This window comes from Molothrus aeneus, chromosome 3 (genome assembly GCF_037042795.1).
Source record: "Molothrus aeneus isolate 106 chromosome 3, BPBGC_Maene_1.0, whole genome shotgun sequence".
NCBI classification, from domain to species: domain Eukaryota; kingdom Metazoa; phylum Chordata; class Aves; order Passeriformes; family Icteridae; genus Molothrus; species Molothrus aeneus.
The window spans coordinates 12946791-13089741 of NC_089648.1; the positions used below are offsets into that span (position 1 = coordinate 12946791).

A 142951-nucleotide genomic window follows, 5' to 3' on the forward strand; every position below is an offset into this window, starting at 1 on the left:
ATAACCTGTTGAAAAGTATTCCTGTTTATTTTGTTTCTGTTTGAAAGGGCACAGCTTGGTAGATATCTTTAGCTGAATTGGCTTTGCTATCTCCTACTACAAACCTCAAAATTTTACTTCTGGAGCTGATTCCCCTGGCTTTGGTATTTGCTCATTTCTGCATTGAATTCTAGAAGGATGACCAGTTCTGTGCTGTTTTCTGTTTGGTATGATTTTCCTTTTTGCATTGATTGCAAATAGCTGAAATATGAACACCAGCAAATATTCCCAGACCCACCAAAATTAGTCACTTTTCTGAGTGTTTTTCTTTTTTAAATTGTTTTGTAAAATCTAGAATCTGATTGTAAATTACGTCATGGCTGGAATTAGCAAGCTGAATATTTTTTCTACCAACAGAATTGCTTGACATGAATTCTGTGAAGGATGCCAATGATTCAGTTTCATGTAAGAGGACTTGCCTATTTCATTTGCTCGTTCTATCTAATTTGTTTCAAATTCTTAAAGTCAGAAGTATGTAAGTCCCATTTGGAAAAAGCCCTATGCTGAACATTTGCTCCTGTGAATAGAGCTTTTAGAGGGATTGAAATGGAACCTGCCTGATTGCTGCAAAGAGAATTGCATGTCTAAACCTTCAAAACCTGAATATTTGTACCTATTTGGCCATTGCAAACCAAGGGCATGCTAATGTAATTCCAATTCAAGCAAAGAAACATAAATCACAGGGCTCGACTGGCTGCTAACCACTTTTATCAAAAAGGCCACACAGCTACAGGGCCAAGGGTGATGGATGGGCTCTTGACACACAACAATGTTATTTTGGAGGTTGGTTTGGTGGCTGGGAGGTGGCGCTGGGGTGGTTAAAGCAGTTTGGCTGGGTGGATGCAGGCAGTTCCCTTTGCTGAGCTGCAGGAGATGTTTGCCAGTACTAAAAAAGTAAAGAAGATAATGGATGTGGCATTGAGCCTCTCTTGAGAAGCACAGCAAAGTGCTGTAGCCTGTGCTAGGCTGTTCCTGGTTCTGGCCACCTTGGAACCCTTGGTTGTTCCTGAAACTGGAATGTTTGGGACACTCCAGCTTGCTCTTTTCAGTGCCTCTGCACTGGCAAAGCAGCAATCCTACTGTGATGCTTCTCTCCTCATAAAACAGATAGAGAGATTTGTTCAGACATTCCATATGATGACTGCATATATAAATATTAAAAGATGAATCAATTACCAAGTCTGGCTATATTTGCTAAGAGATCTTTATCAGTGAAAACAAGAAAAATTGTCTTACCAGTACAGTGAATCAACAAAAGTAAGTGGTGTTCTGAACAGAAAGTAAGGTGCTAAAATATGCAATTGGACCCCAAAGCTCAGGCATGTGTCACAAAATTATCATTCTTTTCCAATGCTCAATGCACCTGTGTCTTCTGGGGAAAAGCCTTGGTTTCTGCCTGCTCCAGGGCTTGCAAGGCTTATCTTTTCTTTATCTGTAAGAAAGAAAAATGTATCTGAGGACATGCCTTGGTCTGCACAGCACTCAGGGGTGGGCTTGCCTCCATCCCCAAATTTAAGCCTGCCCATGGACCTTGAATACTGGTCCAGCCCCCAGCAGAAAATGCACAAAATGTCCCTGCTTTGGGGTGTCTGTTGTTTTTGGAGAGCAGCTGAAGGTCATGGCAAAGCACAGCTGCCTCTTCCAGCCAAGCCCCTGCCAGGGTGGGATCCATCCCACTGCCAGCCCCTGGTCTGCAGCCAGGGATTGTACTGCCAGGAGAGTGGTGCAAATCATCAGCAATGTGCTCTTATCCCTGCCTTCTTAATGGGCTAAAAACAGTGGAAAACAGAGAGATCATTTTCTGTTTTAATGATCAAAAAGGGTGTTACCCATTATTCATAGCCTACACACAAGATGTTATGATTTTCAATTTTCCTGCACTGATCGTTCAGTCCATTTGGCAGCTGACCTTCAAGTGGTCATGGTTTTTCAAAAAAAGGAGGAAAAAACCCCAAACAGAAAACCCAAACACCCATTATCAGCATTTCAGACAAGCAAAATAATCGTGAATGTGGTGGTAAGGATCTCACACGCAAAAGCTGTGAGCAGAGCTGCCTCTGTTTGCAGCAGCTCAATGTTTGCATGGCAGTGGGAGAAGTTTGGGTTCAGGAGAGAACCAGATGGTTGGTTGGGGTGCTGGACATTGCCCTACAGGCAGCTTCAGCACCAAAATAGCACTTTTGGAACAAATTTCTGCATCTGTTTCTACACTGTTAGGGGCATTTCACATCCCTGCTACTGAAATCAGAGGATGGCAGCAAATGTTACACAAGCAATTTACTGTCACATACTGTGTATATGGGTATTAGCCAGGGACATTTTCAACAACCAAGAGACATTTCAGCTGAGTGTTGGTCAGAAAAAAGGACATTTTGCCACCCAGAAAGAGCTGCAGCAGGTCCCAGTGCCTGACACCATCCAACATACTCCCAAAGAGCCAACCACACAAAGATTACCTAAATAAACCAAAAGAGATGGGAGGGTCCAAGAAGCAAGTGTTCCTGTGGCTTGAATCTGGAGTAACTTGGTTGAATTGCAGGTAGTAAGTAGCCTAATTAAATAGATGTAATGACTTAAATGCCTGCTAGAAGTAAAAAGGAGATGCATGTATTTTTCCATCACAATTTTGATTGTGTTTACCAAGAGGTGAAATGAAGAAACGTAAGTTCCTGTAAATTGTTGATTGGAAAACATAGATTTTTGCTCTCTTTCAGATAATACTTCCTTGCAAAACATTAAAGTGGAATAAATTTCAAGATTGAAATCTATTTAAACAAGTGTCAGTATTAAAAATGCTTTAATCCTGGGCTGACAGGAACTTAGTCTCCAACTTATACCATAATTATGAGTGCTCTTAATGATTCAGTCCCACTTTTGATGTCAGCTCAGGATTTTTCCACTGTAAGATCTTTGAATGAAGAGGACTAAAAGCCATAAACAAGCCAATCAAAGGCGGATCACGTTTCTGCTGGTTCATTATGTACAGTTTGCAAACAAAAATGGGTATTTTGGGCTTGCACCCCTTCATTCACAGAAACATGGTTATGGATCCAGGAGGCAGAGACAGCTGAGGTGCAGCTGCTTTGCAGAGCGGTGCAGAGGAATTGGCAGAGGATGTGTAGAGCTGGTGGTTAAGGAGACAATGGAAGAACCCACTGGTCGTGTCCAGGGAACATTCCTGTGTGTTTTTAATGCCATGAAACATGATGGAGTACAAATTCTCTACATCTGGGAGGATGTCAAATTCCAGGTGACGTTTGGAATGTTGCAGTTAAGCTCCTGCAAAGACTTTTGAAATAAACAGGAGAAAAAAATGTTGCCTGAGATGTGCATGTGAGTGCTCTTGTGTTTTCTTCTGAGCATGGAGGGTGGGAGGCGAGGCAGAAGCACCTCCTGGATGAGAGATCCCCTTGGAAATGGAAACCTCAGAGTCATATGTGGAGACCCCACAAGTCCCCAGATGTTGGGTAAACTGTATGGTGGAGCAAAGGCAGGTGGGATAACAACTGGTGGGATGTGCTTCTGATGTACCCCATGGTCATCTGTTCAATTCTGCAGCTGAGTGATCCTTTGCTTTGCAATAAAATAGAGAGCAGATGGAAACTGTTTGCTCTGTAAACAGTTACAAGGAACTCTCAATACATCCCTTCTCCACAACTTCCATTCTAATCAATAGAAGCCATCTGTCCAAGGTATTAAGATAAATCTTGGGAATTTTGATATTGACTAGAAAGGCACTTAAAAGATCAGTCACACTGTGAGCAGAGAAATGTCACTGCCCCAAACGTGGAGGCTTGTTAATCTTGCCAGGTAACATGGACACAGAGGGCAAACCTTCCTGGTTTATAAACCCAGGCAAAGCCCCATTGCTCTCCCCATTTCCTCAGCTAAATCAAACAGGCCCCAGTAAGAGCTGGTGCTGGGCACAGGCTGTGGATGGCACCTGCTGCTGCAGTGGCCAGCCAGACACAAAACCTGCCAGGGCTGGTGTGGCAGCCCCTGCCCACCAAAGCACACACAATTTACCAGCAGAAAGGATAAGGGGGTGGAAGAGTTGTGGCCACCAAAAGTTATGCTGGGCCCAGCAGTGAAGGGGAGAGGGAATTTTTTGGCTGTTTAGCACTCATTTCATTCATAGTGGGTGTCCCCAAAATTGCTATGCTGGGAGTCTAATTCCCCTGGGATTTATTCAGGGTCTCCCATGCTTCAAAGTTAAGATTTTCAGACTGTTTCAAATTCTTCACAGTTCCAGCCATAAAGATTGTGGTGGGAAAATCCTACTTATCTGGTAGATATTCATAATTACAGAAAATCAGAAATCTTTTGTTTTAATAATTACCCTTTTACACCACTATATTTTGATGTTACTGTTCAAGTGCCTTCCTGATTCGCAAATATATCCCTGAGCAGTCACCAGCTACTTCAGCTCATTTCCTTGTGGGAAAAAAAATCCACTGAGCTCTGCTCTCCAAGAAGGCAACAAAGCAAATGAGTGGAAGGGAAAACCCACCAGGATGAGCAGCACCAGCAGCTCCCACAGCTGCTCCTGAGGTCTCTCGAGTGGCTTGTCCTGGTTAGGGCAGAAGGCCTCTGTGAAAGCATCCAGTCTCAGTGCATGTCAGGAGCTGGAAGAAGACAGCAAGTTCAGTGAGACGATTTCAGGGGAGATGATTGCTCTTGTTTCTGCTGCTGGTGTGAAGCTCATCCGTGCTGCCCTCAGGTAAGCCTGGGCTGGCTTGCTCAGACACTTGGTGACCCCTCTAGGGGTGGACGCAGGGCTGCCAGTACCCAGCCATGACATGCATCTGTCTCCAGGCCCCCAAAACCCTCTCCAGAGGCAGGAATGTAAAAATAGCCCTTAATCCAATATATTACAGCAGGACCCAGCCCTCACATAAGGGCTGCATTTATATTTACAGTACCAGGATGATGGGGCTGCCTCCAGTTCCCAAAGGTGTCGCTGGGATTTTGTCCCATGCTCATTCCAGCTCCCAGCTCGGTGTCCAGGCTGCTTGCTGGCATGTCACTGCTGTGCCACACTGGGACAGAGCCTTTCAGGACCCAGGACATTCCTCTGGCTGCCCTGGGTGATTTGAGACCCTGGCAAGGGGCTCAGAGACCTTGACACGGAGTCAAAAACACCTGTGCCTTCAATTTTAGCCCTTGGAAACAATTACCAACTTTGTGTGAAGATTTACAAGCCACAAAAGTTTGAGTAGAATGATAGTTAATTTGTCACAGGGTGAAAAAGTAGAATTTTGGGGTTTTAGAATGGGGGTTCAAGAGGCAAGATGGAGGAATCTGGGTGTGTCCTGTCCTTCTTCTCCTTCTTCTTGTCCTCCATCTTCTGCTCTGATGGTGACACTTTTAGACTGGTTTAGAGTAAATACAGACAGTCTAACAGAGGTGATAGGTATTGGAAAATTATTGTAAATAAAGTACATGTAGTTCATAGTATAAAAACTTAACACCACCCCAAGGGCAGTGACTGTGCCACAACCCAACCTGCTGGACAGATCTCACCAGGTCAGAGAAAGAATGTTATAGATAAGAGAAAATAAAACAACCTTGAAAAGCAGAACTCAGCTTCTTCAGTCACGGGGCTGGGAAAAAAGATTTTCTAATACCTCAGGAGCCATCTCAATCACAGAAACCTGAGAAGAGCCCTGCACAGGGCTGGTGTTTAGGGGATGAGGCAATTACAGGTGGGTCATTAGACACTGTGCACTGAGATTTGGGGGTTTATCGTCTATCGGGGTTTTCACTGGTTCCAGACACCAAGCTGGAATCGTCATCGGGCTGAGATGAATGTTTGCTGCTGGTTTTTCCTGGGACTGGGTTTCATTGTCCTTCCATCTCCAGTGGGCACCTGGTCACACACACCCAGAAACACATTGACACCTTCAAAATGCTGGAGTGAATCCAGAGGATGAAGCTGGTGAAGAGTCTAGAGGATAAATCCCTAGACTTATGAGGAGTGACTGAGGGAGCTGAGGGTGTTTGTCCTGGAGAAGAGGAAGCTCAGGGGTGATCCTATCACTCTCTATACTCCCTGAAAGGAGGTTGTGGCCATGTGTGGGTTGGGCTCTTCTCCCAGGCAACCAGCAAGAGGAGTGGAGGACACAGCCTCAAGTTGTGCTGGGGGAGGTTCATGCTGGACATCGGGAAGAATTTCTTCGTGGAAGGGGCTGTCAGGCATTGGAATGGGCTGCCCAGGGAGGTGGTGGAGTCACCATCCCTGGAGGTGTTCAAGAAACAGCTGGACATGGCACTCAGTGCCATGGCCAAGTTGACATGGTGGTGTTCAGTCAAAAGTTGGGCTGGATGATCTCAGAGGTCTTCATCAACCTGACTGATTCTGCAATTCTTCCTACACCGTATCCAAAAAGTACATTTTGTGCAACTGTTGCATTTATACAGGAAGATTATATAAAGGTTAAAATCCACCTCACCCTAGTCATGTAACCAGTTATTTTGGTGGAAATGACGCTATTTGAATGAGTGTTCCAAAAAAGATTTCACCTGAAATACCCTTGGAGTGTGCTGTACAAGTCATTAAAGCCCTCACCATGCCCACCCTTTTTCTCTTTGCTGTTATCCAGTTTAATTGGAATCTTACCCCATTTATTCCTCTGCCTGCTTCCAAGTGCTCTGTTTCCTTCCCACTGCTTTATTCTCCCAAGCTAATCCAAGAGCTGTGTGTGACCCTGTGACCTGCTGAAATCAGTGCCAAAACCCCCATGGCTGAGCTGATCACCACACCAGCCCTAAAAATGAATCTCACCCTCGCATCTGCACTAAATGTCCTTGTTCCCCTTCCCTCCTTCATGCCTTGCCCCAAGTGATTCCTTCAAAGGACAAAATTCTGTCACTGAGGGTAATTAAAAACAGTTCATATCCTGCTAGGATTACAGGTTTAAAAATCTGAGTGCCAGGGAATCAAGGCGTTTGCTGTTTTTGGAGGAAACGAAACTCCCACAAGAAACATATAACTTAATTTTGCTGTCAGATGTTCCCACAGACTCCTCTTGAAAGTCAACCAAAGCTGTATATATGTGCCTGAAGTCAGTTTTAAAAAAGAAATTACATTTATATTTAGATTGTCACCCTCCAGTCATTCAAAATGGTTCATGTGGGAAGTTTATAATGCTATGATCAAACCCTTCATTTTGGAATTTATTGATGTTTGAGTGTCTCGGGTCTTCTGCATGAAAACTTCTGATTGCCTTTCACACACACATTGTGTTGACACCAAGAGAGATGGTCCTGAGTGACCCAGCCCTGGAGCAGTGCCAAATAACTGGGGGCACTTTCCCTTTGGGACTATTGGCAGAATGAGAAGAAGGAGCCCCTTCCCTCACCCCAACAGCTGCAGGTTGGGCAAAGTTTTATGTCCATATGTCCATCACCACCTAAATGTCAATCAGTTGGCAAAATCCTGCATGTATGGCTCCTTGGCCAAGGAAACCCTTCTGACCTTCTCATGCTCCTGGTGAACCAGAGGAAGGAAAACAAAATGCTTGGTGGGGAGGATCCAGTGCAGCCATAACTGATGTGCCAGGGTTTGCTGTGCTAAGAGAGGCCATCTCATGGCTCCTCTCTGCTTTCAGAACTGTTTTGTGCCCTGCCACACATTACACCAAGGGCAGGCCTTGCACGTGGATACTGGCAGATGAGTTCTGTGCTGTTCCTCTGTCTCCCAAAAGAGATAAATCCTCCATCCTCGCTGAGCTGTGTTCCTGTGGCCATCCCTACCCCTTCCTGGGGAAATTATATGGGACAAGTGACTCCAAGCCTCAGGTCTTTTAGTAGGAAATGTGGGAATTTGAGAGTGTCTTTCAAATAAAGGATTTCTGCTAACCTGTGATGTCCAGGAAAGAAAAGCTATTCAGCCTGACACATTACTGCAGCTTAAGGATATGGACAGATAAGTGATGAAATCAATGGAGGGACCAACCCAGAAGGACTCCTCTGGTGTAAGATAGGGGTACCTTTGCTTCAGGCTCTCCCCAGCTGACTCCTGCCTGGTCAGACAGGGTCAGAATTCTTCTCCTGCACTCCTGGCCAGAGCCCTGTGCATGCCAGGGGCTGCAGCAGCCCATGTCTCATTACATCAACTGCATTTGCAATGCAAAATCAAAACAGTTCGTCTGAATTGTGCAGGGAGAGAAACACTCATCCCTGAAATCTCTGCAAATCAGGTAAAAAACCATCAGCAATGGGAAAGGAAAAAGCCAATATGGACAAGATTATTCTTACCCATATAATCATGTTGACTTGTACCAATATTTATTTTTATTGCTCATCTTTGAACATGTAGGTATAATTAAGCAACCTCTCATGAGCATCATCTCTGCTAGTACTGAAGAAGTGAAATATTCCTAGGTAGATCTAATAGCTGATGGTAAATGTTAGCATATCCTTGAGATTTGCAAGATCATTAAAGCAGAAATTATCTCATATTAAAAATGGTTATAGGCAGTTACAGGCTGTATCCACAGCCCTTTAGAGAAAAAAAATGAACCATCAAGGATAATTTTTTAGTCATTGTTTCCATCTGAAGTGCATTACATTTTTTCTAGCCCCTCAGAGCACTGTCAATAATGAGAAGCCTGTGGATGAATCAGACACTCCATCTTGGCTCCCTTCTGTTGCTGGTGATTTCCAAGCATCTCGTGACCAGCTGTAGGCTCCTCCACAAGCCTCTGAATGAGACATTTTTGGCACCCTCATTTCATATACATTATTTGATGGTCTTGTGAGTCTTTTCCAACCTGAATGATTCTGTGAGTCTATATACAGAAAAACACCGGAGAGTCAAGGACTTGTCCACCATAACATGGGAGACCTGTGCAGGAATTAACAGCAAATCCTTGAGCCCCAGACCAATGTTGTAGGCAGCAACTTATCTCCTGAAGATGGTCAGAGTCCTGACCCTACAAATCTTGAGCACCTTGGCTCCAACAGAAACACAGAGTATTCAGCAGTATCTGAATTTTTCACCAGACCAAATCCCTTGTGCATACCAAGTTGGTGAAAGTGGACACCAGGCCACTGAGAGTATTATTATTATTATTATTATTATTATTATTATTATTATTATTATTATTATTATTATTATTATTATTAATAATAATAATAATAATAATAATAATAATAATAATAATAGTAATAATAGTAATAATAGTAATAGTAATAATAAAGGTAATTGAAAGAGCTGAAAGCAGATGTTGCCACATAAAAAGCTGATGGGGACAATTCCTCCCATTGTGCAGGTATCAGAATTAGGAAGCAGGAATTGGAAAGCAGCTCAGCTCACTGGGATTGTAACAAAACAACCATTTATCAAAGCAGTGTAAAAAAAGCATAGTCTAGGTTTTGAAACTGCTAGTGAAAAGACAGCTGCATCTCTCAGCAATTTCTAAAGCTATCTGAAAAATTACTTCATTTTTGCTTTGTACCTAGGCACTGAAAAGCCAAAGAGCTTTTTTATGGTATCACATCCCAGCCTAAGTGCATTTTGATCTACACTGCAATGCTGTAAAAAAATTACATCAAAAGTGCAAGTGAAAACAATCATGAGGGATTGTTCACTCTTTTTGACTGGTTTCACCTACAAAGAGCAGAGACTACAGAGAGACCTGGAGCCACAGACAGGCTCTGCTGGAAAGTCCCCAGAAATATCACAGCCCTTTCTTGCCAGAGTATGTCATTTTATTTTCCAGAGCAGATGGATACAACCAGTGCAAAATCCTGCCTCATGCCACAGGTGCTCTTGCTTGCCTTGCCACAGAGGTGGTGAAGATGGGCACAGCCAGCAATACCATCAGAGAGGGCTCATGCACCCTCTGAGCACCTCCCCAGCAGAAAATACAACTTAACCCAGGCAGAGGCGGCAGGCAATGCAGGTGGGGATAACTCCCTGTGCACTGCCATGAGCAGGGGCAGGTCCCCAAAGCCCTGGAGCCAAATGTGGGGAGATCTGGGTGGCTCTGGGGGAATTTGGGCTGCATTTGGGGGCTGTCCAGCATCCATCTCAGCAGACCCTTCTCCCAGGGCCATTCCTGCACAACTGAGAGGGATGGGGATGCCATGGGGGTCTCAGCACGTCAGCTGGGGTGTTTTAGCCATTTCTCACCTTCCTGCCTCTCACTTTGGTCAGGCCTGCAGGACACCTCAGGATCCAAGCTCTGAGCAGGGGAATGGGTGCCACCACAGTGCCCAGGTGTCCCTGGCAGGCGGCTCTTGGGCACCTGCATCAGCTGCAGTGCCACAGAGCACAGCCAGCATCCATCCCATCTGCAAGCAGATGGTTTGGCACTGGTGCCCAAAGAAATGCTCCTGGATGCCCTTCAAACAAATAAATATGTAACTCCAGCAGAGGAGATTCAAAAACCATTTTTTAAAATTAAGAATATAAATTTATTAAAGGGTTTTAAAGACATTGTCTTTGCCCAACAGAAGGGGAGGAGGGCTGGTGGGTTGGCAGGAGTCTGGTGTTCAGGGTGACACTGCTGCTCACAGGGAGTCTTTCAGAGAATCAGAGATTTCCAGAGTCATTAAGGTTGGGAAAGACCTGTAAGATCACTGAATCCAACCATTAACCCAGCACTGCCAAGGCCACCACTAAACCATGGCCCTGAGTGCCACATCTACATCACTTTTAAATACCTCCAGGGATGGGGATTCCATCACTTCCCTGGGCAGACTGTTCCAATAGCTGACAACATTTTCCACGAAAAATCTTTTCCTAATATCCCATCTAACCATTTCCTCTCATTCTGTTTACCTGGCACATTTCCTCTCTGCTCATCAGCCCTTTGGCTCAGCAGTGGCACCAATCCCCCATTTCTGATGAAAATGATGTGGGATTTCTGATGATTTCATTCCCACATCCCCCACTTCTGATGAAAATGTGGTGCTGACATGGAGGCTCTGCACAACCTGCCAGAAGAGAAACAACCCCCATAAAGAAAATCATTCCAAGACACTGCTGGTACCCACAGATGCCCAAGGCTGAGGGGAAGGTTTCTCAGGGCAAGAGATGATTTTGATATGCTCAAGTCAACACCAGTAGCACCCCATATAATCAGGAGAGGATGCATTCACTGCATAATTCAGCACTGTCAGTCACCTTTTAAAATCTTTCAAAGATTTTAAAAGTCATCTAAAATCTTTTAAAACTCCAGAAACTGCAGCTGGGTGTTATTAGCATCAGTCCTATACCCTCCAGTATTTCTCTAGTACCCTACAAGGGTTTAATATGCCATGCTGGCAGCTCTGGGAGCACCATCCTGCAGAGAGCTTGCTCTTTGCTTCAGTGCTTTCTTGTGCAGGCAGGAAACTTGTTGTGGGCAGTATTAAAGCATCTGCAAGGCAGATGTTGAGACCATGAGGAGAGCTCAGAGTAGGCAATATTTGCCTTGGGAGTGGTGTGGTGCTCAGTTCAAACTGCAAAGGTTTCTCTGCTCTGATTAAATGACACAGGCTGTGGAGACACCCCAGGGAGAGAGAAGTGGCAGGTCCCCACATGGATTTTCTTGCCCTGCTGCTGAACAAATTCAGTCATTCAAATCCCAATATATTATCAATAGACAGGCTCATATTTCCACCTGGACAGGCAACAGAGCTGCAAGCCACTAAAAATAAGGGTTAGAATAAATGCTGCTCTCCCCAGAGAGGGGCTGAGTGGGGAGGGGAGGGTGACACAAAAGTGGTGCTTTATTTAGGGTCCAGCTGCAGGGGGGAAGCAAAGAGTTTGTCTCCTTTCAGGACATCCATGAGGATGCCTGTCCATGTGCTTCTCCACTCTGAACTGGGTAAAGACCAACATCTTTCTATACAGTTTTTCCAGCAACCATTTTTGGCCACTCAGTCCATTTTAAGGCAGAATCTGCTGACTTTCAGGGTACATTGAAGCTGAGAACTTATTTCTGTTATGCTGGTTTCTAGCTGGTCTCTGAAACTGCTACAAGCAGAGCCCAGCCAGGGCTTTTCCACAGCTCACACTCTGACATAGAGAGTCACATCCTACTCACCACAGCTCTCATGGGTGTTCTTTACATGGCCTGACAGGGGGTGCAGATCAGTGGGAAGAAAGCATTTCTAGAAAGGTGAATTTTCAGCAGGCACAAGACAACCTGATGGCATCAAGCTTTCTGCCTTCCAGTTCTTGGAGCTGTTCTTCCTGTACACATTCAGGAGCATCAATCTCAGCAGCCACTTTCCTCCTCAGCTGGAATTTAAAGACTTTGCTAGTGTATACATTTTTTTAAAAAAGAACTAGGACTACTTTCGGTGTGCAAACAGCTTTTGTTAGTTTGTTTGTTTGTGTGGCTTTTTAGAGCAGCATGTGAAGGGCACCCAAAAATTACAGCCTCTCCCACCAGCCCCACACTTCAGCCTTCAGGTTCATCAGCCCCATTCAGTTTCAAAGGGCTCAGGGCTTGGTTTCACTACCCAAGGAAGGGAGAAGTGAAACATCACACACAGACTCAGTGACCTTGTCCTGCTCTATTCAAATTGGTGCAAATTTTGTCCCTGACTCACATAACAGCAAAATCAAGCAGCATGTGGCTCTCCCTTTGTACCACTTCATTTTAAGCACATGCTCCTCACGGCTGTGCTTCTCCTCTCCTCGCTGTTTGCCTGTCCAATTCCACAGCACCAAAAGCAGAGGAATTTCGTGGAGCATTTGCACTGTGCTGGCTGCAGTGCAAAGCAGGACTGTGTTTGGGGACAGACTAAACTGCAGGAGAGGCAGAGCAGAGCTTCCCTCCTTCAGCAACCAAAGGTGTCCAACACCATCCTAAAGGTGCACAAGGCACTTGGCCACTACAGCCAGGGGAGGGTTTTCCAACACCCTCCTGACTGATGCTTATGGAGGTTTCTTTGAGCTCCCTGTGAAATGCATTATTGGTTGCCTGCTCTCTACAGACCAGATCCATTGCAATCTATTTTCTAGACTAAATTTTCCCATTTGGATTGAGATCCTACTTGGGCAGGCCTCATAAAGGGACTGACCCAAAGCAGGCACAGCAGCTCAGGATTTCACACCAGGCATCCCCCCTGTGTCCTCCTGGAAGGGCCAAAGAGCAAATTTTCAGGCATTATCTGCAAATGTCAGATTACTGCACTGCTTACCATACTCCCAAAAAAAACCTCCTTGCTCACATTAAACACCTCCAAGCAGCCTGATGCCTTGCATGATATCCTTTGATAAGGGTAACAGGGGGAAAAAATCCTAAGTGCATGCCTCAGGATGTGTGGGAGGTGCAGCAAAGCCTTGGATGGTTTGATTTCCTCTCATGTGCACAGGATAAATAAGCATCTAGTCACTGATGGAGATCAGTTCTCATTCTTGAAAAAAAAAAAACCCAGTAAAACCGAACTTTGTAATACTAATGGGCAAGATACTCATCAGCTTTCCAAGTTTTCCAGTAAGAAAATTACACTTTTATCTACAAACTACACTCCAGAGAGAAATTAAACCATTGAGAACTACTGGGAGCACAACAGCATTAGCATGGATTCATGGGCCAAATCAACAGCCAGTCTAATCTCAGGGTAAAAAAAGCATTTACTTCATGCAGCTCCTCTGATTCCCACTGAATGAGCACATCTCTTACAGGAGAGATTACAGAGCTAATCCTGTAGCAGAAAGATAAACAGCACTGCAGCTTTCTCATAACCAGTGCTGTATCATGCTACATGATGCCTGATATCCAGCCACAGCAGCACAGAAAGAGGGGCTCCTGCAAGGTTTCCCTCTCAGAAATTGATTTCCTTCTCAGAGTCCAAAAAAAAAAAGAAAAAGAAAATAGAGAAGGAGCTGTTAAAACACTAGTGTAGGAGAAATTGGAATATGGCTCAGGTCTGCTAGAGCCAGGTCAGCTCTGCTCCAGGGCTGTGTCACTGCACTGCAAGGGCAGGTCCAAGCTGGAGTCTCACAGGAGCTTCCCCCTCAGAGTATCAAATATTTTAATTTAGCAAGCCACCCAGCCATGCAAGTGTTTCACAGTGCTGGTGGCCCACTGCCTGCTTAGCAAGTGCTGCTCATCTTCTGGGGCAACCTCAAACTAAAACCTCTGGTTTAAGTCTCAGATGACTTTCTTTAAGTTAAAGGCAATAACCAGAGCAGAACAGCAGTGGCCAAACAAGTGCTGAAATAGCACCTTCCAGAACACTTCTGGAGAAAGGCCCAGCCTGTGCTGGGGGACAGGGCTCCTACAGCAGCCAGGGAGCCCCGAAACTGGACCAAAGGAGACCACACCATGGATTCTGCACTATCTGAGCTGCTCCCAGCTGGTGCAGTCACTCTTCTCATCTCAGGCTTCTGTGCCAGCATGGAGAAGAGCAGCTTTTAAACCCTTGATTTTCACTGGGGATGTTCCTACAGAGAGAGGGAACATCTCACAGAGCTCTGTGCACCCCCCGATTTCCTGGCCCTGCACCACCAGCCTTGGGCACTATCATACACATCCTTTTCTACAGCAGGCACAAAGTAAGCAGGCTCCTTTCTTTTTTTAACCTTTTAATGTCATTGACTGCCACCAAGGTGGGAGTGAATTGCTACAGCGCATCCCAGTGTCCCTGAATGGAATGATAAATGCCACAGCAGAATGAAGATATGAAAGATGACTTCCTGCAAGCAGAAAGGGAGTGTGAGCTTGAATCATCTATTACTGCCCAAGGTGAAAAGAGTCAGTAGGTACAGAAACCAAAACTCCCACACTGCCCTCCCAGGTCATGGCAAAAAAAGATTGCAGCCAGAGCATCTGCACTAAAATGAGCATCAGAATCATCTTGCTGGTCATTTGGATGGTGAACATTGATATGAATCTTGGTTTTTAATTTTTACCTTCTTCATTAGCACATGAAAGCATAAGGAAACTATCTGCCATTATGCTGAGACCCTGAAAACCCAGAAAGGGACACTCAGGTCAGCAAAAACCTCAGCAGCAGAAAGGCACAAGGAAGAATTACTGCAAATATCCAGAAGAGGGGAACTGCTTCTGAACAGCATTTCCCCAGTCACCCAAAACCGGGGCTTGCACCATGGTAACACATGCTGTCATTCCTTGCAGGGCTTGGGGCCACATTCTGATCAATCAGCTACATTTCTGATCCTGTGTAGAGTGTTCCTTGTTGAACCAGAGGCCCTGGGGAGGAGGTGCAGCACGTGCAGCAAACGTGGCACAGTTTGCTGGCTCCCTCTGTGTCCCTGCGGTGCCACTCTGGCTGCCCCTGCACAGGGAGAGCCCAGGCAGCTCTGGATGGGGTCAGGTGGATGCAGAGAGGTTTAAAAGCTTGGACTGTCTGCTGTCAGAGGCACCTGGGAACAGCCACACAAGGGAACCAGCAGGCATGCTGAAAAGACTGACAATCTCTGCTCTGAAGACCACATCAGTGGATGCTTTTCTGAAGTTTTGTGCACAAAAAGAAAGGGGCAGGACAGAAGATATTTCAAAAGCTCAGTAGGAAAAAAAAATTCCTGTTCCTCAGGATATAAAGCAGCACCTTCAGGCAGGCACAGACAGACTTTAGAGTGCTGCCCAGCTTCCTGCCTCCCCCAGCAGCGGGATGGAGATGGGACCAGACTGCCAGAGTGATGTGCAGCAGCCCTCCTGTGCAGGTCTGCTCTTTGCCAGGGCCATGGGCCCATTGCCAGAGTCCACAGCAACTCACAGGGGAACAGCTGCCCAATTCTTGGAGAAAGAGTGAGCATATTGAAGCCACCCCCTGTGCCTTGCCCTGATAAGCCATGCCCTTGCAGCATGCAGCAGGATGGGGTGGATCAGCAGGGGAAATGTTCTTAAGCACAGGCTATTTATTTATTCACAGCTTTTCTTCCACTCTCTGTCTTTGTTCAGAGCCTTTGTTCAGCACTGCTGTTTCCAGTTTTCCAACCATCCCCACAAAGGCAGAGCCATCACATCCTTAAGGAAACTGCCACAGAAACCAAGCAGCTCAAAGCAGGTGCCAAGGCACCTTTTTCCCACAAAGGAAAGGAGCAAACACATTTTCTCACCTCTAGGAAAGCACTGCTTGCTGCAGCTGGAGGAGCAAACACAACCTGTCACCTGCTTTACACAATTGCTTCCCTCAGCTACAGGCACTGCTGCTGGGTCAGGGGACAGGGGACACTGAGTCAGGAGGGCAAGTCCCAGCTGCCACTGAAAGGGATCAGAAATTGTCACTTCCCTCTTTAACAGCAGAGGTTGGTCCCCCTCAATTTGACTGGCAAAGCAGCAGGTGCAGGGATGCATCTACCCCTGTCCCACCCCATGCAAATAAAAATCTCTGCTGGCAGCTGAGAGAGACACACACACACATAAAAGAAGCACTGCAAGGTGCTCCCTGTGTACAGGAACAGTGCAGGAGCTTGGCAGGAACAGGGAAAAGGCTGGGAAAGGCTGCAAGACTGGGAGAGGAACAGGAATTCTGAGAGACAGCTGCTAACAAGGCTTTTTCAGCAAACAGCATCAAGAGCCAAGTTATACCTGCAAGGGTTGCAGCCATCACAGGAAGATGACAGCACCTCTCCCTTTGTATTTTGAGGCTTCAGGTTCCTGAGGCCACTTCTTTTCCTTCTTCCCAGGTCAGCAAGAGGCAAAGAATTCAATGCTTGACCTCACACTTCTTCAGATACAGAGCAGAAAATGCTCTCCCTTGAGTTTTCAAATAAATCTGCCCCAGTGCAGAATAGCAAGACCAAATGTCTCACTGCTTCATAGCCAGAGAAATTGCTCAGCCTGTGTAGTGGCTAGGTGTTTGAAAACTCATTAAATTAATACCATGAAAACCAGTTTAAACCAGCATCCTAATCTCACACCAAACCAGATGAAACTGCTCACACAATCCCAGAGCTCAGCAATGAGCTCTCCTCCAGGCTTCCCTGGATCTGGAAAAGTCAGAGCAGGAGCACTCCCAGTACTGACAGGGTGGTTGTCAGCCCAGAACAGCTGCATGCCCTAAGAGCTGATGCAAAGTTGCATTGCTCTGCAAAGCCAGGCCACCAGCAGGGTCATTGTCACCAGCAGGGATCCAAAGCTCTGCAAGTCTCCTCAGGACAGTGTCAGTGCTGCTTCCAGTGGGCAAGGACTCACCTCAGTCCTGGTCTGCCATTTCTGATTCCAGAACCACCTCAGCTCCAGCAGAGGAAAGAGACACAGAGCCACTTGGTGACTGCATTATTATTTGAGATGAACAGGCACAGATGCAAGCTGGAATATGCAGACAAGCCCAAATCTGGCAGGCAGCATTCCTTTGATCCCTGGAGTCATCCAGCCCTAACTGGAGCCTTTGACCACAACCCAAGAGGTAAACCCAACACTTTCTCTTCAGGCTGGCTACCAGGTGCTCCTGATCCCTAAAAGGGCAGTGAAATCACCAAAGGAAAATTAATTCCTTCAGTGTTTGCTCATGTCACCTCTTTTGTTTTACCTCATCTAATGCAGTTTTCTTCATGAGGAGCCTTCTAGATGAACAGAGACCAAAAAGACCCACTTGCCTGCAGCACTCAGTGCCCAGCTTTCTCAGGTGAAGGAGCAAAGAGAACCTTGCATCTTTATTGAAGGCTAACACTGCATGGCCTCACTGCTCCTCAACAGCCTCGTTCGTTTCCTTTGGAATGTTGATAATCTGCATCCCTAGCACAGCTCTGTAATAAGCAGACAAGTTGTGGAATTGCTCCTGCCCCATAGGTACATTTCTGAACAAAAAGCTAAATTGGAACCAGCAAAAATAGCCACCCAGCCTGCTCAGATGAAATCACAGTACCTGTAACCCAGTTTGCCAGCAGCTCTGGCATATGGAGACTTAACCCTGCTTGATCTCTTCCTGCCTATATCCAGCAGCAGAGGGAGGGGGAAGTGTAGTGTAGAAGAGAAAAACAGTTCAAAAGATTACCTTTAAAATCTTGTTAATTTGCACCTTTCTTCCTTGTGAGTGTTGAAGGGAAACCTGAGAGAGAAAAAAAAAAGAGAAAACCTGAATCTTCTTTGCTGCAGACACACGAGACCCTCTCTGAAGCACACAGAAGGTGCTGGCCCATCACTCCTGAGTAACACATGAGCACCTTTCACCCTCAGACAGGCAAATCTGGCCACACAGGAACACCTCTATCAGCCTCCAACTGCAATACATAGAAGCAGTCTGTCCTCAGCACGCTGCAGACACACAGAACTGAGGCACTGCACCCAGAAAGGGAAGAGTGGACACAAAGAACACAAAGGCAATGAGGGAAGCAGAGAAGTGGCTCCTCTTGCTGGTGGCAGCTCAGTGAAGAACTTCTTGGCTAAACAGACACTTAAAAGTGCACACAGAGTCAGAGGGACAACAGAGAAATTCCTGGGAGGGATGACCTCTGGTGGTTTTATGCCTGTTCTCTTGGTTACATGGACACGACACTGAGCAAGGGGTGTTTTTGCTCAGACCACAGGGATCTCAGCATGCACAGGCAGAGGCTGTCAGTAGCAGCCATTCCAGTCTCACAGGAACCTTTCTATCAATAACCTAAAGCAGTGCCAGCCAACATTTTTGGATACTTTGGTGGTTGAAACAATCAAAATTGCAAAAACATACATTGTTACTTTATGCAACAGATTTTTCATTCTGATGCTTTTCCACGCCATGCATTAACTGTGCTGTTTGTAAATGCAAATCTGTTTTTGTCTTTGTAAGCAAAATACATTTTAATTTAATGGCCAGAAAGGTGTTCATGCAGCACCCCAACCTCTCAAACAAGCCTTTAGTGCTTCTGTAAAGCAGATCTAATATGTCCCAGTCCTGGTCTAAGTACAAGCATTATCCAAGAGCAAACTGAACATCACACCTCTTTTATGACTATTTAAATGTTTAAATGGACACCACTGCAACACATGAATCCCTGACACAGCACTATAGCTCAGTTTAACAGCAGCACTGCTGTCCCCAGCACACACCCACTGATGCAATCTCTGAACACAGCAAGTTTGCCTAACATCTTCAGCATGATTTTATTTCTATCATCTCCTGTGACAAACAACTTTTCCCATTAGTCTTTCAACGCTGACAGTTTTAAATATAGGTAGTATCCTTCAGTTACAATTTAAAATGCTACATTTCAAGGAGAAAATAAACTTGTACCAGCATGCTTTCAAACTGCCTCAATGAGAGAAGCACATCAGATAAAAATCAATGTATTCTTACTTTGCAGACAGCCTTCACTAATCATGATCAGCTCAGACATTCCAGTTGAAATGTAACTTCACCCCAGCCTCTGCTTCCATTACAAAACCACAACTCAGGCAGGAAGAGCAGGCCTGCAGTGTATTTGACTCAAGCACTACCATTCACATAACAACAAAAAAAGCCCCTCCCACCCAACCTCACCCCTCCCAAGACCTGTGCAGGCACATACACAAAAAGTTTCTGACAAACTGCAGAGACATCTGGTTGGAAAAGACCAAAGATTGTGGAATCCAACCATTAACCCAGCACTGCCAGGGCCACCACTGAGCCATGTCCCTGAGTGCCACATCCATGTGCATTGCCAATACATCCACAGTGGTGATTCCAACACTTCTCCAGGTGGCCTGTTCCATGGTTTGACAGCCCTTTTGGGGAAGAAGTTTTTCCTAATACCCAACCTAAAACTCCTCTGGTGCAATTTGAGGCTGTTTTTTCCTATCATTTGTTATTTGGGAGAAGAGACCAATCCCCACCTGGCTACACCCTACTTCCAGGGACTTGTAGAGAGGGTTAAGGTCTCCCTTGAGACTCCTTTGGTCCAGGCTGAGCCTCCCCAGCTGTTTCTCATCAGACTTGTGCTCCAGACCCTTCTCCAGCTCCACTGTCCTCCTCTGGAGCCTCTCCAGCACCTCAGTGTGTTTCCCATAGTGAGGGGCCCAGAACTGGACACAGCACTGGAGGTGTGGCCTCACCAGTGCCAAGTGCAGGGGGACAATCCCTGCCCTGGTCCTGATGGCCACACTCTTGCTGATACAGGCCAGGATGCCCCTGGCCCTCTTGGCCACCTAGACACACTTAGATGGACTTTTTCCTAATGGAGCACTAATACAGCACTACTAAATCTTCAGTGAATTAATTAATACAATTGCATCACACAAAAAAGAAGCATGGCCCAGGACAAAGATTTTGTGTACCTACTGCTGCTTTCCAAGGCTCTGGCAACTGTTTGACACCTCAGCTGTCAGACTTTCTAGGCCACTTCTGGAAAAGCATTACACATTCTCTTAGTGAAGTCAATAATACTCAATATGAAAAACCATTTTATTGCAAACTTCTAACAGGACAAAATGATCCCAACTAAAGCAGGAATCTGGCACGTAACGTGCTCAGAATTTTTTACAAAATAATTACAATCCAAGAAAAAATGCCTACATAAATGAGCACAAGTATCATAAAGTATAAAAGCTACAAGACAAGAAAATTACAGTTCTTTCAATACAAAACATGCTTCAGGAGCTGTATCCTGTTCTTGCACATTTCATGATGCAACTTTCGTTCGAGAAATTATTTCATTCACAAAACTGTTGTTCTTTGCCAGCACATCATTTCTCATCTGCTTCAACTTGACTTTGATGTCTTCTTCTGACATATCTGTCAAGGGCAATGCTTTCACTTGACAAAGAAAATCCTGAATTATCTTTTCACCTTCCTGAAATGAAGAGAAGGAAAAGAAAACAGAAAAGGTGTTTAGATTGCAAGCAGGAATTTTTGAAATTCCCTACAGATACAAAGTATTGTTCATCAGCAGAAACTAAGTGCAGGCAAAAATCATGGTTATTTTTGTCCTTGCTATCAAGTTCTGAACACCAGAACAAACCACTTGCACTGGTACCAGAAGTTCTCTTTCCATGCATGAGCAAAAAGCACCAGTTGATCAGCATAAATACAGTATTTAACACTGCAATCTCCTGTAAGTGTTCCACACTTAATTCCAGTGTGCAGCAACATGAGGTGAGCACTGCCAGCAGTAATAGCACCAGAATGGTCATATTACCCAAACCAGTTACTTTTGGAAGGGACTGTCAATCAAAAGCAATGCTTCAACATGCAAAAGGAAAGGACAAATTGTAACCAAGCAACTGCAGAGTGGCCGTCACCAAGGAGAACAGATGATAATTAGGCTTTATGCATATGCTTTTACACAAACAGGCAAAGTGGAACTTCTAAACAATCTGACTTAAATAGCAAGAACAAACATTGCAATGAACAGTATTCAGAATCCCTGTACTGGAAACAACTGGTCCAGAATGCAGAAGTTTGTCCACTCCTCTGCATTGTAGAATTCTACTGAAAAGTTCACTGAGCTTTCCTCTTATCATTTAAGACTGATACAGTAGTTTTCAGTGCAGAAGTTTCCAAAAAGTAATAGTACCCTTTTCCCTCTACACACAGTGTTAACCAAGGCAGACAAATTCTTTGGGTGAGACATTTAAAGCTCTGCCATTCTATTGCCTAGAGGGTTTATGGCATATTTTCTATTACTGAAACACCCAAGAATAAAACATGATGCTGTACTTGTCACAAGCTTTTGCTATGTCAATTTAATTTACACCAACTTAGGACCATGCAGCCAGGTCCAACTAATCTAAAAATTCCTTCACCACAATGCCTGACACAGGAAAGGTAATAGTGGAGCAACTGAGGTAGCTGGAGGGGAAGCCCTCTGGCAGTAAAAAGCAGAACAAACCAGAGACTGTTCATCTAAAGCATCAGATCCACTTACTGAGCCAGGAACAACAAATGCAGTTGACCTCTGAAACTGAAAATAAAGTAACAGGTAACAGCCTCTGTCTAGAGCAAAGGCTTTTTAAATGTAGCAAGTGCTCTGGATGTGGACTAACACTTCAAGGCTTCCAAACACTGGAGCAGTCCCTAGTCTCTGCCAGAAGGAGATCAGGGTGGTACATGGCTGGGGAGTTTCAGGCTGGCTGCTGGGACACAGAACAAAGCTCTGCAAGCAGGTTTGCATGCACACAGCAAGGAGGACCCAGCTACACTGGACAAAAACCAATGCAAGCCACAAAGCAGCAACACTGGATTTCCCAGGAGTCTGCCACAGATGCCACTGTCAGGACTCTTAATCCAGCAACAAGACAACACAGGATGTTCTGTGAAAGCTTCCTGCAGCCTTTGTTTTCCTCTACACTACTTGGGAAGGAAGGTTCTCTAAAGAGACTTTGCTTTGTGACACCTGTAAATCAGGTGTAAATCAGCCATTCCAGGTACTGATTGGTGTGTTCTTTGGTATGATCAGCAACTGAGATGTGACAGTTCTGATGGGACAGGGAAGGGCACCAAGGAGAAGGCTGGGTATTCAGCTTTCCTCTGGTGTGAACAGATCTGATCACACTGGGCTCCAAGAACACCATGGCACCAAATGAACACTCAGACAAGGGGGAGCAAAACCAGGTGTGACCCAACTGCAGAGCCAAGAATATTCTACACAATGGTAACAAAAGCTGTATCTTAAATCTATGTTTTTAGATAAAATTCTTGCCTACATTAACTTGAAATTAATCTAAATCAAACTCACTACCCCTGAACATCTCTTCAACTCCTAACAAACCTTGTAGCCAAGCCATTTTGTAATGGAAAAGTACATTACAGGGTAATTATCCTCAGGCTTTGGGGGAATCTGAATCCTTAAATGACTTTGCTTCAGCAATTCAAATTTTAAAAAATATTTCTGACAGCAAACCTCTCTTTCTCTGTATAATTTCTTGGCTGGTGGCTCTCCTTCAGATTCCTTGGACTTGCCAATGTTTTGAAACTCCTCCAGCTCCAATGCTTTCTCTCTTGCACTTTCTATCACATGTTTTGGGAAAGCCGCCAACTCTGCTACATGTATTCCAAAACTCTGGTCACAAACACCTGGATGCAGAGGAAAAAAACCCAGTTAAGAATTCTTAGAAGACAATATGGCTACACAAAGATTATATGGACATGCTTGTAATAGCTCTCTGCTCTGAAAAATTAAGTGTGTGACATTATTTGTTTCTCCTCAACACTTTCTGATTTACCTTTTCTACTAAAAATGATAACACAAAGAATATGCTCTTATTTAATTAATATGCTCTTATTTAATTAAGCTCTATTAGAGCAGTAATTGCAGAGCTCCAAAGTGCTTTGAGAAGAAATGGAAAACTCTTCAGACAGAGAGTATTTCCCTCTAGTATTTGAATCAAATTGAACAATGATTTTTACTAAAGTATTTTGGCACAGTCTGTAGAATATAATAGTTTGCATGTTCTTAATAGGTACCTCTGACATTTACTCTATACCTATATAAATATATATGTGTGTGTGTGTATAGACAAATATTAAAAATGTTGTATTCTCGATCATCTCTCTCCTCCTTTGCATCTGAACCACACAATTCCTCAGTCTTCAGGAGTCATCTTTAATTATATCAAAATCTCTCAACTGTAACTTCACACTTACATCAATTAATACACTGTTCATAATGTGTTCGAGAAAAGTCCTCTTAATTACTCAGAATATGTAAATTATACACAGTTACATAAAACAATTTTCACTTCAGTATCAAAAGCCCTCTATAAAAATCTATCAATTCTTATTTGTTTACATTATCATAATTCCATTTGTCCTCCCACAGATATTGCTACAGCCTTTTAATTCTGGTCTCCAAAAAGGAGTTAAGAATAAATTAATTACACTTGCAAAATTACAGTAGGGTTTTTTTTGTTAACTAATAATCTATTAAATACCAGATAACCAAAGAATAGGTGAAGGAAAACTTAGCATTTAGACTTCTTCTGTTTTATTAGCCCTGTAATCTCTCAGGTTTCTTAAAGGAAAGGAACCCATTTAAGCAGGAATTTGTCTTCTTGATTTTGTTTTAAAAAAACACACCTGCCCAGACCCAGAGCTAACTCAGTTCTCAGCTCAGAGAATCCTGAGCAGAGGCCTGGAGAACAGCACTTCATGTGTCTCCTCTTCTGGTGATTTTGTCACTCTTGAAGCACAAAGACATGGCTGAAAACACTGTATAAAAGTTCCTTGTCATGCTTTTCAGGTCTGGTTATACATTTCAAACAACATCAAACCTGCTACTTGTTTCAAAACACAGCTGTATCTGAGCTGCCTATATGCACATCCCTGATGGAGCAATATGGCAACCCCAAAAGGGAAAGAGCACACTAAATGCAGAAACTTAGGTGAGAGATGAATATCTGATTGGAGACCAGGTATTTAAAGCTGAAGATTTCAGAGTGTTGCATCTCCTCTGACAGAGGTTTAAGTAGATAGATAAGAAATTTGGGTCTCCATGCTCAACAGCACTTCCAAGAAAATGGGTGGAATGAAAAGACCTTGCACGTACAAAGATGTGTATGACTAAAAATGGCAAAACTGACTGAAGAAAAATATGAAAATGGTTTTCTACAGTTCTTATCATGACCAAAATGGCTGAATTAATACAGATTTTAAAATCAAAAGGAGTGGGTTGAAGAAAGAGAACCCACCCAACAGTCTGGGGAATATTAGGGAGCTTTATTGTAGGAGCTGCTGTTCCAAAGGATGTAGAAGGTTTTGATACAGTGTATATTGACTCCCTCCTCAACCAACATGCTCAAACTAAGGCACCTAAAGATGGCTTGTTGGCAGATTCTGTACATCACCATCTCCTGCTGCACAAAATCCACTTGGTATCCATGTGCACTTGCAGCAGTTCATGACTATTTTTATGACTATCTTTATTCAGTTCCAATGCCACACTAAGTCACCTTTTAAGCACCATTTCAAGCATGCACTTGGTGGAAGGAGCTCAACATGTGCTGGAGAAGATGGGGAACAGCAAACTAGGAAAGAACCACAGACACCTCCTCTCCAGTGGGAACCAGAGCCACAGCAATTTGGAGTAATATTCAAGCAAAAACTGGGCATTCCTTAGGAGCATCCCTTACTTCTGCTCCTACTGTGATTCCCCTTGCTCAGAGCAGTCTCCCACAGCTTTACAGGAAACTACCCAAAAGCTAGCTGCAAGATTATAGCCAGAGGAGAACACAAAATTAGAAGCGGTCATACATGTAATCTACGGGCAAGAAATGAAGTAATTTAATGGATTTAAAACCAGAAGAAATGGGTAAGAAGTAGGCAGTTAGTAATGTCATAGGAGTAAAACCAGCAAGGTATCAGATCCAGGAGAGCCAGAGTGTTCTACAGTAACCCTGCTCTACCCATTGAAATGTTACCTAACTCATTCCTCTGCCGTGGAACTCAGAAGAGGAAAATTAAGAGGTACACAGAGTGAGAAGGAGCACTCTGCCCACATTTTAAATCAAAACCTCAGCCCAGAGGTTGCCAACTGGACTGAAATACTCTAGTGAGAACAATCCAAAATCACTGTAGAGTTCACAACTAAATTAGAAATGCCATAAATGGACACACCTTGCAAGGCACAGTTACAGCTCTGCTTTATTTAGCAATAAATACAGGCTCCTACTGAAGGGAACAAAAACAAATGATGGGGATATAGGGAAACAAGAGGAATAGATGAAATTATGCCTAATTAAAAATTGTTTAATTTAATACTGAAAGGAATAACTGGATTCACTAAAAGACTTTAATTAAATACATCTAACAGAAATTATACTAACAAACCAGGCTACTTCTTGTTTTATTGTGATGCCATTTGCTAAAAATTACCCATATGATTTTTCCTATATCAAACTTCTGTATAAATTGGGCAATGTAAGACTAAGTCTTATTACAATGAAATAGCAATTATTAAAAACTGTCAGCACATAAAAGGTGCACTCATTCCTTTTAAAAGAACAGTTTAAGAAATGTAAGTCTCTTCCATCAGCAGGTTAAAATAGCTGTTTTAGGAAAACTGAAAATAACCTTCTGGAACCCTTCTTCTTTAAAAAAGAAAAAGAGAGCAATTCAAAAGCATCAACCTGAGTGGCAGAAATAGCCTAGACAACTTAAGAAATATCATTAACAACATCACCTACTGTGTTCACACAGAGCTTCTGTCACACACACTCTCCATGGACAGAGAACTATATATGAATATATATATATATATATATATATATATATATATATATAATATTACCCCAAGCCTGGAGAATGACACAAACTGGGGGGGGATTTTTTTTCCCATTAATGCTGGAACCCTGGTTACTGAGAATTTTTGACTTTCTGTGCTGACAAACACTGACCCCCAACAGAACACTGCAATTAACCTGAAGCCATAGAGAAAGCTTCCAAAATTGAACAATAGAACTAGGATTATAAGTGTGTAGTTTGAATAGAAATGTGTAATATCACATAATAAAAAACTTGGAGTTTTAAGTTCTTGAATATAGTAATATATATAAAACAAAACAGAAATTTTAGAGCAGAAGCTAATCCTTCTTCTTCATGAGTTTAAGTAATGTTGTGTAATTAGATAAAGTCCACATTGAGGGTCACAAGTAGTTAGTTATTAAGTTAAAAATAAAAATAATTTAAGTGCTATTTCTTAATTTTATCCTTTTATCCTAAACAGTTTATCCTTAAAAGACCTTCTACAAAGAGAAATATGGCTCCATTTTTTAATTTATTAGTAAAGCACTGCAGAACTCACAACTTATAAGAGTGTAGTATAAATAAACACTAAGAAACATCTAAATCTGAACGACAAACACTATCTCACATATTTAATCCCAACCTTAACAAAAAAAAAAAAACAAAAAGCAAACACAAAACAACCAAAAAAATCCCCCAAAAAACAAAAGCAAAATAAGATTTAAAAAAACCAACCAAACAAAAAACCAACAAAACCAAAAAACAATAACAAAAAACCTATTAAAACACCTAAAAAAAACCCCAAAAAAACCAAAAAAACCAAAAAAACCCCAAAACCACCAAAAAACCCCAAATAAAAAACAAAACAAAACAAATCACCAAAAAACCCCACAAACAAACAAAAAACCACCAAACAACAATAACAAAACCCATAACAAAAAATCCACACATTGATATTTTTCTCTCTCAGGACTCTCAGACTTTCCTCAAAGCTGAGACCCAGCCTTACCTTCCTTGACCCGATAAAGCATGGTGAGTGTGTCATCGCTGGTCAGAGCAGTGACATGGAGGTTATTGACTGTTGGCACTTGGTCAGCAAGAGCTGTGAGCTCATGGAAGTGTGTGGCAAACATGGCAAACCCACAGATTTTGCTGGCAATGTATTCCGAGATAGCCCAGGCTAAGCCAAAGCCATCGTAGGTGGAAGTTCCTCTTCCCAGCTCATCAATGATAATCAGGGAGTTCTCAGTTGCTGTCCTAAAAGCACAAGAGCATTTGTTAATGTTTGATAGCAGCATGAACTCTGGATCTTGGAGTATCACAGGTTATGCTGTGGATGCAGAGCATGGAAGAGGCAAAAGACCCTTCTTATTAACAAATATACAGCAGACACAGCATCACACAGATCATTCCACACTAGGTTCTTGGTCCCATTTAGACTTTGGCCTCTTGGTAGCAACTCTGTATTGACCACTGGAATAAACAGAAGGCTACTTCCAGAACTTATGCACCAGCTAAAAAGAACTTGAGATTCTCTATTGTATTTGGGTTGCCTCCAGACTAAGGCAGTAATGATGAATCTGACTCCATGTTCTCAGAAGGCTAATTTATTATTTTATGATACTATATTATATTAAAGAATACTATACTAAACTATTCTAAAGAATACAGCAAGGATACTTACAGAATGCTGAAAAGATAATAATGAAAATTCGTGACTCTCTCCAGAGCTCTCAACACAGCTTGGCACTGATTGGCCAATGAGTCAAAATAATTCACAGAAAACCAATGAAACAATCACTTGTGAGTAAACAATCTTCAAACACATTCCACATGAGCAAAACACAGGAGAAGCAAATGACATAATTATTGTTTTGATTCTTCTCTGAGGCTTCTCAGCTTCCCAGGAGAAAAATCCTGGGTGAAGGGATTTTTCAGAAAATGTGAATGTGACAATTCTCCACTAAGATTCCCCACAAAAGAAAAATCTCAAATGCACCTCTCTTAAAGCACTTCTTTCCCCATCAACCCCTACCAAGACAATCAAACAGAAGCACAGGACTTGCCTGAGGATTGAGGCAGTTTCCAGCATCTCAGCCATGAAAGTAGACACTCCTTTGAGCTGGCTGTCTCCTGCTCCCACCCGAGCCAGGATACAATCCACAATGGTAATTTCTGCAGACTCACAGGGCACAAAACACCCAATCTGGGCCATGAGAACAATCACCCCTGTCTGCCGGATGTATGTTGATTTTCCCCCCATGTTAGGGCCTAAAGAAGAAATTAATTTTTCAATTAATTTTCAAAAAATTAATTGAAAAAGCATCTTTTTTTACAATTGAACAGTTTTTTAAAAGGAGAACGGGCTCTAAATTAGAACAAAGAGTGTTTAAATTTATTACTTTCTTGCCACAAAAGGGCAGCAAACTTGTCTAACAGGTGCAACAAGTGGCTCCAGGGCTAACAAGGCTTGATTGTTTGTCTTACTGAATGCTCCTTTTTCAAAAGAAAGGTGATCACAGAAAATCAGGGCCCTTCATAAGTTTTGGGACTTTTCAAAAGTATAAGCAGTCATCTAAAACATGTATTCATACCTAAAACTAATAAGCTTTAAATTAAAAAATTATCAGTATTTATTTCTGCTTAAGAATTGAGGTGAAAACAAATTATTAGAAACTACTATTACAATTTCTCTGTAAAAATTAAACAGCTCAGTTACAGACTAGGTACAAGCTAATGGGTCACTCAGAATCAGCAAACCCAGATATTAAGCAGTTAATTGTAACTGAAATACAAATGAAAAAAAAAGTACTATCCAGAAAACCAATAATTAAAACCAATTTTACACTTTCGCTAACCAGAAAAAGAAGCGTGTTACCATGCATTAATTCAGATTTTTTATTTTTCTTTTTGATTATGTTAGAAGTGCTCGTTAATTATTCCCTAATTTCAGATCTTTGCCACTCAGAACGTATGTTAAGGACATCTGGATGGAAATTTAGATTCAATTAAATCTATAAACACTAAAAATGTTTTAGTGTGTAGTAAAATTATCTTAATTACACCAGAGAAAAGAGTAAAAAATGGTACAGTCATTGAAACATGTTTTGCATTTAAAATCAACTTTAATGCTTCACAAAGAAAACACTAACAAAGTACAATTGATGCCTAGTGGAATTTTCCAAACCACTTTAGCAGGGTCAGGCTTTTCAGCTCCTAAGGTTGCCTGGTTTGTGGAGTTACTTTCACTAAGATCTTACTTTAGGAAAGGACTAATTTCTTATTTTCTACTGTCCAGCAGCCTCTCTTTTCTTCACAAATGACTATTTGTAAATTAGTGATCACCTTCACCAAACAGTGCACTACAACTAAAATTACAATAACCAACTCCATTACTGTTAGTTTGGATGATGAGAACTGTGCCTGTATGTACAGAAATATATAGAATATCCACAGTCAAAGGTAACATGAACATTGGGGACACTTTTTAAAAAAATATAATCAAAACTAGCAATAAATAATAGCTTACAAAATACCCTCCCTTCTTTTCCAGAGCTAAATCTTATTCCCCATGCAGAAAGATGATAACTCAGTAGCTGCTCGCCCTTGATGAGAGAAATTGTTTTGACAGAATTTTATTAGGTTGCTGATTTGTTTTGCCTGTTGCTGGTTTGGTTTTTCCTTTTTAAAAAGACATCCTTATTGGAAATACCCGAGACATTCACAAAGTAAATAACAAACAAAGAAGAGATGGGCAATATTTACCAGTAATAATGTGGAACATCTGCTTGCCCTTCTCGAAGGTGATGTCATTGGGGATGAAGGCCACCTCATCCTGCACCTCGATGCAGGGGTGCCGGGCCCCTCTCAGCACCATCCTGCCCTGGCCCTTCTCCAGCACCACGGGCCGCACGTAGGGCACGGGAGCCCCGTTGGACACGTGGGCAAAGCTGACAATGGCATCCAGCTGGGCTATCACGTCGTTCATGGTCTGCATGGGCTCTGCATAACCTGGTGTGCACACAGGAGATGGAGCTCAGTGCCAGTAACTAGTCTTTTGCTCCTGCTGAGAAGGTACCTTGAAGCCTACACTGAGTCCAGCAAGTAATTCATCTGCAGTAACAATTTTCTTCAAGAGGAAAGTCAACTCCTGGGAGAGCCTAGGATGCAATCCTGAGGTTCCCATGCCTTGAATACACAGAGACTTCCTCAGACTAAGGAAAGGAGGAGGTGAGGCCATGCTGATTATTTTCCCTCAGCTGGAAATCCAGTAAGTTTCCTTCATGAACAATACACAGCACTCTGATGCTCACACAAGAAAAGACACTTGAGACACAGCAGCCACCTGTTTGTGTGAATGATGGGAGGGGTCTGTCAGATACAGAGCCTGTGACACCAGGATAGATGGCCCAGCATCCCCAGTACCAGCTTTTGAAGTTCTTTTGTTTGGCTTTTGAAGTTACAGTGTTTGGTTTCTTCTGTGAAAGGGATGAGGGACTGGAGTCTACAGCCCAAATTCCCCAGTGTCCCTTCTGCTTTTGGTGAAGGATAGTAAAGAATGCCCTGTAAGTAGGCAATCTTGGAGCAAAATATAGGGAAATAACTTAGGAAACCAATAATATTTATTACCATGTAAGCAGCAACTAACTTGATCATATCCTGCTTATCAATGCTCTTAGACCTCAGGTCCCACTCCTTCAGTTCTCTGTTGTCCTTTACCTCTTCTGCTGTCTGGGTGAAGATGCCCAGAGTCAGGGAGGTAGGTGAAGGATAGATGTGACCCTTAAGGCCTTATTTTTGCTCCTATTATGGGATTAGCATTTGCACATACCTCATCACTACACATCTGAAGCAATGCCAGGAAAGGGTCTGGCAAGAGAAGACAATTCATACTTCAAACTTTCAACAACTGTCTGAAAGCCACACCTCATTTTTGACACCAATTCTTTGGGCAATATTACAGTTTGTCTCTGTAAAAGTCCCTCAGAGAAAACAGCAAGTCCTCCCTCCCAGCACTCCAGACTGTGACACACATCAACAGTGGCATGTTCACCTGAAGCAATGTTAATGATTTCCTTAACAATTGCATCCTGAGCCTCTTCATACTCTTCCCTGTTCTTTATATATTCATCATTGATGGCACTCAGTTTGCTGTGAACAAAACAAGAGTATTTAGAAGCTGTGTTGTTCTGCCTTCACCTACAATGCCAAACTTTTGGCCTCCTCATCAGAGTCTATACCAAGTGTCCCCAGCTGTTTTAACAGCAATGTTCAGCACAAAGACCACAAAGCAACTGACCTACAATTCATGCACACCAAGGCACCAGGCCTCAAGATTAATTCCAAGTTTAAGATCACCCATAAGAGCCAAACCAGAAATTCTAGCATCAACACATGACATCATCTATGTTTATTATAGAACTGCTGTGTGATAAGGACTAGCTCTTCAAATTTCTGGCTATTTTGCTACATTTTGCTGCTAAGCAACTGTGTAATTAGCCCAGAGTCCTACAACAGGCTTATCAGATCTGAAGGCATTGACTTCTTTCATTTAGTAAAAACCTAAATTAATTACTGTCACTATGAACAGGTGCTGACCTTCCAACTAAGGTAAGCTGAAATAAAGACAAGAGTTTAAACAAGTTTTTATTCTTCTCAAGGTTGTCTCCCAAACAAAGAACAGGAGTCTGCAATACTGAATAAGAAACACACCCAAGTCGTGTGCCCACACTATAGGCAGAAGTCAGTCTTGTGCTGCAAGTACCACCTACAGAAGCAACTATAACTTAACTAAGTACAGAGAATTCTTTTTTATTAGTGATGCACGGGCTGTCTCACTAAGGGAAAGTAACAGATGACAAAGTACAGGTTCTAAGTACATCTTCTCAGTTACACAAAAGCCTAACTTCATCATACATTTAGATTCACAATGTATTTGGAACCAGGAAAAAGCTGTTTTACATTTCATGGATGTTTTTAAAAAATATCCTCGGAGTAAATGTTAAAACAAAATGCAATTAAGGTTTACACTTTGTTCATTTAAGTAAATTGGTGTGAAATACACCAGCATGTCAGGGTCTCTAGCTGGTCAGAGTGACCCCGTGAAGAGTTCCAAAGTCTCTTTTCCCAGCCTGGCACTTGAAGAAGGAGTCAGGGCTCTTCATTTCTCAGTCTCAAGGTTGTTTATTGTATCTTACCTATAAAATTCTTTCTCCTGTCCTGCCAAGGTCTGTCCAGCAGGACAGTTCCAGGCACTCTGCCTGTCCCAGGGGCTGTGTTATGTCTTTATACTAAAAACTACGTGTACAATGTTTACTTTACAATAACTATCACCTGTGTTAGACAGTGAGCTTCTACTCTAAACCAATCTGTAAGTGCCAACATCACAGCAAAAGGCGGAGGCCAAGAAGAAGAAGGAGAAAGGCTGGACACGCCCAGATCCCTCCATCTTGCCCCGCTGAATCCCCATTCCAGAAACCCCAAAATCTACTTTTTCACCTTGTGATAAATTCACTATCATTCTACCTAATTTGTCATGGCTTGCAGATCTTCATCTAAGGTTGGTAATTTGTTCCACGGGTCATAATCAAAACCACAGGAATTCTGGGCTCTGTGCCAGGGTCTCTGAGCCCCCTGGCAGGGGTCTTGGCTGCTCAGGACAGCCAGAGGGATGTCCTGGGTGCTGACTCCAGCACATTGGCTGGTGTGAATATGTTTGCCCTCCTTTTCAAACGATTTCTAACTATGGAAGTGAGTGATTAACAGAAACCAGTCTCTACACCATCAAGCACAAGCCAGCAGTGTGGCCCTGAGGTAGAGAAGGACAAGCCCCTGCTGGCTGCTCTAGCTAGAGTGGACCCAGTATGTTGAAGGAAGTCATTCTTCCCCTCTACTCAGGACTCCTGAGATGACACCTCTGGTTTTGGGCTTTGTCTTCCCAACACTGAACCTGGAGCAGATGCTCACCACAAGGTACAGAGCTGGAGCACGTGGCACACAGGACCAGGCTGAGAGAGATGCCTGCCCAGGCTGAGAGAATCTGGGATCAGCCTGGAAGGAAGAGGCAACAGACTCTCCTTGAAGGTGCAGAGCAAAAGAACGAGATCCTAAGATCCCAAATTTCTGAGAGAAAAATTCTCCTTAGATCTGATTAGGAAAATTCTCATTAGATCTGATGAGCAAAGTTTTCATAAATAGTAATTCAGCACTGGAACTTGAGCTCATGAGGCTGTGAAGGATACTTATAGAGGATGGGCACTTAGACAAAGCCCTGGGCTACCCCATCTAAGCTTGAGATAGGATCTAATTCCCAAGGTGCATCAGCTTTGAGTGAGGGATAAGAAGTAGCCTTCAACTTAAATTATTACCCAATTCTGCACATGCAAGAATTGGGTAATTATTTCTTCCTACTTTGTTTCCTCTGTATAAAAACACTGAAGAACAGAGAAATATCTGATGACTGATGCAGCCCCTGCTCCTGCTAAAACGCTCTAAAAGAGCTAAAATTCAACAAAAAATACAGACTTTTCAGCTGGTCTGTGTCAGAACTGCTGTCCAGACAAGGACACACTGAAACAGCCTCAATGCAATTAAACTGAAGACCTAAATGTTTTTTAACAGCTCAAGTAAAAGTGCCACAGAATTGAAGTTCAATACACAAGACTAACAGAAATTAGAGAGGATTTGGAAAAAAGGTAATCAGCAACAAAATTCTGCATGTCACATTTGGGGATAAACATAAATTCCCTAATGCAGCTTGTGTCTGTATAAACACTCACAGTAAAAGCAATTATGATACTTGCTGCAACTAAAACAGAGAAATTAGCCCAAGTCAAAAGACCAAAAATACACAACAGTTGGCAACATAAAATGGGGAATGCAGCTTTTAACATAAACTCTATGCCAGTCCTGCTCAATATTTCAATCTGTGAGCCAATTAAAAAGGTGACAGTTTGTAGAGAATCCAGTTTATCAGCATAATTATAAAGGAACTATTCTATTCCTTTCAGAACAGACTTAAAAAACCACCAATATCATCTCATACCTGTTAGTAAATTTCACACCATTCTTCTGTGTATCAATGATTCCATATTTCGAATTGTTACGGAGAGCTTTTTCCTCCTTACACGTTACCCTAAAGTGATGCCCAAACTGTGAATTTGTCTCCAGTTTGATACTTTTGCCAGCTTCCAAACCTTTCAGATGAAAACAAAGAAAAAGAAACCAGCTGTATTATCACAAATCCTGCATCCTGTGCTATTCCTGCTCACTAGCCCTCAGTTCCCATGATTTAGCCTCTCTTACATGACCTAATTGAATGGACCTGCTTTGGTTCTGTACAGCTATGAGAAATACCCAGACCAAAAACAAATATATTATGGATTCATTCTCTGCTCTTGCTTTAAAATGCTCTCAAACTGCATATTCAAATCAGGCTCTCAATTATTGCTATGAATTCTCCAGGAAGGTGAAAAATGCAAGGACACTCTGCATTGCTGCTGTTAGCACAGCACCTCTACTCTTGTGATCCTTCTACTAACACATAGTTTTATTACAAGATTTCTCATTCCATCCCTACACAATCTTGGCTTTCCTTCTTCTCATCCAGGTATCATAATTACACTAAAAAAAAATCATAACAAAACAAAAAAAAACCAAAAAACAAACAAACAAAAAAACCCCAAAAAAATGCAAGCTCTTAAATGTGTAACCCAAAGTAAGTATAGTGTTGTCAATTTTCTTTGCAATATTTGTATTAAAAGTTGGTGGCTTTTTCTTTTTCTTAAAGTTGATATTTCAATGCCTGATTCATCAGCTGCACATGGAATTTTCTGCATAGGATAATCAACACTTTAAATGTCTCATTTGCTTATGACTTACATTTTGAAAGGAGCATCAAAAGAAAGCTGAATGGACACAGGATAATGCACAGAAGGGGGGAAAAAAAGTGCAGGTACTCAAAGAATGTAAAACAGAACTAGAGCTAGCCAAGAGTTTGATGAGTTACAGTAGTACAAAATGGATCCTCTAACATATACGATAATTTCTGAAATAATTTGGAATGCTTAAAAAAATTAAAGCAAAGTTGTAAGCTAAAAATCCCTGTTTTCAACAGCTTGCATTGCAACAACCAAAGTCAGTGCAACTCAATCATATAATAATACAAACATCCTTTAACCCTTTAACTTCTTTATACCAGTTTTCATCACCTGATTGCAAAGGGGACATGAATGAAAGGCAGTTCCAAACCCTACCTAGTTCTTTGGCTGCAGTCTTTAGTAAGGACTGCATTTTTTCTTCCAGTTCATTCATCTTCTCTCTTAATTCTGTTAAATTAGGATCAAAAGAAGCCTTGACAAGAAATTCATGATTCTCCACCTAGAGAAAAATAACAGGAAAAAATTTATATGAACACAAGCAATAAAAAAAAATCTTCCTGATCATACACAGTGAAATGAATTTACTTCATAATTCACACTAAATTTTTTACAAATATATAATGTTGTCACGCAATGTTGTTTGTGATAGCTGGTGTCTGGTTCAACTGCAAAACAAACACATCTCAAATACTTGTTTTCTCAGATAATGTACTTCATACACCCAAAATATACCAATTTAACAGACTCCTTTCAGCTGAAATGGAGTTGTCTGCACATTTATTTGCAAACAAATGACTGAGCAGTAGGCAGGGTAAAAAGGGAAGTCAGAGGGAATGAAATTGTCATGTACATGATCATTTCTGCTACCCTGGACTTAGGCAGCTAATCAAGACAGAGCATGGGGTGTTTCAAAACAAGAAGCCTTTGGAAAGTGAAGTTTCTGAATCAGTAATTTTCTCTCTCCTAAAAGAGACTCTAGAGGTTTAGGAAAAAACCTACAGAGTGTCACCAAAAATCCTACCAATTTCAACCCAGCTCTTGAGTTGAAAAGCAGACACGGTTCCCTCTAAGCTTAAATTTTCAGAGGCAAGGATGAAGCATTTCATCTTTTTGTTGTATTTCATCTTTTTTTCTCTCCCTTCCCTGTGCTTCCACTGCCAGGTGGCTATGTACCAAAAGCACCACCAAACTTTGAAGTTGCCCTGACTTGAGGAGGAGGTTGGAGTAGATGGTTTCTCAAAGGCCTCTTATGATTCTGAGATAAATAGGAATGGAAGTGACAGTTTCTCAACTTTTATTACAGCTAGGTAAATGAATAACCATATCCCACGCTTTTTGAACTTAGATGTTTCTTTTTATATTAGAATGGATTATTGACATAATTTAGTTGCTATGACAACCTATCCTTCAATTGCACTCAGAATAGAACTGCCTATATTATTTGAACTCCCTCAAAATCCAAGAGGTATTTCAAGTCAAAGTTCAGATTCTAATGTTCATAGGGACAAGGTTTATTCTTCTGGTAAAACCAGTGTTGGCTTATCTATAGACATTTTCCAGTACCTTGAAGGTGGGGAAAAATCAAGCTTAACATGCCAGATTCCATGGGATTTGACTAAAAATAACTGACTTGTTATTCTGTTTAGAAGGACAACAAAACATTTTTAAAGTAGAACCTGAAAAGAAACTTGAAGAGCTGGACTATGAAGGGTGAAGGCTTAAACAGCTGTTACTTTTAAAGAAAACAGAGTCCCAGGGCACACAAACTGCATCAACAGATGGTCTGTAACTGGTATAAAGCTATAAATTTCTTCATTACCATACATCACAAATTACAGCAACATGTCAATCAAACAAGTCCTTCCATAAACAGTAAAATGCAGTTGATGGATGCACAACACAATACAAAGAAAGAAAACACAGTGCTCCTGCCTTTGGAGAAAAGTACGCAAAGTTCAAAATTTTTAACCCACTGCAGTTCTCACAAGTTCAACAAATGGCCCTTCCTGCCAGGTCTGGCACATGTTTAGGTAGTTCTCTTATTTCTGCAGTCAGCTGAGACCTTCACTTAGGATAATCCTAACCCCTGGTTAATAAAAAAAAAGAGAATCCTAAAAGACTTCCCAAGTAATAAACATATCCTAGGCTACATCTTGGATTTGAGACATATCACCGTAACTTTAAAAATACAAAGTAGGGAAATGACAAAATTACTTCTCCACTTTTAATACTGATGAGATCTTTAAAAAATAGTTTCAGGTCCACAACATCAATGCACCCAAAGCATTTTTTCACTGGCTGGATAATTTCAGATAGTGGGTGAATATCCTGTTGAATACTCTGATATATTAATAACAGCCTTCATATATTTCTAAATGCAACATATATTTCTATATACAGCTAAATTATCACTAGCTACTTAATACGGATGATCAATTAAATTTAGTTCATATAGAGCAGATTGCAAAGCTCAATAAGAAACCTTAACTGCTGAGTAAACCCTGCCCACACAACATTTCATACCTTTTCCATGTCCAATGTTGTTTCTATCATCTCCAGAAACTTTGAGAAGTCAGAGCAGATATCATTAAGAGGTGTTATAAATACAGCCAACAACAACATCTGGTGAGCTCCTGTTACAAACAAAAAAATTATCATTCACAAACCCCCACAGATTTACCAGAATTCACTTATCCAAGATAAACAACACAACTGCTCAGCTGGTGAATTTTACAAAGATGGGCTATGACTATTTCACTGAAACACATGTACCTTTTTCTAAAATTGGTGGGATATTTTTCTAAATATCCCATCTACATTCTGATTAAGCCTGTATCTATTCTGTCACCTTTGTTCATAACTGGGGGTATTAATTCCCTTCTACTGTGAGTAAAACAACAAACAACAGTATAAAAGCAAACCCATTGTCTGAATATTACCAATTCTTGCACATAAAAAGTTGACATGCCTTCTGCAAAAAATGTGGGTCTTACCTTCCACACTCACAGCTTTTAATTCTTCTTAATAAAATATTACGTAATACTGGAAATATTTGGTAATTACAATATGGACATAGCAACTGAAGTGTATGTTATCAGCTTTTGTTTTCCACAAAAAAAGGCCACATGTTATAACCAGGTCTTTGCAGTAACTTCCTTCCACTAGACAGGAAGGCATCAAAATTAACAGAGATACTCTGTAGCACCAAGTCAAACTGCACAGAACACATATTGGCTGGAAGTCCATGGAACACCAAAAGCATTGAACACCAAGAGCAGTTCATAATTAAATTAACATGCACAGATATTGCCAAATTTGTGAAGGAAGTATTTTCTTCAGGTACACATAAGCTCCAAATAAGCACCTATATCCAGCAGCCAGCTGTGGAAACGTTCTGTCAGCAAATGCAAGTTTACATCTTTGCAGCCACTTCAAGTTATGATTTAATCACAGAAGGATTAGCATTATTGACTATATTATATATAAAAAATGCCTCAAAATGAATCCGATACTATGAGCTTAGACTCACTGAATTATGTACAGAATCATGTTGCTGCCTCTAATGTTTACTTTGCACATTAACAGAGAAATACAGAATTAAGCTCTGGATATTCCAGAGCCTCTCAATTTCTTACCAGACTAAGAAAGAAGTCCTAGCCTTTCCTAAGAAAAAGTGCCACAGAAATTTATAGAAGTTACACAGTGAGGCCATGATTACCCAAGTGAATCTCTCCTCTCTCAGCTGAAGTAGAAAGAAAAAGTTTGGTTTGATTTCTTTTTCTATCATGCCTTTTTGCTTCCCCAGTCCTTTAAACTTTTAAAGTGAAAGCTCTAAACTGACTAATATCTATTAATTGAGAAAAAAGATTACATCTTGTTGAGAGATTACTGAACTTGCAAAAATGGAGTTTTCTGCTGATTAAAAACCTTCAAAACCAAGAGATATGAAATAAAGATTGTTTTCAATTCCAAATTTCTTGCTTGCTCTCTTAATATCTTGGTTTTTTTCCCCTCCTGTAAGAAGACACATCTAAACCAACCTATAAAATAAAAGCAGCCAACAAAGAAGAAAGAAACTGAAGAGCAGAAAAAGTTCATGTCCATTCTTCAGAGTGGGCTTAGCAGTTCCCAGTGCTCCAGCTGACTGAATACATGGCATACACAATGAAATGAGCTTCAATATTCTTGAATCAATGAAAAACAATTGTGCTTGAACTTAAAGTAGCTATTTTAATTTGTTTTCTTGAGTTGGGAAGTTTCATGATGCCATTTCATTATTTAAACTTGAAGGGTACGCCTCAGACAGCACAGAAAGATGTCACATTCAAAAGTTGGAATATAATAGAATTAGAATACATTAATTTATTAAGTAAATAAAATACTGATGTATTTACATACATTCATTTATATGGGTCCAACTGATACATTGCAAAATTTATTTTGACTTTTAATCCAACTTCAAACTTGGTATCCAGCACTTGAAGGAAATAAAACAGTGGAGTCAGCGAATAATGAGGGTTTACAGAAGTTATTTGCACATGCTTTTCTTAGAACACCTGGCATTACAAGAATATGAGCAAGAAACACCACTGAAAAATTCTAAATTAAACTCTAACATCTTGCACCTGTATTCATTAACTCATAGAAAAGATGCATAGTAAAAAAAAATGCTCTTTTGCACCTACTCAACATTATTAGGATGGAAAGTAACCACTGAGAGAAAGTCTAATAGAGCTTTGCACCATCAAAAGCAGAGATGCATATTGATCACAGAGCCTATCTGTGCCCAGGTGCAGGTTTTAATTTAAACCATAATTTACTTACTGAAGCACAGACAAGTGTTTATTACACATGTTAAAGACTTGACTATTAATATGGTTTAAAAATGTTGTCTGGCAATTAAAATAAAACACTAATCTTCAGACTTGAAACACACAGTTAGTTTGGCAGCAAAATGACACTGCTCTATCCTGGCAAAACAGACCAATCCCAATGATTAAGTGCACCAGTCATTTTGATAGTGCAATGGAAAGTGGGATGAAAGGAAAAGAACAATGGAAATGGGGATAAAATACAGTATAGGTTTTCTACAGGTAGATAATATCCACATGGTACAACATCTGTCTGAAAAACTGAATGCCTGAGACAAAGGGGACTCTGCAGAGCTAACGTGGGCTCTTCTAAAGCATTCAGCATGCTGTCACAGGAGGTGCCAAGGTGCAAGATCTGTGATTTATGCCATGACCAGAGTGTAGATAAAGAGCACATCACCCACTTGCAAAAGATGAACAAGCTGAAAGGACATCAGTTCCTCCAGGGCTCAGAGAAGCATTTATCTTTTTAAGATGCGTGAAGTTATATTAACACAGAAAAGAAGGCTGCTTATAAATGTCACTAAAATAAACAATAGGGAAGCTATCAGTAGCTTATATTGGAATAAGATAAATCAGAAATAGATCAACACCTTGAAAACTGGGCTAATAGAAATGAAGTAAAGTGTAGCACTGAGTAAGATGACACATTGATAGATAAATGCGTTTCCACTATGAGTAAGGAATAATCAGTTGGATCTGACAAAGGATGGGAAACAGCCAAGTTTGATCACAACAGGCTGTAAGACACCAGTGCAAAAGTCTGGGAAAGAACAGCACTGAAACAAGCAGTAAGGGGTATTCAGTCACTGTATACAGCATGGAAAAAACACAACTGACACCCAGCAAACAGTTCCTGTATCCTGCATATTTACACACTTAAAGAGTGTTTGTTTGAGATAGGAGGGAAGATGCTTCAGCAGCTTCTTGAAGACAGAAATCTTGTAAAGGACCCAAATTTCATGCCCCAGCAATCTGAGTAATGAACAACTGCTCCCTTTTGCCAGCTAGAGCAAAATGATTTGATGACTCAGAGTTCTTTTCCATCTTATGCAGACTTCTTATGGCCAAACCAGAAAAAAGCCATCTCCACTCATCACCCCCCTCCTCAGCTTTCACCACCCATAAAAACAAGGATTTCAACAAAGCAATGCTTCATTTTGAGGGAAAGGCAGTCACAGCTGATGGCTTTGGGGTTGTTCTCTATCCCCATAGCTGCTCCATATCCCCACAGCCATTCATAGGCAAGGGAGTTCTGAAACTGGCACATACTCAGAATTGTCAAAAATCTTTCTGACTTTCCATCCCTTGATGAGTTACAACATTCTGTACAGTCAGAAACAGAGAAATTACCAGATCCAGTCTGAATCATTCATGTACATTGAAAATTACCAGACCATTCATGTACTTTGAACAGGTGGCACAAGCACAAAGAAAAATAAAAATAACACACCACCTATTTTAAACTATCTTTAATATACTGCTGGTGATTGCCCTAAGTCCAACTGATTCATGTGTAGAACAGGAAGAACCTTTTGCAGTCTATTAACTTTTCCATATGGCGAGCAGTTTGCCTTACACAGCTTGCTCCTCAAAACTCTAAAAATGGAATTGTTTTCCTACCCCAGTGTTATGACACAGGAACTCTGTTGATCCAAATGGTAACTAATATAAAAAGAAGTAAAGACAGGAAGCCAGCATTCTGAACTAACACCTCAGTAGAGGATGGGAATCCAAGAGCTCTATGTCAAGGCTAAAACAAGCAGAGTCTGTTTGGAAAAGCCAAATGGACACAACTGAGGCAGCTGAAGAGTGACACAGCTCTTTAAAAACAAAAACAAGCAAAAGAGTTATATCTGTCAGTTCCTTCAGAGTTTCAGATCTTAAATGCTCTTGGAAATAACACAGCCAATAACCAAAAATTGATTTATTTTAAGATTAATATTGTAGAAGTTTCATTACTTGAAGTTGTAAAACTGTAGTACAGAATAGTGTAAGACACTGGTAGCTTTATTTTCTACTCAAATAGAGGAAAGAAATTTTTGTAGCCATACAATTTCAAACAATATTTGTTTTTCAGGCTTTGGTGCTTGCTTTACACAAAGGGAATTTCTAACAAATTAATGGGCTTCAATAGAAATGAGCTTTCTGGTAGAACTGCTATTGCTAAATTGAATGCTGATCTTATTCTGTATTTTCTTGGTAATACACAGAAAAAGAAAAAAAAAAGCAGCTTTTGTACTTTCTAGACTTGCTTGTCACAGCATTATGCTTCCTACTAATGAGGACTGGAGGAAATCCTGCCATGTTACTTGTATCAAATACAGGAGCATTATGATTAAAAAAAAGCCATTTGAGTTATACTACTAATACTTAAACTGGGGGGATTTTGTGTGTAATTACAACCCAGAGTGGATGACAACACTGTTGTATGAATGGCATCTTGTTTGTAAGATCACAGCACACACACAGCTGGTCAGGAATCCCTAGAGACAAGTCTATGTCAAAGATTCCCACACCACCACCCAGCAGTTCAAGCATCCCAGCTACACACACTAACTGGAACACATTTTCCTGCAAAGATTTGGCTATGAATATTCTTAAGTATCTGATTGGCATTTTGGAATTTCAGCTCATTTAAAATTCAAATGTGTTTAAAGCTTTATTCCTGCAACAAAAGTACAAAGGGAAAAAAGTCATCTTTGGAAATCTACGCTCTATTTCTTTGCATCATCAGTACACCACAAAACATTGGGAATAGTTGGAGGTAGCAATACCTTCATGTTTCTCTAGTGCTTGTACAACATTAGGGAGTTGATTGATAGCCTGGAACATTCTGTAACAGTCTTGTAAGTTTGCTGCTTGTCTCTGAAATTTCTTTGCCAGCCGGTTGAGGTCTGGAAAGCGACGTAACAGATCCTCCTGGAGGCACTGACGTAGCTCTGGATCCATCACAAAAGCTTCAACCAAATTCAACCTACACGAGAAATTCATAACCATGATTAGCATGGCATGATCTGTAATTCTTTTATATCACTAATTATCTGACAATTTCTATCTGTATTTTCTCTGTGGCTGTATCCACTGGTTTAAAAAAAAAAAAAAAACAAATGAAAACAGGACAACACATGAGCTAAGAAAGCAAGGAGATTTAACCCATGTCAAGCTTCTGTAGTTTTGAACAGTCAAAGTTTCTAATGAACAGCACTGGAATGCAATTGTGGGTATTTGCAATTGTTCCAAGTGCAAATACCAACATCTATCCTGTAGGTAAAGCTGACTCAGAACTGACTTTGAGATTAATCCTTTCCCTTCACGAGCAAAAAAGTCTTCCAACACTCTATGGAAGAAGAGGTATTAAGCAGGGAAAAAACCCCCACAGCTGGCAGAGTTTACCTCCCTGTGGTCAAGGCCAACATGGACACTGCAGCTGTGCAAGCCTGGACCACAGGATGGGAAGGCACCTCTGGGTACTGACCACTCCAACCCCTGCTCAAAGCAGGGCCACAGCTACAGCCAGCTGCACATCCTGGGTATCCCCAGGGATGGTCCCAGGGTCAAGCCCTGGAACAGAGCCCTTGTGACTGACCTCCAGGGGGACTGCATGCCCCTGAGCCTGGCAGCCGGGTGAGTTTGCAGTGCACCACACTGTACTGACCAGCGATCCTCTACTGACCTGGTCCCTGCTTTGTGAGATGTAACAGGGGACAGCGACAGCTCAAGCCACAAGAAGCAGCATTTCCTGCTCTTCCCTTATCCAACCACCTAGTTTATCTATTGTAGAAGGCTACTGGGTTAGCCAGCCACGATCTTCCCTCTGCAAATCCATGCCAACTACTTCCAAACCACTGTTTGCCTCATGGCAGGCACTGGGGGACTGCATTCTCACCAATGAGGGTACTGCCTGCCACCCTTGTCACCACTGACTCCCAGCTTGCCTTCCCTTGTTGTTGCTCCCTGACATTTTGGTTTGGTATTTTGTCTGGGGTTTTTTCTGGTTATTTTTTTTCTTTTTTTTTTTTTTAATTTTAGGTATGGGGGTTTTAAAATAGTGAAATAAATATTCTTTAAGTGCTGAAAGCAAGCATAAATCTCAATAAGAAGTGACAGTGCATTAAATTGTATCTCTCCACTAGAAACATCTAGCACATTTTCATACATTTTTGGGGCTTTGTGCATCAGTTAATATTGCCATCTCTACACATTTTGCATTTGCAGTTAAAAAAAGAACTCGGATGTTGTTAATTTTGGAACGCTGGGAGGTCAGTGTTCTTTGATCACACTTTCAGAACACCAAGGAAGGGCTCTGCCTCCTTCAGAGACCTCCCCACATTACATACTGGGCTGATTTCTGGTTAATAATATCTATCAATATCTTTGCTTCAGCAGAGAAGGTAATTTTATCTAGAGACATGCAAGCAAGGAAAGGACAGCTTCCACCACATTATTCCTGCTGCTTTGCTTACTGACAGAGAAATGCATTTGTTTCAATTACAGTAACATCTGCACTTGCAAACTGCATTGGAAATTACAATTTTTTTGTCATTCTGACAGCAGTAATCTCTACATTACACACTGCAGTGCTGTGCAGAGTGCCAGACACTGGCAACACTACACAGGGGTTAACACAGTCCACCGCCTCAGGTAATTAGCAAAGCCAGGAAACAAAGGCTTTGGCTAAAGCAACACAAGAGGCAGAGAGCCCTGGACAGGTACATCTCTGTATACAAAAAATTCCTTCTGTTTCAGAAAGTATTCTACTCCCACACTCCAGTGAATCTTCTGTATTATACCAAAAAAAAAAAACCACTGAAAAGATCAGAGAAGGATCCTACCTCTATGTTTATCCACTCAACTGCAGCCTTAATACCTAAATTGAGAGACTGACATTACTGACACGTAAGGGTGCTTTACTTCCAAAAGAAACAATAAAGTTCCAGCATGTACACAGAGCTTGTCAGAAATAGACAGGAAAACACTGAAGATACCTACTGCAAGAACACAGAACAGGACTTGTATGAGAAATATCATAAAAGCCAAGCAATTTTCCATTCTGATCCCTGCTGGTGTTTCTGAGCACGATTTTTACCTTTCAGACTTCTGTCAATGGTTTGGAGGAATAACAAGAACTACACAATCTCACCACAGCAAATACATTGCCATGTTTATCACAAATCCCTTCCATTTACCCAGCACACCTCACTTAGGGCTCGCATCACAAACTCTTCTCTCAGAAGTGCCAGCAGCCACCAGTGACCAAACACAGCTTTTACACACCAGATATTGTTTAGATATTGAGGGAAAGAAGCAATAAGAACTGAATCAAACTAAAGACACCTAATACAACAGCCTAAAAACAAGCCCACCAACCAGATGTGTTCCCTCCCCCCTAAGGGATTAGAGAAGGAACCAACTTGCCAACATGAACCTCCCCACAGGAACAAAGCAGCTTGGCCATTTTTAGTCCTGTAATCTGGAAACAATTCCTTTGGCAAAAACAAAGCAGGATTTATTCTAAACTTCTCCATTTAGCACATCCATGTATTCCCACTGTTACCTTCCCTGGTCTTCAGCAGTTACAGTCATGGCAAACACACAAGAGCTTGTACTGCCTGATGTTCTGTCCTCTCACTTCCCAGGTATTACACAATATCTGTAAACTTATTTATTATTTCTCCACTATCAAAATACCACCCCACCATCAACCCATAAATAGGAACTAGTTGCAAATACCTTCAAGTTTTATTGTGATGAAAATGGCATGAATTTCTGGTTTAAAACCACCTTACTTCACTTTAAAAAAATCCCAATATTTCTTCACTTTAAAAAAGCACCAGGAAGAAAGCAAGACACATTTGGAATGTATATCCATTATCAAAGTGAATTTTAATCCAGAGAAATACTATTCCTGCCTGCAGCAGGAAACAAGAGTTTTCTGGGTGAATCCAACCTGCTTAAACTACTGACTACCCCTTGATTTCAACTTTGAAATTTCAAGTATAAAAACTACTTCTTTTTCTTATTTTGATGACCAATTTCACACATGCAAGAATGTGCAAAATTCAAGTTCACCATCAACATCAGATGCTATCTTGCCCTCTCATGACTCATGTTTAAAGTCAGAGAACTTAGATTTTCTTCCAAAAGGTCCTTAGAAAATCAGTAATGCTAGCATATAGACATATGCACAGAATCACTTCTGAAAACTTACTAAATTCTGCACAGCTGCTATAAGTCATTCAAGAACATCTCAAGCACAGCCTCTGTAGTCTTGAGTTTATCTTTACCAGGATCCAGGGGTTTTTTCCCCATTTGTGCCTTTTGCACAAACAAACCCTTCACTTTCATCCCACGACTCCCTCAGCTTGTTCAACAGCCTCTTGGATAAGACCTGTCAAAGGCATTTTGAAAGCTCTAATTTATTTTTTCCCCCTCCTCTTTTGTCCACAATGACAAGTTCAAAGAGTTCTCAGATCAGCATGAACAATTTTCCTCTGCCAAAACCATGATAATTAGACTAACATTTCATGACCTTCCTGGTACTGTACTATCTTCCCCCCTACATTTGCCAACCACAAAGATACATCTGACAGGTTTGTGCTCATGCCACATTTTGCATAACAATTTTCTCTTGGTAAGAATACATACAAGGCTGCTGAATAGAAAGGTAATGCAACCATAAGCCATGAATAATGCTCACAAGTAATAATGAAATCAAATCATAGATTGTTTTTAATATAAAGTTCAACTAAGGGGGAAAAAAACCAAGGAAATACAAAAAGAAAGAAAATTTAAAAAGCTAAGAAAGTGTAACCAAACAACAGCTGACAACACTAGATAACTCATTTCTGCCACACAGCCAAAAGGAAAGGAAAATAGGGCAAAACTTTCCACCCCAGATCCAAGGCAGCACAGTCAAGATAACAGAAACAATTCTAAGTAGTGAAACCACACTAGAACAAAGGAAATCTGTTTCAAGACAGTTATTTAAATTTGCAAAACCACCGAACAAGACTGCAGCAAATGTAACAGAAAATCAGCACAAGTGCTTTTCTTTAATTTGGAAACAGTAACCACCTTTTATTCCTGCTAAGCACAACCATGGCTGTTTACCAGCCCTGAATTCTGTGCTCTCACAAGTGTCATTAGGCTTAGTGTGCTCTGGGAGACAGAGAGAGGAAAACCCCCACTCATCTCCACGTTTCTGCTGGATATTCCAGACTCCAACTCAAAACATTCCACCTTTTCCTGCTTCACTCTTAATAAGAGGCATCTCTTGAACCAGCTTCTGACAGAAGGCCAATGTACCACACACACACACACAGAAAAAGACAACAAAAATCTGGTTTTTTCAATCTAATATATGTCACACACTTGCCTGAGCCTCGACAGGCTGCTTCCATTCCACTGGTGTCTGCATCTCATCTGACACCAGATGAGATTTCTGCTTCCCTGGATACACCTGTGCAGCATTTTCCACCACCATTTTAAGGTGCCTCAACGCAGATGTTGTCAGGAGGGTTTAATTCTATTTCTAGATTTTTACACAGCTGAATATCAAAGTTTAAGTTAATAGGAAAAATAGTTTAAGAAAATAGGAAAATAAGAAAATAGAAAAAAAAAAGGCATTAACCATGCCAGATTTGTATACAGATTTTTATGAAGAAAGAAAAGAACTCTGTGTGTAGAAATAATAACTAAACTAACAGACTAAAATAAAAAAACACAGTTAGAAGGAATAGAGTCTTTATAATGCCTGAACAGGATTGGCCAGCAGCAAAAAAACCCCAAAAACAAAAACCCAAACCAACAACAAAAAAACCCCAAAACAAAAACAAAAACCAAAAAATAAAAAAACCACCAAAAAAACCCAAAAACCCAACAAAGCAGTGTGCAAGAAGATTAGTTATAAAGCACCTAAAATTTCATTCTTTCCTCCACCAACATTCTACAAAACCCTGAACAGCTCTGCACCTCTCTGTCCAAGCAGGAAAGAAAACATTTCTCCCAAGCTCAAAAAAAGGACTCTGAGGTTTTTCCTATCATTTCACAAAACTGGGATCCATATGTAATCACTAATACATATTTAATAATGAGTAATAAATATTTAGTTATTACTTCAGGGTAGTGACTTTAAATCCCAATTATTCATAGATGTTTTCAGGAAAAAAAAAAAACCTATACTAAGAATTTCACATAACACATGGGGAAAAGTGTTAATACTGAAATAAACTAGGAATGCCCTCTCTTACAGGAGAAGCTGACTTACTTTTAAGAAGACTTTAAAGTTTGTAACTCCCCTGACTATCTAACAGCTGAGTCCTCTGAAGAACATAAATTCTCTGCCTGCTAAAGAATTTTTTTGACTGCATATTAAGACCAACTTTCCTGTCCAACTGTTCTACTTGATTATGCAGAATGTTAATCAAGAAATACCACTTACAAAAGCAGCATATTAAGGACTGCTTTAAAATACACTGAGACTTTCATCTCACCACGAGTTTCAGAATATGCACAGCTGTATCAGTTTAATTTCATGTTTTCACAAAGGAAAGTGGAAAAACACCTCACACACCATTATTTTGTTTCCCTCAGGTTTCTTTCAAACTCAGATCTTTTCTTAACCCAATGTAGCCAAAGCAAATCCTCCCTGGACATGTTTAACCATGATACCCACCACCTTACCTGCTCTATTTGGGTTTTCTTTTCCACACAAGGCACACATTTTTTATTTTAACACCCTGGAGGAAGCCTAATTTGAAGTAGATAAATACTTCAAATTCTTTTTTTCCAACCAGAATTTTTTTTTTCCAACCAGAAATAAGCAAGGCACTGTCCCCTAAGCTCCCTTTATAAACTCCTCCTGGTGACCAAGTCGTTCCCTAAACAATCATCTCTCTCCCAAAAATCAGCCATCATCCAGTTTGCTGCCTCAGGTAGGCAGTAGAGACCTTAAATTTACAAAGCTCTTTTCATGCCAAAGAACTTCAGTATGCTTTACAGCCCTTGAAGCATTAAAGCAGACACCTAAAATTGGCACATGGGAGCCTGAATCAGAACTGTCAATCCTAACTAAAAATTACTTTATTAACTCAGCACACAGCAGCATAAAAATCACACTGACCATCCCAAGTCATTTTGCCTCAGACAATCAGAGCTGTTGCATGCATTTATAAAAATAACATCCAAAATTTCTCAGACAAGCACAAAGAGATAACAATGCAAAATATCTAAGCAACCCACACATGATTTTGGAAGTGCTTAGTTATGCAAAAAAGACTTTTTTTTATGAAACTAGAGCAGTCTTTGCAAATAATTAGAAATAAATGTAACACAAACCCTGAGGAATAAAGAACCAGCAGCTTTAGAGAGACTAATACCATCAAAAGCCATTTTATTTTAGTCATGCATCACAGGCTTAGGATCACTGATCTCAGTCCCCACTCAGCTCATACTGGAGCCTTTGCACAGCCAGAAGTTGCTCTGGTGTCTGGCAGCTCCAGCTGATGGCAACATTTACCCAAGCCACAGGAACAGCTTTGGAAGGGGCTCACAACAGGCTCCAGTTCCTCCAGTACTTTGAAGACACTAGATCTGAATCCAGGTTTTTGATTCCCAGGAACTCAGAATGTTGCTTTCTGGATGAGTTGTGCACACACCTCTCCAGCAATTCCTACATATGAGACAGAATATCCCAAGCAAGTGGTCAGAACCTTACTGCTGTTTTAATGAAATTGTACCAATTTGGCCATCCAATACCATTCAGGGTCCAAAATCTTGTGTCCGAGTATCACAAGCTGTTCACCAGAGCAACCTCTCCTCCAGCCCTCCCAAATTTGCATGGACACACAAGGGCCTATAAATTCAGAAACATCCCAGGCAATTCCAAGACACCCAGGTGGGAGGCTTGTGCTCAGGTATTCAAGACTTCTCCGGGCTGTCTGCCAAAAAAGAGCAGCCTGCACCTTCACAAGGACTCCCCTCCATGCTAAATGGCTCAGAACCTTTCCCACCCACCCCTGCCCAAACAGTGCAACCTTGTCATTGTTTCCTCCTGCAACGTGAGCACAAAGCTGGTTTTGTTTCCTCAGTTTCTGAATGTTTCTGTATTATCAAATTACTTCACAGCTTCCCTCCCTGAAAACCACTGTCACGACCTAAACACCCCCAAAAATCTACACTAGAAGATAACTGCTCACAAAAGAAAACTTTGAAGATGACAGTGAAGAAGTAGAACAATGTATATTCTTCCTAAATTCAGAATTTGAAGTGCATACTGTTTTATTTGAGGGATGTGAAACTGCAGGCTTTTAATGAGAAGATATAGTATCATACTGTAGATGAACAGAAACAGCAAACCAGGAACAAAGAGCCCCAAGGGGATGCATTTTTCAGAGTTCACCTGTGATGCCTGTGTTCTTAGAGAGACAATGCTGTCACCCCAGGAAGGTGACAGCTTTCCTTGGACTCTGATCACCTCTGTAGCTTCTTAAAAGATTTTGCCATCATTCACAGCTCTAGACCCAAACAGAGTACCAAAACTTCCCCTCTGCTGAAACAAAGAAGTCAAGAGAGACCAAAGAGGAGCTGGCTCAGGGGTGCAGCTGGAGCTGTCCTGCTCTGTCCACTGCCTAGCCACAAAGTGTGGAAGAACAAATCCTGGGAGAGGAACAAAACCTGGGAGAGGCACCTGTGGCCACCTCAGCTTGACACTGAGGGGGATTCTCCCAGCTGCAGCCCCTCCTCAAACTGTTCCAGATTGCAAGGCAAGAGGTATCCTATTACCATCTGTATGGCAGCTGTCTTTTGTCAAGTGGGCAGGTTGCCTTATCTCTCTCTCTGAGTGCTCACAATCACTCTTCCCTCAGGAAGGGACATCTGCTGATAAGAGGCTGTTGAATGTCAGTGCATGACTGATAAGAACTACAGCATCCCATTGGGAGATGCTCCACCCAGAGGGAGGAGCCAAGCACTGCTACCCAAATATAATCCAGAGGTTCTGGAACACCAGCACGGCTCCTTCACTGGGAGAAGGAACAGCAGCTGCCTCTTCTTCCACTGGATCTTCAGAGGAAGAGTACATCCTTCTCTATAAAACCCCCTGCTCCAACAGAGCCATGCCTGATACTTCAGAAGGACTGCAGCCACATTTGGACTGCTACCAACACCCTGACCCACAGGGTGTCAGGTTGGGTTCTGACTCTGTCAGTGTTGTTCTAGTGTTCTGCATTGTTTATTTTATCCTTTTATTCTTCTTCCCTATGAAAGAGCTGTTATTTCCTGCTCCCATATTTTTTGCCTGAGAGCCCCTTAATTTAAAATTTACAGCAATTCGGAGAGGTGGGGAGGGTTTACATTCTCCATTTCAGGGGAGGCTCCTGCCTTCCTTAGCAGACTCCTGTCATTCCAAACCAAGACACAAACACACATCTTCATTTGCTATGGCTGGGTTTGCTCTTCACCTCTGGCTTCCCTGAAGCACCTCACCCTGGGGTGGCCTTGCCAGCTGTGGACAAGCCCAGCTGTGTACCTGATGTTGGCCTGGAGTGGCTGGGAAATGATGCCCACAAGCCCCAGTCCCAGCAGCACTTCCAAGGTGGCAGAAAGCAGCACTGCCACCAGGAGAAGTGTGAGGTAGGGCTGCTACCCACGACTCTCCTACCTCCATATTCTCCCATCAAGTTTTAAATGAACTAAACCAAGGATCTACCTGCAGGCACCGATCTGAAGCCCTCAGAAAGCATTTAACACTAACAACTGCCTTTCACTCCATTGTGACAGTGCAGCTCCTCAGAACCCACTCCTATGGTCCTTTAATCTTAAATGTAACTTGAAGAGTCCATGAATATCCTGTTTGTCACAGCCCTGCTGAAGTCTAATCCCTTGTAATGCGGAGTGCAAGGTTTGAAGAGCAGCTTTAGACCCTAGCAGAGCCACAGAAATCAAACTGCACACACTTTCCAGAGCTCTGGGTACACAGAGTGCTACTAAGCAGCTGCACAGATCAGGCTCCCTGCTGTTAAACCTGTAATATTCAACAATGTAAGAGAAAGCCACAGTCAAACATCAGTCTCATGCCTTTTCTAGTATCCCCAATTAGTCCCTAAACCATCCTACCATGATAATAATAATGGATATTTCTAACTCCAGGACAGTCCATTTACAGAGAAATTTTATAATTCGAATAAATGCAGTCTTCTAAATAAACAAAGTTTACATTCCTCTATATCAGTTATATTTATATAACATAAAATTAATATGGATCAGGGAAGCAACAGACTCTTTACCACCCTACATGAATTTCTGAATACACTATTTGATTATTATGTCAAAGGCTAGAGAGCAAATTAAAGCCCTGGGACTCTATTGGAGTACCAAGCACAAAGTAACTATTTTTTTATAAAAATCAAGCATGAAATTTTTTTACAGAAATCAAGCATTGAAAACTGCATGTATTGACTATGAGGCAAGATAATAAGATCAGAATAAAAAATAAGACAGGATTATCAGGAAAAGCAGTTAAAATAACATTGAGGTTTTTTTTCCCCACAAGACACTTATCCAAGTCTGCCGTTACCAAAAATAATTCACTATTTTTGCACAAGTGCTTATGAACTTTCTGACCTCAGCATGTCAAGCAAAGTAAAGAAGAAAACAATTCTTCAGCAGAAAAATAAAATACTTGGTCTTAATTCCCGTCAGCAAAGTACCACTTGATGCAATTAAGACTTTGCTCCTGAAGCAGACTGCAGCAATATTTTCAGAGCCTGAGGGAAGCGAGTGCCTGGCATCATGCTGAGGAACATGAAATAAAGCAGCACCACAGCAGCAGAGCCCTGCTTGGCCTCCTCCAGCCAGAACTAAGGAGCAAGGGCAGGACTGGGAGGCAGTCACAGAAACCCCCTACAATGAGAAGAGGAGAAGAGAAGGAGAAGAGAAGGAGAAGGAGAAGGAGAAGGAGAAGGAGAAGGAGAAGGAGAAGGAGAAGGAGAAGGAGAAGGAGAAGGAGAAGGAGAAGGAGAAGGAGAAGGAGAAGGAGAAGGAGAAGGAGAAGGAGAAGGAGAAGGAGAAGGGATCACCTTTCCTTCATTCCCAAGGCAAGGCTGGCAGCAGTGCCCATTAACCAGCGCCCTGTCCGTGGCCAGGAGCTGCAGAGCTGTGAGCTGTGTTCCACAGAGTGCAGAGGGGACCTGCAGGAGCATTTCTGCAGGTAGGAGGTGACCAGAGCTTGCCTGGGCTCCCCCTGCTTCCCTCCAGGTGAGACTGAAGGCCACCCATGCCCTGCAGCAGGGACACAGGGACATCTCCCTGCCACCACCTCACAGCTGGGACTACTCCACATTCCCATGGCAGACCAGTCCTGGCTCTACAAAACTGAGGTCCTAAAAATATCAGAGCATTTAAAACAAGGAGTATTGTTCCTGTCTAGATTCTGAAGAAACTTTCATGCACCTGTTCATCCAAATTACACCTACACAATCACCCCAGTCACACCTCAAACCAGAACCAGGTGTCTTTTATCTCCCACTCCTCAGCCTGGGTGTGTTACACACAGTGCCAGTCACTATCTAACTGATAGACAAGAAAAATAAACCATTACTTTCTTTTCCCAAAAGCTGGATTTGCTAAATAAGAACAAAGTACTTTTTAATTATTACCAAGAACTGCCACTCAAACTAGTTTTATGTAACAGCAAAAAATCTAAACAGATTTGATTCCCCTCCCCTCCTCTTTCACAGCTAAGGAATAACAAAATTACTACCCCTAAAGAATTAAACAGCTCACCAGAAGAGGAACTGGCATAAAAAGGGGAAATTCTCACCTTATAGTAACACACTATTTCACAGAATGATAAACAAGTGTTCCCAACTTTTAAACATGCATGTTTATAGAAGAAAAAAAAGGGGATCTATCAGCAAAGCTGAATTTTGAATATTCAACACAGCAAATCCTTTCCCACCTCAAACCCCATTGCAACCTTGCTGGACTAAGCAGTCTCTTACCCTCAAGACAAAAGTGATATTTATGAGGATAGCTCATAAAGCAAGAAATATCTCCTGAAATCTTTGTCAGAGATGTATTTTTTGTCTTCCCAATGTTTATTTCCATGCATGTAGTCTTTTTCATAAAATTTTCATTGTCTGTTTTCTGTAGGAGCTAAAAATATTCTAATAGCATCTTCACAGCTAATTTGTCAGGAAAGCAGCAGGTTTATTGAGCAATGGTAGTGCACAGCTCCATTTCACAGATCCACTATTCCACTAGATAGGCAGAATCTATCCTCCTGCAGCAAGTTTGGCAATCTGACTCACAACGTAAATCAACTGGCATGATCTCTAAAACAGAAGTGCCAGCAGAAAGCAAACTCAAGTCAGATTAATAAATCTGAACAAATCTTGGCTTTTGGTATTTGTTGACCTGCACTTAGGATGTTCATGAGAATAGCAGCTCATGGACCAGCTGCAGAGGGGCAAAAGGATTAATTTTGGACAACAACTTTCCTCACCTTTTCATGGACTAGTTTTCATCAGGTGAACAAGCCAAATCAAACTGATCTTTAGCTGAGAGACAAAATAAATGAAGTAGAAGGGATGGAGTCCCCCTTTGTGCAACTGCTGAGTTTTTCTGGATTATCTGCTATCCAACATGACACCTTTGGTTGTTTAAGCATGATAAACTCCCCATCAAAAGATGAAGGAGTCAGCTACAGGAACACCAGTGCCAATTACAAGGGAGCAGGTGGCAGTCCACAGCTAGGGAAGCATTAATGAACCTTTTGATTTAAAGTGATTTTAAGTGTGAGCCATCCATGAAACAACTCAGGGCCACAGGCTGCTGCATGGTGCACAAGAGTCAAAAACAAATTAAAAACTTTGACACTAAATCCTAAGAAACCCTGCATACAGAACAGAGAGTGTGAGTAAGTGTCAAGGACATGAAGGCAAAAAGATCCTAATTTGAATAAAGACAAGAACAACACAGAATTTGGGCTTGGACACAAAACAACAACTGCCCATCTTTTAAGAATTCCTAATAAACCTCCATTTCTTATATGGTAACAAAGAACAATGAAGAGGATGGAGCAGGACTCACCAAACACAGTCATGGGCACCTTCATTAACCCCACAGAGTGAAACTGCTCCACCCAAAACCTGCCAGAGCCACCCAAGATGGAAAGCAGCAGAGGCTGTGTCCCAGCTTAATGCCTTAAACCATGGAAGTTTTCTGCCAGTCTTGCTTTTTAATTAAATATGGCATTTTGGGACACAGTGATAAAAGTGTATTACTGCATGGTCTTCAAAGACTAGAGTCAGCTGAGGAAAAGGTATTTTCATTATTATTTTTTGTGCTTTACTCCTTACAAGTTTCCATACATTATTAAAATTAAGAGGTTGCATTTATTACACTACTCCATCAACATTAATACCCTTTTAAATTGCTAACCTGTGCATTTCTTTAAGCTTGTGCAAACTCAGAGCAAACTGAACAAGTTCTATTTCTTAGCTGTCAAAAAACAAGTATTTCTTCATTTGCATTCTTTCTGTACTGAAGAAACTCAAAACTGTATGTCAACAAAACATTAAAGACTCTTATAATACTCACACATGATAAATGAAAATTAAATTACAAGCCAAGACAAAATTTTCTTGTCAAGAGCTTCCATTGCAGTGTCCTAACATGCCACCTTTCTAATGTTCTTGGACATAAATTAAGCAAAGCAGAAACAATCATGTGGTCACTGTTCTTTCACAGAGAACAAAACCATATTCCTGTATCCAGTGTTCAAAACAGTGACTACCCAAGGACACTGTTACAAACCTGAGAGCTTTGCACCTGTGCATATTAAGTTTCCATATATAATAGAAACTTAATGGAATGAATACTCAAACACAGATTCTAAGCAAAATTTAACTATGGCAGTAAGTGCCATCCACCTCATTTTGGCAGGATGAGAGCCAAAGAACAGTATGGCAGCTACAGATTCACACTTCCCTAAATAAATAGCAGTTTCATCGTGTCTTACAAGTCTGAAAACCAATCTGACATTTCAATCAAATTTTAGTTTAATTTTCATTCCTGTTGAGCCTCAAAACTCAGACACAAAAGAAATGACTAAAAGCTTAATCCTTCTATTTATTTTGCACCAAGTGAGGACTTGTCAGGAAGAAGTGGGTGAGCTGGAAGTATCAATGAGGAGATACTATGACTACCTGCCCAGTGCTGCACCACTCAATGCCACCTATAATTTACAGATCTGCAACACTGATGGCTGATCCCTGACCCAGAAGACAAACGATTTGGATAACAGAATACAAACAAGCAGGATACAAACACCAACATTGTCTTTCTCACACCTGATGGTGTCATGAAAGGAGTCTTTTTTTTCAGCTCCTCAGACAAGAAAACTAAATGTAAGTCTTTTTGTAACATAACAATCTAAGCCTTTGGGTAGGTTTTGAGAGCCTGAGATTTTGATGGCAATTCCTTCCTGGAGACATGGCCTGTGTGATGTGTTCTTGACTAGCAGAGCTCCAGTTTAATGTCTCTAGGCAGCCCTCAATGGCAAACTCAGTTTTACAAGCAAACCCAAATGAAAACAGAGGTCAATTAGTAGTTTTGAAAACAGTAAACATAGGTGAAGAGGGTTAAAGAAGAAGCATGGAGAGCTTCAAGCTCTAAACATTTCTCTAGGGAACGTGGTGATGGTAACTTTTGGAATGACAAAGGTGACATTTTTTGAGGCTTACTGGAAGCCAACACCATTTTCATGTCACTGGAATGACAGCATCTTTCATGGGAAATATTTATTCCACCATGATCTCCATGACAATAAGAAATCACATTTCTGTCTTCAAATCTGCTCAGATCCAATCTGTATTTCAGAAGCTCCCCTAGAGGCATTGGGAGCACTCCCAGTGCCTAAAATGCCTTCTGAAGAGGTCATTCAGACAAACCTCCAGGCTGGTCACATCTTCCCCTCCTCCCTCAGTGAGGACACAGCCAGCACACACTGCTACTGCAGCTGCCTGGGCTCAGTCTGTGCCTCTGCAGAGGTCCTGAAAAGCACTGAAGGTCTCTGCAGAGCTCCCAGCCAGAACAACAAAAGCTACAAAGCCTGTCTGCAATGCTTTGCAGGGACAGCTGCAGGTTAGAAAAGAACACAAAAGCAGTGAAACCTTAGCAGCAGAACAATCCCTACTGGAACTGCAGGCCTCTGGTTGAGCCCTTGCTCAAAACAAGGCTAATTTCAGCCAAACACTGAGCAAGAACAGAGATCCCCTCACCTCTCTGAGCACACATTCCAGAGTTTGACCATCCCCACACCTCACCCAAGGTGCTCCAAGAGAGCCAGGGCCTTGGATTATGTTTCTTCTTTTTGTCTCAAGGCAACAAGCTAGGGTTGGGTTTTCTTTATTTTTTAAACAAACTGCTACTTAAATAATCATGATGCATGAAAATGTTCTACAAACTTGGAAGTTTTACCCTTCCAGCCATTTATTCACCTCTAGCTTCCCAAATGTATTCCTTGCTGACGCTGCCAGAGACAGGGTTTCTTTCTACAATGTGGCCTCCACACAGCATGATCCTCAGAAACACAGGAGGAAAGCTCAACATAGGCTTGGATCAGAGCAAGTGATGATTGAGTACAGCCTTCAGCTCCTCTGAGACCCCTGCACCTTCTCCATGGGACACAGGCACATAAGAGGTTCAACCACAGCATACATAAAGCATTAAAAAGGTGAGCTGGAATCTTTTATTTATGGTGTGTATAAATGTCAGATAGAGTTTATCCCAAATACAGAAAAAAAAAAATATATTCAGCATGAACTCTCTTCTCAGGACATAACAGAACAAGCTCTATTTTACACTATGCCACATTCCTCAGACTCTCCAGTACCTGGAGAATAAACATGACATACTGAAGCTGTATTGCAGTCAATTTGGTTATGAAATTAATACTTGTATTTGCACATGCTGCCTCTGCGACTACATTTTAATTTCAAATATGCTGACTGTGAGACAAGCAGCAAGAACCTCATGTACTTGCCTTCTGAACACACCACACAGGAGAAGTAGGGCTGTATTGTGTATACTTATGACTGATAATTATTTTTTTAATCAAGGAAAACCAGCTGGATACTGGCAGAACCCCAAGTCTTGCAAGACAGGCAGCTATCAGGAGCCTCTCTTTTCTCAGTTCTCATCAGGAGCTGCTGCTGTCAGTAAACCTCATTTTATCTGAAGCATGTGCACCATGTACTTTAATTTGTGCTGTTACTGTATCAAGAGTTAACATGGATTGCTGATTCAACTCTGTGTTCCATTTTTCCATAGAGGTTAACAGCACACTGCAGACTTCAAACTACTGAAAGAAGTGGATTCCTTTATCTCCAAAAGATGACTTGCACCACCTGCAGGTCTTAGCAGAGGGTTACAACAGTCTAACTTGCGGGGAAAAAAAAATAGTAAAACTTTCAGACACCAATTTTATACTACTGGGACAACAGTTAAGTCAAACACCTCCTGTATAAGCAAAACAGGAGGCTTCCTTCAAAACAGCCACTGAACATCAGTCCAGCTCGGGCAGTTCTACTTGGTTTGAGGAGTTTTGCTCTGGTTAGTGTTAAATGGGGCCCTTCAACATGGCACACTCCAAGCTGAGAAACAATCAGTAGCTCCCCTTGATGACAAAGGAGATGCAAAGGAAAACCAGTGCAGGTATTTCCTTCTCAAGCCACCTTAGGCTCTAAACTGTGGTTTGCAATCCTTAAAACAACCACAATATACTGTAAAGTCTTCAGAAAACAACTTGGCAACTGCATATCTTTTAAAAGATATCTAAATCTGTCAGTACCTCTCACTAACAGCTTCTCTTATCATACTTGTTCCTTGGGATTAAAAAAAGAACAGTCCTACACCCTCTGAAAAGCATAAAGTTTGGGAGGATGAAGCTTACAAGTAAATTACATTGCTTTTATCTCAGAGAATTGAGCTCATCCAGATAGTACTTGAAAGCAAGATGCATTCAGACAGAATGCAGCAGAATAAAGTGAAAAGGTGTCTCTATGGCACTTCAATGCCCATTAGTAGAGGTTAAAGCAAAGCACCATTAACAGATTGCAGCTCCAAGGTCTCTGCAGCTGGGCAAGATACAGGAGGTTATCAGTGGACTTCTTTCAAATTCAAAACACTTGAATATAATGACCTTTACAGCTTCACTAAGAGCTTAACTTCATTTAATTACTCCCCTCCTCCTTTAAATACACCTGTTCCTACATGCAGCCAACATCAGCCACAGAGAACAGCAACACAAAGCACAGAGGTGACAGTAACTCTACAAAACAGGTCAAGTTACATTTTCTGCCTACAACTCAACCCCAGTTTTATAAAGAAAATACTGTCTCTTCCAAACTTGGAAGATTTCTGATGTACAGTAATAAGCAAATGTGTCACACAAAAGTTAAGATTTCTAATGTTTACTTTGACATAAGAAAGTTACAACATGGGAGTTCTAAGCCTTCAAAATTTTAAAAACAACACAATCATAAAATAAAATTTGGTTCAGATATAAGGATCCAAAACTGACAGACACAGATGATCTTGGGTACTTAGTCAAGAACCAACAATGAAAGCTTTTGTAACACATGCAGAAGTAAGATACAGCATTCAACAAACCTGGGAACAAATATTTCAGTGTCACATTAACAACATTTCAAAGTGGGCCCTGACCAAGTTACTACACACCATTCTGCAACTGATGAGGAAAAGTAGAGTAGAAAAACTTGTTGAAAAGAAGCAGAATAGTTCAGTCTCCAGAAATATAGAGAGAAAACTATCATCCTGATTTTGGCTGGCACAGAGTTTATTTTTTCTCAGTAGCCAGTACAGTGCTGTGTTTTGGGTTTTGCCTCTCCTCCCCATTCCACCAGGGAGGTGAGCAGGCAGCTCTGTGCTTAGTGCCAGCTGGACTTAAACAACTACTCTTTGCATAACTTATTTAAATATCAGCACATCCAAGCCAAGATTTCTTTTTTTGGTAGCAGGGATCTGTGCCCAACAGCATATAGAGACATATCTGCAATGCCTTATCTGAAATATGAGCCTTAGAGAATCAATCAAAGTTAAACTCAACTTTCCAGCCTCTTCTGCTTTGTCAAGATACACTTTAATACACATTTTGTAGTGCTGATTGCTAGAGCTGCATGAAATTTGGGTTTAAATCATTAAAAGACAGTATATATAGCAGTAGTTTAAAAAAATGTGCAACTTGTATCTGCATGGTGAACATACTCAAGACAAACACACACAGTAGAAACACAGCCTTTGCAGTTTTCCTCTCTGAAGGGTGGAGAATCATCTGTGCATTCTCAGCAGAGATTTAGCAGATTCTCTAAGGCTTCTTATCAACTGATACTGTTATCTACTGGCAGGGCAGCCACTGTGACAGAGGTCAAGATCAAAGGGCAAGAAAGCCCCCACAGTATCCAGGCGTGATTAGAGTGACCTACTGTAAGCAGAAGTAGCTTTCTTCTGGGAACAGGAACACGTCACAACTGCTTAATTCTTTGGTTGTTTTGTTGATTTTTTTTTTAAACTGGAAACTTGAAGTGACATCAAAATATTATTATACAGACTGAGCATTTGCATATGAACAAAGTCAGTAAGTGGCTGCTGCACTGCCTTAGCTTGTTGCACAGCATCATTCAGATCATCTAAACATATTGCACCTCCTCTTTAAAATGTATAATTGTAGAAAGCATTTAATTTAACAGTAACCTGTCAATTTGCATCTCAAAGAAAAATATATTCAGCTCTAAGTGCAATGCATTACAGGGTAGTACACAAAAGACTCTAACCACTACTATTTCTTGGTTGTATCATTCTGTGTTTTAAAAGAAAGGGCCTTATATAAAATAGTTACTTAAGTGTTTAAGTCTATTAAACACATAATATTGTTACCTTTCTTCAATTCTGGTCTTGTCCATAAGTGGTTGTTTGATCCACTGATTAACCAGTCTTTGTCCTTGAGGGGTTCTGCATTTATTCAGTAATCCAGCTAGAGACTGTGCAGAATTTGCATTTTCCACAGAACTCTGGAAAGAATGAAAGAAAAAAAATAAAGGAACAAAAGGAAAAAAAAATTAGTTATTGAAGTTTATTGACACCCAGTGAATGACACACAGCTATTTAGGAACAGAGCATGGTTTTTTTCCATTAAACTTGGCACCCACCAAAAATGGTAAATGAAACAGGGTAGCATTAAAGTACTTACACTCTGGTCCCTGGAACATGGGAAGGAAGGAGTACATTTGTCTATTTTGGAACCAATCCTAACTGAACAGCTAAGTTAAAAGTGTACCTAGTCACGGGGCAGTTTGCACTTTGAGTAGCAAAAGTGGAAATACATCTACAATATTTGCTAGTTTGCTCTTCTTAAGGTCAAAAATTAGGGGTGCTGTCCATCACAAAAAAGCAACAAGAAACAGGACTTGAGTTCAAGGGGTTTGGTTTGAGAACTTTGGGGGTTGCTGGGAGGGGAACAACACAACAGAATCAGGCAGTGGGGAAGAACAGTTACTTGAATCCTCTCAAGCTTCCCCAGATCATCTCTGCAGTGCTATAAACACCTCTAAACTCAGCTCTGTTCAAATTACAGTTCATTACCCATAATTCAGGTTTAATATTAACTGGAATCCAGAGAGCCTTTTGGGAATTTTTGTTGTGGTTTGATTTGGTTTTCGCACAAACAGCTATGAAGCAAAAATTTTGGTTAATATTGAACAAACAAGTTTGTTTCAACTCTTGACTTTGAAATTAAAATCTCAACCCCCTCTACACAAGAAAAGCTGCAATTAAAACAGCAGGCAAGCATTCAACCAGGAGCAGGTCTGGATGTTCCTGTATGTAGAACTGGAGTCACAAGAACAGGAAATGAATGCCATGAGAAGCAATACTGACACATTCAGCCCCTGGAATATCTAATATCTGAAGTGTATGGGCCTATTCTCAGTGTTCTGGGCAGTATGACATAATAAAAACTTCTGAATGTAAGAAAGTGTCACAGAACACATACATTATACACAAATGACCTACTTCAGCACATCCAATGTTTAGGGTTACATTCCATACCACCAACTGCATCTGCAGCACCTTAAAATCTTTACCTATACACTTCACAGAGCAACTCACATTACAAAATAATTTGACTTTGCTTTACTGCTGTCCAAAAACCTCCACACACACATCCTACCATGCAGGCAGCTTCCTGCTCCATGGAAAAACCTTTGTTCCAAGGCTCACAACAGCCCCTGAAGACACAGCAGCATATCTCCTTATCACAAAACACGTAACACCTGCAAGGACTTGTAAAGGAATGTAGCTAAAAGAGAACTTCCTAGAACACCCTCCATAAAGCTTGAGAAGAAATGTAATTTTTGCTTCATTCCCTAGAGAGGCACACAGCAGCAAGAAATTTAAAAAAAAAATTGAAAAAATTCAGGACACCTCTCTTCAAGGGCTAACCAGCACAAATGCTGAATACATGCTTTGTTTTCCTGCAGAAATTCCTCCAAAGTAAACAGAGGCCATAATCTGTGATATCTTCCTATAAATCTGAAATGCAAGCAGATTAGGGTTACTAATGTGGAAACAGAGGAGAAAAGGTGACACCACTCAAAGTCCATGCTTTCCTCTAACTGTAGAAATGGCAAAGCAGAAAAGCAGACCTGGCAGGAGGTATGAAGGAGTCTGTCAATCTGCCTGGATTTGTAGAAAATGTGTGTAAAAAAGGTAAAACTGACATCAAAACATGACAGTTAACGTGACATGGTGCTTTCAGACTGCTCACAAGTGCTGTCCTGTTCACTGCCAGCCTTCCCTTCCTGACACCACTGGCATTGCTCCTGTCATGTGTTACATGTTCCAGCAACACCATCTAACTGAGGTTTGCATTCTTTTCCCAAGAACAGCACTACCGTGGCCACTTCCTACCTCCTTGATGATCCTCTCTCCCCTTCTACATTTAAAATAAACCAACGAGAAACAAAAAATTAAAAAGGTGGTAAGAGTATCTAAATGTTTAAAACACACATTGCAGGAGAGTAACTGAGAACAAAGCTAAAATGTAGAAGTTGCCATTAATCAGGATCTGGGGAATTGCAGTTGGGCAGTGAGGCTCATTATCAAGCAGCTAAGTAATTAAACATACTCTAAACCAGTTACTAACTCAAGTAGGTATTTCTTACCTGAAAAAGGTTGAGGGCTTGAACAGCTGCATTGTCTAGAACCATATATTGACTAAGATCAAAGGTAGTCAGTTCAAACTGTCCAAAATTAGACTCGTCTGACAGCAACTCCAAAAACTTGATAACAGCTGACAAAGACGAAACAGCAACCTGAAGTTGTTTTAAAAAAACACATTCTAGTTAGAAACACCCATGAATCCAAGAGGATTTGATAAATGCTCCTAGAAAATTACAGCTGGGGAAGACTCTGAGCCATGCCAACTCTGGCAGGACTATGAGAGACTCATCCTGTTTGACAAGACTTCATTTCCACAGGGGCGTTCTACGTCTTTCCAGGCAGGTGCAAGAACAACACACGAGCCATCTGCATAATCTGATCAACAAAATGTGAAGTTGCACACCTTGCCAGCTTCCCAAAGCTGTTATCAGGATGCTTCCAGCTCAGGAACACAAACAAGTTATACTGCACAGATCAGTGAGATATGCTGGATCATCTCAGGACATGGTTTCAGGGTTAGCTTTCAGCCAGAACAAGCATCTGACTCACTGCACAGCACTGCTGAGTGCCAGCACAAAAGAGAGGCAGCAGCATGACTGACTTGTTCAGCTGCAACACACTTCAAACAACTCTAATCTGTTATGAAATGACACATTACGGGAGGATAATTGTGAACCTTACACCTGCAGTGAGCATCAGCAGTGAGGGCCATTTTCAAACTTGTTTATCTCAACAAATTGCCTCTTGTTTGCAGCTGAGAACAAACATGCAGGCACTAAATCATATACTTAAGCTGTAAGACAACACAAAAATATTACCATGAACATAACTCTGTTTTCAAATACCAATTTTCCTGTCATGCAAAGTAACCAGAGTATTGTATTTCAGTCCTTAGGCTAGATAGACTATGAACAGGAAGCACCTCTCCTGCAGTCTATTTGCTTACCTATTAGAGTTTCTCCTCTAAAGCCATAAGTGAATGGTTTTTTCCATTTCCTCCAGGAGCCCTGGTATCCAGCTCTGACACAGACCCAAGTCCACAGACCCAAGTCCAGCAGAACTGCTGAACACTTCAGCAAGAATGTAGAGGAGATCAGCTTACCTCAGGTGCACAGACCACTCCACTTTTTAAAGAGAGGCACATTGAACACTGCTCACCTGCTTTTCCATCTCTGGCAGTGCTGCACTGTTCAGCTGCTCTTCCTTTTTTGATTTCAACAAGCGGTTGAGATCCTGAACAATATCTTTTGTTGTGAAATCTGCCTTCTTCCTGTCTGTAATCAGGATTCCTCCCCTCTGAATGACCTGTTGTTCACAAATACACACATTTTAATTTCAATATCCATTAATTTCAATATTTAAGGGACAGATGTTGACCACACAGAAGCAAACCCTGAAGTGATACTTATTTACTGCTAGGCTGCAGGGAGAGAAATGAAAGACAAGATTTTAGAACTTTTGTTGATTAAAGGGCAAATAAATCAATTTTGTACACATAAATCAAAACTTCCTTGAACTAAGATATTGGTCCTTGGTTTTTCCACAAATCAGAGCCTGGCTAAAAAACCAGAGCTGAGCTTTTTAGAGGTTCTGTCTGTCAGCCACAGCGGTTCCCTTACTTGTCTGAGTTTCCCCATCTCTCCTGCAGTCTCTCCTCCTGGCAGCACACACTCCTTTGGGCCCAGTTGAACCAGTAGAGCTTCAAGGTTGGAGAACTGATCGTTATCTGGGAACTCACAAACACTCAATTTTCTCAGTGTAGTGTCGACATAGCCCACTCCTACCACCCTCTGTCCATCAGCAGCAGACAGCTTCACCCCCACAACCCCAATGGCGGTGGACATGTCATTGTTGGCAAAGAGAACTTCCTCAAACTGGGCAAGATTTCCTGGAGAACCCTATGGAGAAAAAGAGAAATGCTCATTAAAAGAATTGTACACACACACTTGCTTTCTTTCTTTCAAAATAACAACTGATCAAACTAAGTACTGCACAGTCCATTCATATCAAATACACAGCTATTCTGGTTTTTAACCATTTGAATTTTACATATCACCTAGCAGAGAGGAAAGCACTTCAGGTTTTCTTTATTCCCCAACCTAAGGCAAGCTCTTTCAGCCTTAGAGCAGTAGAAAATACAGTGATATGCATAACAGCTATATAACCAATATATAACAATCGGATGTGACTTTTCATCATCAGTCCCTCAAAATCCCAAAACTCCAAGCAGGAAAAAGCTATGGAGCTTTTTTCTTTCATCTCACAACTATAAAGAAAGGTTGAAAATTGTACCTTGTAAGCTAAATACCAGTCATTTTCTTTGACAGATTTGCTCCCTGCTTTGTTCTTGTAAACTTCAACTCTGTAATGACGAACCAGAAGCAGGTCCCTCACAAAGGATTCAAAGTTCATTTTACTAAGCACAACACTCTCAAGCTTCTCAGTTCCTACCAAAAAACAAAAAGAAACTTATGAGATACCTGAATTCCATTTATTTGTTCATAAAGTTATTTTCTTATTTTCTGTAATCAAAATCCCCAAGAATAGCCTTCAGAAGACACTGCCTTAACATCAAAGAAACAAACATGTAGAATCCATGAAACAACAAAAATCCACATTAAACTGGTTAATACTAATGAAGAAAGCATACTCTCTCTCTCCAAATAAAAACAATGTTCAATTCCTAATTTCACTTAATAATATGTATGTAATATAGTATAATATATAATGTATAATATTCACGTTAATATATACAAAGGGATATGTTCCTCTCACAATATTCTTGACTTGGTTTACTAATTAATATTTCACATATTTTGATTTAATGAGGATTAGAAGTCTGCTACAGGTTCTCCTGCTGTACATTTTCTTTCCTGAATAAGCAGCTTCTGATGACAGAAAAGACTGCCACCCTATTCACACTCACTCAACACATGGGCAAAGACATTCCCCTTTTATCATAATTTATCCAGTAAAAACAACATATCATCAGAAAAAAAATAACAGTTTCCATTAAAACCTAACTTAGAAAGTGCCTAATTGACAAATTTCTTGCTTCTGCTTCTGTATGTGCAAGCAGATGATGCAGCTGAACTAATTTAATTCCATGGAGTTGCCCAGAGGAGCAACACCACTTCTACCTCCCCAACTCCAGGAGCAACCTACTCACAGAACAAGGCAATTCCACTGCTGAGCAAATGGGGCTTGCAGGCATACAATAAAATTCTGAACTTTGCATACATTTCAAATACATTAAGCTTTCTGCCAGGCTGGGAAGTGGAAATAACTCAGACTGGCATCAGACACACTGGATGTGTGTTAGATGAGCCACCAAGTAAGCACAAGCAACACAGAGTATCACATCTTTTTTTAAGAGCATGCCTTAATCATATTTGAGGCTCTTCCTCCCTTTCCATCAAAGACGTTAAACAGCAAACTTCCACACCCACAGGTGTGGACTTATGGGTTTATTTTAGATAGGATTTTTTCATGTTCTTTCCTCAAACATCTAGTAAGATTTTTTGAAACAGGTAAAAAACCCCTCATTTTACATATATCCTCTTTCCCAGTGTAGAACTGTCACAATAAAGCACAATTTTTCTTATTTTTTCAGTTGAAACAATACAATACACTAGCAGGGGGTAGGGAGCAGCTGAAGCTCATGTGTACTTTGAAATCATCCTGAAAGCAACAAGTGCAGTTTTATGCTTTTAGTTGCATATGGTAGATAAGGCTTTAGAGGGTTTAAAACTGGAGCTGGTAGTCACATGATTACAAAATCATGTAAAATAACTGCAAAATAACTTCTAAATTGAATACAACAATAATACTGATGACACTTCCACTCTAGAAGACACACCAAGTTTTGGGGAGAGCTGGAGTATTTAAATGTTGGGTTTTTTTACCTGTGACCTCATCAGTCACAATAGAAAGGAAAAAGCATATGAGAATGTCATGTTTTTATTGCTGTTGCTCACAGAAAAAAAAAAAATTGATTCATTGAAAGAGGTTTATTTTACAAAATCTGAGCCAATAACTCAGATAACACAACAAATCAATAACACAACACTGTGTTCCTCGAGATTAAGGCCAATACTAAGGTTTGTACCGTCTGACAAGATAATTCATCTTGATGCTCTTACACCCACATCTGCAAGCTGCACTGCCTTACGCCAAGCGATAAACAAAAAGCAGAACGGGGCGGATGGAAAACAAAATCTTATGAAACACACAGAAACACGTGAAAGTAAAGAACTTCCCTCAGTGATTCCCGGCCTCCATGAACCAGAGCGGACACGGGACACCTCTCTGCATCTCCCCTCCCGCATCCATCCGCGCCGGGAGGGCGGGAAGGGACCGGCAGCACCGCCCCAGGCTGAGCCCACGCAGTGCCACCGTGAGCCCGAGCTTGTGACACCCGCAGGCCTCGGCCTCAGCAACGGGCACCGCCTGCCAGGGCCTCCCGAGGGCTGCCAGGGGATTCCAGGGACTATCCGGAGCCTCCAGGGGCCGCCACCGCCACCTCCTCTCTCCGCTCCCCCCGGCCCCGAGGCCGGCCGCAGCCAGGCCTGAAGCAGGCGCCCCCCCGCCCGCCGCTTCCGTCCGTCCGTCTGTCCGTCCCTCCCTCAGGGTCCGCTCCCGGGGCTCCCCCGCACGCCCGGACCCACCCGGTGCCCCCGCCAGCTGCCGGATGACGGCGCGGGTGCGGAAGAGCTCGCGGGCGGCCAGCCGCGCGTCCGCGCCGTGCGCCGTGTAGTAGTCGCCGCGCTCGAAGAAGCGCACGGTGGTGTCGGGCTTCTCAGGCAGCGAGAGCACGGCGCGCACGAAGCCCGCCTCGGCCCCCGCGCCCTCGGGCCACACGGCCTCCCGCGGCGGCTCCACCGCCATCTTGTGCCGGTGCTGCTGCTGCTGCTGCCGCCGTCAGCCTCCCGCCAAGCACGCCGCGCGCGCGCCGGCGCGCCAGCAGCGGCGCCCAATCGCCGCGCGGTCCGCGCCTGGCGTCACGCCCTCTCCGCCCAATCGCTGCGGGGCCCGCTCCGCGCGTCACGCCCGCCCCGCTGCCGAGCCGCCCGCGTTGCGGGAGCGCGCAGGCGCGGCCCGCCCGGCGCGCCGCCGCTGCCATGGCAACGCCGGGGCCGCGTGGCCGGGGCTCCGCGCTCCTTCATCTCGAAATTACAGAATTGTGAAAAGTGCATATTATATGGCTCTACGCAGATATTTACTATATGTATTATGTTGTATTGATTACTAGTGCTGTATTAACATTTTAATAGTATGATAAATGTATTTTTGTAGTTAAAAGGTAACTTTTGTAGTTAAAATAGGACCTATGTATGTGGGATATTTTCTTAAGAAAGGAATGAGGTACTCGCACCGAGATAGCAGCCACAGGACACCTAAATCTTTCAGAGAAAGAGAATTTATTGCCCCATTATCAGGAGAAACAAACTTCTTCCCGCCTCGCTCAGACATGAACGCACCATCAGGATTCAAAGGAGGAATTGACCAGAGAGAATCCTGTGTTTGAATGGAATTTATCCATCATGTATGAGGTGTATGAATATTCAACGGGCTATTGCTTTTAAGGGTTAATCCTCTGTTAATGTGTGTCCTTTTTCGGGCTTATGCTGCCCAGAAAAAGGTACCTGGACGTGTAACTCTTTGTTTCTGTTGTCTCATATTGTCCTAATCCAAATTGTCCAAATTATTATTACTCTGATTATATTGCTACTTTTATAGCCATTTTGTTATCATTCAACTTTTAAACTTTTAAAAACAAGTGATTGGCGTTTTTCACAAGAATCCTTTGGGCTGGAAAACACCTCTGAGAGCATCGAGCCCAACCTGCGAGCGGACACCACCGTGTGGACCCGACCAGGGCACGTGGAGCCTTTCCTTAAACACCTCCGGGCACAGTGACTCCACCCCCTGCCTGGGCAGAACTCCTCCAAATGCCCAAGGTGATGCTGGACAGACAGACAGGGTGCCCCTGGCAGCCGTGCTGATGTGGTCACTGCCATGAGGTCTCCATGAGGAGAGGTGTGTCCTGTCGGGGTGTTAGCCTGCAGGAGCACAAAATCACAGAATGATTATATGCAGGTGCTTTTATTAAGAGCTCTGGGTGTCAGGGGTACACACCCAAATCTGACTCCAACATGGTTTCAGGCCAAATATGTTTTATATTCTATTGTTATATAACTTACATATTAATTATTAAACTTACATTGTTCTATTGTATACATTGATTTCATCTAAGCATGGATTTCTCGTGATCCCCCTCAAACCTCTAACATAGCTTCTCATCACTCTTTAAACAGTAATTATATCTAATCACATCTAACAGTTATATCATTTATCATATACTGACTACACAGGTGCAGTTTCACATGATCTAGCAAATACAAGGCCTAACATTTCCCAGGGCCTACCTTTAACATTTTCCCAGGGCCTACTAAGCCTAACTTTCTTTCTAGCTCCCCGAATTTCCTGTGATTTTAAAATCTTTTACTGTCACGGGCTGCCACAAGGTGAGTGCTGCAGCATAGGCTGAGAGCAGGGCTGTCACCCGGGTCAGTCACACTGCCAGGGGCTGTGGGTGACAGGGCCCCCTCTGCTTACAGCAGGAATGGTGTCCAGAGAGCCCCTGTGCTCCCTCCAGCAAAGAGACAGCAGCTCTTGCCCTCCTGCCAGGGGGGTTGCTCCCTCCAGGCAGCACAAGGAACAAAAAACCCAAGGCTTGACCCCCATTTACACTCAGGGGTTACCCAGGCCAGGCACAGAAAGGGCAGGGATTGTCCTGTGGCACTCAGAGGTATCCTGAGCTCTGGCTACAAGGTGGCCCTCATGCCCAGAATGCTTTAGGTTTTTGATTTTTCATGCTCTTTTCTTGGCACTGCCCTAAGCATTTTTCTTTTTTATTTTGTTTGCCTGTTTTATCTGTACTGTAAAGGCACAAAGGAGTAGAAACAGTAGAGGTGACAATCTTTCTTTTGGTGATTATTGTCCAAGAATAATGGGAAATGCCATGTTTCATCAGCTAAGTCAAGTATTCTTGGAAACTCTTCTCACCTTGCACCACTTTTCATCTTTCCAGTGAGAGACCATGGTATCCCAATTCCCAAATTCTTGTATCCCAATCCAGCTGCCTGCACACTATCACCTATAGACAAAACACATCTATTTTGCCTCAGTATTTCTTTTATAAATGTGATGTTCTGGTTTGTGTACCTTGTAGAGAACATCCCCTTTTTCCCCACCATTGCTTTCTCTCTCATTTCTTCCCTTTGTTAGTCAGCTTTTCAAAACTCATCTCCCATCCTTCCTTTCTTCCTCCCTCCCTCCCATCTGTTTCCAGCTTTGGGACCTCTGCTTCTAGATTTTCTCACCTGGCTTCTCTCTTCTTTGCAATTAGTGAATCAATGTGCTCATCTTTAATACTTCTTGGTGTCAATAGTAGCTTTTCCAAAAGGCTCTCAGACACCTAATTAAGAACTACATCAGGTTTTCACACTAAACTGGCTTTTTACTGGGCCAGCCTGGTCTGAAGGTGTTGCCATGTGCTGCCTGTTCCACCTCAGGGAATGCTTTGGTGTCCTCACCTCATTCCTGCCTGGTGTCACTCTTGGCTTCCCATCCACACTTCAGCCTTCCCCTCCCAAAATCCAGTACTGTGCCCCTGAGGAAACACAGCTTTTCCAGCAAAGGCCTTCAAACCCCTTCTGTAAATCTATTTGCTGAAGGATCACAGGTGGTTCTTGTGGTGAAGAAGAAGTCCAATCTGCCTTAAATTGCCTTAGGAAGGAAGGAGCAAAACAGGCAGGTCTCTAGAGTTTTGACAGCTTTGTAGTAGCCCAAAAGCTTCCTCTTATCTCCATAACAATTATAAAAATGACATTTGGCAAGCCAAATGTATTTATTTTCAGTAGTAGTCACCATGCTCAAATAATAAATGTACTTTTCCTAACCTTCTTTTCAGAGGCAGTGAAACTGTCTGGTCAGACCCTTCCCTCCACCAAAAGTGCTTCCTTGCAGCAATACTCACATGGTAAATCCACCCCCAAGAGCTGTCATTTAGCAAGTACCTTGCCTTGGGAATGTGCTCACAGTGTCAGGCAGCCTTGCCAAGCATCGATGATACCAGGTCAGCCCACATTACACATTCTGAGTAGCTGGGACATCTTGTCTTTGCACACACCGATGGTTGCAGATAAGGCAGGAGACCGGACAGGGAGGAAAGGAGTGTCCCATACAAACATCTGGAGATGGGGTGGACTCCAGGGACCTCACTGTCATCTTCAAAAGCAGTGAAAGAATGCCTGCTGAGCTGTGATTGCTCCATGTTTCAGGGTTTCTCAGACAATGGGCTGGTTGCACATTGTGAAAAATGCCAATCATTTGTTTTTAAAATTTTAAAAGTTTAATAGTAATAAAATGGTTATAAAAATAGTAATACAATTAGGGTAATAATAATTTGGACAATTTGGATTAGAACAGTATGAGACAATAGAGACAAAGAGCTATGGATGTCCAGGTACCTCTTTCTGGGCAAAATAAGCCCGAAAAAGGACACACGTTAACAGAGGATTAACCCTTAAAAGCAACAGCCTGTTGCATATTCATACACCTCATACATGATGCATAAATTCCATTCAAACACAGGATTCTGTCTGGTCAGTGTCAGCTTCTTCCTCTGAATCCTAACGGCATCTTCAGGGCTGAGTGTTTCGTTTCTTCTGATAATGGGGCAATAAATTCTCTTTCTATGAAAGATTTAGGTGTCCTGTGGCTGCTATCTCAGTGCAAGTCCTTTCTTTAGGAAAAAAAAAGTATCCTATATAGCATAAAAATTATATTTTAACATTCTGTTATAACCTAAAACTATATTTAACACACTACTTAAGAGAATGAATACAGCATTCATTACTTTCTAGCACAGCACATATAATATTCATTTTAATATTTGCGAAAAGCCAATCATAAAATACGCATTTTTCACAGAAAAGCTTGGTGCTTAGGGGGTGCAGCATGGCAACATCTGGTCTCCAATCAAGTTACAAGAAAGAAATCTCCACTGATAAATGGCCAAGAAGAGCTGATTGACAGACTTTGGGAGGGGCCAGGGCTGGCTGATACAACCCCCAGGGGTATAAAAGACTGAGCATCCCTCTTGAAGATGAATTGGACACATGGTATCCACGAGGGGCAGTTCCCAGCGCTGTAGCTTTTTCCTTATGTAGTCCTTTGTTGTATTTTTGTTAAGGTTTAATAAACCTTTTTAAATTTTCAAAGTTTAAAATTGTGACAATTTTAAACTTCCTCTCTCACAACCCATCACCTTCCCCTGGAGCCCCTGCCGGTTTCTGTGTGCCATTGCTCTTCCTGGGCAGCTCCGCACAGCTCAGCTCTGAGCCGGGACCTTGTATTTCCCTGTACTGCACCAGAACACTCCCTGCTTTTCCCCTTGCTTATCAGCAGCGATGGGAATGAGATGTCTGTAATTGTTATGGCCATGGCAGGTGGAAAACTGCCGCTAATCTAGATCTGAATTATTTTTTTTGCCTTTGTAGCCATGATATTTAATGAAAAATCCTTTTGCTAGGATTTTTCTCCTGAGAAGCTGAGAGGCCTCAGGAACAAAATGTAAACAATTATTATCTGCTGCTGTGGAATGCAACAGGGGCATCTGGGATTGGTCTCATGTGGTTGTTTCTAATTAATGGCCAATCACAGGCCAGCTGTCTCAGACTGTCTGGTCAGTAACAAGATTTGATTATCATTCCATTCTTTTCCTTTGCTTGCAAGCCTTCTGATGAAATCCTTTCTTCTCTTATTTTAGTATAGTTTTAATATATCACTTTCTTTTAATATAATATATATATAATAAAATAATAAATCAGCCTTCTGAAACATGGAGTCAGATACTCGTCTCTTCCCTTGTCCTGGGACCCCTGTGAACACCACCACAAACCTTCTTAGCATAAGTAGCATATAGAGGAAAGTTACAATTGGCTTTCAGTTAGGAAAATGGATGTCCTTTAACCACTTTACAGCGAAAGAAAAGAGAAAAAATAAAATTCTTTTTCACCAGTGGTTGATTGGTATAAGCTGTGAGCAGTGGCAGCTCTAATGCTTTCGAGCTGGTGGGGACGTCACCAGAGAATCTGGTATCAGACTGATGTGTATCTGTGTGCCACACGTCCTGCAGCAGACACTTAACACTAACAGGATAAGAATATTTAGATAACCTAAGTTTGAAAACAGAAAATATGGCTGCTGCCTTGTTGAGAACCTTTTAACTTTCTTTTGTTTACTTTTTTCACTCAGATTTGGCACAGCCATGCTCTACTTGGCAGGCAAGTGTAAGAATTCTGCAGTGTGTTTCGAGGATAGTAGAGGAAAAGAAAATCACTTCTTACATGTGTGAGGTTTTCACACACTATAAACTGGTCAGCATTTCCTCCACCATCACAGACCACCTCCTTTTTGTGCATGCCTGCCCTTGCATGTCCCTGCTAAGACAAGGATTTTAACAAAGTTCATAAAAATCTCTGGGTTTGGGACCAACTACTCCCAACACACTGGGCACCCCTGCAGTGTGCCTGACTGCCTGCATGCCCTGAGATGGACCTGGACCAGACTGCAGCCTCTCCTGAGAGCTGCTAGAATTCCCTAAGTAGCACTTGTAAAGCTGGAGCGGCAGAGCTGCTAGCATTTTTAGTTTCCTAGAATATTTTTCTGGCTATTTCATGTCATCCAAAGTCACTGCATTCTGGTGATCAAAGTCCAGTAGGTGAGGATATAAATAAACATGGTTCACAAACAGTGTTTTTTCTCTTACCAAACTACTCTGACTGTTCAGGAGGGTAATGGGTACAGTACTGTCAACAGACCCCACACATGCAACACTGACCTTTCATTTTCTAGCTGTGGAAACTGTGCTTTGGCATTACTCAGGTCTTAGAATAAGGTTGTATAGACTTTATTGGTCATGCTTTCTCAAATATATTATTAGCATTCTCTCTTCTGAAAAGTCTGTTGTTGTCTTTACATAAACATATATTTAATTTTGCTCTGCAGTAATAATAATACATATTTGCTAACATATTCATGAGGAAGTAATAGATTTGCACTTGCCTATACAAACACTGTTTTCCCATGTTGTACAAAGGCACTAAGATATGTATTATTACTAGGGTTTCTTGCAGTTTGTGTCTACCCCTCTATGTAACAAAAAACCCTAATTTATCCAGTCTTAATACACCTTCAATCTGCCCTTCACATGCTTTCTCAAAGTTGGCATTATGTGAAAAGAGAGGAAACTGGTATCTCAACTTTGTGTAGAACTTCAGATTTTAAAAATATGCTCCTTCACGTAAGGAAGTTAATGAATAAGGCAAATGGAAGTATCAAAATATTTACCTAGTTAAAAATTGATGCAGAGACTACTAGTCCTTTATTAAGTTCTATTTGTCTGTTTCTTTTACAGGAAACTCTCTTTTTAACTTTGCAGAATGTCTTCCAATAGTATTAAAAGTAGTATCCAAGTATCAAAATTGAGACCATTTAATACCATATTAGTTTTTAGTAGCAATCATTTTTTGTAATATTGCTCTATATATGAGAACTATCACATTCATATGTGGAAAGTTGACAGAATCTGATAATGGCTTTTTTTTCATTTGACTTACATCACATTAGTCTCCTTTTGGTATAAAAACATATAAAACACAATAAGCTGCAGGATACCAATACACCATTTTCTCAGGTATTTTCCCCCTTCACCCTTTTCCATTTTCCTATACAGACTTCTATGCAGCTGGAAAAGTGCAGCGTTTAGTAAATAGAACAACACAAAGGCCAATATGTCAATAAAACTATTTAGAACAGGAAACTAATGAAAAAACTATCACTGACCACCACTTTGAGAGCTGAGCAGCACCATAGTAACTGAGTTTAGAAACAATACATTCATTTCAGTTGAGAATTTAGTTGAACTCTGGCATTTTTTAAGAATTTCTGTAAACTTTCTGGTTTTCTAATCCCTTGGCTATTTTCAGGCAAATTTGATGAGGAAGAAGACCATAATACAGCACTAAGCTTCATATCTGACACAAAAATCTCCACTATGTAAAAAAAAAAAAAAAAAAGGAAAAGTGTCTGAATGCCTCCCTGCAGTGTGGGAAAAGCAGGGAGAAGATGATGTTCAAACAAACCAACTGGGACAAGGTCCAGGCCACAGAGCAGCCACAGACCAGCCTGTCCAGTCAAGTCTGCACACGTGCAGCTCCAGCCCAGCCACAGCACACAACACCTCCTTCCATCCCACAGGCCAGAAACCTGGTGAGAAATGGGGAGGGAGGGAGGGAGGGAGGAGAACAATGGCATTGGAATACTGGGGAGAAGAAAGAAATGATGAGGATACCATATTGCAGACATTTAAGGAAGTAGAGGAGATGGGAGACTGAAGCATTGGGGAATACACACAGCTCACCACAAGACCAACTTACTGAAAACTTGGCTTTATTTGGTTAACAGCTTACAGAATTGTACAAAATTCATCACACCTCAGCAGATTGCCTGCATACCTGGGGAGAAAGGGAATTGCACAGATCAGCAGAGGGAGAGCCTGCCCTGCAGAAGTTATTGACAAAGCTGCCTGAAAAGGCTGCAAAACATTCCAGTAAATTCCCTACTTCAGGATTTTTGGGCAATCTCCACTACAGCAATGCATGCATGTGAGGTACAACCCTGTTTGAAGGGCAGAAGGGATGCTGGTGAGCTGTGACAGTGGAGGTGACACCAGCAGTTCAGCAAGGTCCCTGTGGTATCTAGCAGGCACACTGATGGGGCATGCTTCACGTTTCATTTCATGGACAGTACACAGAATGTCCTCCCAGGAGCTTATCCTACTTTTCCTGTTTTAGCCAGGGTGGGTCAGAACAGGCACCACATTAGTAACAAGGTTTGTCATTCAGTTCCTTATCTTGAATCTCATTATTTCTTTGGCAACAGGAGTTACAGCATTTCCTTTATAAATCAGATTTGCTGGAGGGATTGCTAGCCAACATCCATGGCACAGGTCACTGACAGCCAGAGCAGGCGCTCCTGTCCTGGGAGGCTGAGAGCCTAGGGAAGTCTGGTCCACAGCTATGGCAGAGAACAGGAATAACAGGAGAAACAGCTCCTTGCTGTGCAGCAGCTTTGCCACAGACAAAATCACAGTAAATGGGGTAAAAACTGCTCTCCCCCAGCTCCACCATCAGATGCCCCTGCCCACCCCCAATCCTGCACCAGACATGTCCTAGGGTAGAGGCTTATTTTCAATACCTACATAGCATTGGAAAGATCAGTCTGTGAATTCCTGAAATGACTGTATTCTCAGCCTGCTGGATTTTTTTATACAACAATGTGTATTATCATTTCACTCTTGTTGCAAACTTTTCACAGCTTTAAGAAAAAATATGCTATTGAGATACTAGATGGCTAATAAAAATTGCTAATTGGAGTTCTAGAATATTTTCAACTATGCTGAGGTTCCTTGCTTTAAGGAATCAAACTACAAATTTGTAAGCATGGTAATTTAGCAGATTATCATTCACCATGGAAGAATTAGAAGCCTGTTTCAAAGTTTTATTAATTCAAGTCATAAAAAAGTTACAGCAACTTCAAATATGTACAAACTGCCATAAAAAGGTTGCATTCAGTTACACAGGAGACAGTCCTGTTACAACATGGCTACAAAATCATTACTTTCAATAAATCTCCCAAAAGGGTAAAATAACCATTTAGGCATGTATGCTCCAAAACTCTAGTAACAGCAGTTGTCAACTCGTTTCATCATCATAAAAAAAATAAAATCAGGGAGCAATAGTTAAGTTTTACTTGAGTAAGATGGGGCATTTAACTCTCAACAAATAGTAAAAGTAGTTGAATGGTTACCAGTCTTGGCTGTTAAAGAGTTTTAACAATCATTAAGCGAGCACGATTGCCTCCATTTCAGGAGGAAATTAAGATTCATGCCTCCAATGTTTTTGTTGTCTTCTTTCTTGTAGTCTGGTTTGCCTTCAGTTGATTTAGTTAAGCATTCAGCCCTCTATGCATTTCGTTCATTTCCTTCACCTGGAGGGGAGGAGGCAGAGGAGACATCAACATCTGTGCTGTTTCTAAACTTTAAGACTCAGTATATTGTCATTGGGACTTAACAGCCCAGATTTTCATTAGCAAATGGATTTGATGCAACACTAACAGAACCAAGCGTGACAAACTCACCAGATGGAAAAAAAAAAAGAAGGAAAAAAAAACAACAAGGAAAAAAAAAACCCCAGGAAAAAAACCCAGGAAAAAAAAAAAGGAAAAAAAAAAAAGGAAAAAAAAAAAGGAAAAAAAAAAAAGGAAAAAAAAAAAGGAAAAAAAAAAAAAGGAAGGAAAAAAAAGGAAAAAAAAGGAAAAAAAAAGGAAAAAAAAGGAAAAAAAAAAGGAAAAAAAAAAGGAAAAAAAAAAGGAAAAAAAAAAGGAAAAAAAAAAAGGAAAAAAAAAAAGGAAAAAAAAGGAAAAAAAAAAGGAAAAAAAAAGGAAAAAAAAAAGGAAAAAAAAAAGGAAAAAAAAAGGAAAAAAAAAGGAAAAAAAAAGGAAAAAAAAAGGAAAAAAAAAGGAGAAAAAAAAAGGAGAAAAAAAAGGAGAAAAAAAAGGAGAAAAAAAGGAGAAAAAAAAGGAGAAAAAAAAGGAGAAAAAAAAGGAGAAAAAAAAAGGAGAAAAAAAAAGGAAAAAAAAAGGAAAAAAAAAGGAAAAAAAAAGGAAAAAAAAAGGAAAAAAAAAGGAAAAAAAAAGGAAAAAAAAAGGAAAAAAAAAGGAAAAAAAAAGGAAAAAAAAAGGAAAAAAAGCACTACTTAGGGCACATGCAGGAAGCAGACAATACTGTTTGGCTGCTACAACATTGTTTGGATTCCTCCACAAAAGGCTCCACACCTGGGTGAAGCACCATTTGCTATTCCATTGGGAAGCAGCTTCTCAATAGGAACTGTGAGATCCATGCAAATACCTCAGTAAAGGTCTTGTCACAGAACAAGACTATCAGCACTTCCTGTGGATTGCACAGCCCTTTGCTATACATATGTAAAATAGAACTTGCAGAAAAACCGAACCCCACCCCCTCAGCCCCGGGAAAAGCCGATCACCAGCTGCCTTTGAAACTAGCGCAGACCTACACAGAGGTGAAAATTAGCTGCAGAATTTAAATACTTTCAGTCTCCTTGAACACATCTGGGGCACCCAAAGCCAGTTTTTAACCTATAGCAAACTTAAAAGTTTCTGGATTGTGGTCAAACTCCTCTCCACACATACACCACTAAGAGAAATTAATTACCTCAGCTTTCACGTACTTCCCTTTCCTCCTCCTTGTCAGGACCTGTAACAGAAGGATGCAATATTTTTTAAATCTTGGTATACAAGTAACTTTATCTGGTTTTGACTTGAAAAGCACAAACTCGGAGCTGCCTGTTCCCTATCCTTCCAATGTGAGGTAGGAACAAACGAGGTTGTTTGTCACTCTCAACTACTTTAAACCAGGAAGCACTTTGTTCACCTCTGCGATTGTTCCCAGTACTTGTTTTCCGGGTGACACCCTTCAGCTGTAACCTGAAACAGTGACAGTGTGCCCATCACCAGTTTCCCACCTCCCATGTCTGAAAGAGCAAGCCAATTTACCAAACATGTGTGCTGTTACTTCCCAAATTGTTACCAGCACCATTCTACTTGGCAGCTTTGCTAGAACTCACCAGGACAACAATTGCAGCCACTATTGCTACCAGTACCACTACAATGACAGCAATGACGCCGGGAGTCAGGGACTTCATGGAGAACTCCGGTGCTATTTCATCAACATAGTAGACCACCGTCTTCTCAAGCTTCACCGGCTCGTTGTCAATGCTGACATTTATCCCAGCATTATTATGAAAGATGGACTGACCTTTCACCTAAAGGAGACAGGAAAAGACAGACTTGCTCATTCACATTGTAGTAAGGCATTTATCTCATCACAGGAATAATTCTCCTGGCTTTAGCCAGCACATCCGAGTGCAGTGCAAGACACAAACCCAGCCTCTGGTAGACCTGACCCACGACACACTTACATCTTTCTCAAAGTAGTAGGCCACATCAGCTATATCCACATCTCCATCTGATTTTTGTGAGGTGTTTTGCTTCAAATCAATAGTAATGTAAGGGTTTTCATACTGGAAAAAAATATAGTGTGGCATTAAGAAAGAGGTACTTTAAATCCAGCTATTGAATAATCACCAAAACATTATGATCCAGTTTGTGAACTTGCATCTTGGATAGAGTTTATGGTTCTTGAACTCAAGCCAACTGTTTACAGTAGGATTCAAATTCCACTGCTAGTGAAGCAAAGGAGTTATCTACGGACTAAGGAGAGCAGTGTCATTTCTCAGCAGCATTTCTGTTCAGATACAGCTATTTGCTAACTGCTCGCCATTTTGAGAGCTTCTACTAGAACTCATGCTGTATTGCATTAGTCAAACACGAGTTTTTGAAGTTACAACAAAATGAAATTCTGGTACTTTACTAAACTCTCTGTGCCCCTTACCAGAACATTGGTTATGTAGCGGCTGTTCAGCTGGTAACGACTGGTAATGGTGTCCATGAAAAACCTGCAAGGACACCAAAGTCATGGCTGTAAAACCAGTATTTTTTCACATATATCATTTGACAAGTAGAGAAGACTGGTGTAATTGTTTCCTTCTGCAGTCTCTGTGGTGGGTGGAGCTCAGTTAGCATCTAAACCCTTCACCTAGTCTTTCGCTCACTTCCCCCTAGCAGGATCGGGAAAAGAATCAGAAGGGCAAAAGCAAGGGTTAAAACAAAACAACCCTCATAGTTTAAAATAAAGACAGTCTGGGAAGTGAAAGGGCTGGGTGGGGGAAGTACAAAACCTCAAGTGATGTAAAAGCAATCAGTCATCACTGACAGATCAACGTCCAGCCAACCTCTGAGCAGTGGCTACTTGGGAAAAGACTTTCCCCCGGATTTATTGCTGAACGCAGCATTATACAATATAGGCTAGCTGTTCAGTCAATTCAGGTCAGCCTGTCCCCCTCCCAGCCTCTTGCCCATCCCCACCCTACTCACTGGGGCAGCAGAGTGAGAGTCTGAGAAGGCCTTGGCATGTGTTGTTCAGCAGCAGCTAAAGCACTAGTGAATTCATCAACACCATTTTGGTCTAAAACACAGCACCACACCAACTGCTACCAAAAAAATTAACCCTGCCCCAACCAAACCCAGTGCACTCTCCTCATACTAGAGTTCAATAACTCGTCACAGTGAAGATGCACTTACTGTAAAACTAACACCTGTGTTAGACAAAAGAGCTTTACAGTTTGAAAAGCTCAGAACAAGAGCTAGAGGGCAGCAGCTTTTGATTTGGAAAGGAAGCAATCCAATAGCCACAAGTGGGGTTTTAACAAAATGAAAAAAAAAAGAAAAAAGGCTAAACTGTCCTTTTCCTCCTGCTGCTTCTATGTAGTCATTCTGCCATTTTTGTCAGTTTGCTTTCTGATCAGTTTCACCCATTACCTTCCGTTTCTTTTAGTATATTGATTTGAGGAGAGAAAAAACTAGCAATCAATTTTAAATGGAAAGGAATCTCTTTAGCAGTTAATTTGTTTCCAAAACAAATTAAAGCAATTCTATGAAGAATCTGCAGCTTGCTTCTAAAATGTCTTACAAGTGAGTTCACAGGTCTGTCACTGCTTATAGCAACTACTTAGAAATACACTAGTTATCTACTGGAACATACATACACTACCATAACATTTTACGATCATCACTTACTTCTTTAAAGATTCAGCATTCAGAGGAGCATTTCTCTCAGCATGTTTCATTTCAATGATGATCCACCTGAAGTACAATGAATATTCTTGAAGTACATGCATATACAACACAACAAAAAAACTAACCCCGGGCTAAAAAACCAGAACAATGAGACAAAACCAAGGCAAGCAAAGTCTCTTCCAACCCCACTCAACATCTCCTTGTTTCTGAAGGAAAAACACCCCAGCCAAGTAACCAAGTGTTGATTGCTCCATCTTCATTCAGCCCAGTGCATCATTCACACAAGGCAGAGCCTCACACAGGAATGTTTTCGTGTCACAGCACACCCTGTTGAAACACTTACATCGTTCTGACTAATTCACTGCACTTCAAGTCTGCATCGTGTTTGTCAGTTCTCCTAACTCCAGCTGTATTCACACACCAACAGGTGGTTCCATTGCACTGCTTCGCCTTGAAAGCGCCCGTGTTTTCACACTCGGGATCATAGAGACCATCGGTATCTTCAAACGCATCTTTTGGTTTCTCACGACGACCCGACTTGGAGCCCATCACTTCTGCTTTCATCAGCAGGCATTTTGAAGTCACTAAAAACAACCAGAAAGTCGCGTTATGCAGCGGCAGAGCACGCATGTCCAAACCAGAGCCCCGAGTCCGTACAAACACCAGGTTACATCAGCGAGAACCAGATTCGAAGCCATTGCACGGAAGAGCAGATGGCTAATGTGTAGGTGGTGCATAAAATCAATACAACTGGGGTATGGCAGCCTCTCAAGGCAAAGGCCAACAAGTCCAGCCTTAGGATTTACACGTTTCATTCCTCACAGCTGAGATTGAGCCCAGAGTGAGGTCTTGTCACAAGGCTCTGTCCCCTCTAGGTTTGTAGGAAAAGTGAGGAAATGCTCTTGTAAGCAAGCTAAACGTTCATCATCCAAGAAATCCTTGCCACTGGAGAACAAATATTGAGGAGGAGACGTGAGCCTACATCAGTACAAGCAGAGAAACCCTGATCGCTTCTCTTCCAACACTAGCTGATCTGGGAGACCAGGAAGAAGAACTCCTTCCTTGCCTCCATTGTTTGCTGGGACCTCAGCGGTCATTCCCACAAATTCCCCGGCGTTCCGCGGGCTCGCTTCCGTGCCACCCACCCTGCCGTGCCCTTTTACTCACGGGTGGAGCAGTCCACGGTGGCTCCGGAGCCGATGGCTTGGCAGAGACATCGGCCGCTACCGTCCACCCTGCAGTCGGTGACGCGCTTGTTCTTCTCGCACACGCACGCTGCGAGGGAAGCGCGGCCGTGAGCGGGCACCGCCACCCCACGGCAGGACAAAGCCGCCCCGGGCCGGCCGGGCGTGGCGTGCCCGCACCGCCCGCGTCCCCCCGGCCTCCCTCCCTCCCTCCCTCCCTCCCTCCCTTCCCGAGCGCCGGGGCTCCCCTCGGGGCGCTATGGGGGCCGGGCGCTCCTGCCCGCTAAGGGGGAATGGTGTCGCCGTTCGGGGCACAGGGCGCCCAGCGGAGCGGCCCTGCCGACAGCGGGGCCGGGAGGGGGTCCCGGGGCGGGGAGCTCCCTCAGGAGCGGGGTGTGGAGCGGACGGCCGGGTGCGGGCACTCACAGCTCCGGACGGTGGAGGCAAGGCAGAGCAGCAGCAGCAGCGCGGCCCCGCGGAGCGGCTTCATGGCTGGGGCGGGCGGCGGGGAGGCCAGGGAAGGTGCTCGGGGACGCGGGCAGAGCGGGAGCGGTGTGTGCGCGGAGCGGCGGCGGAGCGCTGTGAGCCGCCCGACAGGTTCCGCAGGTGCTGGTGGTGGCTGCGCCGCGCCCTCCCGGCTCCGGTTACACCTGGGAGGACGCGCGGGGGGAGCGGCGGCGGCAGCGGCTCCTCCCCCGGGCCCGCCGGGCGCGCTCTTAAACCACCGCCGCCCCCTCCTCCCGCCGCACCTGGGCGAAACTGGATGGGTAGGGCGGGACCCGCTCCCGGCCTCAGCAGCGCCTCTCCTGCGGGAGGGATGGGGGAGCGGCTGTGCCCGCTCCGTACCCGGGCTCTGAAACCGCCCCGCCTGGGCGGAGGGGTGGCGAGGAGCCGGGGGACAGCGGCCCCCACCGCCTAGGGAAAGTGTTACTCATCCTCGGGAGCTCCCGGGTGTGTTTGTCCTGTGACACACGGGTAGGGGAGCGGGAACCGCGGCCCTCCCGGCTCAGGGCTTCCCGCGCCCGCCGCTGACCTTCGGAGCCTCGGGGCGGTCCCCAGGTCTCTGCCCTGGCCTGGTGGCCCCGGGCTCTTCCCCCGGGACCGGCGGGGGTGTTTCCGCTCCCCTCTCGGCGAGCTGAGAGCAGACATATAGGGGCAGGGAATACTCGCAGGGAATGCTCGCACTTTATGGTGAGCTTTGTTCGCATCCAGGGAGCCCTGTGAAATACTCCGTGCTTGACATAAATTCTGATAATCCCTCAGTAAATTAAAAACCAAAACGCTTATCTATATAGAATAAACACTTTTGTAAGGTTCTTCACTGATCGTGCGTTTAGTTTTTATTTTCGGTTTTGATTCCTTTCTGGAATACATAGTAGATGTCTCTACCTCAAGGTTGCTCTGAAGATTCGCTCCTGGTACTGTAGTATCCTCATTTCCTCGCTCGGGGGAAAGCAGTCCTGAGTGCTTTGTCTCTGAGCAGCGCAGCTTTGTGGGAACCTACAACATGGAAGGTAGTGCCAGAGCCCAGCCAGGTTGCCGGGGAGGAAGCACGGGAAAGCCGGCTGCAGGCTTTAAAATGGCTTTCCAAAGTGTAAAAGCAATGTCAAAATGGAAGAAAAAAGATAGGTATGGTACACTGGAAATGCTTTATGAGCCTTGAGTTTATTTATTCAGTTAAAAATATGCATAGATCTTTCTAAAAGATAGATACATTAGCACCCTAGAAAAACAAGTTATTTTAGTACAGCATAAAACCAGAATGACATCCTGCCCAAAGACTTGAAGCTTCCTCCTACCAGTTCACTGTACAATAAAAATATGTTTCAGCTTTTGCATGTGGAGATGTCAGTAAGTGAAACTTGTTTGAAAACTTTGTGTGACTGAAGTGAAACTGCCGGTGAGCTATCTTGGTGTTTTTGTCTCTGTGCGCAGCTGTGTTTGTGTTGTACCTGCTTTTGTGTGCTGTTTTTGTCTCCAGTGCCCTGCTGCTGTCTCAGATGGGTCCAAGTTAAAGGAGTATGGTTTTGCTCTTTGGATTTGCTCCTGGTGCAGCCCAAATCAGAGTTTTGCAGCATTTGTCTTGATTCTTTTTGTGGTTTTCTGTGGTTTCTGATTGATGATAAGTACATTCTTCCGATACACTTGTCAAAGACTCAAAAGGAAAGCTTGGCCTAGCAATATGAAAACTTGGCAAGACTAAAGTCTCAGATATGGACTTCTTGTATGGCTTTTGTCAAGTGATGGCATTTTCCAGAAAGATGAGTAGGATCAATAAGCTCAGAAATGCCTGCCTTACTATAGACCTCTTACTTCATATTAAAGTACTGCTTTTTTCAAGATGAGAAGAGCTGTCTTGTCATTGTCAAGCTGACCTACGTAAGCCTTGATAAAAGGGACCAATAAACTTTATGATAGGCTTTTGCCTTTATTTAATTTATTTTTTTAATACGTAAATGTTGAGGAACAGAACAGGCTGGGTACAGCTAGTTCTCTTTCTTCTCCTGATCCTTGTTCTGTGCCTAGTTTTACAAATCTAAGCAGTTTTGAAATCTTGGAGTGACTACTACTAAAAGTTGCCCTCCTTCTTTCTACAAGCACCTTCAAATACCACATAGGCATTTTTTTATCAGAAAGTAGCTACAGCCTTTAGTATCTAGGGGCTGAATGGTCTTAGAGTATTTGTATGGACTAGAGCCTCTCACAGTGTGTTTTGGCACTGTTATGCTGTGACATGTAGCAAAATGTGAGTTAGCACCTGTAGAAAGTACTTTGGTAACTCTGCTACAAACATAGGGGCATCATGCAGACTTTTGTAGTATAACATTTAATTTGGCTCCAGTTTGCAGGGGCTGATAAGGACCTTGCTACTTTGTGGTCTTGCCAGATTTCCAGATGTGAAGAAATGCTTGTTTAAATGTTGCTCAGTATTTTTGAAGGAGAGTTGCTCTACATGAGGTCACTCACCAGCAAGGCAAAAGAAATGAGGGACCATTCACAGCAGAATTCATCTTACCCTCTTTGCAGGTTATTTTGAGGGCAGCTTCTCAATAGAATCAAAGCCACTGGAGCACACATGAGGCTAAACAGGTACAAGGGCCTGAGTGTTGAAGTTTATTACACAGGTATCTTGTGTTTGGGGGGGTTGGGAGGCAGTGACATTTTTGTACCTTTTGTGGTGCTTGTACCTCTTTGTGCTGAAATACGTGACCACATTCAATGACTATTCTATATTAGCTTTCCTCAGCACACAGCTCTAAATGTAAGGCCTTGCATATTGGTTATAAACAGGATAATTTTATCAACTATTGGAGATACCTCCTCTTATCAAATAGCTGACTGCTGATTAGGCAGTGCAGTGTAGGCTCATTGTGGTTTACTCTTACTAAAGCGTAATTACAGCTCAGACAAATGATAATTTAAATGCTATGAGCACTATACTGGCTCTACTTTATAGCAAAAAGAAAAATGTTTTGGTCTCTAAACTCTACATTCACAAAGTATGTAAGCCTACATTAGGAAAACTCAAGTGATCTGTATTTTTCTACTTTTGCTCTGTAATTTACATTGGATCCCGATCTGTTTGGAGAATGAAGTATTAGTTCACTAAAATACTCAAGAGGCATTGACTCCAGGGGGAGACTTTCTATTGACTTGAGTGAATTTTGAATCAGATCCAAGGAAATAAATCCAGCTCTTTCTGAAGCCAGTAAGAATTAGTGTGATACTGGGCTATGAGGTGAGGTCATTTCCAGGTCTTCACTAGAAATTAGGTAAGTGGGCTTTGTGAAACTCTGCAGGCACAGAAAAGCGACAGAATCTCCTTTCAGGGAAAGTCGATAGGACGTGTGAGTCACTCCTGAAGCATCAGGAAACATGCAAGGTGGGGCTGTGACATGCACTGTGATCAGCAGATCACAGAGATGAGTGGTCAGAGCGTGATCAATGCCACTGGGGTGTTTGGCAATCGGGTCTGAGATTCTTCAGAGGCTGCAAACCTGATTGGTTTTGGGTGTACCCTCCCAAAGATAACCAGAGTCTCATCCCTAGAAAATAGGCCATGTATGACACCAAATTGTGAAGCATAGTCTCGTTATTCTTTTTCTAACAAAATTAATAGCTTTTGAAAATTCATGACTTTTAACTGGTTAAGGCTGACAAAGGTAGAAACAACCAGAAACACTGATGCTCAAAAGTGCCAACAGGTATTTTGGACAGCAGACATTGCTACACATGTCATTATATTACAGACTTGCTTAGGAACTTTTTATAAGGACAGCTTCAGAGTGTTTGCATTGAACATTTTTTTTGGTCATACTTCATCATCTGCATAGAATGAAACCTTGAACTGTAGGAAGAGGACAATATTGAGAAATTATGTACAGTACCTTGTCCATTGTGTGTTTCTGAAGATTCCATGTTGTCACAAATTGACACATGTTGCTGCTCAAAGGACTGTAATAAAACTGGTGCTTCTATTGCTATTTTATTTTTCCTGCCTGTTTGAAAGCCACTAGTAAACAGGTAAGACTTGTTACATGGATTTGAATAACGAGAACATTTGGAGTCCTGGAGAGCTTGAACGTCTTGTCCATATGGAGGTGGTCAAGTACAGAGCCAAGAAAAATAAAAATTAATGACAGTCATGCCTTTCTGTTAGACTGTTTAACTACTTCCAAACACCGTAAAAAAAACCCAACAACAACAAAAAACAAAAACCCCAAAAAAACTACCCTACAACTAAAACAAAAACAAACAAACAAAAACAGAAAAAAAGAAGCTGTTTTACATGTTTGGGTCTTTTTGGTCTGTTTCTAGATCATGACTTATTTTTTTAATAATAACACAGTGTTTGTGCATTTTGACAAGACTGTCATGCACACTGAAGATGGAAATGAGTTCAGAGGCAGTGGCAACCCTGACAAAGCTGTCCTCAGCTCCAGAACCCCACAGCTTGGGTCTCTACCAGGTTGGAGACCTTCGAAAGTAAGAGTAGCTACTAAGAGGGACAGGGCTGTTGGTTCAGAGGTTCACAAAACTAGACAGGGTGTAGCCACAGGAGAGAAATGCTCATGCAATTAATGTATGTTCTATTTGTGTCTTTGAGGATTATAGAAACCAACCTGTCTGATACGTTGTGGCATCCTCACCTCTCTGCCAGGGCTTAGTCTTAACTCCAGAGGGTGGGGCCAGTAACAGGTTTGTCACCCTCATCTTTAAGTACCTGAAAATGCATTTCCATGGCTCTAATACTGACAGCATTTTTAGAACATCTTTTGTCAGCATTCAAAACGGCTTAAAATAAACAGCATTAGAGGTAAGAATTGTATTAACTCCTCACCCAGACTACTGCACAGCACTGAGGCAAACCTTCTAATTTCATACTGTGCCCAATTCCTCAAGTTTGTAGTGTTTGGTAAGGGCTCAGGGGAAAACATCAGATCACAAGCTGTAGTAAAAGAAGCTCTGTTTACATTAAAATTATTTCAGTTTTGCCATCTAAGATACTTTATTTCCCCCCCCCCCCCTTTTAGCTATTCTCTGTGAAAGAAGATAGAGATGAAACTTTGCCAAAACACTTATTGAGAACTGAGAAGGTCCCAGGCAGTTTTTACCATGCTTTGTTGTGTGACAGCATCTGTGGGCTGTAGGCAGAACTGAAGCAGATGTTTACACAGACAGTTGTCCTGTCCCTCAGGGTGGTGTTATCAGAAGGCACATTGAGTACTGCTGTCATAAAACCTGCCTGCCACTGAATTTGCTTGTGCTGGGCTTGTGCAGGTTGCCATGGGGCTAGTGAGGGCATGGACTTACAGTTTGCCAGGTAATGCCCAGTAAGAGCCCACAGACAGGACTGTACCTGGCAGGGAGCAGAAGCCATGTACTCCTCAATGGAAACAGGGTCACAGCATGCACACAGCAGGCAGTTTCCAGGGAGCAGTTAACATGCTGTAAATCCCCACCCACTCTTGCCTCACTCTAATTTGTGTGCACAGTCATACCCCAAGCAAAGGTGAATAAATACACCCATGAGCTGGGCAGAAAATCTCATCCCACAAGCACCAACACAATGGAGAGCAGAGAGTGGGGCTCAAAGAGATGGGCATGCCATTAGTGTTTTGCTTTTTTTTTTGTCCCTTGCTGAAATAAATTGCTTTTGTGTTGTGACTACTTTCACAGTTCATGAGTTTCCCTTATTTTTTCCAGTTAGCAAAAGCTGTTACCAAAGTTCATCTGTTTCTCCGTGCACTTTAATTTACAGCCCTTGTACTAGTCACTTTATTGCTTCAAGCTTGGAGTGAGAGAACTTTTACAACCTGTGATTACTGAACTTGGTGAAACAAGAAAGCTTTTTGACCTGTTGTGGAGTAATTATAGACCCTATTTCTACTTGGGAGGGGCATTCAATGTTTAACAAACTGTGGCAGTTCTAATTTAACTGTGTGGAGCCTGGACCATTGGATGGGAGTTAAAAAAAAGCAAATCCTGGACTTTTTCTACGTCACATTTTAACTTGGCTGGTTTTAGTCTCTAAAGGGCTGTCCTTGAAGTTCTGCCTTCCCACTACTGAACTTGATGCTGCTCCTTTCCTAGCAGTGCAAGAGCATGGGAGCCAAATTATTTGCCTATGAAAACAATTTCCTCTTGCTTCAAATCTACAGCTAAACTACTTTTGATTTTGATACTTTCATGGGGTGAGTCTTCTGAATGCCATGCCATGCAAATATAGCTCTTGACAACAGAAAAATTGTCCTGTCTTAATCACCACTATTGTTTCACATTATAGGGGGTGTAGTCATAGACAAAGATTCATTTTGTGTTCAACAATATAAGAACAGAGAATAAATAGATACTAAGTTTGAAAGAGTTCGTGACCTATGTGACCAGTAAACTTTGAAACTGGAAAACAAGATGAGAAAGATTAGATGAAATTTACACATTTTGCCCAGTTATAGAATCATAAGCCAGCTAGCTAAACCTTTGAACGTTCCCACCTATTCTTTAGCCATTCAAACAGCTATTATTTAGGAAACCTGCCTTCAGGAAAAGGATTAGGATGTTATTTTGAAGGCAGCAATGTTTTTCTACTTTTGATGTCCGTAGATAATAACATAAGATATATTTCCTGGATAATAGGTTCCTTGGATGTTTAGTGTATTAATGTGTAGTGTATTAATAGTTTAGTGTATTAATGTGTACCTACACATTACATCAGTGAGGCAAAACATTTTTGTTAATTTCCAGATGGAATGAAACACTTCTTTAGCTAACGCCATTTTAGAAAAAAGATTTCTTAAGTCAAATTCTTGAAATTTTCTCTGTCCAGCTACCTCTTCAGCAGGGAGATTTTCGAAGTCTGGTGTCTGTTAGTTGTTTGTGGGAGGAAAGAGGAGTAAAGGAAGAGGTGGAAAGTTCCCATTTTGCAGTGTGAATGTAAGCAACCCAGCCCCTCTGCGCATGCACATGGGCAGTGCCCTGGGCACAGTTGCACACACCTGCTCCTTGCTCCTGCACCTGTCTCCATGCGCTCCTTGCTCCTGCACCTGCCTCTCAGGAAGCCTCCTGCTCTTGGCATCTGGAACAAATGGCTCCAGGGCCATGGAGGTAGAGAGGAGTCCTGTGTATTAAGGCTCTTTGCACAATTCAGCATGAAGAAACAGCATGGGTGACAAATATAGCCATGGTTATTAAATACTTGCAAATCCAAAATGCAATCTTCAGTGGCTAAAAAAGACTTAGAATATGATGGATGATGTCAGAAGGTTCAGAAACACTTAAAGGAAATCACTGCAGGTCACCTCCTTTCCCTGTAATGTAAAATATGTGCAGCTAGTTTTGAGTTACTGATGTTGAGAGGTATCATTCATCTTTTGTGACATGATGGTGAAGACCTAATGTAGTCTATATCATCTGTTTAGTTTTACAGAGAAATTGGAACTCTTCAGATAAGACTACTTTGTTTCATTTACAACCAGCATACAGATGCCAATCCTTAAAAATAAATCTTAAAGGCTTCCCCTGTCTGCTTGGAATTAGTTAAGTTCATACAGGATGTATCAGTCTATTTACAGTAGGAATGAACAAGTTCAAACTTATGTCCCTGGAGATTTACGGAGATTTGTTGCTGCAGAGTGCTTGGCTGTTTTGAAGTATGCAGGAGCAGCATGTTTAAACATGCACTGTGTTTGCTGGCAGCCTCCACTTTCCTTTACCACTTGCTCTATTAGCCTAGTCACTATTCTCCTTGTGCACTGCATAATTTCCAAAACATTTTTTCCTTAGAGCTGCTCCTGAATTTCTCAGTAGCTGAGAATAACTACAGCTGTTTTGGTACTTAAATATTAGACAACACTGCTGTATGCTCAGATGTTCTTTTCAAGTAAACAAAGCTGGAAAAAATTTCCCTGCCCATTCATCCATCAGTGACATATACTTAAGTGGCACTGAACTATTTTTAATTTTAATCATATTGTAACTTTGTCAAAAATGAGGATTTAACCGCAAGGCACCTTTCCAGTATCCTTGCTTACTTGCTCCAGTAGCAAACTGGCAAACTGTGTTCAGTCTGTTATGCTTAGTCTTGGTCCAGGCCCCTTGATGCCCTAAAAATTTGTTTCTCACAACTCATCTAGATCCTTTCTCTCTCTTCCCACTTATAAAACAGGTTTCTGGTGACAGATGTGGGTTCAGGTGGTTCATCTGTTCTGCTTTACTTTAATCCTGTGACTTGCTACACCCTTTACTCTGAAAGAATTAACCTCATGTCCAATTTTGCTTTTGTAGATGTGTGCTTCAGTTTCACAATGGGTCTTTGGGAATGGAGCTCTCAATCCATGGGCATTTCCTTTAGAATGTGTTTGACTGAGAGGCCAGGCAGGTTCCCCCAGCAGGATCAGCAGTCATCTCTACAGGGAAGAGAGGTTTTTTTCCTATTTTGCACTCTGCAGGAAGGAGGAAAGGTCTCTAACTGAAAAATACATATTTTATTTGGGATAGTGATCTGTATTTACAAGAATCAGTGGTGGTTCTTCATGATTTTGTTTGAAAAGAAATACCAGGTGTTTTACCTGTATTATCTTTCTTAGGCAAAAAAAAAAATAAAAAGTTCACTGAAAAGGATATCAGAGGCAAAAGTCATCTCAAAAATATCAAAATCTGAAAAAAGTATCTATATCCTAAATGTAATTTATAAAAATACTATCCCTGTGTTTTTCCTCAGTGATGCTTCCTGATCTATCTGTAAACAACTCATTCACTGAAAAAACTTTAAGTCCTTTTTTCATTTAAAGGAATCAAACTGCTCTGCAGCTGCCTTTTTGGACCAAATTCTGGATAGCTATATAACCACATATATCATAATGGAATTTCAGTGTGTATATCAAATTATTTTTTGCTTTTTCCAGAAATAAGATTTTATAAGAATCCCAGGTCTTACTAATTTTATTCATATAAATATTATAGAAATACATATAATACAAATATATTATACATATATAATATAGAAATATATAATATATATTCTATGTAAATATATTTATATAATATACAAATATAATATGTATATAATATAAATATTATACAAATACACATATTTATATAAGAATGATGTATAAATTTATATATTATTATATGAAATTATATAAGAAGATATATATTTAAAAATGTATATATATCAAAAATGTAATTTCAAACTGTGATTACATATAGAGATGAAGAGTGGCTAAACTAATTTAATGACACCTACAGGAAGGGTTAGGAACGAGGTACAGCATGAAACCCCGTGTAACAAACGCTGCTTTGTCTCCGTTCAAATCACTGGTGGTGAAACAGCGCTCCCTGATGTCCAACAAGCGACTTGGGAGTCCAGAAGCTCCATCCATTCTTCCCGATATTCTTGGATGAATTGTTCAACATCCTTCTTGTAAAAATTGTAGTTAATAAAAAGCAAAGTTGGGGACCAGTTAATTCGACTATAGAGTCAGGCAAAGTTCTGTTTCCTTCTTCTCACTGGGTTCAGGGATCAGCCTTTCCATGTCGATGTTTTTCCATCGTGCTTCCGAAGTTGAATCCTTGGGTCATCCCCATCTCAGGCCTACATCGGGCTGCAGAGTCCTGCAAGGGAAGAAAGGCAGAGTCCCAGACACTTCCCTCTCACAAGTTCAGTTTCCTCAAGACTCTGATCCAATGTTGTGCCACGGGCCTGAGCCAGAGCAGGACCTGAGTCCTGGCAGGCTGGGGAAAATACACTGCTGGAAGAGTCACAATACCTGTTCAATGACTTGATTGTGACAGATTTTTGAGTGAGAAAAGAAGTCTTTTAATATTTTGTTGCAGAACCACCAGCCCAAAAATTCTTTCAGAGGTTGGAGAGCTATAGGAAGCTCTGTGTGGGTAAAGATTGACACTGTAAGTCACTTTTTATTGATGTAAAGGTGTAAAGAATAAGGAAGTATGCATGTCACAATTATCATTGCAGCTTCATGTTTTGCAACAGGGAATAAAAAAGATTTTTTTTCCTGGTTTTAAAGACTAAGATGGTTATGTGGAAGTTTCTGTCTTCCTTGGTTTTTCACAATTATCAAATGAACAGTAGTTAATTGATGAGTACTTTGACGAAAAGTAATATGCACAAAAAAAAAAAAAGAAAAAAAAAGAGAAAAAAAGAGAACAATTGATGTAGGTAACTCACTGTGAATATGTGTCCAAGAAGAGAGAATCTCAAAGAAACAGACTTTTGCCCTGCCGATGTATTCGGTATTGTCCCCACCCTTCAGTCTGTTCCATACAGAGATGTTGTTAGTTGGTACATTTACCACTTGGTATGTTTCTTATCTCTCTCCCTGATCAGAAACTTGGCATGATCTTTCCCTGACTCTAATTCAGAGCATGTAAATAATTTAGCAAATTATTAATAGAAGATGAGGAAGGTGTAAAGAGGACTCTCTCCTCATTACCATAACAAATGAGGCCACTTACACTTTAATTGGCCTGTGCAGGGGGAAACAGTGAAAATGGATGTATGTCTTGCCATCTTCCTAGAATAAATCTTTAGCTCTTCTAACAAAAGGCAACAGTAAGATTCACACTGAATCTTATTAGCAAAGGGATTTTTTCATTCTTGTTACATTTCAATAGACTGCCTTAGACTAATTGCATTAATTGCCTCTGTAGCAGCAGGGTATCCTGCACCTCTGTGTTTAATGATCTTTAGAGTCAGGTATCCCTTCTCCTTCGTGTCCCATCTCTTCTGGGGAGACGTTTATCAATCTGGGGAGATGTTTTAATCATAGAATCACAGAATGATGTGGGTTGGAAGGGACCTGAAAGATCTCCTCGTTCCAATCCCCGGCCACGGGCAGGGTGGGACACCTCCCACTATCCCAGGTTACTCAGAGCCTCATCTAGCCTGGCCTTGAACACTTCCAGGGATGGAGCATCCACAGCTTCTCGGGGCAACTTATGCCTTGTCACCACTCCCAGAGTGAAGAATTTCTCCCTAACATCTCATCTAAGCCTACTCTAAAACGGGGGGGGAAAGGGGGGAAGGGAAGGGAAGGGAAGGGAAGGGAAGGGAAGGGAAGGGAAGGGAAGGGAAGGGAAGGGAAGGTGCGCAGTGCTGCTGAGAGCCCCCAGGCAGCCCTGATCTGGAGGCGGGGCGAGCAGGAGGCGCCCCCGCCGTGCCCCGCTCCCATTGGCTGTCGCGGCCCGGAGCCAACAGGAGGGGCGGGAGGAGTGAGCACCCCGCCGTCCGATTGGCTGGAGCGGTGGCCCGCGCACGGTGATTGGCTGCGAGAGGCGCCACTCGAGGCGCGGAGGCGTGAGGGGAGGCGGCTGAGGGAGGCGGACAGGGACAGGCACGGCCAGGGGCGGCTTTGGGCTGTGGCAGCGGGAGCCGAGAGCGCGGCCTTGCCTCAGGGCCCTTCCGTGCTCATGCGGCAGCCACCCGAGAGCTGGGGAGCCAGGTAGGCTGCGGTGAGCCAGCCTCCGACAGCCCCCTGCCGGGAGACCTGTAGGCGTAAATACGTTTAATCCCGCCAAAAAAATACCCTTCCTCACTCTCCGTTTGGTATCCCCTTACATTTTGCGGTTACAAACACCACAGGTATGTTTGTTTCCTTGGCTGCGCCTTCAGGGTATGTCCAGCGTGAGGGATAAGATTAATCCCCAAGGGCAATTAGGAGCTCAAGACTTCATTTTAATCAATCAACATGGCTCAATCACAGTTCTGCTGCCTTAGTTCTATTAATATTCCTTAAAAAACCCCACACACAATCACAAATTGGAGGGGAAGAACACAGGTTTTTTGGTAGATCTAAGGAAGTGTGTGGAGCAACAAGGATCTGATAAACAGCAGCTTTTCCTGGAAAGGCTCTTTTCCCATTTTCCAAAGTTGATTGGAAAAAGCAAAATTGAAGGCTCCTTCTACTGGGGAAAAATAAAGCTTTATAAAATTAGAACTAAATCAAAGAACTCTACGTGGCTGTCTTAGGGCACAAGACTTAGATAATCAGTACTGATAAAATAATTTTTCCATCATCTGGCATACAAGTTCTACTGAAACATTTCAAATGAACGAAAGAAATGTACTAGTGCTGAAACTGACTAATTTTGTAGTTAATTTCTTCTTATTTTTTTAACAGGAACCTTTGCTAAACGAAATGAAACACAATCTGGTGTGTCAGACACCTCCCACTGTCACTGTTCATGTAAAATCGAGTGCATCCAGATCACATCAGCAAAAAAAACTTACTAGACTAAAGAGACCTGCTTTTAAAGACCATCAAGAAAATTGTGAAAAAGGGGTTCCTAGTCAGAAATATAAATGTCCAAAGGGACCATGCCTAGTTATTCAGCGTCAGGAAATGACAGCTTTCTTTAAATTATTTGGTAGGTTAATAATGTGAGATATGAATGAATTGACTGAACAGAATGTTTTCTGAGCTCAGGAGTTTTGAGAGTGCTTTTCATATTGAGAGTTATGGCAATTCTTTATCAAAACGTTTTTTTGTTATAGTATGGTATAGAAATATTTAATGTTTAAGTTAAAAATACAAGGGCTACCAAATTGATGAAATGTATCTTTCTTAAATTACAAATGAAACCAAGGTGGTTTGCTACTTTTAATTTTTGATAATTTTCCTTACTTTTTCTCTTATATTTCAACAAATACATGTAAAACAATGTGCACCTTGTTTTACACAAGGCTTAAAAAAAGGACTCCTTGTCTCTTAAACATGTTCTTACTGTGGGAATAAACTTCTGGGGGAAGAAGTGGAATAATCTAAGGAGTTGGAGCATCTCTTCTTTATTTGTGTCTCTTTCAAATGAAGTTTTGTATTTATTTAATTTAGCAAAGACATGAAGTAATAGTGGAAGATTACAGCTGGTTTTTATTTGACCCTTAAATACAGAAGTGAATCAGAGAGAGCTGCTGGTAATTACAGCACATGGTCATGGACAATGAAGCGCTGACCAAAAATAAGCAAGTATTACCCTATAAAGGCTGCCAGGTAATGAAGGTGCAGGATCTCAGCAGTTCCTCTGAAATAATGGTGTGCTATCACCTGGAAGCATGTAATGCAGGAAGAAATGATGCAAATAGAAAAAAAAAACTGGTTATTTTTCACTTTCACCTGCTGTTATTGAGAATGGATGAAATGCAGTCACCAGATTTTCCACCTTGCCTTTCTGGTAGAGTTTGTTTTCTTTTGTCATGTAAGCTTTTTTCATACCTAAACCTCTCCTACTGCAGTAGGGAACAGTTTCTCTGTTCCCTACTGGCCAGTCTAGCTTCTTTTCTTTCATTTGGTTTAATGAAAGACCATCTGTTATTTATTTATAAACACCCACTGACATAAACAGTTTTGGTGCTTGAAATGCTACAGCTTTCTCTTGTTACAGATGATGATCTAATCCAAGACTTCCTTTGGATGGACTGTTGCTGTGAAATTGCAGACAAGGTAAGTGTATTTCCTTCTCAGTTAACAGAACATTCATTGTGTGAGAAATCTGCCCTTAAATTACTTGATACTTTAATTCAAATACAGAACATCATCTTTTTCTAATGGTTTCACATGGAAGTTTCAAGAAACTTAATTCATGCTTTCCTCATTGTTAAAAATGATGAAAATATCTTGGTGCAAGATGTGTGAATCGATTTAGGAAATACCGTATCTAAGTAACACATTGATACTTCATTTTACATTTTAAAACAGTATCTCTTGGCAATGACTTTCGTTTATTTCAAGAGAGCTAACTTCACACCAAGTGAGCATACCAGAATCAATTTCTTTGTGGCTCTGTAAGTATTTTAAAATTATCTGGTTTTATTAGAATAAACTTTGCATTACATTTCTTTATGGCACTGATAATTATAATAGGTGATGAGACTTCCTTGAGGAATATATAAACAACCTGATCTAGGGGGTGGCAGGGGGGCTGTCCCTTCCAACCCAAACCATTCTGTGGTTCTGTGAAAATCTACATACTGTACATAAACAGTGCAAAGTCACTATTCTTCCTGTGATGGAACAAGCTTGAGCAGCAGACAGGGGTTGCTTGCAGTGATACACACAATGGCATTCTGCCTACCAAACTGAATCTGGGAGCTTTTTAAAGCATTACAAGAAATATATTCAGGACAATACAAAGCAACATGTATGTGGCTCACAGGTGCTCATATAAAACCCTATTTCACATCTTTGCCAGCCTTTAGGGCATTTGTAGCAAAACATTTCACCATGGCATCTCAGGAGTAAATTGTTATTAAAGTTTCTGTCAACATTTTTAAATCAACTGTAAAAACATTGCTAGAGAATTTCTAAGAACTTTTTTGAACAGTTGTAAAATGCCTCTTCTTTGAAACAATGGTGGAATCAGTAATGCAGGCCTACATAACCCTCTCTATTTGGCTATACCTGCAGAGGATTCTGCATTTTTTTTTTATTTTTACAGTGTTATGGTGCTCAGGTCATCTTTTCTGGTACCATGGCTTCTCAGATGCTCTGATTTGCACACTAGTGCAGGGGCAAAGGTGGCTGCTCTTTCTGCTGTCACCGGTGCTGTGGGTGACATCCACAGAGCGAGGAGGGCGCCCGCTGACCCCACTGAAGGGGAAAAAGCCAGGCCAGAACAGTGAAAGGATTAGAGGGGGACAAAGAGTCTGGTGACACTGGGACTAGAGAGAATCCTGGGGAGGAGACTAAAAGCCCTAATTTTTCAAGTGTGATTTACAGGAGTTTAGTACTAGGTGGGTCCAGAGGAAGTACACATTTTCCTGTTGTCTGAGAAGACAATATAAAACTGAAAGTAACTAGATAATGAACAAAGGGAAGAACAGAGACATTAAAAAAGTAATTTAAGTTTTGCATTTATAGCTAAAGGTAGACCTGTATTTAGTTGTTTGCTCCTAATTTAATATGAACAACATAATTTTCCAAGAATAGCTAAAATCCATAAAGTAAAAAGTGAAAAGTTTAAGATTTCACAGGAGAGTTTTAAGCCTTATTTAAAGAAATTAAAGCATCAATCAGAAACTGTTCATTTTATTAAAGGGTTTCTTGCCAGCTTGGAGAAGGATGTCAGGATGTGTTAGTTCTTGCTTATCTATTAATTTAGGAAACTCAAGGGTAAAACAATTTTTATAAAAGCTTGGGTTTTTTCACCCAAAGGATGCATATGGAACTAATTTAAAAAATACTGTATTCCAGAGAGAAGGCTGTATTTTGTTAGTGTTTTTTCCTCACAATACTAGAAAAAAGAACCACTGCAACATAGCTGTTACTTTATGTTAGAAATCATTCTAATATAGTGGTATAAGATTGAATAATATTTGCAAACATAAACATATATATATTTGAAGGTATCTGGCAAACACAGTTGAAGAAGACAATGAAGAAGCAAAGTATGACATTTTCCCATGGGCTTTGGGCAAAGCCTGGAGAAAGCTCTTCCCTGATTTCTTAAAGTTAAGAGATCAGCTTTGGAGTAGAATTGACTACAGGGCTATTGTAAGCAGACGCTGCTGTGAAGAGGTAGGGAGGGAGATTTCATATTGTAGATGCTGAAATCACAATAAGTCACACCAGCTAGCAATTTAGCTCTGTACAGTTCCTTCCCTAAAGTAAACAGACAATCCATGGGAAAGAAAAGATGCTCCTAAAATGTAATGGTCCATTTATCCTCCATATTTTTTCCTTCTCCATTTAAAATACATTGTTTGAAACGGTGTTTTTTAAGTAAACTAGAATATTTTATATTGCATACTGTTAAAATGAAGTTTCTATTGACAGTATCTGCTTCATGCAAATATTTATTTAAAATCTACCTTAATTTGTTTCACTTCATCCACTTTAGAAATAATTTTGTGTGCTTTACAATTTATAAGGAAAAATTTATTCCTCACTTTTTAGGTGAAGTGTGTATCTGGAAAAACCCTTGTCATGCTCTAAGTACGTAATGTTTACTTCCAGATGGTGGAAAAGAAAATCTCCCATTTACTCTAGAGGCCCATTTCTGGGGATGGGATTAGATGCTATGGGAAAAGCACAAGGAACAAGGCGAGTGCAGGATGCTTTTCCTTGCGTACCCTCCCAGCTTCCCACCATTGTTATTTCAGTGATGATGAACAGTTTGGAGCTGGCCCATGAGACCATCTTGTGTCCAACATGCCCAGCATGAGCCGCTGTTTGTGATGACTTAGGTGAACGTACAGGGCTGGAAGCTGGAATGTTTCCACACCTGACTGGTATCAGGATTACTTACCCCTACCTAAGGACAGTGGGACAGATAAGAGATGCCCATTTCAGCTACATTAATTCCCTGCCATACCCTAACTGGATCTAGTTCTAGCTGTGTGTTTCCCCATTATGTTTGCTCTTCCTGATGCCACCATGGCTGTTCCCACAGGTGATGGCTATCGCTCCAACACACTACATCTGGCAGCGAGAGCGCTCCGTGCAGCACAGCGGAGCTCTGAGGAGTTACGAGGAGCAGGTGCAGCTGCCCCGAGGCCCCAGTGCTACTCCCACGGACTGCCTGCTCTGCGGGAAGAAAGGCAGGTTTGTACGGCTCGGATTGTCATCCTCCTCCTCTTCCACCGACACTTTGGAGATGATGGACTTGCACTCATCCCAGAAATCAAAGGATGCCTTTTCAACTGAAAAAATGTTCATCGACTCTCCTTCTTATAAAGCCCAAGGTATGGTTTAGGTTTCATGATATAGGAAAATACTGTGAATAATTTTCCATTAGTTTAGGCAACTGTGGCCATACTTGCCCTTCAGAGTGCTGCAGGGACTGCTCTGTCCCTCCCTGTCACACCTTGGCAGAACTGTACTTTTACCCTCATGGATTCATTTTCACATATTGTATCTTGACTTCCTGGAAGTACCAACTGCTTTACATTGAGTCTCTTCATGTTACTTTCACCTACTATGGTAGATTTTGGGTGCATTCCAGTCTACTCAGGCATTTGTTACTATTCTTGCACTATAAATGTAATTGAAAATCCTGTTTTAAATGATTTTTTTATGGCTGGAACAATAAGAATACTGGTATGTGTAAAGTGAGTTAAAGTGCTCTTGCTGAGAGCATGTTTTGAGAAAGGGCAGGATGCTCATTTGTGGTATGGGTTTGGACATAGGTTAAATCACATTTTCCATTTTCCTCTAAGTATCTGATTTGTTGACAATTTATACAAGACTGTTTTAATACTGGGGTATGAGTAGAAAACAAGGGCTTATTGCAAGAACTGTTTACATAATTGAATCTCTGCCCATTAATCTACTCACAATAGCATCCTCAGCCTTTGCATTAGGGGCCTCTGTTACATACAGCAGCTGTGGGGCAAACCCATTATTAAATTTATTATTAGAAGTTAAGCACACTTGAGATGTAAACTTCCTCAGGCATCTGGATAAGGCCTCAGCTCTGCAAAGACACTCTCCTGTAATTAACCAGTGCAGAGTTCCTAGCATACTTATCTAATACAGAGGTAGTTATTTATAGCTCTGTATATTTTATTTGCATGTGTTCTCATTAATATCCAAATTTTCACTCTTACAGTAAGATTGTTACTGTTTTTGACAGCTTTAGTACAAACATGATTCTCAACTTGGAAAAAATGGGCATTTGAATATTTCCTGAGATATAAAGCAAGTCAGTGTTTACAAAACATAACTTAATAATTTAATGTGTTAAACATCACCACTCAGGGAAGACCCAAAATGACTTTAAGTCTGTTTTTACTTGAGAGATCTGGCTTCTCATCTCTGACAAGGGCCAGAAAAAATTGTTTCCTCCAACCATTTGAGAATACTTTATATGAAGTGACATTCACAAATAAGCAGGCAACTTACAGCATGAGTGCTGCAAGGGAACCAAAGCTGTGCCTGTCAACAACTGTTTTGATGTTGAAATAAGCAGAGCTTTATCAAGTGAACACATCCAGTGAATTTCAGTATCTCTTAAAGTTATGTTTTAAGAACTTAGTTCTTAAAGAAATCTACACTTGGAAGCCAGCAAAGTATTCATTTCAAAGGAGAGCCTTTGATCCCTTATTTTCTTACTAAAATTTTTTTTGTCCTTATTTCTGGTAGACTGTCTGAGGCTGTCCAGCAAAAGGCAACCATGTAGCACCCTGGATCAAGATAAGTCTATGGACTGGTTTACAAGCAATGGAGAATGAAGTGCGCCTGATGAGACAGAAACAGAACAATCTGGGCTGCATCACAACACCAGACGTGATGATTCACTTCAAATTTTTCCCTTTACATAGTGGGATAACAGTTGGTGTTTCAAACTTGATGCCAGGTAGAAATCAGAGCAGTCATTGCTTAAAAGTTACACAACTTGCAAAATGTAGCATCTACTTTGTTATGTTTTATTTCATTCTGATACAATATTCAAATTAGCAGCTAGGGAGGCAGCAGCATCAAGAAAGCAGTGGTCGAAACTTTCTCAGCTTGGTAAGGAATGCTAATTAAAAAACAAAAGTTACTACTTTAGTATTTCAATACACAATGATTATTTTATTATTATAAGTTTTTTGGTTTCATGATATAGGAAAATACCACATGCTAGTACAAAAAAAAAAAGTTTCTTTGTAATAAAAATACCACTAAATATTTAAGATAAACTTTTTCCAAGTGTCTCACCTGAATGAGCTTCCTGCCAGTGGGATGGTCGGGCAATGTAAGGCACTGAGTGGTTTGTTTCAGCAGCATCACTGACTGATCCTGTGAGAAGGACATTTCTTTTTATTTTGTTCCCACAAGTTTAAGACCTACATGCAGCCTAGAGTAGACAATGTACGTGTAATATTTTTCCCTGATATGTTTTCTTTTTTTTGTTGTCACCTATCAGAATATTCAGAACTCTTTGCATTTTGCAGACCTAGACTGTATATATATTTACATTTGTCATATAAATATTTTATATATATATATGGCAGCATTTTTGGATTTGCCAGAAAAGCATAATTTCAAAACAGAGCTCACCGGCCACTGTTTCTCCTAAGGAATCCTTAAGTCCATCAGGGTCCTCTAAAGCAGCTTTGGGGCGAGTATTAAGAACAGCTTTTTCTTAAAAATCAAAAATTTGAAAACAGTAGTACAAGGGCAGTCATTATTTATTGCAGATTGCATTTTTTTTTCTTTTAGCCCAGGTTTTTAGTAGGATATTTTAACTTAAATAACAATTAATAGTCTTCTTTAAACCTGACAAGGTCTAGGGTGTCCTTGCCTGTTCTCAGCTGACCTAGGTAAAAGCACTGCCTCTTCCTACACTGGATTATCAAAGTGCAGTAGTAGGGGATCTCATCAGCAGTAAAGTCCTTACCATTGTATTCGCTCTCCTTAAGAACTGCTTCATCCTGAATATGGATTTCTTCATATTCATTTTGAGGTGGTTCTTCAATATTTTCTCGAGTTCCCACCATTTGGCTTGATTTGTTATGCTTGAGGTTAGCAGGGAGTACTGACCAGCTCCTGTGAGTTACCTCAATTATCCTTTCACATAAAAAAGGAAGCTTGCAGCTCCGTATTCTGGCTAAAAGGTCAATAACCTGTGTGATGCTTTTGAAGAAATGCAAAGGGTCAAGTAGTATTTTGAAAACCCAAAGCACAAAATTTCAGTTCTACTGACTTTGGCACATTCTTTACCTTTGAGGATACCAGAGTCCTTCAGTTTTAGGGTAAAGGAGCAACCTGACTATTGCATTGGAGAACAGTGCAGTTGCTCTGAGGATGCCACAAAGGCCAAACTTCACTGACCAGAATGAGAATATTCCCCAGGCAGATGCCAAAGGATTTGGCTGAGTGTAATTTATACCGAGTACAACTCCCAAAGAAAGTTACATGGGGAAAAAACCCAACTTTGTTAATAGTTTCATGAATGCTGGATGTATATTTCAGAAGATGCTTGGTTTTGTACTGAGGCCAGGTAATGCCTGAATAAAGGTGCCAGAAAGAAATACTTACTTTGCCAAGTACACAGCACACACCCCACCTTGTTTCAGGCTTGGGTGTACGACAGGCAGAGCACACTGAGGGTTCAGCATGTCCAGAACTACCTGCAAGAGAAAGAAAGACATATTAATGTTCCTGGGAGAACATATGTACATCTACCAGTGTAACACAGAACAGTACTGGGGGGAAAAAAAGGTTATGGAAAAGAGATACATACAACAGCAGGATGTAATCATCCACCAGTTTTATCACTGCCTCTCAAAACCTGAGATGCACACTTACACAAAATTAAGTCCTCTCTACTTCCAAATGAATTTCTACTAAAACAGCAAGTAGCATTTAACCAGCTAAGGTCTGTAGGAAGTTAAGCCTCCTAGTAATTAAATCCCATAACCCTGATAGTAATAAAAACTTTTAGAAGACTACATTTACCAACACATTTGAATACCTATTTCTCATGTGAAAAAAAAAAAGATTGCTCAAATGTATAAAAAGAACATATTAAGGTCACAATGTCTAACTTGCTGTCAGTTTCAAGATTAAAAATACTTCTTGTCTTTGGCAATTTATCCATCTTCTGCTAGGAAGCTATTCAGATTGTAGAACAATGGGATATGCAGTATCTGATCCTTCCTGCAGGACTGTTACTTAAAACATTTTTGAAAAGGTATTTTTATGCTATGTATTATATTTCTTTGCTTGCACCATTTTAAAAATTGCTATTTGTTTAAAGCATTTAGTAAGTAGTTGTAAGTAGTTTGTCAGCTTTAGAGGGAAGGGCGCTTAACCTCAACCTATTTTCCTCAGCAAAACTCCTTTTAGGAAATCTGGATACAAAGAAGCAGCCACAGGAGAGCAAGCCACAGCATTCTCTAAATTATGGTGTAGTTACATTGTGCATTCTATATAGCTGATAGCAAAGTGGTCACATAGTTGCATATTAAATAAGGTTCTGTATTCTTCTGAAATTTAATGCTTGAAATATGTATCTCATAAAAATATCAGTTTTGCAGAGATACAAGAAAGCAAGTTGGTATTTGCTTATAAGACAGCAGTAATTAATTGTAATATTTCTACAGTACAGCTTTATCACTCTTTCATTTGACAACCTGTAACTGAAACCTTGAAAACATTTGTATCTGACAAAAAAAATTACAATGTTTCTTTCACTGATGAGGACCTGGATTGTTATTTCTCATGTTACACTAGATATGGGAATCCCGTTGTGACTGCGAGCACTAGAGGTTTTCATTAATGGAGAAAAGACAGGTGTCAAACAGGGGGGTTGTTTGGATTCACTCACTGCATCAAGTGTTACAGATTTCAGATCTGCAGCAGCTGTTGAAATGTCTTTCAGAATGAACTCCACGTTATCTGGCCACTCGTCCGTGTGTCCTATGTCCCACGCAGAGCGCCAGTGCCTGTAATTCTTCTTAGCTAAATTATGATGGTCCTCTCTGATTTCATAACTTAGAACACGGCCTTTGGGCCCAACTGCAAACAAACAGAAGACACTCCACTCACCACTTTACACTGCTGTTACAAAGACTTGGGGAAAAAACCCAACAAAAGCAGAAACCATAGTCTATAACATAAGTACACCTTTCCATCTCCACTTTAGGAAATGGTCACATATGAAACAATCGATGACAATCTATGTTTTCTTTACATTTAAAACAAACATGCAGAAAAAGTGCCATGTTAGTTCTTTCACAGACAGAAATCCATCAATGCACAGATGAAATAAAGTGTAGTTATGGTAGTACAAACTGTTCCAAGATGTTTTCCTGAAGTCACTCCTGCAGCAAAAGACAAGTAGAGCATCTGTGGCCCCTGCTAGATCCTTCTGCTAGAGCAACCAGAGGTACCAGCTGAGAATGCTGCACCAGTGCTCACAGCTCAGAGAAACCTGCTCACTGATCTCAGCCAGACAAGTTTTCCAGGGCACTCTTTGATTTACTCAGGGTTCTGTAAGTTTCCTGTTACTGTCTGCAACAGCAATAAATTATTAAGTCTAAATTTACTACTGTGAAATTTACCGTGAGTCCAATGTACACTGTATGTCATACAGGATGCATTTCCAGGCTGTGCAGGCAGACAGCAGGGTGTGCACTGCTGTATTCCATATTTGTATTACTCCAGTTCCTCAAGCCTATCCCCACCACTCACTTCTCTCTCCTTGCTACTTTGGAATGGGTGCAGACAGCAGTCAGGAAGCAGCAGCTCCCCAGGTCAGTTCTGTGCCTTTCTAAGCCATTTCAGTTTGAAGTCACCAGGCCCCTTCCCTCACCTATGTGATCCCACAGTGAATACATTCAGATAACTGAGTAAAAGAAGGGATTGATTTCCCCACAGTCACTCCTTGATCCAGCTCACCCTGCATCAGACAAAGGCCAGAACCAGCTGGTAAGAAAGGGAAGGTTGCAGCACGTTGCCTTTGATCACCTGAAGCAGTTGTAGAGTCACAGTGCCAACTCCTTGTTACCTTAGATTATCAGTTTAGAAACATCAGAAAAATTCTTCACACTGGGGGGGTCAGTTTTACCCCCACTAATTCAAAATAATTCCTACTTTTGAAACTGCTTTTTAAAAAATAAGAACAAGGTGAAGTAGCTAGGCAAACCTTCATTGCTGTGAAGCTACAGTATATATACAATTTGCATACATCATATTTTCCAGTTCTCAAAGATTTTAAAGTCATGACAAATACCACTCTCTCAACTCTCCTGTTTCATGCCAGTAGTTTCTGGAAATGGTTAAAGAGAGAATGGAAAAGAAAATACAAAAGGAATAACAAGAGATGATTGAAATCTGTTAAATCAACAAGAATTTTGGAAATTAAATAGTTCCATGGACATTGGTAAGGTGCCCGCTAGATTTGAATTCCAGCATTTACCCACACAGCAGCTGTTTTCCTTGTTGGGTATCACTGGTGTGTATTCAATGGTGGCAAAAGCAGCCATCATTAGGAACCAGCAAATCAAATCTATTTATTTCTGCATCAGCACCAAAGTGTGTTCAGCTGTGACTAAAACTGGCTGTATTTGGGGCCAATTTAAATTCGATAAATTTGAAAATAGCAATGCAATTTCATACCTTTTTCTCACTCCTCAAGATAGAGCTGATCTAGCACACAACTGCATTCTTTCCCTGGATAGGGTTAACAGCCTGGTAATGCCAATGTTTCTGCCAATTTGGCCCATTTATAGCTAAATAAAAGTGATTAGAAAAAAACTGTTGGACAAGACTGAAAAATGAGAGGAATAATTGGCAAGTTCAGGTGTTATTGTATGAAATGGCCACAGTAGGCTGAATACCCAAGGCAGAAAGATCAGCTGCTGTTTTAGCAAGAACTAGCTTTTACCTTAGCCTGTAGCAGGTATTCCATCTCTTTGGGTTCTGGGTCTGCCTCTAGGGCCAGATGGGGAAAGCTAAGGACTCCTACTTTCCCTCTCTCTAAATGGAAAGAGAAGTGCTGATCTTTATCTTCTGTTTCCTCAGCATGTAGCTCCTACAGCAGCAATGTTTGCTTTGAGGATAATCCCACGCTAGCTCCAAAATCCCAATGGAACTAAAAAACCCCAAACACCATCTTATTCCAGAAATATGATCAGAAGAAACCAAGCAATAGCAGTAGGAGGCAGATGGATGGAGAGAGAGCAGAGGTGCAACTGCCTACCCTGAAACTTGGGCCCAACATATCAAGACCAGCTGCAGTTGAGTGATCTTGAGGCATGGCGGAAACTCAGCTTTCTGCAGGGCTTTTGGTAACCATTTACACTATGGCCCTCTAAGCACAGTCAGAATGCTTTGCAGTCCCTGTGCTGATGTAACTTTCCTTCAAGTCAACAAACTATACATGAACTGCAGCAAAGCTTTCATAAATAGTACGGACCACGAGAACCATAAGTATCTGGGCAAAAAAACCCCCAAGTTGTGATAAGGAAATAAATAAATACCGTATTGTCTAAAGTCAGGTTCTCACCTGCTCTTGACAGAAACAAGCTCATAGCACCAGACCCGCTGCCAGTTTCCAACACGATGTCTCCCGGGTGGATATCCATCATCATTAATAGAGCACTTACATCCTGCGAGCGAGAAAACCATGGCACGATACTATTAAAATTAAAGTTTTAATATTATTAAAGGTGAAATTAAAGGTGAGATTCGGCCAGCGACCTGCCAGCCACCAGCGGTACCTTGGGGTAGGCGATGGTGGCTCCCCGCGGCATGAGCAGCACGTACTCGTCCAGCGAGGGCCGCCTCAGCAGCAGCCGCTTCCCGGCCGACGTGCGCAGCATCTGCCCGGGCAGCTGCCCGATGATGTCGCGGTGGGGAAGGAGGCCTCCGGGGCTGCTCAGCACCGCCTCCGCCGCCAGCCGGCACAGCACCTTCAGCGTCCAGTTGTTCTTCCTTGGCACCTCCGCCAGCGCCAGCTCGCCGGCGCGGAAAGGGCCGGAGCGCGGACCCGCCGCCCCAGCCAGCGCTTGACGGGGGGCAAACACCGGCACCTCCTCCTCCTCCTCCTCCTTCTCAGGGCGAGCCTGAGGCGGCTGAGGCGCTGCCGCCGCCGCGCCCCGCTCCACCGCCGCCGCTTCCTCGGGCGGCAGCAGCCGCCTCACCCGTTCCAGCGGCGACAGCGAAGTCTCCCATGCCCGCCTGCGAGGTTTCCTATCAGCAGGAAAAGAAGAGGAAGAGGATGAAGAGGAAGATGAGGAAGATGAGGAGGCGACCGCCCGCCGCAGCGCGTGCCAGGCCCTCATGGAGCGGCCGGGGGCGGGAAAAGGGGGCGTGGCTCTCCTTCGCGACCGTCGCCTCGCGCGCCTGCGCCGCACGCCCCGATGACGCCAGGTAGCGTCATCGGGGCGTGCGGCGCAGGCGCGCGAGGCGAGCACGCGGGCGGTGCATGCGCCGCGCGGGGCGGGCTGGGCAGAGGCGAGGGGAGCGCGCGCGCCATGGCGGCCTCTCCGTGCGCCTTCTCCCCCCGCGGGTGCCGCTTGTTCGCCTCGGCCGGGCCCGATGGGCGGCTGCGCGTGTGGGACACGGCCGGTAGCCGCCTGCAGCACGAGTACGTGCCCTCCGCCCACCTCAGCGCCGCCTGTACGTGCCTGGCCTGGGCCCCGGCCGGTGCGCGGCAGCCCCCCAGCAAGGTGCGTGAGGGGAGGGAGCGGGGAGGCGGCGGGGGGAGGACACGCGTGAGGAGCGGGATGGGGATGGCGGCGGCGGCGACCCGAGCAGCGCTGACGCGTGGCCGCGGCCCGCTCGGCTTCACCCCGCCCTCCCGGCGCCATGTGGCCGGGCGGGCCGGGGAGCGGGGGCACGGCGAGCGGGGTGAGGGTCCTGGAGCTCCGCCGGGCTCGGGCACCGACCCGTCCCGTCTCCCTGTGGTCCCGGGGTGTGCGGGATGCCCACGTGTGTCCCCCCCCTGGGATGGGGGGGGCGCGGGGGGAGCTGCTCTCCCTCCTAGGATTGCGCTGTTTAAGGCAAATTTCACGTGTCGGTGGGGGAGGCGGCGCTGGAGGCTTAGTTTTGTGGTTTTTTAAAACAAAAATTCGGCAGAAGCACTGACTGTTGAAAACCATTTGTCTCTCATATTATCTGCGTGGAAGAAGCCTTCCTTGAAGGAGCGAGGTATGTTAATTGATGGCACGTCTTGAGTAATTGAAAAGGCGATGCTGCAGAGCGGGTCAGCTGCTGTGCACCCCCTTAGTTCCCTCTCCGGTAAAGGCAGGATCTCTCCACGCTTCCTTAGCCTTGGAAGTACTCCCGTGCAAGCTGCTACACTGTCTATGATTCATCTTCCTGAGTCCAGGAATCCTGCAAGAAGGTGTTCAGTAGTTTTATTCACAGCGTGCATCAGGAGTGCTTGGATGTTCTCCACCTTGGATCAAGTTTCAGTTAACGTTGGCTCAGGTGAACACTGGACCTGAAAATATCTGGAGTGTGTGCTGGGGTACCTTTTGGTCTTCTTTATGTTGAAGTAATTCATTAGCTGAAATATACCATTTCCTGAGAAAAAAAAGAATGCAAAACCTGCATAAAGTATGTGAAATCCAGCCCCTTTGTCATAAGAACTAAGGAGGGGTTTTTAAAGTGTGTTTCAGTATATCAGCATTTCAGTATATTTGAAATGCTGTTCAGGCTGTTTCAAAAGGCATAAAACATGCATTATCAACCCAAAGGAGGGCAATATTGTTCTGCTCAGTTGAGCAGCTTTGAAAACTCCCAGGACACGTGAAGAATGAAGTAGAAAGAGTCAGTTTTAGGTGGCCTGAACCCGTTCCTTTGTCATGGAACTTTGCAGTAAAAACTATCCGTTCATCAGTTGCAAAGCTGTATAGGTTCATTGCTCCTAAGTTCACTGAAACTGGCATATGAAAATGGGGTGAATCTGTCCTGTATGAAGTAAAACTAAACTAGACACACTGCGCTGCTGTGGTGCCCTAAGTCAGGCACAGGAAGTTTCTGAGAGGGTTTTAAAACCGTTTTTTAAAATAACCTTTTCTAGAGACACACTCTTAAGCCACACAGGTCTTTGAAATTAAACTGGTTTAAGGTTATTTGAAAGTAACCTTAGCCACCTCTCAGGGCTTTCTAGTTATTCCAGTAGTTTGAATCCTGTCCCCTGCTCCAAAGCTAGTCCATTTTAAAGTGGAGCTGGGAAACATACTGTTTCTTACAATAATTGTGCCATAAAACCTTTAAAAGTCATTGGGTTTTTCTCTTAGACTGAGCTGTAGAACTAAAACTGGGATAGTTATACCAAAAGCATTTTATTAAATGTGTTTTTTCTGGTGTTATTTAGTCTTTTGTTGCTGGAGAGTTGACATCTGTCTAGGCAGTTCTAGTATCTCTGCCAGTAGGTAGCTATAAATGGTGTTTGGCCAAATTACACTTAAACTCAGTATGTTTTGGACTGCTGCCATGTTCATGGAGGCCATGTGTTGTAGGGGAGTATTAGAACTCACGTTTTGAACTGCAGCCTCTGGAACTGCTGATGCAGGGCTGCCTTTACTGGGGTACTCCCTGCCCACGTGCTTCCAGTGTCAGTCAGTGCTTCCTGTGTGCAGCGTTCATCACCTCCTGCTCCACGCAGGGGTGTCTTGTGCAAGAGTGCACCTCCAACATCCAAAACACCTTCTTCCACTCTCTTCCTAACAAGCTGCAACTGCTCTGTCACTGTCAAGTGTCCAGACCTTTAGATTTCTCCCCATTTCAGTGTTCTAGGTGCTTTATTTCACATAAAGCAGATTTCTGTTTAGAAAGTCTCAGAGGCTTATCAAGTCAGGGAAGAACATTATGGAAAAATGTGTGCACAGTTCCTTTTCAAGTAATTTCTTTTAATCATCTCTACTAATTAAAATATTGTGCTTTTTCAGGCAAAGTTGAAGGATTTCTAAATAAGCTTGAGTTTCCATAAATCTGAAAAAGAAATCAAATGACAAGGAAGCAGATATTTATCCTGTCCTGTCCATGATAACAGTGTGCTCTTCTATTTAAGACCCTGATGCACAAGTGAATCCCACGTGGATGTTAAGGGCAGTTGTCATTTGCTCTGTGTACTAATTTAATGTAGGGTAGGGAAGTTTGATTTTTTTTTAAGTTCTTGAAGTTTTTTTTTTTTTTTCATCATCTCAAATGTTAACAGGTGTCTGAATTTTCCACTGGCATTTCTTCATGCAGAACTTTCTGATAAAGTGCTCCCCTCATATTGCTGATAAGGGGTAGTCAGTAAAGAAATGCATGTGGAAGAAAAACTGGAGAAACCTTCACTGCCCGTTGCTTTTTCCTGACCCTGGAAATAACTCTGTACTTGTGGGAGTTCTGTTGTGCCTTTGAATTGTTCTAGGGAAATTTGCTATAGCAAACTGAAATGGAGGTAGAAAAAAATTAGTTGAAAGATTTATTCAAGGAAAGGGAATAAAGTCTGTTATTAAGTTTGGTTTTGCTTTGCAGCATGGGTATGTGGGCTAATTGCTAAAACTACTGAAAAAGATGGAAAAGTACCAGAAAACACAGGGGTTGTACTTGCATCTCTGCTCTGTGGCCTTTGTCTTTGCATGTCAGACTGCAGTTTCAGTTAATTGCCATTAGTTTCTCGGCATTTGTTTTTTAATACTTTATAAATACTTTTCTTTCTCAGCAACAATAAAGCCTAAACAAATACTTGCAAAAAATCCTAATTGTAATCTCTTTTCTCAATGGTCTGCTTTTGATGTAAAAGTTATCTTTACAGCAATTTTGTATTTTTTGGTCTAAATCAAAACACTTGTCGTTGCAGAAGGTGTTAGCTCTGTTAAATACAGAAGGAATAGAAAATCCTGCTTCAAAGAACCAAAATATTTATCCTTCACTATCAAACTTTAATATCTTACTTGTGGTGAAAATTACCACATCCTGATTGTCATATTTCTGGACCTGAGTAGAAATGATTTGTCTTCACTGTGTCATGTCTGTTGTAAAACAGATGAGCTACACCACATGGAACCTGAACAGAGCTGGTTGCTCACATTTTATCGCTCTCCTTGGGCTTCTTCAGGCTGCTTGTCAGTGAAAATAGATCTGTTGTGCAGAGAAGCATTAGCATGTGTGTAATTTTTAAACTGGGGAGAACGCTTTGCTGTGATGTAACAAATGTAAGGAGACTTACCAAGGTCCAGTTTAAAAACTGATCAGTGACATTGGTGATTTTTTTTCTTTTCGTGTCCTTGAACAGTTTTTTATTTTCTTTTTTTATTGTGTGTTTGCAATTAGTGATTAACCCAGTGAGAATGAAAATGATGACTTCTTCTACCCTCTTTATTTTAGTTTCATGTGTTTAAGAACCAGTTTTATTCCTTCTTCCCTTCCCAGTGATCTGCATTCTCAAATTTTTGGTTAAGGGAGACAAAGTGAAATCCCTCCTTGAGGTGGCTGATAGCACTTGCAGAGCAAGAGTGTGAAGACTTATGAATTTTCTGATCATCTGAGGACCTCTGGTGCAGACAACAGGACTTGGCCAGAGCACTTTCCTTTGAATCCCAGTGACTTCCCTCTGTGGAATGGGGTAGCACTTTCTTTGTAAGAAGCATTATGAATGCTTCAGATTTGCAAGACTCTTTTGATTACCTTTTGAGAAAAAATGATTTGATCATGATTAAGCGTTTCCATTTTGTGGATGAAGTATTCTGAATGTGTTAATCTTTACTTCTGCCTCTGGGACAGGAAATTTGTAAAAATCTTCAATGTGTTTTTTTTTGCCCACATGCATGTGGTTGGGGTGGTAGCAAAATGGCCTATACCAGGTGTTTCCAAGTGACTCATAGCAAGTTTGTTACCCTTTTTCATGGAGTACAGGATGAATTTCTAGGATTGTGTACACTTCAGTGTTCATTATCTCATTGGTGTTTGTGCTGGCTGTCTGGATCTCAAACTTCTCTTAAGGTTTTTCTTCCCTCTGCTTTAACACTGAGATTAGCCAGTCAGACTGATTTATTTCACAGTTTCTCTCTTTTGGTTTTCCAGGATGGCCCCCAGAGGAAAAAACGGAAGTCTGAAGTTGGAGGAGAAGTGGACACGCAGTTAGATATCCTGGCTATTGGTACAGCAGTTGGTAGCATTTTGTTGTACAGCACAGTAAAAGGAGAATTACAGAGCAAGCTAGTAAGTAATGCACTCTTCATCACATGCTACCAAACACTGATGGTTTCAGTCAGTTTAGGCCAAAAAATCTTGGTTTCTAATTTAGTGCAACATTGTAACACTGTCCATGGATTTGCTACTTTCCATTAAAAATAACAGTAATGATGAAATTCCTCTCTGGAGAGTTAAATCCTTGGTGGGACTGTCATACCCTCAGTTCCTGCATGGCATTGTGGAAGGACAGAGAACTCATCAATGCTTGGGAAGTTGTCACACTGATGGACTCTTCTGTAAATTTACCTCCCTTGTGGAAGCTCTTGAGCTCTCAGCACATGATCTTTTTTGAATGATACACAGCGACTTTAATTTTGCCTTTCCGAACTCCCAAGCAGCTCCATTTTAGTTGTGGGTTACATAACAAGCAAAATGAATCCATATGAATGGCTGTGCAATACTTTTGAGACACTTGGGTATTTTGCTTCTAAACTCAGAGTTGTAGGTTGGGTGATAAACATACATGAATTTAGAGAAAGCAGTAATTTCTGAGAATTAGGATGCTTGCAAGTGACAGTGACTAATGAATATCAACTCCATTACATGGAAAAACTGTGTTTGAAAAGTGTAGTTGTAGTTTGTTTGAAAACACTCTTTTTCCATAGAAGACAGCAGGTTTTATGAGTACTTTGCTTTTTACATATAGGTTGAATTAAAAGATTATTCCTGTTAAAATAAGAGACGTTACTTTCATCTATCTTTATTGAACAGAATGTCTTGCTGCAGTGTAGTTTGTCTTGCTCAAAGTTCATTTGCATCAATACCTTCGGGAGTAATCTGAGCAGGCTATTACAATCCAAATAGTGAAATAGACTCCATTAAATATTTTCATAAATAATTCAAGGTTATATTTGGAGCTGCAGAGATTTTGGTTGTTAAGAGAAGTGATACTGCTTAAGGGGTCTTCTGGTTTGATGATAGTCTGCTCCTGAATGCTAATACAAAGGGAAGGCTACTCACCTCTGAGTGTCCTTAAGGAAGGAGGCACTTGGATCTGACTTCAGCAAGACACCTGTGGCTGTTCTTTCCTTTGAGCAGATTTCACACAGTTAGCTTTGTTTGGCTGTGTGTATAAAAACAGCAGGCAGGACAATTTTTTTTTTGGAAGGGATCTACAAAATTGGTCTCCTGTCCAGTAGCATCCCACCCTGAAACTGAAGGGAGCATGCAGGTGTGTAGGTGCTTGTGGTCAAAAAAGGAATCACAAAAGACACAGGCGCCACAAAATCTACAAAGTTGTATCAGTGAATTATACACTTGGCGTGGAAATTGGTGTCTTTAATATAAATGCACAGCAGTGGATTTTGAATAAAGGGTAGGGCAAAAGAGAAGAGAGAGAGAAAGAAAGGAATGAAGAAAGAAAAGTCACCAGTCCTGGCTCCAGCATCAAACCAGCTGAGGGGGGTGTCCAGTGTCCTGGGTCATCCATCGCTCAAGCTTTGTGGGAGCATTTTTTATAGACCAGCTCTGCCCACCCTGGAGCAGAGTTTGTCACTTTCTATGAGAATTAGTTACCATGTGCAGTTTGCTCTAGACCTTTCTGGAAATGGGCTGGAGGGCTTTGGGAGGTCTTTGGTGGTCTGGATCCCCCCCTGCTGGGGGTGCCTTTTGTCAACAGCCCAGGCCCACTTCTTGAGTCTTGCCTGTGCTTGTGCTGTGCTGTTCATCAGGGGCCAGAACAAGGATGGACCAGCAAAGTGCTGCCCTACCTTTGCATGGCACCCTCCTCCAGCCACATCCTGTTCTTTCCCACAGTATGTTCTTACCAGCAGTCCTTGGTTGGTTCCCTGGCAGTCTGGCTGTCAGTGTTTGAGACATACACATCAGATTATCTTATGGACTGTCTTCTACATGGCCCAGCACAGGACAGCCATGGGAGTCACACCGTGCACCTGAGGGCATGGTCCAAATGCTTCTTGAGCTCTGGCAGGCTTGGGGCTGTGGCCACTTCCTTGGGGAGCCTGTGCCCTGTGGGTGAAGAACTTTTCATAATATCCATCCTAAGTCCCTCCCTCCAAACACAGCTTCTTGCCATTCCCTTTGGTTCTGTCACTGTCCACCAGAGAGAAGAGATCAGTGCCTGCCCCTCTGCTTCCCTGTGTGAGGAAACTGTAGACAACATCTCCTCTCCTCTAGGCTCCATAAGCCAAGCCAAAATACTTATGCGTATGTACCAAAATGTGAAATATCCTCAATTTATATAACTGTCGTGTATGTTCTTTGAAACCACACACACTCTTTAAGATGCCAGTGATTGGAATTTAGATCTCAAAAGCACTTTGTTCACATAGTTGGTGTGGGGAAGACTCAGTTGTCAAGACTACTCCAGTGAGTTGACCTATGTTATCTTCTGTAGGATGGTGGTCATGACAGTAGAGTAAACTGTGTGAGATGGCATCAAGAGAGCTGCTGCTTGTATAGCTGTTCAGATGACAAACACATTGTGGAATGGAACACACAGACCTGCAAAGTAAAGTGGTGAGTAGTGCTGCTTTTCTAAACATTTAGAATTTTTTTTACGCTTGCTTTTGTGTGTTTTCTCCCTTGCGGGTTTTGGAAATGCTGCACTCCGCTTTGCAGGCTTCATGCCCACAAAGTGACTGTTGGCTGTTACTTTTCTGAGATCAGAAGTGGTTTTACTAAGGAATGACAGCATAGTTGTCATAGTTAGATATCTTCCTCTGTGTATTGGAAAGGCTACGTGAAACTGTTCTGAGAGGGGTTTGGATCCCTCCATGCTAACTTTTAGTGACACTGAAAGACTAAAAGTCCCACTAAATACTGAAAAATCTAAATTCTAGAAAAAAAAATCCTTGAGTAGATACTGGAAGATCTCATTCCAGTAGAACCTGCTGCATGCACCCAGCTTTGCTCAACGGGCCTTGCTGTGATGATAACCCACTTGGTTTCGCTTTCTGCTGATGTGCAGTGGGGACACTTCCACTTGGCTGTCTGAGCAGGCTGCTACTGTTAAAAGTACTGTTGAGCAAAATTGAGCTTAGTGCAGAGCAACAAAATGTCTGGTGTAGGCAGTTATTTTCTTCTGTAATAAAGTCAAATTGTTCTTAAACTTAAAAGAAGAAACCAAGATTTCTATTAACAATCCTGGTTCCCTTTCTTCAATAAAAGCCTACTGATGGCCCATTGATCCTTCTCTTGATGTTGTTTCTTTTTTTGTGATATTTCCCACTGTTGGTTATTACTGCAGTGCTCCTGGTTTTATTAAGGCTGGCATGGGCACTGCAGGCAGCCCTTCATCAGTAGCCTCTTTGGTATCCCTGGTAAAGAGATGCATCCTTAGGTTGTAATATGTTAAGACCCTGTGTAAAGTAGCAGAAGATGGCTGTAAAATCTCCCTCTAGCCTTCTCTATCAGAATTGAACACTCCCAGTTCCCTCACCTTTCCCTTTTCCATTATGTGCTCTAGTCCCTGAGGTGTCTTTGTGGCCCTCTGCTGGATTTACTCCACCATGTCAGTGACTTTGTCTCCTGTTCCCCTGAACACAGTGCTCAGGTGCAGTTTCAGGAGTTGCACAGAGCAGAGGAGTCCCATTCCTTGACCTGCTGACAGCACTCTGGCTAGTGCAGATCATACAGATCATACACAGCTGAGCTCATTGCCACAAGGACTCCCTGCTTGCTCCTGCTCAGCTTTACTGTGAGGACTGCAAGTCTCTTTCCTTCTAAGCTCCTTTCTAGCTATTTGTCCCCAACCTGCAGGACTTTATGTTGTCCTCTTCAGGTTTGAGATTCTGACAGCCTGTTTCTTCTCAAGTCTGCTGAGATGCCCCTGAGTAGCAGTCCTGTCCTCCAGGATATCAACTGCTCTCCCTAATTTGGGATTGAGTGTGAAGTTGTTAGGTGTGCATTCTGTCCTGTCCTGAGATCATTAATGGAGATTGGGGCAGTTATGGAGGATATTAAGCAGTATTGGGATGTCCTTGAGGGAGTAACACCAGTGACTGGCCACCAGCTGGACTTCATACCAGTGATCACAACTGTTTGAGCTCAGTGGTGCAGCCTGATCCTGCTTTCCTTAGAGACCATCCATTCAGGCTATATACCTCCAATTTGGCTGCAAGGATGTGTGAGACCTTGGCTTCAGCAATGCTTTTGACAACTTAAATGTGTCTCTCCTCATCAGCCAAGGAGATTGTCTCATTAAGGCAATCAGGTTGGTTAGACATGATTTGTAATTCTATGCTGGATGTGCCCAGAAACTTTTTTTGACCTTTCAGTGCCTGGACATAGTTTCCAGGTGGATTTGTTGTATAACCTTCCCTCTTGTTTCCTGGATTATTCTGTGCATTTATGTTCTTTCCCTGTTTCAAAGGAATGTTCCATGCATTTGTGCTACGCTTTTCTCTGGAGAAACCTCTCTTCTTTTTGCTTTCCTGGCATGTCATTGCTCAAGTGCCTTCCTAAAGGTCCTTATCTTGCAAGGCATCCCACTGTTGTTCTGTGAATCCAGTGAGATCAAAGCTCTGAAGCTGCCCACGGACCTCTCATTCACCCTGTTTGTATCCCACAGTGTGTGTGTTCATGTACAAGTACTGGAGATGTGTCCCAGCCATGCTGCTTTCTCAGGAAAAGGGAGAGTTTTTGCTGCCATACCTCTTGGATGTTTCCCTCTGCCCCCTCCCATACCAGGGACCTGGTGTGGGGGGACTGTGGTTATGAAATGTAATTTGAAGCATTGTGTTCTTTAATTTTAAAGATGGCAACAGAAAATCATCCCAGAGTGTATAGATAGAAAGTACATGAGAAATGTAACATCATGTTTTTTACATGAAAATTTTCTGTGTTAATGTTATGAGTCCTACCTAAGGTAACTTGATTTGGAAAAAGTAGAAGAAATCAGTTCTCCTAAAGTTTTGCCTACCAGAAGGAACAAATGATCCACATCAATTACTCACACCCAATGTACACATGAGGGTGCCTGCATTCCTTAACATCTGTCAGGACCCAGAAATTATTATTTGTGCAACCCACAGAGAAATCAGGATGGTTGCTCCTGGGGTAGAGAGGTGGTATTAAATTTTTTAAATTTGATTTGCGGGCTTCTAGACATGTTCCTATAGAGGTATGGACTGCTAGGAAGGGAATTGAAACCCACTACTGTAGGAGTACTCCATAGGGCCACTTCAGGAGGTGTGTGCAGCACACATAAAACCTCTGGCAGAGGGACAAGCTGTTGGGGAAGAGAGAGTTGCTGAAGAGGCAAGACAAGGTGTTGTAGAGAGATAGACTGAAACATGCTGGATGACTTCTTGTCCCTCTGGAGCTTTTTCATGTCTTAAATACTCTTGACTATTTGGAGGCATTCTGGACATGTCCTTTATGAGATCCTGCTTAAAACTCTTTCCTGTAAAAATTATATAATGAATATCCAAAGTGCAAACCAAGGTATTTTTGCTGTACTTTATATTCTGAAGTCTAGTTTAGACTCATCTTTTTAGTACATTTAAAAATACCTTCTTGGTTTACGTTAATGAAGGGTTTAAATTCTTAAGTCATGATCTTGGCTTCTGAAGAGAATACAAAATCTTGTCATACTCTCTGTAAGGTACAGTGTTGTCCACATTTGTGGGCTGTAAAATTTCCAGCTTCTATCAAAAGTGATACAGTAAATGATCCCTGTTTTAGAAAACAGAAGAAGAATTGCTTGGGCATGTGAAAGTTATTTAGAAATATTTCCAGGAAGGCTGTTTACAATCAAAATATTAAGGTGAAGTTTTTTATTGTCAGTGGCTTCAGAGACTTGGGAGGAGGGTCAGTAACTGAATAGGCTTTGAAACTCTGAATTGTAGTGTTGAGAAGACTTTTTTGAATGGGTTGGTGAATAGAGAAGTCTTGAAAATGGTATGGCACTTCTTGCCCTAATTTCAGAAGCAGAAAACTTTGAGAGGAATTCAGAACAGAATAAGCAAGTATTAAAAAAGAAGTCAACAGTTCAGTATTGAATAACTTCATATTTTTGAGTTGTGTTTTTTTTGTAAATTAATTTGAAGGCGAAGTGCAGAAGCAGAATAGCTTTGACTTCTTGACTACTTAAATCACTGGTTTTTAAATTTTACATTAAATTTTCCATCATGGTGCTTTTGAGATTATCCTAATGAATACTGTTTTTTCTATTTCTCCATCTTTCTCCTTTTGTACAAAAACTCCATCCAAATTCTAGTAAGTGGAAAGGCGACAATAGCAGTGTCACCTGTCTATGCATCAGTCCAGATGGAAAAATGCTGCTGTCAGCTGGTAGAACTATAAAACTGTGGGACTTGGAGACCAAAGAAGTCTACAGAGTAAGTACCTCTGTTAAACTAGGTGCAAAAAAATGCCCTTCTTGATTGGTGACACTACCTACCTCGTGTTTCCTGATCAGACACCTAAAACATTTCACTGTGTGTGAGGATACAATCAGCAGTTTTGGGATTGCTGGACATTTTTGTTGTGATGGTAGCCTAAACTGTGATTTCTACTTGCTGAGAATTGAATGAGGACATTAAATTTTTGTTTCTGAGCATGCTGCCAGCATCCTCTCTCAAGGCTGTAGGAGAAAGATGGATGCTGTTCTTTTTAACTGGGTCCCTCTCTGATACCCTTCTGTCAGGAGATCTCTGGTCACCACCGTATCAGTTACTGCTGGCATGGGTTTTAACATGAGTCCCTCCACAAAGCCTTCGAGTTTCCTTGCTAAACTTCATGTAACTGATGGCATTATCAGTTTTGCTGTTGAAACAGTTGGAAGGCATAGGAGCAACTCCTTATTGTTCCCTGAGCAGGGCTCAGACATTGAGCAAATGGCCATGCTTTAGCTGATCCGTGAATGCTGCCGTGTTCTCTTGCCTGCTAGCAGACAGGACAGGGATAGTCTCTGAATCTCCTGTCAGGTGAGTGTGTAACATGTGCTGTTACTGTGGGCTTGCTGGCACATGGCAGCTACCATGTATGTCTGCATTCTAGAATGACCAAAACCACTATTTGCAAAAGTAGATCGAAGAGCCAATTTTGGGGGGCCCTTGGGGGTGGTGTGTTGCCCAAGTTTAGTGTCAGCACTCGTGTGTCCATTTTTTAAATTGAGAATGCAATTGAATCTAATTCCATTGGAAAGGTTGAAGTGGAAAGCTGGGGGGGCAGAGGGGAATGCTTTGTGACAGTAACAGCAGTACAGGTGGATGCCATTTCTTTTGCATGGATTTAGTCCCACTGAATTTGCCTTTGATTCCCCATTTAAGTTTTAAAATGTTGATAAATATCTGGCAGGGCAGAAGAAGCTTCCTTGATGTACAGAAATGCAAGGAAACTGATCACTTGTTAAAAACCACTGAGCTGTCCTCGTTGACTTAGTAACGCTTGAATCTTTCCTAATGTTTGTTAACTAATGTTTTGATTTTTGCGATATGACTGCTTATGACAATCATGGAAAGATCCTGTCTTTTCTCTTAGCATTTCACAGGCCATGCTACATCAGTGTCATCATTAATGTTTACCACAGTGAAACCTACAAATGAAAGTAAACCCTTTGATGGAATTACAGGACTTTATTTCTTGTCTGGAGCTATACACGACCGATTATTGAGTGTGTGGTATGTAAGCTTTTCATCATCTGTGCCTGATCAGTTTTGAGCATAGAACCATCAAGTGATAGTGATTAAACAAGGTAAAGCAGAAGGAGCACTCTGGAGGAATGCAGTGATGATCTCTTTATTGGTGGTTTCGACTCACTGATTGTTGAGTGAAGACGAGATTTTCCTTGGCTGTGTCTGAGCATGCTTCCAGGTGCCATTTGTATCACTAGTGTGTGCCAGAATATACTGTGTAATAAACTTCCTTGTTCTTTGCACTTGTAAGATTTATGCAAAGTTTTCTTGCTCAATTTCTCTTAGGAGTTACTTTGCTCTTAGAAATTAGAACATTTTCTAAACTGAACACTGAAATGTCAGTGTGGTGCTTTTGGAGATAGGAGATACCACCACATCTACTAGTGTTTTATAGGCTTTGTAATGCTTGTTTGGGGGAGAGAATGCTGCTTGTGCTGTGGTAAATAATGTGTGCTTTTTGTGTCTTCCAGGCAAATCAGATCAGATAGAAAAGAAAAGAATGCTGTGATGTCTTTCACAGTAACAGATGAACCAACTTTTGTGGACCTGACTGTATCAGAAGTCAAAGAAGAGGTAGGAGCAATAGTTTGTAAACAAATATATTCAACAATTTTCACTTATCACATCAGTTTCCTTTTAAGGGTGTAAAGAAAGAGGTTTTTTTTGTTTTTGGGTTCTGTTATGCAGAGATGAGTTCCAAATACCAATTCATGGGTCTAAGAATATTTATTACATGTGCATTTGTAAAGCTGGTAGTTTGAAATGCTCCTTTTCAAAGCTACTAACTGCAAATTCAGTGAGCTTTTTTCAGAAATGTTTTTCGTGATGGCAGAAATGGCAGTTGCTTCCTATTTAGAACAAATTAGTAATTAAAATGGTTGTTAGAACTTAGCAGCAAAGAAAAACACAAAATTGGGTATGGTCCTGGTTTATTTCTGATTTCAAGTGTTTTTGGCAGTGTAACTGCATTTGGAATTAAGTAGCCTTGAATGAGTTAAAGTAGCAGTGTACATTTGCCAAGTCTCTCAGTTTTAACAGCACAAGTCTTTCAAAGTGGTTGCCTTTTGAAAAATGTGTGAATGTGAAACACATTCACAAGCTATTCCCATAATTATTTAAAAGGTTTTTCTCCTGCTGCCTTTAAGTTCCATTTCTCAGAGCAGTATTTCATGCTATATTTTTCTAGTATTTCCAGTTCCCTCTTCCTGCATGTATTGGAGAGGATTCAGTAATGTACCCTTGTCATTTGGTTTCTCAGAGGAGTCATCTCAGTTTCTTTCCTCTAAGCATATTCACAGTCAGTGCCTTTGCAGAGCTGTGCCTCTAGACATATGTCTGCTGCTGTGCAAACTGTTTAACTCAGTGCATATTACCAGTGATAAAGTACAGTTGTGAGTTATTTTAGTAATCTTCTAACACTTGTACTGAATGTTCCTGAGTGATTACATCTTTGATCTTCTTTTCAGATTTAGTGTCATGTTCTTAAATACTGAAAAAGTTCAAATTGTAGCCATACAGCTGTCTCTTGATGTCCTGAACTTCCAGAAGGGCGTCTCTTGATGTCCTGAACTTCCAGCAGGGTTTTTCTTTGATCTAATGAAACTCTTCTTACTGTGCCTTCTTTCAGCCTGTGAAGTTAGCAGTTGTGTGCAGAGATGGGCAGTTGCATTTATTTGAACATATCTTGAATGGGTAAGTTAGGATTCACCTGGAGGGTGTCTTTAGGAAAGGTCTGGGGTTACTGCAAGGCAAAGCTCAGTTTTGTTATGCTGCTGCCTTTAAGCTCTCGTAAATGCTTGTGAACCAGATTCCAGCTGCTTCTTTGTCTTGGGTTACTGGGCATGTTATTGAGGAACTCACTTGTTGGGAACTGTGTTGCACTTTGGTATTATGTGTGGCTTTAACCCAGATTTTGTGTGTCTGTGCCTCAGCCACCTGTAAAAGGTGTAAAATGGCTGAGCTTGCTGAGGACCTGCTAATGAATGATGCTTCGATGTGCAAGATATTGAAGTGTTCAAGCTAAACATCTTGAAATTTTTTAATTCTTTTTTTTTTCAGTTATTGCAAAAAACCCTTAACATCAAACTGTACCGTTCAGATAGCAACACCTGGGGATGGGGACTCCACACCGAAGCCAGTCCCTATTCTAGCAGCTGCATTTTGTACAGACAAACAGTCTCTGCTGCTGGTGTATGGAAACGCCTTACAGCCCATCATAGAGAAAGTGGTATGTAAAACTTAACAGAGAGGCTTTGCCTTCTGTAATATGCACTTCATGCTGCTTCCAGTTGGAGAAATTTTGGGGTTTATTATTTTTATTTTTACTGTTTTGAAGTGATATAACAATACAAAACATATATCATTGCCCTTGTTTTGGGAGCTGTGACTGTTGCCCCCAAGCTGTTTGGAAAGGTGATTTGTATTCTTTCATTTTTTCAGTTGGAGTGCAGGTTTATGCCATTGCTGACTGATTCTTGCCATTTCAGCTCTTGCTGAGTTAGGCCATTAGAAACTTGTTTTAATTCAGTCCCAGTTTAGCTGTGTAAATGTCCTTGGAGAGTATAGAGATATGCAAAGGAACTGCTATTCTAGAGTGAAAAAAACATTAATTCTAATTTATACCATTGGAATTTATTGTCATCTTTCAGTAGCATAATGAATCGCAGGTGTGAGTGTCAAATATATTTACTGGTTTTGTTCCTGTCCTCCTAGTCTTTGAACACCAGTGAATCCCACATATGTTTGGTACGGGACATCCAGAAAGTGTTGTCACTTAAAACAGATGCTGCTGTAACAAAGGTGAGCTTTGCATGAAGTGTGGTTTTGTTGCTTCTCTTGTTTTACTTCAGAAATGAAGCAGGTAATATTCACTGCTCTCTTAAAATGAGATTGGATTTCTGGATGGACCTGTTCAGAGCTGCAGAAGTAGCTATAGATGTCCATAGCACTCAGGCAGGTGTGGGCACAGAGATCTTCATGGTTCCTGTGTGTGTGTCCTGGCATGTGTGAGAGCACACAGTGGCCCTCCTGTAACCCAGCAGATCTGCTTGAGAGACAGGATTGATTGGTGGGGTTTTTCTGCCTAAGATCAGTCCTTCCCTTGGAGTCTGTTGGTTTGTACAACCTCTTTGACCCTGATGGTTTGGGGGGAACGTGGGATGACTTTGTTTTCGAGTCTAAATAAAATGTAGTGAAACCTTAATGGGCAAGTCCTTTTTGCTCTTTCTTGGTGTGGCCTTCATGTGTTCCTGCTCACAGGGACCTGGGAACGTGAGCTTGGCACTTGCATGGCAGCAGTGTCCACTGAGGCCACTTGGCACTGTGTTCTTTCATGCAGGATCCCCTGGGTGTTTAGAGACAGGCTGTAAAGTTCTTAATCATTGTGCATATTCAAGGCCTTGAAGATTTGAAATGCTTGGAATATCAGTGAAGTGAGCAGACAGCACTTCAGTTATCTACTGGACCTGGTGCTCCATCAGCCATGCAGGGTTTTGTGCTGATTGCTCAATCCTGGGGCTGGTGGGTAGCAGGGCTGGAGCTGGTGCTCCATCAGCCAGGCAGGGTTTTGTGCTGATTGCTCAATCCTGGGGCTGGTGGGTAGCAGGGCTGGAGCTGGTGCTCCATCAGCCAGGCAGGGTTTTGTGCTGATTGCTCAGTCCTGGGGCTGGTGGGTAGCAGGGCTGAGCTGCAGGGCCAGGTGCAGGGTCTCTGTGGCATGCAGTGATGATACCCATCTTGGTTTCGCTTCTTGCTGAATTCCAGTGAAGACACATCTCTCTTGGCTGTCTGAGCATGCCCTGTGGGGAAAAGGTCAGTGATGAGTATGGTGAGCTAAGGGCACAGTATTTTATCACCCCTGGTGTTCTATGGTAAAATTCTTGATGCAGAAAATAAACTTTTTGGAAATTGGAAGTTGCTTTATTCAGTGTAGTAGATTATACTTTTATCACTTCAAAAAAAAGGCCTGGATAGAAGTGCTATGGTTTAAAGAAATGTTCTGGAAGTAGCAGAGAATGCATTTTTGATATTCTGGAAGTGGCATACTGCCTTACATTCTCTGTCAGTCAGGGGAGCATTTGGTTGTTAAATACAGAATTCCATCTCCTTTGTGTTCATTGAAGATGGTACCTTAGCTTGTTTGGTATAAACTAAGGTGTTTCTTTTTGTCACTGTGGTCACAGCCTAATTCAGACAGCTGAGTTCTGCGTTTGAGCAATCCCTAGAAGAGGAGAGTTGGGATTGAAGGGAATACTGACTACCTTTTGCTGTTACATTGTGTTGCTTTTCTTGGTCAGTTATTGCATTCCAGTGGATGCTGAATTAATCTGCATGTGGTTTTATGGAGCTGAATGTTAGCACAGGTGGTATCTATTGCCAGCAAAACATCCAAGCATTTGTTGTTGGATACAAACAGTTCTGGGAATGTTACAGCAAAAGCTTGTAAGAAGAGTGGTTCATAGGTAATTCCCAAGAGACCATTGCTTTAGGTAATTATGAGAACTGTCTGTTTCTTGATGTTATTAATTCTCTTAAATATGTTGGATTTGCCTAATATTTATGTCAAGAAAATGGGTTGTATCAGGCTGTGTGAGAGTTGCAGAATAAAATCCGTATTTTAAATGGGAAGAAAGCTCAGGATGCCAGCAGTTCATGCAAATGTTGTTCTCTCTGTGTGCCAGGTAAAGACACCTGTGGTGAACTCGGACGCCAAAGTTCTAGTACCTGGCATTCCAGGACATAGTACAGCTGTCAAAACTCCAGCCTTGGGAAAGGAGAAAAAGAAAAACAAGAGGAAACCAGGAGAGACAGAGGTAAAGGGCTTCTTATTTCAAACTCAGCAAGACTGGAGAAACTAGAATCGTAAATTATCGTTATACCTTCTTTAGGTGAACTTGGATTTGCTTTGTTTGTTGTGGAAGAAAGGTTAATGTTACCATCTTTCTGTATGAAAGAGATTTCCCCTTCTCAAAACATTTCTTTCATTCATGCCCTCTGTACTTTGCCTGTGGTTTTGCCAGCTTGTTGCAGAACTTTGTCACACACTTGTTGCTCCCTATGCCAAGATAGATTAGTGCTTTTCAGCCAAAACTTCATCTGCCTTTGTTTCCTCATGCTATCTTCTCTCAGTGCATTTAAAAGAATACACAAAATTTGTGTTCTTCTCCAGCAGAACTAGTGGGAATGCTCTAAGTTAGGTACTTTGCTTTCAGCTGACATTTGTGAGAAACCACTCTGAGACAGCACTATTTATTTCCCCTTATTTCTTATTTCCCCTTATTCTCCTTATTTCCCCTCTGCAGGAGAGCATCGAGGAGCGCCTTGGGGCGTTGGATATTGATGTGAGCAAAGTCAAAACTCCCGGTGGCCTTCCCCAAACAGACAGCTTTGCTGTGCTGCTGGTCCAGGGCTTGGAAAGCAATGATGCAGAAATCTTAAATGTAAGTCTTGGAAGTTCAATGTGTGCTGTTCAGTCTGTGCACTGGGACTGGTGGGGAGCCTCCCTGAAAGCAGGGAAGGCTGAACAGTTCAGAGCCTGTTGTTTCTCCCAGCTGCTTTTTGCTGATTTGTTGCTCAAGGCAATGCTATTATGAATTGGTGTTACTTTTCTGTTGTTATCTGCCTTTCTTTCTGAGTCAGTCCCTGGTCTTTGAGGCGCTTTGTTTATGATAAATTTGTTATGTCACAGTTCAGATGTTTTACAAGTGGTGCTACCAATGCACCTCTGTTCCCTTTAGCTTGGACTGGAGCATAATCTGTGCTTAGTCTCCTGAGGGTACATTTTTCAGGCAGGTACTGTTTGAAAAATGAATTGATGACAAGTTTCACTTGAAAAGCTTATCTTTGCATTTGGACATAATAGTACTGGGGCAGAGAACTGTTAGGAATTTGATGCTGAATAGAAATTTCTTGTCACAGATGCTAGTAAAAGGCATTTATTTATGGAAGTCAGAAAATTTCAAGAGAGATTTTCATGTGTCTGTAATGCATAATTTTTAACATGGGTTAGGTGGACTAAAGGCAATGCTCGATTGTTTTAGATGGGTTTATTGAGTGCCTCTACTTCGTTAATTGTACCTGACTTGGAAAATGAAACTCCTTTTCATAGCAAATCTTTTGGTCATTATCCTCAGCATAAAAGCAGTGGAGTAGGAAGAGAGATAACAGGCAGGAATTTTTGATTTTGCTGGTTGCCCATACACATATTAAAGCTGAATTATTCTCTAATCATATTTTTTTATTTTAACAGAAAGTGCTTAACACAAGGAAAGAAAATATAGTAAAAAACACAGTAGCCAGAATGCCTATACATGCTGTCATTCCACTGCTGCATGAGGTAAGAGAGCCTGCACTTCTTGTACTGTCATACAAGCCACATTTGCCTTCCATCTACTGAAATCCAGGATATGGCTCTTTATTTTTGAAATGGGATTGGTGCCGTAGGAATACTGAAATTTAATTTATCCCTTAATTTATCCCTGATACACTTCTTATCTTTTCTGGCTGAAGCTTAACCAAAGGACCAAGTGTCCCTGTCAAAGCTAGGAAGAGCATTAGATTATGTATTACTATCTTAAATGATTATGTGGGAAAAGAAAGGGAAGAGATTAAACAAAAGCTTGTTTAGTCCACGGCAAACAATCACCATTACAACTTCTTTTCAACTACTAATGTGGACAATAATTCGAAGCATCAGAAAGTCCATTTTGCTGTACTTAAACTATGAACATCACTTAGTAGTAATTTAAAAGGGGTTTGGCTTCTGAACTGCTTATTCAGTGATATTAAATAAACTCTTTGGACAGAAATACTTTAATGATTAGCCTTGACTGGACATTACTTTTTTAAACCAAACGTTGCTTAGTATCTCTTGTTATGTGAATGATGTTCTATTGCATAAGTTAATGGTTCAATTTCTTTTTTGATTTCTATTTTAATGTGCTTACCACAAATAAGAATAATTTTTTTTAATGGTACTGATCTTAACTGAATTATGCAGATGGCCTGGTGCTGAATGTTTGGTCTTGCAGCACCTTCTTAGGCTTATGTTACTGAGATGCTGTGTTTCTTCCCTGGGACCTTTGTCAGGGAATCTTAAAGGCAAATGTTTAGCTCTATAATCTCAGTGGATGGTCAGACCTTTGTGTAACTGTCTTCTCCCAAGCTTGAAACTTGTTGTGTGAAATGGCCATTACCTGATGCTTTCTTCACTTGTTTCCCCAACTTTTCCACCCTGTAAAAACTGCTCTACTAAGCAGATTAACAGAGATGAAAAGTAAGAGGTTTCCTCCTACTTATTCCTGCCAGGTTTAAGCTTCAGTGGATATTTTGCATATTAAAAGTTCCAGCTTTCTTGTAATACTGAAACCCAGCTTCTGCAAGTTACCAGCCTGTTAGAGGGTGGTAGAGCCAGCAGTGTAATTTTCTGGAGCCTGGCAGTGGTTAATCCTAGCATACTTCAAATGCCTGGAGAACTTTCTGCTCCAGTATTGAGGCTGTCAAATGATCTCATGTTGGGGTTTTAAATTCATCATGCTTGTTACTTATTGCTGACTGTTTTTTTTTGTCCTTTTAGCTTACAAAGAGATTGCAAGGCAACCCATACAGGTAAGAGACAGCTCAGCTACATTCAATTCACCTAAAACTTCTCATGTGTGTGCTACCGTCCCTCCTGCCACGTGTGTGATAGATTTTCATAGTAACTGCAATTAAACTGCAGCATCTGGAGGTAAAAACTCACCTTGTTGAAGGTGAAAAGAGGAATTTAAACACTTAAAGCAGTGCTTGGTCAGGGTGGCTAAAGTGAAATAAAAATGGAAAAGGATACCTGAAATAAGTGCGTAACCCTGAGAATTCACTGAAGGCCCCAAATGTTTATATTATTTACCTGATCAATAAATAAAATAATTCTCAGGTGTAGAGCTTGTGTAATTATCAAATGTATTTAGACATCTCTTCATGTCGTGTTTAATAACAGAACCAGCTTCCCCCTCTATCTTCTTATGTTGCCATAAGGACAGCTTTGTTGATATGGGCTGTGCTGAGTTGTGGGGGTTGGGTTGGTTTGGGTTTGAGTTTATTTTTTCTAAATATAAATTCCCTCATAGTAGGTGGAGCATGCTTTGATCTTTTATTCATTTGGACCATCCATAAAAGATTTCAGAAGCACAGACCCCTGAGCTTGCCTAGTTTAGTCCCTTACTGAAATGTCTGTTCCTTTCCTAACAAATAACTTGCATACCTTGTGAGGATAGCCAAACTTTACATTTCCATCTGCAGAGAGCATTTATCTTGCTCTCTAATTAAAGAGGAACTTTATATAGAACTATTTAGCATCTAGGATGTGAAATGGGTATCTCTCAGGCAGTATCTCTTGGATATAATTTATTTCTCTTTTCCAGTGCCTCACTAATGGTTCGATGGCTGAAGTCTGTTTTTACTGTACATGCATCCTACCTTTCCACAGTAAGTAATTTTCATTCATGCCCATGCACTTAAGTAGAACTACATTTAAATGCTTAAATAAATGTATTTTCTTTCTTGAATAGTCTCCTGCTCTCTGCCTATGACATTGCCCAAATCAATGTATAGAGAGCTTTGCTTACATGACTTTTGCTGAACCTACTGCACATTGCTGATAAATTGTTTGTCTCAGTCATTCCTGACATAATTATAGCCATCCCAAAGTCAAACTAAGATAAGTTACGTCACATCTGTGAGAGGGAACAAAATTACTGCCAAAGACTAATCTAGCCTGTGTCACTAGATCTTACAGAACTAAATTTTCTTTGTTCTTGTAATGCTCATATTGAGGCTGTCTTGGGCATGGCCAGATTTATAGGGTAAGGGTGTGCCAAAGCTGGCAGGGTAGGAAGTAATGTTGTAGCTTCTGGATTGAAGTCCAGCCTTGCCTTACAAGTGATGGATGCAAGATTCTTGCTGGGTTAAGAAAGAGACCTTTGAGCAGTGTCAGTCCTTTCTGCCATTTGTTATAGCATTGCTGAGCAGCAGAACTTGCACCCATTGCTGAGGCTGCATTGGGACACTGGTGTATGTTCACAGCTTTCTGAACAGTGCTTTGCCCCTGTGTGTGGCACAGACTGGGAAGGAGAAGGAGGCTAAGAACTGCCATGCTTTAAAAGTAGATGATACTTCTAAACGTGGCTAAGTGTTAATTGATCAGGCTGCAGGTGATTCCTCAGCTCTCCCTTCTTTCTAGAATAATGTAAGCAAGTGTCGCTTGCTCCAAACATACAAAAGTAGTTTAAAAAACAAAAACATTTGGGATGTGTTTGTTAACAGCATCATTTTTTTTTTTTTTATCTGTCTCTTCTCCCAAGTTGCCAGACCTTATTCCTCAGCTGGGAATGTTATACCAGTTGATGGAGAGCAGAGTAAAAACTTTGCAAAAGCTTTCCCGTCTGCATGGAAGACTCTTCATTCTTGTCACCCAGGTAAGCTACATAACATGGGATGTGCAGAGATGTTGTTTGATTTCCTGTTGGGATTGCAGCTGATGTGATTTGTCCTGGGCACCTTAATGCAGCTGCTGTTCAGGGATGCTGGTAATGCTCAGAGCAGGCCATTAATTGACCGTCCTGTCAGTCGCTGCTCACTGGGACTGTTTTGTCCTGTCAAGTGTGTCTGCTCACCCATAGAATTTGAAAGAAGAGTAAATAGGAGGTACTGGGCCACTTTGGAGCAGATGCCTCTCTGATTTTACTATGTCATTTGTACTTTTTTGGCTCTTAAACCAGTACCGTAAGTGAATTCATGTGTGCTGCCCTTAACGTAGCTTTCATTTACATTGTTAGGAGTTTTGTTGTCTTTTAAGGTTGAAATATATCATTTAATGTAAGGCTAATCTTCAAATTCCATTTAGGTTGCAGCATCACAAACAGTTCAGGATGTACCGGAGGTTAATCAGACTGCAAAGCTGGTCTATGAGGATGGTAAGTGTTACATGCTAAGTGTAGCTCATCTCCTGAATTCACATGACAGCCCACACTTGATGGCTGTTCATTATGCACCTGTGCTTATCTACTACTGTACAGTCTGCAGATTGAGGGGTTTTCGGAGATGTCCATGGCAGGAAAATCAGTGGCTAATGATGTAGACATCTCGTACTTAGTTACTCCTTCCTTGCCTTCCTTTTATCTCCTTTAGTTCCCTCCCAGCCTTGCTTCACAAATGAAGAAATCAGTGAATTGGAAATCCAGTGTGCTTTTTTAACTTACCTGGTAACCTAAAATTTCTAATGTTACCTGCCCTTGTGTTAAGGTAGATACAGTGAAGGCACTGCTGTATTTGAGTCAGCAGGACATCAATATAGGGGATGTCCATTGTGTGTGAGTGTGTACTTCCAGTTTGGCTTTTTTCCTACTGCGTCTTCACCTGTGTACTGGTAACAGGAGTGACCTGCTCTTAACTGGTGTTGGTTACCTCATCTCCAGGTAGAATCAGTTTTGCTATGGAAATAGCACAGTTTGAACACTTGGCAGCACATGGGACTGGACTTTGTTTGTACAATGACATTTTAAAGCCTGTTCCCCAGACTGAGAGATTGCTTTCTTTTTGCAGAGTCCTCAGAGGAGGAAGGCTCAGATGATGAGATGATTGCAGATAAAGACTCTGACGTAAGTGGAGTTGGACCACATCTTCTCCCATTTGCTTGTAGCAGAAATGGTGTGACTGACAAAGGTTCAAACATTTCTGTTTTTTTTTTTTTTTTCCCCCAGGAAAACTGGGATGAAGATGAAGAAAAAGAGGAGCAATCTGATGAACAAGACATGACTGTTGAAAAGGAAATCAATGGTGATTCTGATTTGGAGCCAGAAAACGAAAGTGAAGAAGAGTAACAGCACGAAAGAGTAATTTTAGCGGTTTGAACAAGTGGGCCACCAAGCTCTTTGATTCTGGATCCTGTTGCTGAAAGATGCTGCACTTGCATATCAGGAGTGCAGAGCATTGCACAGCCTGTGTGCAGAGGCACCTGTGGGGCACTGCATTTCTGAATCCAGAATGTTTAACCGTGCCAGCCTTCTCTCGCCCTCCTTCCCTGCGCTTACTTAGAGAAACATTTCCTCCACCTCCTGGTCAGATTATGCCTGTCATGTGGACATGCATTTGTATCTCAAGTGAAATAAATCTGCCACCGCTGTTTGTGTGGGAAACTTGGTTCAGCTTTACATTGAATTTGTTTCAGATATTCCAGGATCAAAGACAACTGGTCTATACCTTCTTTCCATGCTTCAGTTAGCAATAGCAAGTGGGCACCCTTCTGATTTTTTTTTAAAAGGAAACTGAAAAAAGAAAAAAAAAAGATATTTTTGTAATATTTAAATTCTGTCCTGAAATTCTTTTCTTTCCCCCCTTTCATTGGCTTAGCCATACGTTGGCAATATGTAAATGCCAACTTGACTCAAAAATGGATTTTTCCTTTTTTTTTAACAAATTTGAACTCAAGACTTTTATATGTATAAATCAATGAATTTTCTTGTGCTTTAAAAGGACATTAGAACTATCACTGGCTCCTGATTTTGTTTTAATGGAGGCTGTATATAAGTTTAATGCTAACCCAGAGGCCAGACCAAGTTGAATTGGATGGGGAGAGGGGAGTGACACAGGGAAAGGAGAAGGTGAATGCTTGTGAATACATAGCACAGAGCTATGCCTTTCTTATGGATTTTTAATCTTTCAGTGGCAGAACAAGGACAGCTATTTGCTCAGCTAACGGAAGCTGAAGTGGTGCAAACACGTTTTTAAGAGCAAAACAAGTAAAGGTTTGAGCCATTCACCACTACAATGTACAATAATATATTTGTCTATAAATGGAGCTGTTGCAACTAAATACCACCCTCTTTGTAAAGTGAATAAATATACATCTCTTTTACCAAATACCTGTCCTGTGGTGTTTGTTGAGAGAGACCTTAGGTAGCTTCAGGTGGTGGTTAAAGATGAAATACTGCTTGTAGAAAGCAGATTTCTAGTGGAGGAGGAAGGCAGCCTAAAAGGTTATGATGTTCTGCAAAGCATCTGTTGTTACAGGCTTCTTGTCTCCCTCCCTTTTAGTCATATCCATTGATTTGTCCACAGCTTGGCTTGCACTGGGGTTGCAGCATTGTCTGGAATGAGGGCATTGTGTCATGGACAAAGCTGGGAGAGATGTTCTTGGCTTTGGAGAGCTGGAGGTAGAAGGGCAGCAGGTGGAAGCTTTCACAGTCTTCAGAGGGTTTTAACTGACAATAAATCAGTCTTAATACTGTACACAGCTGGGCTTTATTTGTTTTCAGTTTTGAGATGCTGTGAAAGTGCGTGCCAACACTTGTGCATTGTACTCAAGCCCCCAGAGGAGGCTGAACTGATGAGTCAGTTTTTCAGGCAATCCTGCTGTCACTGTGTGCAGGCAGGCTTTGGGTCAGGCAAAAGAGGGGTGTCAATGGAAGGATGTTCCCTTGGGGTGAGTGCTGGTCTGCTGAGCCTTTGATGTGTGGAGAAGTGCAAGGAGCCAGCTGTGCTTCAGTCCTGCAAGGTCCTCCCTGTGTCTGCATCCCAGCCCTTCCAGAAGTTGAAGCAGAAGCCCTGGATTGGGGTGACAGAGCAGAGTATCCTGTTTGTACTGTTCAGGTGTGGGGAATGGTGGCATTGGGAACTTGCCACCACTGCCCCTCGTTACTTGTAAGGTTGGCATAGCTTGTGGCCATCATTCCTGTGCACCAGAAACTGTTCCAGAGTAGGACTGGGGGAGAACCTGGCAGCAGGAAGAGCAGGGGGATCTTAAGAGCATTTTGTTCATTCTTGGTTCTCACAGACATTTAGATCCTGTGAATCTGTTACAGTGATAGCCAGCTGGTGGCAGGGGGTGAGTTCTGGTCTCTTGCTTTGGGGTTAGGACAGCCAGTTCACCCTGTCTTCAGCCCTCAAGCAGCTGCTCTGTGTGACGCTGTGGCTGTGGCAGCTGCAAACAATTGGGCTCCTTGGTCAGAAACTGCCCTCACCTGAGAGCTGCTAACTGACCATGCTGTGCACTTTGTAATCCTGAAAACTGTATCTGCAAAGCCAAGGTCTCAGCCAGTCGAGGACTAAACTGTGTGTCTGGCTAGAGAGACTGGACATGGGATAGGTCCTCCCTTCTAATCTAATCCTGGTAGTTTGGGAGCAATGAAGAGAATGAAGAGGACAGACCAGCAGCTCATTTGGAGCAGTCGAGGTTGGATGAGAATTTGTGAGGAGTCCAGTGCAAACCTCTGCAGTTAAGCAGCCAAGAAATCAATAGGACAGAAACCCTTAGGTGTAACTTTGGGTTTTATTTGCCCAGCTATTACCGTGTCTCATTTATAGGTGTGTGTTTAATGTCTGTCCAGGCACAACTGCAGGGCCTCTGGGATTTTTGTTTGCTGCTTTTCATGCAGTGGCCTTCCCAGTTATAGAAGTAGATAAACCGACTGTGGTAAGGAGCAGTACCAGAGGTGGCCAGAGGGTGCCAGACCAGCTCCACATCACAGGAACAAGCTATGACTCGCCTTTGAGGATGGCGTAAGCGCATCGGTACTAAATGCACCCTGCTGTAAGGCGGGGTGGTTCACGTCCATGCCTCTTGTTATGCTCCCGCTTCCAAAGGGACTTAGTACCCCACCAGCACTGGGGGTGAGAAGTGTTTGTTACCTCCCTTCCTAAGTATTTCAGTGTTCTGTCTGATTCTTCCAAGTTTCATAGGGGAATAAGAGCTGCCCATGTGGGATGTGCACCTGTGTCTGTCTTAAGCTGTGCAGTCTCAGAGTTATGGATGTTTTGCTTTCAGCCTCCCTCTGTGCTATGGGAAGTGATTTATTTGTTTTTTAAAAAAAACCCAACAAAACAAACACGTTTTTGGGTTCATCTGCTAAATTACTTTTGCTAATGGCCTTTCTGTCCCAAAACAAGTATCTCAATGACCTTGGTTAAGTATAAACAAAAGTAAAACATGCTGTTGGAGGGGAGGAGGATGACATAGAATGGGAGAAAATAAGGAAAGGTTTAGGATGCACAACCAGTTCTTAGAGAATTCCTGATTTCTGGCAATGGGCACAGTGAGAGAGTTGCTTTGCTGCCATGACCATCCATCCGTGGGGACAGCAGCTGCTGGGGCTTCCCCCATTCTGCCTCCAACATGTGGTCTGTATGGCCATGATTTTGCCAGAATGTGGAAAACACATCGTTTGAATGTATTTTGATATTGTTTGACATCACCTGAGTGGAGCAGTTTGGTGGGCAGGATGCCCTGTGGGCAGGATGCCGTGTGTGCAAGGGCCATGGCAGGGATGGGTGGCTGGCACTGGCAGTGTTATTTTCCCAGGCAGGCTCCTGATCCAGCTGTGGGGGAAGGCAGCAGCAGCTGTATCAGCGCAGCGAGCAGCAGCACATGGAGGAGACTCTCATCTGCACAGAGCCCGTCACCCCCATTGCTCCCCCCATGGCAGTGAGGGATGATTCTGCCACAGGGGAAGGGCTGCAGCAGCCTGGAGACTCCTTCAGCCAGGACTTGTTGCAATCTCCTTCCTGCAGCTGTGCCTGGAGCATGTTGGCCTGCAGTGGTGCTGCAGGGTCCCAGGGATGCTGCTCAGCTCAGGGGGCAGAGTGTGTACAAAAGCTGTGTTCCAAGTGCTGATCGCGAGACCCCGGAGCCGCTGGCAAGTGCAGAAGCTCTTCTTCATTCTGTGCAGGTGAGAGCCCAGCCTTGGAGCCTGTGCCTGGGGACAGGGAAATGCTCTGAGTATAGGTTTGAATTCTCAGGGACAGTCAAAATGAGAATTGTTTTGAGACAGGTATTGTAATGTTGGGTTTGGGTGTGTCTACAGGAAAGAAAGCAGGAATAAACCCCTGCCACAATGAAGGAGAATTTGCATGGCCAGTTTGCACCCTACAGATACACTGATCATATCGGCCCACTGAACACTGGGGACATCTGATGCAGAGTGCAAAGCCTCTTTGAACAGATTGGAGAGATGAGACTTGAAGAAATAATTTTGCAGATGCAGAAAAAGGGATCAGACCCTCTGGTCCCTTTGCTCAGGGTTAGCTCTTCCAAATCCTGGGCATGGCCCCTCTTGGAATGATTCCTTTATTGCTGATATGCAGCTGGAATACTGAATGTAGCTGGGGAGAAGTATTGCTTTGTAATTTAGGTGACTTTTTGCTGGATAAATTCTGGACTAGAAATGGGCTGTACCATTAAAACTTGCTTGTCGCTCTTTTATTATTGACCTGACTGTTCTACAGGGGATAAAAATTCTGATTTAAGAAAGGTGGTTTTTTTTTTTTTACTGCTTGGCTGCCACATGGTTTTATCCTCTGTGAAGTCATGTAAAGAATGATTACTTCTCTGAATTCTAACAGATCTGTTGGAGAGTACTTCAGAAGGACCTCCCCTGTGCTATTTCCATTAAGAAAATGTTGAATTGTTAGGAACTGCCAAGATCAGAAATGTTTGGAGGCAGATCATGTTTATGTTGGGTCTGGGTGTCTCTGCAGTAAAGCAAGCAGGGAATAAACCCCTGGAATAATGAAGTAGAGCAAAAGTGGAATGTTTGGATGGTCAATTTTTTCCCCACAGATGCAGGCTCCCTGAATACTTGGGACATCTAATGGGAGTGCAAAGCTTCTTTTACTTCTAACATGTGGCGCTATTGTTCATGTCCCAGCACTCTTTTTATTGTGAAGAGAAACAAACAAATCCTAAAAAGCAAAACCCAACCCAGAACTAGGCTGGTGCAGGTTGTGCTTGACAGGGCCCCAGTGGCAGCAGACGCGTCTGGCTCTGCCTCTCTGTGCCGAGCGCTGGCGATTGGAGTCACCCTTAGGCCTTGTTCTAAGGCTGGGTACCAAGCTCCCGTCACTGCCACCTCCCAGAGCCATCCCAGATTCAAACCCTGACACTTCTGCCTGGCAGAAGCATGGGTTTGAAGATGGATTTCACTAGAAAAGGAAAGACCATGGAAGGAAAAGGTGAGGAGAGGAGGGGAGTGAAAAGGCCAGAGCCAAATGCAAAAAGAAAAACCCCAGATTTCAGGGAAGACTGGTCCATGGTGGTCAGTGCTGGCTCTGTGTCAGAGTAGGTGCCTGACAGCTACAGATGATCCTGCATGGACACCCATGGCATCCCAACATTGTCTCATTAGTTTATGCTGTGTTGTCCCTTTTGACAGTGGCCAAATGACTCCTTCTGTCAGCCAGGACAGGGACTGTGGCCACAGCTGACCCCAAAGTGGAAATGGTCATGAGATGCAAATCCTGTTGCTTTCTCTGCCATCAATGTTGGGTCTCACTACAGATAAATTCCCTGTTCTTCCTCTGCTTGCTGATTGGGTCCAACACTGAGGATGGTATTAAGGTGCTATAGAAACACCCATAAGGCCTGTCTGGTGGCTGAGAGGTCTTTGTGGTTTGCAGAGCTAGCAATGACAGCTGTGTCAGGCTTTACTGGGTATTCACAGAAGCTCAGCCTCAAGAAGTAATCTCTTTCTCCTTCTTATCCCACCTTTCTCTTCCAACTTGCTAACTCAGTACTGTTCAGAGGAATTAAATGCATGCTAGTTTCATGAAAAATAAAAACAAAGTAACGTTCTTGTTGTCATATAAATTACAACAGTTCTATCAACATTAGATTATAAGGGTTCCACATTACTGGAGTTTCATACCTCCTTGATGCTTCTTGCAGGCAACTCCTCTAGTACTGACTCTTCCTTGTCCTTGTAGTAGCCAACTGACTCCAGCTCCTACCAATCCACTCTTTTGTAACACGCTTCTTCTTGGTTACAGGTGTGGCCTGTTAACATCAGGCCTGCTCCTAATCTTTAGTAATTGGTTCATCTGCAACTCTTTAGGGGATAAGATTACATCCTATACCACCTTCATTTACCCATATTGTATGCCCCTACACCTTCTGATTAAATAAAAAGCCCCATGAGCACCTCATCTATTAAATGGGTTGATTGAAAGGTGGGATTCCTGAGCATCTTCTACTCCCAAGGACCCTCCCTCCTCTGCCTGACTGCAAGGATGGTGTGTGGAACCATGGAGATCTTGGCTCCTGGCTGGCTTAGGGGGCCTTGGCCCAGGAGCCCCGGCAGAGGCTGCAGAGCAGCGCTGGCCCCAGGGTCACTGCCAGGGAGGAAAAGGTGAAGGCTGAGTGTGAAAAATGCCACGCATTTTTCAGACTGAGCATGGCTCAGCCTCACACAGAGGTGAGGTGGGAGCTGGGCTGCTCTCTGGTGGGAGGAAGGGTCTTGTGTCAGCCCAGAGAGGCTGTGCACATTGGCAGGGAAGAGCTGTGGCCTGCATGTGCCCCCTGCAAGGAACTGTGCTGCTGGCAGTGCCCCTGGAGCTGTAGGGCTGCTGAGCTGTGGGGCAGGGAGAGGAGCAGGAGGGTGCCTGTGCAGCTGAGGCATTCCTGGAGAGCACAGGGCTCTGGGCTCCCTGCTGTCCCAGGGCAGCCCAGAGGCCAGGCTGTGCCTGTGGCAGCTCTGGGGAAGTGGCTCAGGGTTTTCCCCTGGCCTGCCTCAAGTGTCTGCCAGCAGGAGCGTGTTTCCCTGTGCAGCTGTTTAGGAGTTTCCAGGAAATGTGTCCCATGAACTATGGAGCTTCATGTGATAAATTAAGCCCACACCTCGGTTAAAATTTAAAGGAAGTTTAATAGGAGACAATGTCAATAAAGCAAAAGGAACTGTGCTGGATGCTTAGCTGCAGCCAGAAGTACACCAATCAACACAGCAACACCCCTAATATACCCTGGGTATTGCAACAGCCAAATACATGTTCATAAATGGTAATTCATATTCAAATATTTTAACATGGTTCCTCCTCCATCACTCCCCTTCAGAGCATGCGCAGTCCTCCTCATTGTGGTGTCTGCTGCTTTTTGATACAATCAATGAGCCTCGATTCTTTAATTGGTTAAATGTTAACATCATCACAACACAACATTCGTATTAAAAGAACTCAAACCTTTAACGTTGACCAAAGTCGATGTTATAAAACACATAGTGTTCACTCCAAGGTTTGTGAAAGCCAACACTGTAACATATTTATCACACTTAAGATGCTTTAGGTTTGCATTGCAGCCTCTGCTACACTTCGTGTCTCCCCTTTGCAGATCTGACTGGCTACAGTCTTATCAAGAAGGTTTCTCTGGACACTTCTTACCCACAAAAGTCCTTGATCCCATCCAGAAAAGCTCTCTTTCCTCCAAGCTCAGGAAGAATCTGCCACCTGCCTGAACGGTGTTTGAAGAAGAGAATTGATGTGTTAGGCTTTAAAGTTGCAGATGCACATATGTTCTGATATTTAGATGTAGTTTTGAATAAATGTGTTTTGATAGTATCTTTTAAATTTTGATGATATATTTTTAATTGTATGTATTTTATCTTGATTTAAAAAAATTAAATAAAATAAATTCAAATAAACCAAGCAGATAATTCGAGACCCGGACCTGCTAGCCTAGAGATTCTGGGAGTGCAGCTCACTCGATGTGCCAGTGTCTCACCACATCCTTTCATCACTGGGCTTCTCCCCTTCCTCTTTTGCCATGTTTTCTTTGTGTCATTTGTGCTGCTCTTTCTTACTTGGCATTAAGTAACAAAGGGGCCACCTGTTCACATGTTTGGGGGACAATGGATCCAAAGGATCCTGTCAAGTCAAAAGTTTTCTACCTCGATGAGTTCTGTGCTCACCAAAGCCTGAGGAAAGAAACATAGAGAAGTGTGCCCAAATGGCAAAGCTTTGCTCCTTTGCAATCTCACACAGATCTGGCTCACAGGTGTCTTCAATCAGTTTCATAGGCAAGAAGAGGTTGTGTATTTCACTGGGAAATGATGCACTACTTTGGAAAAGTCATCTGTATGTATATTTACCCAGGACAGCAGTCCTGCTGTTTTGTTTGTAACATTGTTTGCAGAACAAGAGTGGACTGTGAGGCCAAGAACAAGTGACAAGGGTTCCTCAAATCTAAACCCCAGTCTGGGTTCCATTCAGCCCAGTGCTGAGAGATCATTTGTTCCCATGGAGCAGTGCTTGCCAGGGTAATGAATTCCTGCATAGCTGGAACAAGCAATTCTGGATTCAGCTCCAGCTCTTGGTGGGCTGCATGATCATTGACAATGCTCCCTCTATTGTCCTTGGTTACAATATAAAGATGTATTCTATTCCCATCCTCAAGAGCTGTTGAAACCAGGAGTGGCATTGTTCTTTTCCTTATCTCCTGTTAATGGGCCCATCAATGCCTTTCCCCATGACTCAGAGGTAATTCCCTCTGGGAGCCATTTCTGTCTCATGGACCCACCCCATGACTCATGAAATGATAACAGCCCATTGTGAGATGCTGTGCCCAGGGGGGAGGAACTTAAGCATCCCCACCTGGATATAATCTGGAGTTTGGGGACAGAACAAGCAGCCTTTCCACTGGATTCTCAGAGGAATGGCTGCCTTTTCCACTGGATCTTCAGAGGAAGGCTACACCCTTCTCCAGGATCACATCTGCCACTCCAGGAGGAGTGCAGCCACCAATCCAACTGGACTGCTACCAACACCCTGACCAACAGGGTGTCAGCTTGTATTCTGTCAGTGCTTTTTCTTTTGTATTATTGCATGTATTTTGGGTGGGGTTTTTTTTGTTTTGGTTTGGTTTGGTTTTTGGTTTTCTTTTCCCCTTTTCCTAATAAATTGTATTTCTGACTTGGAGTCTCTCGCTGGTTTTGCTTTCAAACCAGAAGACCTATCCAGAAATTATTTTGCAGTTTTCTTTCATAGTCATTTGAAAATTTAACCTTCACATTTCAATTTGCTTTGCCTTAAGGAAAACCACTTCTGGTCCCAGTGCATACTGTAACCTTTTGCCAGCAAAGTCCTCATGGTTGCCAGCTTCTGATGTTACAGAAGAAACTGCATGTGAATGTGTTAATTAGGTTTTCTGATGGAAAAACTCTATGTCACATGGCTGCATGTATTTGCTTAGCTATGGGTCTAGTCCTGGCCTAGTAAAGCCCAGGCAGGGTGGCATGTTTCAGGGAAAACTGCTCCATGAGCTTATGGGATTGGCATCAGCAGGAGATTGAATGTGTCCTTTGGGGATTTCACTGCAGACACAATTAGGGACCTGCTCCATGTCACAATATTCTCGTATATCTTTCAAAAATATCCTAGAAAAGGCAGTGAAACTTCACATCTCCTTTCACAGCCACTGTTGGAAGAGGGGCATTCTTGTCCCTCCTCAAAGCCATTGCTCTTGCACACCAGAAACATGAACATCCACAAACAGCAATGATGCATGGTCCTCCTGCTGCTGCTTCAGAGCTCTGGGGAGTGCAGAGCTGGGTATTACCAATGGGAACACTTGATGAGCATTTCATGCTCCTTCAAGATATCCAGATCTCAGGGCTTTTAGTCTCAAAGCAGCCACTGTCCTGGCTCTAGGGAAGAACATAAATGGGAAACAGTGACTGCCAGCCTTGCAGGGGAGTGGGGATAAACCTGGAGTGTCTGTGTCAAAAGAAGAATGGGAAGAGTGTAATTCCAAAGCCAAAGCTTCCTTAGGAGAGCAGGATCAGTTCTTTACTGCATGCTTGCATGAAAATCATTTGGGACCTTGTCATGGTTTGACGCTGGTGCAATGACAGTGCCTCCATGAAAATACACTTGCCCTGGTGTCTGCTGTGAGATGTGACCAGGAATAAGCAAAGCAGACCCCCACTTAGAAATAAAGAAAAGAAAACTTTATTACTATTTACAACTATATGTAAAAAGAAACACACAGGAAAAATGAAAACCTTCCAAAAACATTTCCTCCTCCCCCCACCAAATTTCCACTACATCCATCCCTCAGATCACCAACTCTTGGTCCATCACCACCCTTTAGATAATCAATTCTCAGTTCATCAAGAGGAGAGGAGTCCCTCTTGTGCCATAGGCTTCCCCAGGAAACACAGTTGAAACTTCGTGTATTTCCACGTCACTTGTGGCGCCGCCCGGAGAACATCTGCCATCATGACCTCTTCCTTCCATGTCCAGTGCTCTCACCACTGCACATGGACCAGAGCTGCTTCTAGGGTTTTCCTTTGAAGGATGCTTTGTCCCGTTCCAAAAAGAGCACAGTCTCACCTTCGGGATACCTGTCCCCCCAGATTTCACCCCCTGGGGCCGAGGGGTCTCAACACTGAACCCTCTTGGCTCTGAGCCATTGCCTCCCCCTGGATGCAGTGTTTGTGTCACAGGAAACATGGTTCTGTCCATGGCTATACAAGAAAAGTCCAGCAAAAGCCACTCCGTCATCTCTTCCCACCTAAGATTCTTCTCCACTCTTCCGACATCTTTCACTTGCATGAACTTTCATCACACTTGCCCATTTCCTCCTCTGTCGCAGACATCTTTCATGAAAAATCCTTTCTTAGGGTTTTTCCTTGTGACAAGCTGCAGTTCAGCAACCAAAGTAAACAATGGTTATCTGCTGCTGTGGAATGCAACAGGTGATTAGTCTCCTGTGAGTGTTTGGATTTCTTGACCACTCATGGCAGAGCTAGCTCTTGCTCTGTCTGAGACACAGATCTTTGTTATTCATTCTTTTCTATTCTTAGCTTAGCTAGCTGCTGAAGAAACTTTTCCTTTCTATTGCTTTTTAGTATAGTCTTAATGTAACATTTATCATAAAATAATAAATCAAGCCTTCTGATCATGGAGTCAACATTCTCATCTCTTCTTCATCCTGAAAACCCTTGTGACCACAGTCACACCTCCTCCATTTCATCTCTCTCTCTCTTCTCATTCAGATCCCAGAGGATCAGTATTTGTAAGGTTTCCATTATTCGAGAAAGGGGTTAAAATCTCAGGCTCTGCCTGCTCAGGGCTCCCACTGCCCTGCCGGCACCTTCTCGCCGCACCCCCCTTCTCCTTCTCCCGGCCATGCTATCAAATCTCAAGGTGGCACCAGCACAGGCTGGTGCTCTCTCTCTCTCTCTCTCTCTCTCTCTCTCTCTCTCTCTCTCTCTCTCTCTCTCTCTCTCTCTCTCTCTCTCTCTCTCTCTCTCTCTCTCTCTCTCTCTCTCTCTCTCTCTCTCTCCCTCCTCTCCTGGGGAGGGGGGGGTGGGGAGGGTGGCTGCCCGATGCCCGATGCCTCTTGGTGCTCCTCCACCCTTCCATCCTCAAGAGCCTCTTCACCTCCCATCTCTGTCCAAGGCCCAGCCTACCTCACCCGGCCGCATGGCTTCCCCTCCCCTGCCCAGCATCAGCAGCTGGGCTGGGGGAGGTCCAAACCGGAACCCAAGAGACCTTCCCCCGGGAGTGCTCTGCTTTTAACCCCTGTGTTCTCAGAGGCGTATCCATATCCTCAGTGGCCACACCAGGTGCCAATATTCAAATCTGAACACCCATTGGTTTGACCACAGCATCCCAGAAAACTTACTTCCTCTCAAACCACGACAGACCTTCTTTTTGTATCTCATGCAGAAAAAGGGGGCTTAGTAATACCATGCTACTTAAAAACACATTGGGATCTAGCTCTGTGGTGGTTCACAATGAAGCAGACTGCCTGCTTTGTCACTGGTGATCATGCAAGGGACTGTAGTATATCCCATGCCTGTTTTGCCTCCAAGCAAAGCTTGGTTTTGCTGATTAGTTGTGCAATAAATACAAGAGTAATAAAATGGACAATTAAATTGGTCATTTTGGAGGATATGCTCATGGTTTCACACATCAGTCCTGTACCTTGTGCTCCCAAGGCTTGTCACTCATCATGAAATATTTTAATTAAAAAACTCAGATCCCATGTTACATCTGAATAAAATTGCATCAGATCATCAAGAATTCTGGTGGCAGGAACAAGACAAAAGCCTTCTGCCTCTCACTTTAGGCTGTCCTGGATTTCTGCAGCCCTTTGTGAAAGCTGCTGGAGGCAGAGTGTTTGTAGTTGTTTTTGTGACCATTATGAGAGATATGTGGAACAGTCTGCAGGGCTCTCCTGGCAGAAATCTGTTTGTCCAAGCCCAGGGACACGGTGCCGGCAGAAGGGGAGCAGCCCCGCTCCCAGCCCGAGAGTCTGTGAGCTGAGCCACACCGGGGAGAAAAGACACCGAGCGG

General features: G+C 42.2%; 5 protein-coding genes and 3 non-coding genes across 9 annotated transcripts; 5 read left to right on the forward strand and 3 right to left on the reverse strand.

Moving 5' to 3' along the window:
* Positions 1–20295: 20295 nt before the first annotated feature.
* Positions 20296–67969, reverse strand: MSH2 (mutS homolog 2). Its single transcript, XM_066546297.1, has 16 exons — positions 67750–67969; positions 65375–65529; positions 64702–64980; positions 64241–64387; positions 63085–63234; positions 60800–60933; positions 42616–42815; positions 37491–37600; positions 35343–35466; positions 34133–34283; positions 31142–31239; positions 29854–30099; positions 28155–28359; positions 27098–27345; positions 22751–22923; positions 20296–20701 (listed from the first exon to the last, which is right to left on the reverse strand). Exons 1-16 carry the CDS (start codon positions 67967–67969, stop codon positions 20531–20533), a joined length of 2811 nt encoding a protein of 936 aa, XP_066402394.1. The 3' UTR covers positions 20296–20530.
* A 7707-nt stretch (positions 67970–75676) lies between these two features.
* On the reverse strand, positions 75677–82600 carry EPCAM (epithelial cell adhesion molecule). Its single transcript, XM_066547799.1, has 9 exons — positions 82537–82600; positions 82094–82201; positions 81270–81510; positions 80927–80992; positions 79683–79746; positions 79210–79311; positions 78856–79053; positions 78444–78485; positions 75677–77200 (listed from the first exon to the last, which is right to left on the reverse strand). Exons 1-9 carry the CDS (start codon positions 82598–82600, stop codon positions 77159–77161), a joined length of 927 nt encoding a protein of 308 aa, XP_066403896.1. The 3' UTR covers positions 75677–77158.
* Positions 82601–91814: 9214 nt separating this feature from the next.
* On the reverse strand, positions 91815–107350 carry TRMT61B (tRNA methyltransferase 61B). Of its 2 annotated transcripts, none has more exons than XM_066546299.1 (7): positions 106778–107350; positions 106564–106666; positions 103882–104072; positions 102591–102682; positions 101950–102185; positions 101268–101348; positions 91815–92223 (listed from the first exon to the last, which is right to left on the reverse strand). In XM_066546299.1, exons 1-7 carry the CDS (start codon positions 107339–107341, stop codon positions 92204–92206), a joined length of 1287 nt encoding a protein of 428 aa, XP_066402396.1. In that variant the 5' UTR covers positions 107342–107350; the 3' UTR covers positions 91815–92203. The 2 variants fall into 2 exon arrangements, with proteins under 2 accessions (XP_066402396.1, XP_066402395.1); XM_066546298.1 differs by lacking the exon at positions 91815–92223 and adding an exon at positions 100954–101088.
* SPDYA (speedy/RINGO cell cycle regulator family member A) lies at positions 94770–101019 on the forward strand. Its single transcript, XM_066546301.1, has 6 exons — positions 94770–94998; positions 96013–96071; positions 96327–96412; positions 97973–98144; positions 99019–99310; positions 100710–101019. Exons 1-6 carry the CDS (start codon positions 94770–94772, stop codon positions 100796–100798), a joined length of 927 nt encoding a protein of 308 aa, XP_066402398.1. The 3' UTR covers positions 100799–101019.
* Positions 107351–107509: 159 nt separating the features above from the next.
* Positions 107510–131749, forward strand: WDR43 (WD repeat domain 43). The gene is made up of 18 exons (XM_066547801.1): positions 107510–107728; positions 112083–112220; positions 114610–114731; positions 118435–118555; positions 119700–119839; positions 120325–120427; positions 121482–121546; positions 121913–122081; positions 122567–122653; positions 124534–124665; positions 125155–125292; positions 126102–126188; positions 127428–127459; positions 128254–128317; positions 129193–129306; positions 129735–129804; positions 130433–130488; positions 130591–131749. The coding sequence occupies exons 1-18, from the start codon at positions 107534–107536 to the stop codon at positions 130708–130710; spliced, it is 1953 nt and encodes a 650-aa protein (XP_066403898.1). The 5' UTR covers positions 107510–107533; the 3' UTR covers positions 130711–131749.
* LOC136555307 (small nucleolar RNA SNORD53/SNORD92) lies at positions 115136–115213 on the forward strand. Its single transcript, XR_010783464.1, has one exon. It is a non-coding gene; the product is annotated as a small nucleolar RNA SNORD53/SNORD92 (small nucleolar RNA).
* LOC136555308 (small nucleolar RNA SNORD53/SNORD92) lies at positions 119941–120024 on the forward strand. The gene has a single exon (XR_010783465.1). It is a non-coding gene; the product is annotated as a small nucleolar RNA SNORD53/SNORD92 (small nucleolar RNA).
* LOC136555305 (small nucleolar RNA SNORD53/SNORD92) lies at positions 123570–123648 on the forward strand. Its single transcript, XR_010783462.1, has one exon. It is a non-coding gene; the product is annotated as a small nucleolar RNA SNORD53/SNORD92 (small nucleolar RNA).
* Positions 131750–142951: the final 11202 nt, after the last annotated feature.

Excerpts from the sequence above, each read along its gene's own strand:
- TRMT61B (XM_066546298.1), bottom strand. The coding sequence starts at position 107,341 with ATGAGGGCCTGGCACGCGCTGCGGCGGGCGGTCGCCTCCTCATCTTCC. Across the intron at positions 104,073-106,563 it reads CTTGTTTCTGTCAAGAGCAG|TTGGGCCCAAAGGCCGTGTT; the intron begins GTGAGAACCTGA and ends GTTTGTTTGCAG. Across the intron at positions 101,349-101,949 it reads TAAGGAGAGCGAATACAATG|GATCAGTCAGTGATGCTGCT; the intron begins GTAAGGACTTTA and ends TCCTTCTCACAG.
- MSH2 (XM_066546297.1), bottom strand. The coding sequence starts at position 67,969 with ATGGCGGTGGAGCCGCCGCGGGAGGCCGTGTGGCCCGAGGGCGCGGGG. Across the intron at positions 37,601-42,615 it reads AGCACTAGAGAAACATGAAG|GAGCTCACCAGATGTTGTTG; the intron begins GTATTGCTACCT and ends TGTTTGTAACAG. Across the intron at positions 30,100-31,141 it reads AATCATTAACATTGCTTCAG|GTTATGCAGAGCCCATGCAG; the intron begins GTGAACATGCCA and ends TGTGCACACCAG.
- WDR43 (XM_066547801.1), top strand. The coding sequence starts at position 107,534 with ATGGCGGCCTCTCCGTGCGCCTTCTCCCCCCGCGGGTGCCGCTTGTTC. Across the intron at positions 112,221-114,609 it reads GAGAATTACAGAGCAAGCTA|GATGGTGGTCATGACAGTAG; the intron begins GTAAGTAATGCA and ends TATCTTCTGTAG. Across the intron at positions 128,318-129,192 it reads ATGCATCCTACCTTTCCACA|TTGCCAGACCTTATTCCTCA; the intron begins GTAAGTAATTTT and ends TCTTCTCCCAAG.
- EPCAM (XM_066547799.1), bottom strand. The coding sequence starts at position 82,600 with ATGAAGCCGCTCCGCGGGGCCGCGCTGCTGCTGCTGCTCTGCCTTGCC. Across the intron at positions 80,993-81,269 it reads AGTGAATTAGTCAGAACGAT|GTGGATCATCATTGAAATGA; the intron begins GTAAGTGTTTCA and ends ATTGTACTTCAG. Across the intron at positions 79,312-79,682 it reads GCTACATAACCAATGTTCTG|TATGAAAACCCTTACATTAC; the intron begins GTAAGGGGCACA and ends ATTTTTTTCCAG.
- SPDYA (XM_066546301.1), top strand. The coding sequence starts at position 94,770 with ATGAAACACAATCTGGTGTGTCAGACACCTCCCACTGTCACTGTTCAT. Across the intron at positions 94,999-96,012 it reads AGCTTTCTTTAAATTATTTG|ATGATGATCTAATCCAAGAC; the intron begins GTAGGTTAATAA and ends CTCTTGTTACAG. Across the intron at positions 96,072-96,326 it reads GCTGTGAAATTGCAGACAAG|TATCTCTTGGCAATGACTTT; the intron begins GTAAGTGTATTT and ends ATTTTAAAACAG.